This window comes from Thermobia domestica, chromosome 12 (genome assembly GCF_964235325.1).
Source record: "Thermobia domestica chromosome 12, izTheDome1.hap1.1, whole genome shotgun sequence".
NCBI lineage: Eukaryota > Metazoa > Arthropoda > Insecta > Zygentoma > Lepismatidae > Thermobia > Thermobia domestica.
Window position 1 is genome coordinate 97,687,625 of NC_137465.1, and position 144,179 is coordinate 97,831,803.

At 34.0% G+C, this 144,179-nt stretch overlaps 1 long non-coding RNA gene across 2 annotated transcripts in view; it reads right to left on the reverse strand.

The window, feature by feature from the left end:
• Nucleotides 1–135,056: 135,056 nt before the first annotated feature.
• The window catches only part of LOC145665754 (uncharacterized), an 11,795-nt gene continuing 2,672 nt past the window's right edge, over nucleotides 135,057–144,179 (reverse strand). For both annotated transcript variants that reach the window (XR_014127637.1, XR_014127636.1), the window contains exons 2-3: nucleotides 136,398–136,543; nucleotides 135,057–135,413 (exon numbers count right to left, since the gene is read on the reverse strand). This is a non-coding gene — a long non-coding RNA (uncharacterized LOC145665754). The remainder of the gene's footprint in view (nucleotides 135,414–136,397; nucleotides 136,544–144,179) is intronic.

Here is a 144,179-nt window from a genome sequence, read left to right on the forward strand (position 1 = left end):
CCTGCTGCTACAGAACGTCTGACATCTAAAAGTCTTCAATACATTACATACATATAGAGGAAGTGCGAGTATACTGGACCAGGGCAGGTAAAGTGGATCCCCTGTTTTTCTACGGAATAAATGACAGCGAATTGGTAAAACTGTCAGAAGGTGTCACTCTAGTCCCCAGTCATCTACTTAAACTTTCAGTAAGGAGGCCATTGAAATCGAGTCAGGAGATATTATATACGAGAAGAGGATTCTAACATTTTTCAAAGGTATGTTTGTTTACTTTTTTCTTCTTATAATCTGTACATGCAAGATTATATAAATAATGTTGTGTCACGAATGAAATATCGCTGTATGTTACATTAGCTTCGTGTGACCTTAAAATGAATACCATATAATTTATTCAAGAAATATGTAACATTCCTGTTGGCGGCTAAAGTGGACCCCCAATATGGCGGCTAAACTGCAGTAGAGTCCAATTTACTCGATCTTTTCAGTAGAGTGTTTTATTTTTAGTATTACTATTTGTCACACGAATAACGTAAAACTTATAAAGTTATTATCAGTGATGCCTTTGGATTCTGATGCCATATGTAAACCTTCCATATCATCAAACTTCGGATTTCGAGATCCTCCTTCCCAAGTCTTGCTACCACCACAGCCACCATGTCTTCCATCTGCAACACGTAGTGGACGTGTCAGAGCTACGGAGTCCGCATGTGTTGTTACGTCCAGCCCTTTCAGACAACAAGTTTTAGTAAACGTATAAAATCATCTCGTCCTTTAAATTTTGGACATGGTCCAGACGCGACGAAGGAAGCAAACACTCGTTACACTCATGCGAATGATGGTCAACTTAAGAATAAAGATGCCTCTTGCGTTCTTTGTGATAAACATTTTATCGAAGTTTGTGATTGTGAGAGGCATGTTCAGTGTGTACAGTGTTTTGAGTGGTTGCATGAAACATGCACTGGATTAGATAATGTTGGGCGTTGTTTGTGATTTGTGTAAAGAAAATATAACATATTGGTCAGCTCGGGATAGCTAACTAGTGTTCAAATAATTCTAAATTGTTAATTGTTCTGACATAAAAGTGAATGAAGAGCATGTAGTATTTTTTAAAATTTAATTATTGTTCGTCAATTTTTATTACTTATGTTTTTGTGATCCGGGGTTCCACTTTATCCGACCATTTCGCAAACGGCCAAAACTCGCCATTTTTTATTTAACAAGGAATAACTGAAAACTGCATACAACGTAAGGGAAATTTTGTGTTTAAACATTGTGCAAATAAACAAAGAATTATTTTCTTCTAATAGTATTCAATGCATGTGTATATTGACAAATTTCTGATTAAAAATAAAAACGGAGTTCCAAATTACCCGCATTCTCTCCCCTATATTACATACGCCAGCTATATATTATACATCCATTTGTATGCGAAATCCTTACTGCCTATATAAATGTCTTTGCTTCATACGTAAAGTACATATACAAAAAGATGGATAACTTATATCAGAAAGTATTATACAACAGTTTAAAAAGCAAGAACAGAAAACAGTGAATAGCAGTGTACAATGTCAGTTAATTTCTATTCCCGTGTGTTTTAATGTTTGACAGAAGATTTGGTTTTTACATCCATTTTTTAACCTTCCTTCATGTTTTGAATCTTTTTTGAAGTGTACCACAGGCTCAAGAAGGAAGTTGCATCTTCCGAAAGCGCTACTTATTGCATGTAGAAGATAATTCTGCTACATACTTCTTGCGGCGAGTAATAGCCTTTCCGCTTTTTTCTCATTGAATATAATCGCCGTTCGCAATATTCTGATATTGTGATATTATACAACAGTTACACATTTTCTGCAGGATGTTACATATAGTCCGTTATACTGTCGTGCTAGGCGAAAAGGCCTTAACTCCATTTCAGATACTTTCGAGAAAATAAGCGAAACGCGTTTTTGCTTAGGCTGTACGTTCAAATTTGTTGTATTTCAGTGTAGCTTTATTAAATACATTTTTACAATCTAAAATTTGTGTGGCAATACAGTTAAATATTTTTGTTTACGGATTGCCACTTAAGGTCTTTTTGCTTACTTTCAGTTATAGTTTTGAACATAAGGTAAACACTCATGACGTCATTACCCCCTACCTTTTGGTCAAACCATGTCAATTTCACTTTAGATAAATGCAGAATTCTACTACGAACATTCCCATACCAATATCTCGACTTTCGAAAAATGTGGAGTGAAGTTCTTTTCACTTAGGACGGCAGTATAGCAGGACCAGCAAGAGAAGGTCTCTGACAGCTCGCAGTGACGTTGCCACTACTCACGTGTCAAGACTTTTTTTTGTGTCTATAGTGGCAATTTAATTAATGGTGTAAAACAAAGTGACCGTTGTTGGTAACACTAATACCGAAAGTAGGGGCTGCATTGTCTCTTCGTATGTGGTAAGAAAAGTCAGAGACCATTTCTTGTTGGCCTTGCTCTATCTTCAAAAACTACAGAATTTACGCATGTAACCTACGTTTTTACGTTTGTTTCCTCTATATAAAATGATACCTGGCATGATTATCAATTTTAGGCCTTCCGAGAATTATGATATCAAATTGATTAAAATTCTTATTTTAAGGGGAAGCGGAAAGTAATGATTTATGCGAATAATTGCGTAGTGTGATGAAAGATAATCGAAAACGACTGATATTAGTCTATGCAATCCATTGTTTTCGGGGTTCTAGAGACTAAGAGTGACACTCCAGATGCCATTCCCTAGACTATCATTTCTTGTGTTAATGTGAGGATAGATTTATCTATACACGCTTTTATGACATACGTGTTACATAGTCTTGCTATAAGTTAATCATGATTATTTATGTTCATATGATGTACTGGGTAGAAACAAGGGACGAGTAACAATCAACTAGTGTTTTAGAATTTAGAATAAACAACGGTGTTTGATTTATTTTAGGGGCGAGTAACATTCAACTGGTGTTTTAGAATTTAGAAAAAACAACGGCACACATGTCTCTCGTTGGCAGTCTAAGGCTTAGGTTCAGTTTCAGTCCTCATTGGCATGAGTGTGACGAATGGTGAGTGAAAAGAGTGTGACATTAGAATTTTTTTATCATTAGCTTCATTGTGGTGCGTATCGTCAAAAGGGAAAGGTGTTCAAATACTTCTCATAAACCTATTCTCCCTGTTCGAGAAAAAGGGATGTTTAAGCTAGAAATAACAATGAAACCCACACACCAGCCTGGAAATAAACCATAAAAAATAAAATAAACAAAGATAATGATAATATATATAAATCATTTCCTTCTCTGCGAGAAATCAGTAGAATATGAAAATAAAATGACGCTGTCAGCAGTGGAACGAGAACTTGTTCACACTTCTAGTATTATTGTTCTACTGTTTATACGATGAGAAATGAGGTCATACAAACGAGTGTAAAATGAAAACTGTAATGAATCCTGTTTGTTTAACGTACCACGATAACTGAAATAAGGCTAAAGAAGACGATGACCGATGAAAGTGGTGGAATAATGAAGTGGAAGAAAATGGAGAACCTCGAAAGAAATATAGTTCCGGTGTTAGATCACAACCAAACCTACATTGATGGCCATGTGCTCTCTACAAATAATCATGTCAATAGAAATACAGACAAAACATCAATATTAAAATTTGGTGTAATCACCGCATGCTGCAATTACGGAATGCAAAATCCATGCAATAAGTGCAGAAAAGTGACCAAGGTTTTTGTGACACTACTGGTATACTTCTAGAATATTGGTTTCTAATCTTTTGCCATTCCACCTATTCTTGCACCATGAAACCACATAGATTATCTACTAAGTCGAGATCAGGAGACCGCGGAGGCCAGTCCATGCAGATGAATTATGTTGTTAATGTAGCAACGCCTGGGTATGATGAAGTATGCACAGCAGCATTGTTGTAGTGCATGAACTCAAATTCCTTTTGGTCCGGAAAGTTTACACTAAGTAGTGGTAGCAAGGCGTTCTCTGTTATATCAATATAAACCTTGCTGGTAATTCACCTCGGCACTGATATCAGTCCACTTGACCCAGCGGCTGTCATGTAGCGCTAGGCATGTACCACAATCTGTCAGGATTGTCCTGTCTGCACTGCAATTTAAGGTTATTTTGTCTCTTTTGACCTATAGAGGATGCTTTCTCATCATTCCATATAGTTAGATTCCAGTATACCTGTAGGAGCTCAATGTAACAGTGTGCTCATTCTAATCATCTCATTTTGTGTGCCTCTACAAGAAGGGACTTGAGGCAGAACAACAGTTTTCAGGCAGACTGCCTTTAGCATTTGCTGTATGGTATCGTGGAAACAGTAGTACTCTACAGCCTAATTCAGCAAGATAGGTCTATAGCGTATTTGATTATTCGTGACGTTTTCTATCAGCACTTCATTTTGTGCTGCAGTTCTTCCTTTAGGTTTTCCTAATCTAGGTTAAGATTTGGCTCATTTAATTCCAAATATTAGCAACAGTTCGTCGATCACAACCAAGTGTTCTGCTGATTTCAGATGCATTCTGATCTTGATATGCCATAACTTCATCACTCTGAGCTACCGTCAACTGTTGACGACCACACGATGTGTACATGGTTTTGGGTAATAATTGTGTAGTTTCCTTTCATTTTATTCTCTAAATCTGGGATGGGGAACCATTTTTTTATTTTAAAGACCAGATTGACGATGCTCATTTCTCATGAAGGTCACATATGATAGTTTTCAATATGACTAATGTTTCTCGATATTTTACAGTTATTAGAGTTTTATACATGAAAATATACAACTCTATGCCATACTTAAAAGATAAAGTAAATATTTTATTTTTTTATTTACTTTTGAAGAATAACATTTCATATTCTTTTACATAATTTATTACTTTTCACAACAGGCCCACTTTACGACTTTGAAAGATCTCAGGTTCCTGACTTGTGTTCTAAACAAATATTTTTTCCCATTATCATACAAACTTAGCTTTTATCGCCAAAATTATATTGACAATGACAATGGTGTTCTTACCCTAGTTTAGACTTAAATATTAAAATGTTTGGACTATGAAGAATCGTGAAAATATTATAATAAAAGAACACTTTGAGGGAATTCGAACTTGGACCCTTCAGATCCGTAGTCAGCTGTGTTAAACATCTTGTTTTCCGTTATTAAGACGTCTGATTAACCAAATATTTCTCAGTAGCTTTATTTCTCGAATTACCACTATTTATTTCATTTCACTTTTTCCTATTAATTCTTAAGGATAAGGACACGAATAGAGTAATACCGGGGACAATTAAAACTCCAAAGGCTCTCTCACCAGGAAAGCACGCCGGGACCACTTACACCAATGGCACACCTGCTACCAACTAAACAAGCGAGGAGAGCGACACTAGACCATATCACTTGCTTTGAATAAGTTATCATTTATGTCTTTACTGCAATCGGATTATGTGTTCCCTCTTCGAATCCTCTATGATATTTTTCTTTGTTTCATAGATTCTTTCTTTGTCTCTTATGTTGTCACTTATCTACACTATGCATTATGCATATTTAAAACTTTTGCCGTCTTACGTAATGCATTCTACAAACAGACAGGTGTGCATTTACTTGTTTGACAGGTAGTAAATTGATATGGACTTCTCGAAGAATAAGAGACTAAAGTGGACCGTAGAATATTCTGACTAATAAACGTCGTCAAGATTTGAAAGGGAATTAAGAGAAAGTAATATTTTTTTAAAAAAAAAAAATGACATTGATATATTTCTATTTACAGAACTCTAGCAAGAAGAACTGTATCGACAGACTTAGTGTAACACGAATCTATTCTGCTATTTTGGATAAAAGAAAATAATAAGACACTGTTTCGTGAATTTGTATGTTGCATGATGTTTGAGAGATGGTCGTTTACTCACGAAGAGCAAACAAAATTCTTTTATTTGAAAAGAAATTTAAAATATAGAGCATCAGCAAGTTCATTTTTTCTATTTTTCTTCTTTTTTATTACCATATAGAAACAAGCGGCTTCTGTCATTCAGATTTTGTTAGAGTGATAGCAACATTCTTCCTTCTACTTACTTTTTTAGAATGTAAAATCAAAATGAAACTTCAAAGGCATACAGACAATAAATTTCATAACTCGGGTGGATAACGCACGTAAAGCATATTCCTGAAACGTTCCGGAATTTGAATGATAAGCACGGAGCATACCTATAACCAAGAACACATATCACTTTGTTTCTCAATTTTTCATGAATTATATACTCGTAAATAACTTTTTTCGTAAAATACACAATATAATAATTACATTTTTCATTAGTGTTGAACTTCATAAATGCGTGATCACAAATGTAGTACAGAAAGAACTTGATTTAATTTTGGAAGTAATAGTATACTTCTTCCTTCATTCTCTCCACTCTTCCAATTTGTAAAGACCAAACAGTAAATTATGTTCCATTCAAGTAAAATAGTTTAAATTTGAGAAGAATGTAATAATAGTTTCAGTATTCCTATTTACTTTATAAAATATGCTAAATATTGTGTAATTTTAAAATATCCAATTCTACTAACAAGTAAGTCTTAGTACACAGCTATAGACACTAATATTTAAGGTTAATAGTCAATTAAAAGATGCGACTGTCGCGATTTTAATCACTTTACGGTTAAATAAAGTAAACAGTTCAAGTCCTTTAAAAATATGAAGAACTTCTGATTTCTGTGAAACAAACATAGCTACTACTTACCAATATAAAATGTAACATTTTGTTAAGTCATTGGTGAGATGTTCGTCTATCAACTTACGTTGTATTATACCCCGGTTAAATATCATTACTTAATTAATATAACTAATTTTAATATCTTCTGAATAGAACTGGTTTATAATTTTTTAGTGTCAACGGAAGATATGAAAATCATATAAATTGAGGGTAAAGATATCCTTAAGTGGTTAATGTTCATTTGCAAAGAGAGCGCATGTGTTAAAATAATTGAACCCACAAGTATATTTTTTAAAGAACTTTGACATCAATATTGCTTTTGGTTCTATTCTGTGATTCCAAGATTATGAGAACTAATGTCAGCTTTAAGACAAATATTAACCAAATATTAAACACTGAATATATGTAATAACTAAGGTATTTCCTAATATATAATAGGCATGGCCACTGAAGAATATATTTTTAATGTAGTTAAAAATGGTGTTCAGAAAAACAATCTTCAATGGAAAAAATTAATGTGTATTATTACTTATAGTGGCAGAAACATACGTGGAAAAAAAATAAGTGTTGTTGTTCTCGTATCAAATGCCGTAGAAAATAACGGTGGTTGAAAACCATTAATCGCAAATTGCGTAATGCGTCAACATTATTTGAGCGGAAAATGCTTAGGTATGTCGAAAGTTTTAAAGCTAGTCATATCAGATATTAATTATATCGAATCACAGGCACCCAATCATCGTTAATTCATCAGGTTTATTGAAGAGATTGTAGAAAATGACTTACTATATTATACTGCAGTACACTGGCTTACATGCGAAAAAGTTTTAACGTGAATTTTGTAGCTCCGAATAGTAATCGAAATTTTCTTGAATGAGAAGAATCGTCCTCCACTTGAGTTACACAACAATGAGTGGTTATTGAAATTAACATTTTATGCAGAGTTAACTAAATATATGTAATATGACATTAATTTAAAATTACAAGGAGAGATCTAGCATCTACCTGATTTATACACTCACATTAAATATTCGACGAATTATTGCCTTGTTCCAATACTAATTGAAACAAAACTAATGTTTCAGGTATTTCAATTCATGCCGAACATTCAGTCAGTAAACTGGAATTCCAATTCCGGTAGAGTTTGCAATTGAAGCGTTGAATGTTTTAAAAATAAATTATGAGTCAAGTTTTTCTGATTTTTATGCAGTTGTGAACATCATGATTTTTTAATATCTTTTTAACGCCGACATAGAAGCGCTTGCCCCAGAAGGAAAATTATTGATTTGCAGTGTAGCGATATTTTTAAAGAAAAATATTTAAATTCAATACTGGAATTTTATAAGAGTTTGACCAGTTGCATCAACTTGCTCGTAGGATTTTTTCCACTTTCTGAAAAAAAAAAAAAAAAAACTTGTCCAAAATGGAAAAATGAAATGAATTTTTTTTTTTAGTTTCACGTCCCAAGGTTATGTCGGTTAGTCTAAAGGAGACGGTGATGGTGATGAATGAATGAAAATGGTGGAATGAAGAAAGTGGGAGAACCCCGAGAAAACCCACGCACACGGTGCTTGTCCACCAGAAAGTTCACTTGGCGGGGACTGGGATCGAACCCGGGACCCCAAGCACCAGAGGTGAACGCTCTACCACTGAGCCACCGCGGCCCCCTGTCCAAAATGGAGTACACAAAACATATTTACAGACCCAAGTTAACTGATGAGCATTTGAAGTCGCTGCTGATAATTTCGGTGGGGTGCTGACTGCCACGGGTGCTGACTGCCACAGCCAATTATTGGTGCTGATTGCCACGACTGGAGCTAATTGCCAATATCAAGGTGCTGAGTGCCACGATGGCGTGCTGACTGCCACGAACCTGAGAGAAAGTTGTTAGACGTAACATTACCGGACGCCAAGAAGCATGAAAGAAACTAGATGATCCTTAAGATCGTGTTGTTCAGACCAACACCTAACAAAGGTAAACAGGTCTCTGTATGTACACTCATGTCCAACATTATTGTCACATGATTATAAATATGCTGTTCTATGTAATATAATTTGATAACGAATTCGCCCGGTATTTCTTATAATGTTAGTATGTGTATAATCGGCAAAGACAAGTATGTGGTAAATTTCATGTCAAAAGAGCAGTAAATAAGAACAATAAAACGAAAATAAAATTTTCTTGTCCATTTAGTTACATTTTATTTTACTCATTATGATTTTCGAATTTATAATTCTTTTCCTATGAAATTTATCATAAATATAAATTTCCTGATTATACACATAATATAAGTATTAAAAGTACTCCGCAAAATTATCAAATTATATTCTTACAAGAAGACAGTTACAGATATGCGACAATAATTTTGGACATGAGTGTACTTTCAGTTTTGTCAGGGAACGGTGAGCACAAAATTGGTACGATTTATGTATTCTCACTTGAACTCCCTATGTCAGCATGAACTGTGTACAGCTGTGCAAATTGTTTCGAGCAGCTCTTGAAAGTTCCATCAAAAAAGCACTGCTGGCTGTACCTCACAAGGGAAGTTCAGGAGAAAGCACTCGCCTGCAGAGAAACTAAGCATGCCATTTGAAGTCCCATGCAAAACGCAAACTGAAACAATCCAATGTATCGCGGTGATCGGAAGTGATTTGTATGGACACGAACTTTATTTGATTGTTTCGTTGGTACATTATAACGTCCAGATGAAGAAAATTCATACTATGTACAAATCTCCTGCCATAATCTTTGATTGATCGGAATCAAAACACATCAAATGGTTGCACAAATCGTGTGCAATTCTTTGGTATCTTCTCAACCATTAGGTCTTTGCCATCCGTCATGCAACTTATAATGGACAATTTGTCTGTGAATGGACCCCATTGATCAAGCAATAGCAAGTTCAAACCCTCAGGCTTCGCCATGGGTGAGAATACTTAACGCACTGAAACTTGCATCCACTCATTTTCTCATATAAATGTCCAAGCTGAATATCTCGAACAGTTCTCAACGTACAGGAGTTTTATTACCTGTTGTAATCAGCATGAATTGGTCCTTCAAATGACATGCTTATTTCTCTGCAGGCGAGTGCTTCTCCCAAACTTCCATTGTCAGCTGGCTTCAGATCATCATATCCATTAAATAATACAATAAAACAATTAATATAAACAATGAAATGTGCAAATTGTACATATAACAGAAAAGACAATCCCTTTATAAACATCCAAGTGTATGTCGTTCCACTTAGTGAGCAACTTTGTAACTTATAGGATGCCACATAGATTTGCTGTGAGGATTACTAAATTAATCCCTACTAAATTAATTAATAATCATAAATTTAATATGAGGGATTAATTCCTCTCTTTCCAAATACAGTTTCTCCCAGGCTCGTGGCAGTCAGCACACCGTCGTGGCAGTCAGCACCTTCATATTTGCAATCAGCGACAGTCGTGGCAGTCAGCACCAATAATTGGCTGTGGCAGTCAGCACCCGTGGCAATCAGCACCTATCCATAATTTCCACTACTTAACTTGATCCACAAGAGTTGTCAGTGGAAAGTTACAGCTACATAAATCTCACTAATAATAATTAAAATAATTCATTATGTGAATTACCTATATATGTCAGTTATTGTAAACTATTTGGATAATTCTCATATCTACTGTATAATTACTGTTAAAAATGTCCAATTTCATTATGTACAGTATATCTGTTATTATTTTCTTTAATTGGTCTTATAAAATCACATGATTATTGTTCTGTATAATTTACTTTTAGGAAATTTTACAATTTAATTGAAATCAACTATGATGGGTCGGTGTTGGCCCACGAACCGTAGTTTGAAGACCTTTGGTCCCAAACACGAGTAAAGAAGACTTGATTTTGTGTTTATAACTTGTTTGGGAATAAGTGATTAGCAATTCCCATTTACATGCGGAAGCTCAATTTTTTTGCCTATTACCTAGGTATTGTGCACATGCACTAGAGTTTACGTTGAACTACGCGAAGTTTGTTTCATACAATTTTCGATTTTAAAATAGACATTAAACTTTAACGAAATAAAACAAAGTTTGGTAGATATTTAAGTTAAAAGTATTAAATCACGAATAAAACTAATGACAAAGGTGTTATCTATCATTTAAAAGCACTGTGAGGTCATTTAAAGTTTGAGAACACTTTTGTGCTGCACTTCACAGGAGCATAGCAGCATAGAGAATACATGTACCAGTTAATCCAGTAAGATAACAAAATATGAGCTACACTATGGACAAAGAGACGACGACAGGTGACTCTTAAAATCAGATTGAGTCGCTACCTGGATCTGGAATCCAAGAAAAGATAAAACACAAATTCAAACCCATCTGAATAAAATAAGTGGACTGCAATATGAGAAGCTCAGACTCTTGAAACCTACGGAAATCTAAGCAAAGAATGGAGAAATAATAATGTTATGTGTATGTTATATAGTAGAACTAGGTAGCTGTAGTTAGTTATTAAATAGTACATAGGTAGATAGGCTTATAATTAAGTTGCGTACTCTACAGAATGTGCCACAGCCACAGCCTGAAAAAGTATTATATTACATAACTCCCATTGAATATTGAATACAGCTCATTGCTATAACTCCAATTGATTACTGATTAATCCCTAAGTTTGATGTTTTAAGATCGATTAATTTCTTTACAGTATATATATATATATATATATATATATATATATATATATATATATATATATATATATATATATATATATATATATATATATATAACTGATCTGTGTAACTTGACTGACTTTCAATGTATCAACTGTATACTTTACTTAAATTTTGAAGGTGAAATTAGCCATCGGTACACACAAATCTTGTAGAAAGAGTATCCGACCGTCTTTGTTTCCGAGAGAACTACATGGCGTAGCTTAGCCAAATTTTGCATCATGGAAGAGGGGTTTATGATGGCTTCAGCTTGCAGATGGCGTTACTTGCACTTGAATATGCTGTTGTGGATGAGTGGTTTTGTTAAGTACTCATCTGTGGTCTAGGCGCGGCTAAAATGGTAAAGTTATGATGTACTGATATGACTCAAGAACGAAGTCACAATTGAATTAATGAATATATCCGATTTTGCCAAAGCTTAACAAAGTTTGCGAACACTCAGACAAAATCGCCAGGTGCTTATTTGAAAGAAATGTTATGGAAAATATAGTTCCATGATTAAATGTTTCCTTTGGTTTTCATTTAATATTCAGTTTCTTCGTATTTTAGTTCATATATTTCAAAAATCTATCTGCTTTGTAATTTGTTTAAAAGTTTTCTCTTTCTTCGTGTTGGATTAGTAATATATTTTACTGCCAGCATTGCGTTCAGCCTCTTCGGTGTAGGTTTGGTTTGAGCAAACTTTTCTATGACAAATCAAAATATTCAAATTACTAAATTGTCTGCAGAATAGTTAACATTAACAAATCGGTAATAATATAAATCACAATTCTTAAGATATTTTGAATACAGAGTGTACCATTTTAAAAAGGGATATTACGGTTGTTTTGCCCTTTACGATTAAATATTGTATATAAAACTTTTAAATCATATTTTACATCAAAGGTACCGCTTTGATTCTATAGTACAATTTACCTACTCTCAGTATGAGTCCACCCAGGTTTAAATCTTGCATCAGCGTCTACTTATGGAGATCCATATTTTGTTTTCAGCCAAACTGAATACGGACGTTAAACCCAGAGCAACTAAACTATTTAAATAACTTAAAAATCCACTTCATTTTTTGTGGCATTTTTGTTGTTTAAAAGGTAAAGTTTTCCATTACTATGGATATATTCGTAATTCTTTAAATCACACACGCTCACTTCTACTTACCATGATATTCAATCCAGATTTATCGGTAGTATGCTTTTATCCTAGTATATAATGTATTAAATAATATCATTTTATGTTACGATTATCATTGCGAAAAAATAGGGAAAAAACACAAAATAAGTATAAATTATGGATCTACTTGTTTGCAAAGAAAACCAAAAAATGGCAATTTTATATGTTGTTGAATGCCTGTTTGTGGAATGAAAGATAAAAGAAAATTGAGAAGAATATATAAGACAAAATTGACCTTATATATATATATATATATATATATATATATATATATATATATATATATAGGCTACACACAAAAGGTCAATATGGTTCTTTTCTGAATTGGGTTTATTTCTTAGCTGCTGTTGAAAAGTAACTCTCCCATCCCTACTTTTGAAGAAAGATGAAGAGAAAGGGAAAAGCAATGTTTATTGGAGCAGAATAGAAAGAGGATTTGAGAAGGATAAAGATTCACCAGGAACACAAAAGCTCGTCGGAACAACTGGGTCCCGCCCGCTGCCTAGTTTCCGGCAGCGATCAGAGAGAATCGCAGAGGGAAAACAGAATTGGGAGACGGGGAGTCGTCCCCTTGTCTCCCTCTCGCGTGACAGTCTACAGTTTATATAGAGTATTGGTTCAATGTCGTATCTGTGCGGTGTGGTTCTTTTGTTTCCTCTTTTACCAATGTGTGTGTCTGCAATAGCAACTCTTTAGATGCTGCTGAGAGACCGATTCAAGCTCTAACAACCAGGAACAATTCTACGTTCATCATCAGTCTCTCGTGATTACAGCTTACAATTCGTTCGAAACGTGAGTGACGTTCGCTATTCGTTAATCCACACACACAGATATCCATCCTTACATAGACACGTACTACACAGCTTGTCTAAATTCATGCTCTGGGAATTCCACTATGAGATCTGATTATCATGTTATAAATAAAGGATACTGGTCTATGTACCCATTGCCACATTAAGGAAAACATGTACATTATGCTATTTACTTATTTTTGAAGCTGTAACACAACACGGTAATCGTTCTGCTCTGATAAGCTGAACAATAAAGTAGGCCCTAATTCTGAATAAAAATGTTGTTACAAATACATAGCTTCTTCATAGTTACATGATTTTGCCTTTGGTTAGGAGACCTAGGCTGCATTTCAATATATCTAGAGCGTTGATTTCGAAATAGACTTGAAACTCCGAATATTCAAAATATTATGTACAGTTATACTAGAATCGAGGAACTCGTGACCAGGACGTGTTCCGTCGGCTGAGTTCCAACTGCAATTTCATGGCGCAAGTCCGTGACAAGTATGCTCATAACACACTCATTTAATTCTATAGTAGGTGAGCATAATGACAGGGAAGTAAGACACTAACTTGAGAAAACTAGAAAAAAAAATAGGAAAAATGAAGCAACGAAGTCCAAATTTGTTTTGTATCATATATATATATATATTTCCAAGAAATTAAATAAGTTATTTTTCATTGAAGAGGTGATATATTAGGAAATTATTTCGTAAACTAGCAAAGCACGAATTTCAGTGATGTCTTCAACCATTACCGCATTTCTTTAACAAGGGGTTTGAGATATTATTTTACAGAACATCACATAAGCACAGTCAGGATTGTAACTTTGTGATAATGAGATTGTGACTGAGTTTAGCGTCACATTTAGCAGCAACGCTATATGAGACATGGACCTACAGCTTAACATGAAATCCAAAAAAAAAATAGCTCTCACTGAGAATCCAACCTGAGTTTCCTACGCAAAAGGTGCGTACGTTAACCAGTACGGTTGTTAGGATGTCTTACCACCATATGTATTGATTTTCGTAGAGTAAGTCATATGTGCACCAAGTTTGGGAAGTTTCTCCAGGCGTTCCACAGTTATGTTCGAGCATACACGCATCTCTATCCTCTCTCTCTCTCTCTCTCTCTCTCTCTCTCTCTCTCTCTCTCTCTATATATATATATATATATATATATATATATATATATATATATATATATATATATATATATATATATATATATATATATATATATATTAGCTTTTTGTTATTTATCTACCACCTTCTTAACCTATACACTCAGTTTTGTACTTTCAAACCGACCGCTTATTCTTATTCTTATATGTACCAAATGTTAGTTTGATGGGTTGAGAACTTTTTGCTTCAGTGAAAATGAATTGTTAGATTTGTCATTTCCTGAGAAGATTCTCCTTCCAGTCGAATTAAAGAGAAACTTTATGCTTGTGGCTCACGTGAATCATTGATTAATTGGATTGTAGTTCAGTTGCCCCTTTAGCAGCTTGGTTATATGAGTTGTGGACCTACAGCCTAACGTGGGATTTCAACGACATAAGTACCAACCGGATATTTAATTGGGATCTCCAGTGAACTTTTTGGGCCAATATCTGGAGAACTGTGGCCAGTTGGCCAATAGCCACCGGTTATTATTTGTTATCAAAATGGTCAGCATTCTCTTTGGTATTGATCAACACTAATATGATCTACCTATGACCTAGGTTCTCAAGATATGGCTCCATAAATCTCCAGCTATCGAAACTATTTTTGGCCAACATATCAGGAGCGATAAGTCATAGAAAGATTACATTTGTGTTAATCAATATCAAAGAGGATGGTAAACGTTTTGGTACCGATATTATCTGGTGGTCACTGACCAAACCGGTGGCCAGTTGGACAGTGGCCACCGGTTACTATTTCGTACCGAAATATTCACCATCCTCTTAAGTATTGATCAATACCAATATCATTTCTCTGTAACTTGCGGTTCCAGAGATATGGTTTCTTAAATCTCCGGAAATCGTCCATTTTTCGGAAAATATCTCAGGAACGGTAAAAGTGACGCGAAAAGTTACATTACTTTCTCAGACAGTTTTTGATGCTCTGTCAAAAGGAGGGTTCAAAATTGAAACAACACAAATAACAGACAGAAAGACAAACATACATACACACACGGAGAGAGAGAGAGAGAGAGAGAGAAAGAGAGAGAGAGAATTCAATAACGAACTTTTTTTAAGTTCGTTGAAAAGTTAACTCGGAATTTTGAGTAGTCTAATCTTACCCTAACAATTCTTAGTATTGAAGAACAAAAATAATATGTAAGAGCCAATTGATAGAATCTAACTTTTTGTAATTTTATGTTCAGACAAAATTTAACCATTCCTCGCACTGCAAAATTTAGGTTCCTAAAATAAATAAATAAATGAATAATAAAAATACAAGCATCTCATCGCATTTTGGAATATTATTGTTATTTTAAAACAATAGATTTTATATTCCATCAATTGTCTAACGTTATAAATGGTTATTTTTATGTAGACTACTCTGTTATAAAATAAGAAAAGAATGACTATATATTTATAACTACGAATATTGATTATTTGGGACTCCAATCTCTACTGGAAACAAGGAAATATATTGCTAAATTCTTTACTCCAATGTTATTAAACAACAAATACAATAATGTATGTTGCTAAAATATATAGAAATAAGAATGTTGAATTCTACTGTTAGAAATAGATCAACATTGGTTGCACTAAATTCGAAATGTGAAATACTGAGAACAGAGAAGAGTGACAAGGTCTTACAATAATTTCAAATGAGCATATGACAAGACAAAGAAAGAAAGAAGAAAGATATAAAAGAAAAGTAAATAAAGAAAAACTAACAGAGTGTTTGCCAAATATAGATGAAACTGTTTTAACTCTATGACATAGATATAATTGCCAATCGTTTATTGTGATTACGCTTCTTCAGTATATTTTACCCGTCTTTTATGTTAGTAATATGACAATAAAATGATCTTGAATTAGTGCCTGCTGGATATGTAATTTTAACCCTTTGTTTCCCAAAGAATGAATTTATGAAGAGAAAGAAAACAACTAACTTTCAACGTCAATTGGCTGTACAGTTTCATCGCGAATGAAAATCCTGGAAATAATTTAAGCCCCTGTCCTTAGATGGCTTGCAAATTTCATACTGAGAGATGGTTTAATTCTAAATCCACTAGGCTGCACGGAGAAAAGAGTTAAAACTGTGGTTTCACACTGAAACCACTGGGCCGAACAAGGTTGATGAAATCTTTTAAATGAAACTTTAATTTTAATTCTTCTGAAAATCGTATATTATGAAATTGATTATTTTGTATTTCGTATATTATTTTGATTTTATTCTTGTTTTGAGCCTTGAACTTTGAATATTTAAACTGAATATTTAAACCTCCTGATAATGACCTTAATCTGCTTAATTGAAAATTCTTTTATTCTCATTATATTCTTTTATTCTCATTTTCTTGTCTAAAGTCATTGTATAGTTGTTATACCAATGTGCAGTACTTTTGCCCATGAGCTGTTCGAACACTGAAAGTTATTATTATTATTATTATTATTATTATTATTATTATTATTATTATTATTATTATTAGTTGAATATTAATACTGGTTTGTGCTTATATAATAAGAATTGTGACTTTTTCTGTGTACTTGAATCATTGACATACATGTATGGATGCATACATTATATATGTATAAAATGTTGTACGCAAGAGGGCCTTTCGACGTTTAACCCATTCCTCGGGGAAATATTATAGAAAAATGCACTTGTATATACATAATTCATGTATGTCCTGAAAGAATATGAGATTGGCTTTTTCAACTCTTCTTCATGAAATTCTGTACTGTATGAATATACTAGTTTAATTATCCTTTGAGATTTGATAATCAGGAACTACGACTCTGAGAGTTTTTTTACATAAAAAAATGTGCACAATTCTATAAACAATAAAATTGTGTTCAAAGGTAAGCTCACTCATATACACACTCGTTAGCGATCATTTCATATGACCTATAATTATTATCAGATTGCAATAAACATCAGTTAAGGTTACAGTGAAATAGACCTCCTTGTATTTGAGTTAAATATCTCAAAAAACATACACATATCAAATACTATCCAGTAGTGTTTTGTTAGTTTGAAAGGTAAATAGAACACGTTATTTTTGCAATGAATACCATTACGTTGATGGTTTCGAAAATTATAGTTTGTCTTTTCGTAGCACAAAGGTTATATGAGGCGAGACCTACTGTTTAAAGCACTTTCTAAAAATGTAGTTGAATTTTATCCGACGCAAGGTTTCACTGGGAATCATTGGCAAAACTCTTTAACCAATTGGAATATATTTCACGCTATATTATAATTGCTTTTTTAAATTACATAAAGTCTACATATTAGTTTAGACGTTTCTCTTTTATTTTCATGGTTTTCACATTGTTAGCTTCACTTAGCTGCAGTTCTGTAAAAGTGATTCCACGTTGATAATTAAAATAATTACACTGATCTGTTCAAAATTTCACCAGAAGTGTATATACAACGGAAATGTCTAAATCAAATACAGTAAGACTGTCTCGTTTAAGTCTAGTATGAGATATGAGTCTATAGATAAAAGCTTCGAAAATGAATTTTAGAAAAAAGAAACAATTATGGTTTACCGCTTGCGCATATCTCAAATTAGAGCAAGTGAAACTTGCCTTTAAAGATATGACCCATTGAGATAAAGCCATGTTCAAGAGATATAACAATTTGTTCTGGAAGGAATATATGTTTAAAGGTCGTAAGAAACGCTTCTACAGAAACAGACATCAGTGATAAAAGATGTTTTTAAAATATGTTGTGTGCCCACAAACGTGAATTGAGGTGCTTTCCTAGTATTATGAATATCTGGCTATAACGCCATTAAATTCACCATATAATAGACGATGATGTGTATATTGTGGAGTTTCACGTTAGGTAACTTTGTCTGTTAACCTTTCGTTCATTCTTTTTGTCTTCAATTTCGCCTTCAAGAATTTATTAACGAATAAATATCCCTTACCTTATGATAAACAGAGTATGAGCACAATTATGCTCTTAAAAATCTTTAATTCTAGATATTAGTAGTTAACAATAAAAATTCTACCAAGTGGAAACATGTATTTCTCGCTATCTATATACTATTAATTTCTTCGTTAGCTTTATTTTTAATTACTACAACTGTGCTTAGGTATTAAAATCTCTTCACGCCACTTACTTTATTTCCATCGATTTCCGTCAAATTAATTAACGTTGTTGCTACTTATCACTGTATAGTGTAGTTTGCTTTCCTACGTCCGCTGGCAAACTTTATTGTTTCATTGCTACTACACCTCTTTAGCAAATTTTAAAAGTCAAGAAAGAATCAATCGCAATCGCCTCACTCAGATTAGTTTCAACTGTTTTGAATAGTTGGGGCATTGCTCATTGTTCCTTTAATCTGCTTCTATGTTTTCATAACTTATTTATGATTCATTAAAAAAGAGTGTGTTATGGAAAAGTGCTTTAAGTGTCTAACAACCACCAGCCGTCTGACGAACAAAACAGCAGTTTCCTTTATCACTAGAACTTTCACAGTCACTTGTTGATATCAACGATCGTTCAGAATGAAATTCTGACTTACTTCATATTTTTTGTTCACATATTTAATTACTAGATCTGGGTTGGATTTTGGGCCTGTTTGTCATTTTTATTTTTTTATTTACTTTTTTTTGGCAAAGGGACTTCACATGTCCATATAATCAAAGTTCCTCAACAAGCAGTGTTAATAATTTTGAATAAACGCACAAATCTTCACACAATTCTTATAAATTTATAATAGAAATATTAACATTTTTGGCAGTGTAGAATTTGCGTCTGAAATACTTACCAACTTCTAGAAACATTTCTAAAGATATTGAAATTTTTTCTACGGGGGTAAACGTGTGTCATGTGGTCACTCCAAAATCTTAAGTCAATGAAACAGTTTACCGATCTGTTAATTTTACGATAAATGTGAATTAAACCGTTTACTACATCATTGGGTTTCTCTAATTCTTGGTTTCCGGCATTGTTTTCCTGGTCAAGCACCACCAGTATCAAAAATAGTCTAGCCTTTGTAGTTTAGATGATATAATTTCTTGTCAGAATATTCTTCGCCATGACAATTAACAAGTCCCAAACTAATGTTTAAAATGAGCATAGTAGATATTCAAATTAAAAATGTTTTCCGTTGTCAATTATATTGACTTACGTGAATTAGTTCAGAAAATAATTTTAGAAATCCCTATTTAGAACGAGGGTGCAAATCTTGTAATATAACTTTTTTTGTCTTCACTAATTATTAATTACTATTGAAGATAACAAAAACAAAGATGATTTCTTTTTCAAACAACAGGCATTCTAAATGTAAATTTTATATTAAAAATAAGCAGTTTTTATGTTCTTTAGGGCATTGAAATTTGTTTTTATTTAAATAAATAAATAAGTGAAAGTTGTACAAAATCATTGAAACGTCCTATTTGACCCATAGCAGAATTTTACTTTGTTGTTTAAAGTGTTGTGTAACAAGTCTAGTATGACCTGGAACACTTAATAATCATATAATTGTACTATTGTATTTTTTGAGTTAGCTATTACATGTATACAGCAGCTGAAACAGTTTCATAATGTAGAGTCATTAAATATTTTAAGTGCATTTCACTCCAAACAAATGCAGAGCTTTAAACTTCATTCGTCTCTTTCTCAACCCTGAGATGTATGACATTTTACAAGAAGTCATCAATATATAAGGAGCATACAGTAAGCCTGGTGCATTCGAAACACCGAAGAAAAATGAATTGAAAATATACTTCAATGATATATCAGATTCTTCTGCTATTGAAGAAAGATTTTTAAATAAAAACCATAATATGCTGGTAACTTACTTTTAATTATGTTTGTAATCAATTGGTTAAAATTCTTCAGGTTTTGCTGACAACACCACACGACTAATAACGTGGGATATTACCAATAAAAGATTTAAAAGAAAAAATCATGACGTTAAGAAACAAAAGACGACAGTCCTATAGAGCTATGCTCATACCATATGTCCGTGTTCCATAAAACCTCGGTGATTAAACTTATGGTTTACTCCAAGTTCTCCTAGAATACTATATAACCCCACTTATCCACGCCGTCGTGTGGGTTGCATAAACAAGTAGTCTATCAGTTACACCGGCATAAACATTCATTTGTATTCTTACACTAGGTATTTAAAACACAAAAGTATCGCAAGCTTGTGTAGTCACTACCACGTTACTTTCGTGTACAGGATACCGAATTCGATTTCTCGTTATAGAGAATTGAACGCATTACTGTGGTTCGAATTCCACCTTCAACTGTAGGTTGATGTCTCACAATCTTGTAGCTGGAAAGGGCACTAAACTTCAATGAACAACAGCATTAATAGAAGACCAATGTTAAACAAAGTATCCTCACGATCAAAAGTGCGTTATCACCCATCTCCCTGCGTAGTATGTGATCACTCTTACGTATAGGAAAGTAGGTTGCGCAAAAAATGTAATAAAGTTATTAATTTGGGTAGAGAAATAAGGAATAAATCTACCTGGTCAAGGCTCAGGCTTATAGCATTCGTGCAACATCATTTCTAATAAATAAATAAATAAATAAATAAATAAATAAATAAATAAATAAAAGGATTCTCATTTCCTCGATTTATCGTGTGATACATTAAGATTAGTACCACAATATATATTAACGAATGGGTAGATATTTTTATTTTTAAAAATAGATTCTGCAGCCTGTCAATTGAGTATTGACTGAATTATTCGTCGGACTTGGCACCGTCGATTTTTTTTTATTTTTTTCTCAAAATCTGCCCTGAAGGGAATTCATTTTGAGTCTGTGGAAAAAAAAATAGGCAAAGTAGAAAACAGCAGCGGTATTCAACACGGTGACACCTAAAGGTTTCCACAACCGCTTCCATATATGGAAACTTCGTATGCAAGGGTATAGAGAAGGGAAAGGAACATTTGTGACAATAAGCCTAACCTTTGGCACATCCAATTATTATTTTTTTAAACTAGATTTCGTAGTTCTAAGTAACTGCATCGAAAACACCTCAGTCTGGAAGATAATCTAGGTTATTTAAGTTTCTGAATGTGTACCCTAATGGGAAAGGAGAGGAACTCAAAGGGGAAGATGTTGTTTATCTTATACATAGAAATTAATATTTGCTTGTTTCTCAGGTACACAAAACCACGCCGTTTGGTTGGCATACTTTTAAGTTACTATGTCAAAGATATCAAAGCCGGAAAGAGAACGTAGGTTATTTAAAAAAAAAAACTGATGCGTAGGATCAGAAGAAGAAATCTCAAAGGGGAAGAGGTGGTTTAAGATTAATGCCAAAAATGGAGTATATCATGAGCTCCTCATATTAGGAAGACGAAAATGGGTTTGTAAAGTCATTTTTAAAAACAAGTAGACACACAAAAAATATATATGACTTACATTCTGGAAATAATATTGTATGGGAAGTGGGAAGAGTGGGAACAGGGAAGTGGAAAGAGTGTAACGTAAAACAATAGAGAATGGCCAATATTAGTGTCGGATTTATAGTTTTAGGGATCGCTCGAGTGAAGAGTGACACTTTCGAAGGCGTTAAATCCACCTTCAATCTTCATCTTCATACGGGATGAGAAGGGGTTAAAATAAAATGTCGAAATTGACCTAGATGAGTGAGAATTCAGTTTTAGTTATGTTTAAACTGATTGCCGACAGTCTCGATTGAATTCAAGCCTAAATTTAGCAAATAAGATGGATTGGAAATCGATCAGCTGATCTGGAAATTGATAAGAGCAATGCCTTAAGCGTGGCTCATCGTTATTTGTTCACTAAATTCTCTACATTGACAGGAAGTTAACAAAATCGCCGTTTTTCTGTTAGACGTAATTTAGGCTATATATCTGAAACGATCAATTCTACGAAAATAAACTCCGAATGCCTTTTTGTGTATAATTGTATACACTACATATTTCTTTGTACTACTTTCTTCTACATATTTACAATTTCCGAGATAATTCGAGATAATTGAAGACTTGCGGACAAAAACCCGTTAAGTCTAAAAAGTGAAAGTGTAGAGGAGATAGCTTCACAAGTGTTTTTCTTCATGCGATTTTCTTCAAACTTGGCACACATATAATAGACCGAAAATAAATCGGCAGGTATTTTTTTGTTTCTTCCGAAAAATAGGTTAAGGGGGGTTCAAAAAAGGCCCCCTTGATTAAAAGAATCACTTTTAAAGAAAACGAAACTCTGCCGATGCAAAGATGATTTTAAATTAGGAAATACTCGTTTTGTCGTTTTTGCGAGAAAATTGTTGCAGGTGCAATGAATCCCTTCGAAATGACAAAGGACTCCGCACAATCATTATGGAAGTTGGAATTCGGTGGAATTGCTTAAAACTGTGTTATGTTGTAGATATGGTGTTCTTGAGAAAAACTCTCAACGGGCACAACCACAAATCACTGACCGTTTGGCCACTACAGGGCCACTTTTTTGAAAGCAGCCAAAGTTAGTGATATTCTGTATTTCAATGAAAATGACTGAAACTGTGATACGTTATAGATGTTCTGATCCTGAGAAAAAGTTTCAACGGGCACAACCACTAACCACTGACCGTTTGGCCACTACAGGGCCACATTTTTGAAAGCAGCCAAAGTTAGTGATATTCTGGATTTCAATGAAAATGACTGAAACTATGATATGTAATAGATGTTCTGATCCTGAGAAAAAGTTTCAACGGGCACAACCACTAACCACTGACCGTTTGGTCACTACAGGGCCACTTTTTGAAAACAGCCAAAGATAACGACTTTCTGGATTTCGGTAAAATGACTAAAACCGTGATATGTTGTAGATATTGTGATCCTGAGAAAAAGTCTTAATGGGGATAACCACCAATCACTGATCATTTGGCCACTACAGGGCTACTTTTTTGAAAGCAGTCAAAGATAGTGATATTCTGGATTTCAATGAAAATGACTGAAACTGTGATATGTTATAGATGTTCTGATCCTGAGAAAAAGTCTCAACAGGCACAACCACCAACCACTGACCGTTTGGCCACTACAGGACTACATTTTTGAAAACAGCAGAAGGTAATGTTGTTCTGGATTTTGGTGGAATTGCTTGAAACCGTTACATGTTGTAGATATTGTGATCCTCGGAAAAAGTCTGAAGAATCACAACCATTCATCACTGATCATTTGGCCACTATAGGGCCATTTTTAAAACGAATAGGAGGAAGGGAGAGGAAGGGAATGGCAATCAGTTTGGAATGGCGATCAGCCCACTTTGACCAGAGGAGAAGTCAAAATAGTGCTGCCAACTGCCCTTGTAGCAATGTTTCTTGTGTATTGTCGAGGAAGTTGTCAGAGAAGACTGAAGTCTACAGCGACCTGAAAATTGTTTTTGTTGATTTTTTATAAGGATCTTCATATTTAAACTCACGATACGCATAATTTTAAGTAGTAAGATCTTGAAGTTACTAAGATTTATAAAAAGTTATATTTACGTCTAATGCACGACACATAGTTATATTTCAAATAAACTACGTTTTATAGTATAACCAGCTCAATTTTCAAAATAGCGCAATGTTGGGAATGCTGATCAACGTGATCGGTTTACCATCATGGTGATCGCCTTTCCTAACAAATATTTGGAATACTTGTTCAGCCAAAAATTATAAAAGAGGCTAGACCTAAGATAGGTAATATGCCTACTTGAGTCAAGCACTGAACCTTTGGTAGCGGTGTAACCTTTGTGGATCATGGATGCATGCTGACTGTACTGTTGTGGACTCACCACATGGATATATCTGTGACGTGTCTTTGGAAAAATGTCTATAAAACATTCAGTTGACTTTTCTCAGTCTTTACGAAGGCGCAGTGTAGCAAAAAATAAATAAATAAATAAATAAATAATAAAATAAATAAATAAAATAACTGCCTATGAAACTATGTGTGTTTATTAAACTTGTACTGTGATCGCCATTACCAACATGTGATGGGAATGGCGACCAAAGTAACAATTTGAGTTTTTTCCATCGTGTTCCTGAAAGGAAAGGGTGATCCTCTTTTCATTTTATACAATTATTGTAGAAGGATTGAAGTACGTATTTGCAAATTTGTTTCAATATATTTTGCAAACGAAACTACGTAATAACCCATTTTCCTTAGGTGATCGCCATTGTCCACCTTTCCCCTAACGTTTTTCCGGACTTCGGTGTAATTTCTTGAAACTGTGATATGTTGTAGACATTGTGATCCTGAGAAAAAATTTCAATGGACACAACCACCAGTCAATGACCATTTGGCAACTACGGGGCCGCATTTTTTTAAAAGAGCAGAAGGTAAGGAATCTCTGGAATTTTGTTAGAATTGTATAAAACCCTGAAAAGTCCGATCCCACAACCCGGAAAAGAGGATACGAAGAGTAGCAGCCAACATCATTTAAGCACGGACAACTTTCCGATGTTCATCTTGCAAAACAAAGGAAAATCCTGGAAAGCCCTAGACAGTTTTTCTCAGGATCACAACATCTACAACTTATCAAAGTTTGATTCATTTACAGCGAAATCAAAAATATCGTTATATCGGTCTTGTTTAGAAAATTTGGACCTGCAGTGGCCAAACGGTCATAATTCGATGGTTGTGAATATTAAGAGTTTTCTCATGATCAGAAAATCTTCAACATATCTTAGTTTCAGTCAATCTTACCGAAATCCAGAACATCGTTATACTAGGCTGTTTTCAAGAAAGAAGCCCTCTAGTGACCAAATGATTAGTGACTTGTGGTTGTGTTCTTTGAGCCTTTTTCTCAGGATAACAATATTTACTACATATCACTATTTCGGTCATTTTCACCGAAATCCAGAATATCACTATCTTCGGCTCAGCTGCTTTCAAATAAGTGGCCTCGTAGTGGCCGAACGGTCAGTGATTAGTGGTTGTGCCCATTAAGAACTTTTCTCAGGATCACAATATCTAAAACATATCATAGTTTCAGTCATTTTTATTGAAGTCCAGAACATCACTATCTTCGGTTACTTTCATAAAAGTGGCCTTGTAGTTGGCAAACGGTCAGTGAGTAGTAGTTGTGCTCGTTGAGAATTTTTCTCAGAAACACCATATCTACAACATAACACAGTTTTAAGCAATTCCACCGAATTCCAATTTCCATAAGGATTGTGCGGAGTCCTTTGTCATTTCGAAGGGGGTCATTGCCCCTGCCACACTTTTCTCGCAAAAACGACAAAGCGAGTATTTCCTAATTTAAAGTCATCTTTACATCGGCAGAGTTTCGTTTTTAAAAGTGACCCTTTTAATCAAGGGGACCCTTTTTGGAAAAGGGGCCCTTTGCAACCCCTTAACCTATTTTTCGAAAGAAACAAAAAAAATACCTGTCGATTTATTTTCGGTTTAGTATATATGTGCCAAGTTTGAAAAAAATCGCATGCAGAGAAACACTTGTGAAAGCTGTCTCTACACTTTCACTTTTTGGACTTAACGGGTTTTTGCCCCAAAGTCTTCAATTGCAGAAAAACTAAAATTTCCTTTTCTCCCAAAACACCCAAGGCTATAATAAAAGGTATTTCTTAGGACATGCTGAAGACATGAAAATAAAGTTCTGCACAAAAGTCTAGTTTTCTCAGATTTTTTCGGGGTGGAGGATATCTGGCATTTTTTCTAACTTACCTGGACTAAAAGGGGATATTTTGAATGGGAAAACGCGATCAGCAACCTTTAAGAATTTTTCTTCATAAGCCAGTAACCATACAGGTAGTCCAGTAGTAAAGTAATAGGAAAGAACAAAACTGATGAAGTTAAAGATCGGAAGTTCGAATTCTCGCCAAGGAAGTGTGCCTTTAGTCTTAAGTAGCATTATGAATTTAGTAAATAATAATAATTATGTCGGTCGGTCTGAATAAGAACGGAGGAGATATATCTATTCTTCGGACGTTGAATCGATTGGAAAAATCGCTATTCGATATCGCTGATCGTTTTAGCTTTGATGCCTGTTGACAGAGAGACTGATAGACGAACCATTCTATAAGAAGCCCAAGATTAACGCTTAGCATAGTACAGAAGTCTAAAAGGTAGCAAAATAAAAAAAAAAAAAAAAGACACTGAATTCTTGAATTTTTCTTAAACTTTAATATTTTGGTTTAGTTTCTTCTTCTATCAGTTTAGAGTTCCACAATTATGCCCATTAGGCTAAGAGAGATGGATGATTAAGGCAAGTGAATGATGAAAAAAGAATTAGTGGAAGGAAGATGCGGAGAAAATGGGAGTACCCCGACAAAACCCACGGACACGATGTCCGCCATAAACTTACTTGGCCGGGAATCGAACCAGGGGCTTCAGACACCAGAAGTAAGAGCTCTACCACTCAACTACAGAGATCCTTCTTGTTTAGCTTAATACTATACTTTTTTACAATATTTATTTGTAATTTATTTTAAACTTCTAAATAATGTTCGAACAGAGAATTTTAGTTGCATAACGATTAATCAAATAATGTTATAATACAGCAGCAAAATAATTAGCTAAGTACTCTTGGTTATAGTGATTGGAAATTTGCTTTGCACAACACTTTAAATAGGACATGAAACATCTGTATGAAATGGTGGTTATATTCAGTGCATAAAGCATTGTGTACGTTAGGGTCCGAATTGTTTCTCTTTGTAGAAAAATATTTAAAATCTGAGCATATAATGACACTAATGTCATTGAAATGATATTAATATAAGAGATAAATTTTATACAGTAGGGTGCTAAAATTGCCAAGTGCACAAATATTATTGCAGGAACAACAAATATTGAGGGAAGCTACTAAACTAACTTGATATAATATATCAAGTGTTTTGTGTTTATTACTGAGGACAATATGTCAAAACGATCACATTTTTTGTTTAGAAATGGAGTACTGACATTTCGCCAGATGTAAGTGGCATTGAACTTCGTTTCTTTGAGTTGAATGTGAGGTGTTCTGTAGCGTTACGTTCTTACGCAATGTTGACATAGCTCTTTCGCGAGTAAGGAGTCAATCTGGTGGTTAGCAAGTAGAGCATAAGCTAGATCCAGAACTAGGTCACGTAAATATGGGAATTTAATCGCCCATGGAAACATATGAATAGCTGCCTTAAGATTAACGCATGGCTAACAAGTCGAGAAATCAACTTGAGGCACACTGTTCTTGTGGCTGCTAAACAAATTATTAGTAATTTACTTTGAGAGCAATGTTGATAAAGTTCAGTCCTCCATCCGCAGATAACAAGACAATTTGTCAAATGCCACTCACAGTAACATTGAGATACAATAGTCTCTCTCTTACAAGTACTAGTTTCTACTACTTTTAGTTACAGTAGAAGAAGAACTGATGAAATCAATTCTTGGACTCATTTACCCATACAAAAGTGATTATTGCCTGTTGTTACCATTCTTGCTATATAGAAATCAATATTGGAACCAAAAGTGATAGTTTACTTCTATCATTTGCTATTATATAAAATCGGAGACAGAACATACCCACACAGGACAAAATCCATATCAGGAAATCGTAGCCAAACTAATGGGCATGTTGCTTGATGTGAAGGTAACAATTGAACTTATAAGTTATGGTTATAAACATTTACATCATCTCTAAGAATGAAAAGTCATGTTACCAGCTAATTGAAAAGTCATACTCAGCACTAATCTCCGGTAAGTCTATTAGTGGTGATAATGGCGTTTCTAATGTTACTGTTTGAACAAGATTTCCTGATTTTATTCTTGAAATCTCCCTTTTTCTATCAATTACCTGATGTTAGTCTTTCACCTTATTGCAGAATTGTCCCCTAGTTTCGTTATTACAGGAAGACAGCTTTATTCCCGGGTTCCGCAAAGTCTTATGTATCTAGACTTATTTCCTGTGTGAACACTTCATATATATGTGTTTGAGTTCCCTTATTTGTCAAGAATTTATGTAACTGATTTGCAACACCACTTAATGATTGCAATTTATTATAAAATTGAAAATGAGAATATTTTACTAATTGTCTTATCTGTACAAATGTATATTTCCCTTCACCGATTCTTGTGTTACAGTATGGTTGATTTATACGATTACCTGAATATAGAAAATTAAACGAAACACATTTTGAACCTGAACTTAAAACGTTCTTACTAATACAAAAAAAAATTTTTTTTTACCTCATTCGCATTACACGACAAAATTTTGGTACATAATAAAATTTTATTATTTAGAAAATGACAAGGAGCGGACATGAACGTGTCATCCGGACATCCGAATCAAACCAAGTTTATTCGATAAACATTACAAATATGTGTTCATGCACAAAACATTAGATGCCATGGACAACGGAGTAAGCCCCTGGGGCCCATTAACCCTGTTAGTATAAAGAAAATCGTAGACTCATAGTGAAATAGCAGTTATATTAATACTGCTCATTGGAAAGTCATGGTTTATAGTTCATTCTCTTCAGCATGAAATAAGCTTTCCAGAGGTGATGTGTATCGAGGCCTGTAACGTACTTGAACAGGAAAATCGGGAGATTGTCGGGAAAATTCCTCCAGAATTCCTCCAATCAATTTTGGACCTCTGTGTAGTGGCCCCGGTAAAAGCACACAATCCAAATGCATCTCAAAAAGTACTATAATGGATAAGAAATGTGTGTACCAAGTTTTGTATTGATAGACGGAATAGATATGACAGCTTATATATATCAATACACGCTTTTCCATATAATCAAAGTGATGTCAAGGTCGTGATATGTATAAATTATTAGATATTTGATAATTCTATTTCAAACTGGTCAGTAATTTTTCCATGGGGCGATTAGAAACAATAGATAACATCGATTTAAGTGTGATGAAAAAAATTTAAAATCTTTCTGTTTCCTTCTTCGTTAAAACAGAAAATTTCAAAACCGTTGAACGTGTGTGTTTATAATTGTAACTAATTGAAATGCTCATTGTTCGCACAGATAGGATAATGTTTATGCAAAATATGTGAAAGTAAAGAAATCAGTAAAATAAGTAAAATAACAAAAGCAACATTTTCATCCTTTTTGTTACATCAATCTGCACAACAAATCTATATTTATAATTGCATCCAGGAGAGGAATTCTTAGAAACTACCAGAAATGAAAATAAATTTAGATCATTTCCTGATCTCCCATCCCCCAAAGGGGGCTACTTATGCGATTAAATCTTCTGTACATGTATCTGTATACAAAGTTTGGTGACATATGACGATTCCTTTTTATGTGAAAGGCTGATGACAGACACACAAATTATTTTATTTATTATTATAGATAGGAAGTTTATATATTGAGCTTCATCTTCGTAACTTGACGGGCTCGTGAAATACTTAATTTCTCGCATAAATTATGCATTCTTCTCCCCCTTAGGGTATGTATTTTAATCAACTTGACATGCTAGAAACTCAATTCAAAGTAAGTTATAATTATTATTTCAAAATACCATTCAAACCATTATTTCATTTCCCATAAGATCAGTTTAATTTTTATATATTAGAATTAAAGAGTTTTAGTTTTCTTTCCTTCAACACATTCTCAGCACAATGAATTCGAGCTAATCGAGACGTAAAACTGCAGAATCTAGTGGAAGACAATTGAAGTTGCCAGTACAAATCATTTTTTTCTTCGAATTTCTCAGTCGATTCTGCAAAAATCATTCATTTATATACCCACTATTATACATTGTTATTAACAACTAGTGTAACTTGAAACCAATAGAAAAATAGGTAGTGGTGAAACCATAATTGCCTCTATTTCTTGTATATTTATAATACTCATATCATATTTATCAACTTGCAAAATATGACTACTATGATATTTATATGATCCACTGAAATTCAAAAATCCACTTGATTTCGATCATTTCTAAATCAAGTGAGAGATTCATTCGACCATTATCATATATCACCAAGCCGTGATATATAAGAATTCGACCAAGACCTGGACCTACACCTTAATATACCGTAGAATCTGAATCCGACGTGCTTCTGCAGGAAATCAAACCCTGACATCCTTTGCCGAAAGCGCGTTCTTTAACTATATATCCACAAGAAACCTCCAATATGTGTATGAATTTCCGCAAGTCAAGAACCTAATCCCTGTGAGTGCTCTCCACCTTAAACCTACTTTGCACTACTTGATCATTGACTGAAATATACGATAATCCTGACCATCAAATAGTAAAACAGTAAGGATTTCATATCCATGAACTTCTCTGCATATATAAAATGTAATTTGAAATGCAAGTTTTCAAAGTTTTGGTTTTCTCTATGTGTTAGTATGTAATAGTTATTTATTTGAATTATAAGACTCATGTATTTATTTTTCTCTTCACGAATGCGTTCACAGTAACATTTTATAGATAAATTAATTTATATAGTAATTGAAATCGTGACTTCCATAACCACACAAGTTCAGCTGAAGGGTATTCAGAAGATCAATAAAAACTGAATATTTGTTGCAATTGTGAACTTGGAAATTACACTTTGCTAAAAAAAAAAAAAAAAAAAAAAAAAAATTGTCACTAAGTATGAAACAAAGTTTGATTTCCAAGTTTACATTTCCATCAACTATTCAGTTTTATTGATTTTTTCAACATTTCTTCAGCTGAACTTGTGTGGTTATGGAAGTCACGGGCTTCAATTCAAGAATTATTCTTCGGTCTCTGAATACTTTCAGGTAAAAAGTAATTTAAAACATACATAAGATGTATTAAAATCCTCTAAGGTAAGTACATTAACAAAGTTCTTTTCTTTAATTTTTAATTTTCATTAAATAATTTTTATATAAGCTTTGCATTAGCACAAATCAGCATGTGGAAATCCATTGCGGCCATTTCTCCCGTCTTCCGTACACTTATTACTTTTCGTCCATGGTTTTACGCCACGGAAGAGCAAAGAGTCTGTGCTTCTTTCTTTCTACTCCTTGGTAATCAACGTTCTGTCAGTCTATCTTAGCGCGGGAAGCATCAGAACAAGTTATTCCAGTCAATGATTCCCCTATGATACTTATCTAGAGAACAACAGAATTGTTTTCATTATTAAAGCGCTTGAAACGTTACGTGTTCTATAAATGAAAACTTATACCATCATATTTATAAACGAAAACCAAACTACTTTATCAAATAAAATTACAAATAATTTCTTAAACGAAATTCATGAAAAAATTAAATTGTCGGAATAAGATTACAACTATAACATATATTTTTTCTTCCATTATATTTATATAGGTATGCTGCAAAAATCAAGTACTGTTCTTCCATATACTCACAGTCATATACTGTTTCAATTATTAACAGGAAGAAAATATTTAAAAAGAAAAACAATTATGAACATTTATCCTTGTATATAAATATAGAACGACTGATTATTTGCTTTAGTTATTTTAGTATGAAATCAGTAACTTTGCTGTGCATGAGAAATTTACAAGTAGAATAAAATCTCAATGTTTGATATGTCTTTCGGTCCAAGTTTTCTGATTTACCTCGTACTGCTTTAGTTTAGTATGTGTCCGTTTAGTGCAAATTATAATTACAATTAACAGTGTTATTGTAACTTTATATTCTGTATATAATTCACTAGAAACAAAATTATAAATGCCTTTATCGAAATTCATGAATAAACTTAAGTAGTCAGAATTAAAGTGTAGAAATAACTATAGATTTTGTATAAATTTATGTTTCACTTCCATTTTACCTATGTATTTAAATTTTAACGCATTAGTTTATAATTAACCCAAGTTGCACATCTAAAGATGAATATTTTTTCAGTCGTCAGGTGTTAGCATCTTAATATTGTGCTTTATATAAAAATCAGAATTGCTAGTAAGGTTCTAGTAATTTCCTTTATTAAAAATAAATCAAAAAAGTAGGTAAATACTATAGGAAAAAATATCAGTGAAAATAATAAGGTATTCGCTATTCGTCTCCTGAGGAGTTTTAGAAAATCAAGATAGAAACCGTAGATTCATGGTTCAAATTGTAACAACACTGCTATTAACGAAGCAATCAGGTAATGCATTCTATACCTTTGGTGTATAGCAGTTGTAGAAAGGAAATTCCCTTCCAGGCAGAAGTAACTGAGGTTCGGATCTCACGTTAAGCCGTACAATTATGTATTTTACGTGATTAAATGGCACATACGATTGTAATAAATCGATGTCAAACATAGTTTGTAAATAAAATATTCGATAATAAAGGCATGCTTTTATTAACAATTTCCTATATTAATTTTATGCTAAGTATTATTATCACCCAAGTGCCTCTTTTACTCAAATCACTTCAAAATTGTATGTATGATGAAAATTATTGATATTCATTAAAATAAAATTACAAATCATAGATGATAAAATTCTGTCGTCAATGAACTATGAAGTTAAAACATAAGCAAACTGGACAACGCCCACACGCATAGGAATACCTACAGAGAAATCATTTCCTGTAGAACATATACTCAAACCACGCTCTTCACAAACACAGGCACACACACATACTCACTTACCCAAGCAACAAACACACATGGATTGAGCAAGTTATGCATCAAAAATTCAAAAGTGAATTTAATTACGTGACCAGCAATTATCTGTGAAGCACAGAACAGCGTATTTTTTTCATCTTTTATTTTGCAAACACTAAAAATACATTGGCCATTACAGTAATAGACAGAAACGCTATCGGAAGACCAAAAGCTAACTGGAATAAACGTAGATAGATATGTAAAGGGAGGGAAGTAAAATTTTACATTTGTTTATGTTCAGAGCATTCTATATATGTATGGAAAGGGTGAGATATGTGAAACAAATTGATATACAAACAAACAGGATGATAAAACTATAACCTTCGTTCTTTTTTCGATTAAGTTCCATAGCGCACAGCTTTCTGATCGAATACCAGGCAAACTAACTTTATGATGCGATACGTATGCAGTTTGTTGTTATTACTGTTATTACGTTATGGGTATTTTTTAAAAGGGTAAACACAAGAAAAAAGAAACGCGTCAGAGTTTTTAATATTGCATTCTGACAACGGCCTATTTCTGCTCGGCACATAGGAAACTCTTACAGCAGTCATAACTGTCTGTAAAAAAGACCTACAACCAGCCATTTCACATGCATATTTTAGAAGCTATGTCTGTTTGTGACTTTCAGCTAAGAGAACTTCGAACACCTTTGGTATGTTATTTTCGTAACGTCAACATGAATAAACCTAATATAACTCTTTTTTTTACAAGAAAGAGGAAAATCAAACAAATATTTCTTCCTTAGTTATTAACGATAACGTGAATAATATTAACATAATATTTTCAATTTTCTTTTAAAGCATTAAACGCTCGCTTTCAAGCTTCAACGAGTAGCCCAATGGTTGTAAAGAGTGCCTTTACGTGATATTCCGGAATGGATTCCCGGTGCGGTACATCAAGCTTTTGGTGTTCGTCCAACACAATGAGATAAAAGGGAAACTATTTGAATTCTGAAATATTAACTTCCGTTGTTGCTGTTTTGAGTGCCAGGGCAATAGGAGTTCTATCTGTACTACATTTCACACAAACTGCAACTGCAAGACTGTCTCTTAGAAAATTTGTTATATAGCAGAAAATATAAATACTACAACAGTAGAATAAAAAAAACTTTTAAAAATACAAGTCTAATTTTGCAGCGACAACAGGAATTTCATGAATTATATAAGAGTAAGATTGTTATATGAGTTTCACTCAATCTGAATTTTGTGTTTTACGTCCTTATGCAGCATCGAAGTTATGAAAGACAACATCTCTATTAATGCAAGTTCTAAAAAACGATGGGGCTTGAATCCTGGAAAATTGATGGATGCACAGACCATCGTGTCAGATTAAATCTCACAATATAGACCGTTCCCCATCACATTATATCTCCTGCAAGGAGCTGGATTACGAGACCACACCACCAATCTTGGCCAAACTGCCCTAACTCAGGGCTTTTAGATATAATAAAAAACACATGCATTACGTGTATTATGTTTTGGTACCTTGATAGTCCGTTCCTCAGACTACGCTTCCTTCTGAGACAATCCAAAGAAGATGCTGTTACGCTACTTAAACATGATATGTAAGTTTATTATATTATTATTATTATTATTATTATTATTATTATTATTATAAGTAGTAGTAATAGTATTGTCTAGAGGTTTATGTTTAATTAAGATTGAAAGAATATGGAGGTAGACCAATATATAATGTAATTTATACACTACTACGACATTGTGACAAAACATCTAGCTATTCTTCATGAAAAAGTCTGGTCCGCGGAATTCCTTCTTGATTGTAGTCATATTGAATAAATATATTTACCGAAGGTATGGAAACCATGAATAGAGGTTGCATTGAATTAAATTGATTTTACGTTTAACGTCCCTTTTAGCAGCAAGGCTAATAAAACGAGACCTACTGATTAACATGGAATTGAAACCACATGAGCTCCTGCCGGGACTCGAGCCCGGGTCTCCCACGCCAAAGGTGTGTACGCTAAGCTCTTAGCCACGAAGGAGCTCTCTGTACGGTTGAACTTACGTATTTGTGAGAATTTTTAAAAATAATTGTTTCTTATTTTTGCTTAAATATTACGAGCAATAGCTTTCGATAGTTGCAAATAAATATTCTCACAATTATATAATTTTTAGGAGCGTTTCCAAATTTTGCAATGCTTTCCATACGGAATAGTATCATATATCAAACTGCTGTAAACGGATTACGATATGTAAATCTATTGCAAATTGTCTATGTGATATTCATTTAAGCAGTTCCCGCGAAATAAATTCCTTCGATCAAAGTTAAATGTTCAAACACTTGTAACTCTTTTTCTCGTATTTATTAGAAAAACATCGTATTTTGATCATAGTATTCGACACTATAGCATTTGAATGTGTATTGTCCCGTATGTCACAATTATGCTACACAATCTTCCGAAATTTGAATGTTTGTGATGCTGTAGTTTCTTTACTTTATAACACTGAATAACAAAAGTAGTATTGTAAGTTTTTGTTCAGTACGTAAATTGAAACAGATAATGTCCTAACGTAACGTTATTTAAATAATACATGTTTCTATTGACTGGGTAGTATTGTTAATCTGGTGATATTATACAGTATGTCAAACAATTTCTACAAAAGTTTCATGTCTTTTATGAATTAATTCAGTAGTTACAACTGCGTTTTAAGATAAATGATCTACCTTGTGTTGTTTACATTAAATAGTGGAAATACTATCAATCACACGACATAAACATACAAATAACGAAACACTTCAGGTAATACGTCATCACACAAATGCTGAGAGTAGTAAATAAAATAAATAAAAATAAAGAACAGAAGAAACTGTATAGCACTTACTTAGAGATTTCACAATTAATATTATTATAAGACATACTTCTTACATGTTTTATAAAAATTCCAAACATAATTGTAAGAGATTCTATTTCACCTTGGAGTATTCGCAAATTCATAATTTATAGACATAGTTAATATTTTTAATGTTACCGCCGGACAAATTTGGACTCAAAATACGTTGTCTTTTAATACGATAGCAATGTAAACTAATTTCCTAACGTTCACATTTCTAACCTACGTCGAGAATGACCTGAAAAAAGAGATATGTTGTTGGTGTTAGCATTCAACTTTGTCCTGGAGTATACTACAAAGGAAAATTAAAGATAGCGACCAGAGCCTAGAGTTGAATGGTATTCACCAGTTATGGCGTGTGCTGATGATGTGATGATAGGAGAAGAATAGAAAGAAATGCATAGATCTTATTAAACGCTTGAAGGGACATGGGTTTAGAAGTAAATGCAGAGAAAACTACATACATGGAAGTTCGTCGGGATCTTAATACGGCAAATTATGGAAGCGTTAAAATATCAAATAATACTTTTGATAAAGTGGATACTTTCATATATCTAGGATCAATATTAGCAGACGAAAGGAGAATGGGGAATGGCGGAAACTTCATAAGAGGTTGAGGTGGGCAGGTCATGTAGCCAGGATGGAAGACAGTAAGGAACGCTATCAAAGTATTAACTGGAAGACCAATCGGAAAACGACCATTAGGAAAACTTAAGAAAAGATGGGAGGACAATATTTAGATGGATCTCGCAGAAATAGGTATACAAAGTAGAAACTGGATCTAGTTGGCTAAGGATAGAAGTCAGTCGAGAGCTTTCGTGAATGCGACATTGAACCTTCGTGTTCCATAGGCCATAGAGTGAGTTAGAGTTAGTTAGTTACGTTTCCAACCTAACATTTCAGTTGTCAGAAAACTTACAAATGAAAAACAAATTAGTGAATATGTACTGTTTTAAACATAGAAGATGGTTATTCAATTAAAGAATGCATCTATACACTCCAGAGAAATATAATGAAACAATGAACAAGTTTTAAAATTTTATTAACTCCATTATTACCAGTGCAGAAGTTGAGCGTTCGTTCATAAGATAAGGAGAGATACATAATTAATTCTTATGTTTTTTATTTATTTTTTAAACCTTAATTTAACTCAAAATAAGATTATTATCTTCCACTTAATTTCATTGCACTGGGTTTCCAATGAAAATGAAAACCAATAATTTTTTGTTGCCAATTCCGCTGACATAGAGACTGGTACATGAGCCTTTGGTACACGTGACCTCAGCTGAGATTTCTTGTGAAAAAGTGTAAAATTCTGAACCCATTAACGTGGTTTGGATCTCACGTTAAACTGTAAACCCATGTTTTGTATAGTCTCAGTGCTGAAAAGTGAATTTGAACTTCAACAAACATATAAACAAGCAAACAAGACTACTTGCACCAAATACTATCTTATCAAAAGTCTAATTGTTTGATACTCCTCGCATTCTCTTTACACAACGAAAAAAGTAATTAATTGTTGTCTTAATTGGAAAACATGACCTGTGCTACAGTAAAGAGTAGGCAGTCAAATTAGTTGTTTGATTCTTTGTAGTTTAATGTTACGTTCAGTACCGAGGTAAAGGAAATCCGGATCACTGCTCGGGTTTGTATCGTGGTAAGCACATTCACTAGATATTGAACCATGGACCACGTAAACTGGAAACAAAGATATTTGCAAATAAATCGAAGAAGCACATATAATTTAATCCGTATGTAACATCTTTGATATTAAAGAAATTTTCTTGTTAACATCGTAATTTTGAAATTTCATATTACGACAAAGACATTTTATTGGAGAATTTATATATTATAGTCTTGGAAAGCAATGTGAAATGATTGCAATTCCAAGGTTTTCAAGATGTATTTCTTCTTTTCGTTTACTCTTAGAGAAATCATGGCATCTAGTAACAAAAGTATTTTGTATATTATTACGCGCATGTAGTGTTTTGTATATTATTACGCGCAGTACATTGCAAGTCATGTTACTACATCTATCCGGCTCTTTTGTGCGATCTTTTTTCTTGGAGTTTAAAGTGACATAATTATGTGCTGAAGCTAAAGGAGATGGTGATGATAAAATGGATGATAATGGTGGAATTAAGAAAGTGAGAGGAAACTGGAGAACTAAAGAACCCAAGCACATGGAATTTGTCCACCACAAACCCACTTTAGTGCTAGCTGGAATCTAACTAGGGACCGCACGCGCTAGAGGTAAGCACTCCTCTGCTGAGCCCCTGCCTTTCCTGATTTATTTTCATTAAGTAAACTTCATTTTTAAAGCGAAAATACATTTTTTAAAATTATCATTTGAAACACTACAATAAACTATCAATAAATGATTACAATGAATTACTTGCATTTTTTTCTGCGAGAGTATGTTCCAAATAGGTATGTCTTTACACCTTTAATCTAGATTACTTCTCAAGTACTTCTTTCAAACCTAATTTTCCTGCGATATATCAAGCACTACCAGAATTCTGTTTTTGAGCCATTTCATCTGTTTGAGCAGTCAAACGTTTTTTACCGTTCCAACAAGCAAATATATTTAGACACGTGCTAAGGAGATGCTAACTTTTGAACGAATAACACGTAAATGAAAAAGCATGTATGTACAACATATAGAAAGACTTGTTTAATAATCATTTTGCTTTATGATGTTAAGCTTTACATTTACACTATTTGAATAATGAAGTTACTTTTTAGCTCCAGGCATAATCATATGGAAACTTTAAGTTTCACTCTAGATGTCCGTGTATATGTGAAACTTTATTCCTCCGGATTTGAACTAAATTTGATAGAAAAATAATCCATGTCAAATGAATAACAAACGCTATTTTTGGTGGACAGGATTGACTAGACTAGACTTCTCTCGACTTTCCCTGCACGTGGTATATTATTTCTAGGTAACTACTGGTCGAATAGGAAAGAAATTCGGTAGGAAAGTAGCCCATCATCTAAGAAATGAAGATCATTATATGTGATAAGTGGGCTTTGCCACGAACTGGCTAAGTTCGGCTAGACTCGCCTTGCATGTAGCAATTTATTTCTTGGTAACTAGTGGCTAAATCTGAATCAACTTTGATGGGCTAAATATATAGCTTTGATACGCTATGAATAAATATTCTACTTTTGGTATCCAATTCGGATAGGGACAAGCTAATCTCTATTCGAATCGCCTTGTGTATGGCACTTTATTTCTTGGTTACTAATGGCCAGATCTCAACGAACTCCAATGGGCAAATCCCTCGTCTAAGGAATAGAGATCGTTATGACATTTAGTCAGACTGGACCAGAGACAGGTTTGGCTTGCCTTGTATTTGTTACTTTATTTCTCGGTAACTACTGGTCGAATCTGAACCAAATTTGGTGAGCCTCATGGTCCACGAAATGAAAATCAGTTTAATTTGTAGTCCGATTCGGCCACAAAAAGTTTTGACTAGGCTCGGATCGTTCGTAGAACTTTATTTCTTGGAAACTAGTGACTGGATCTGAACGAAAGTTGGTGGACAAGTAGTTCATAGTCTAGAAACTTAATATTTGGTAATAGCCAGGCTTGGCTAGAAACATTCATGGCTTAGCGATAAAATGTGTTCCATGCTCTGTGTGTCGAGAGTCTCATTTTCGTTCATCTCGGCTTATTTAAACTTTCATTTCTGGTTGAAACATAGGTAGAAAATAATATGAAATGAAACATATTTTCCTACAAAAGGTAGTACTTGAAAATAAATTTGCAAAGAATTACGTATACTGTAAGGTTTTGAATTATTACACTTCCAAGCTATGCTATACATAAAAATCGGAAGTCTTCTAGAACGACTTTGTCCATCCGTCCGTCTGTCGCGAGGCATTAGAGCAAAAACGGTAAAATATATTGAGAATCAGCTACCCGTAATTGATTCAGCGTCCCAAGAATAGGTTCTATCTTCTTGTTAATGCTTTATTCAAACCAAAAGCAACTCAATTAGCCATTTTCGGCTTGAACATTTGTCACCATAGAACTAAAATGTTAACAGATGGGAAAACGCTGTTTTTGCAAACGATTCAGAATTTCAAGATGACGTGTCACTGCTATCCGGAACACTATACCAATACAGGAAGTGGTTCAAATTTGCTAGAACTTCGCGTTTCAATACTAATTTCCGCACAGCATAAACGGTAAGAGAGATCGAGATGTAATTTTCTTGCAATTGTTTAGGTATTCAAGAAAAGGCTTCATTTTCTGTACATGTATTCAAATCGGAAGTTGTTCAAATTAATAATTTCCACTTTCCATATTTCTCACCATAGTACAAAATCGGCATTAGATCGCGAGAAATGGATTCAAGGTCTCAGAAGAAAATGTAAGCACAACCTAGAACGCACTACCAAAACTGAAAGTTGTTGAATTTACTACCATTTCCAGTTTCAATACTGTCATCCATACATAGAGCAAAATCAGTAAGAGACATCGTGATGATATTTTCTTTGTAATCGTTTCAGCTTCTCAAGAATAAATAACTTCTCCTACCTTAACCCTCTATTCAAACAGGAAGTGGTTCAAATTACGTAACTGTTTGTAGTTTTAGCAAAATTGGCGACAATTTTTATTGCTTTTCTCAATGATAGAGTGTTCACTTCTGGTTCCTGGGATCCTTGGTTCGATTCCGGCTCATGTCAAGTGAACTTTATGGTGAATGACTATTGCTGACTTGGTTTCATCGGAGTTCTCCCTTTTCCTTCCACTTTATTCATTGTTCATTATCACCGTCTCTTTAGCCTACGACATAAATGTGCGGTGTAACTCTGAAATGTTTCATTTCATTTAATTTTCTTTACTGTCTTTGCCAGAGTTCATTTTATATTACTTTATGAATTATAAGCTTTTACAGAGTGCCAATATGAAGTGCCAAGTCTTATATCACCTCCCTTTTGTCTGTTTTAGCTCGAAAGTTTCAAAAAAAGATACGGGAAGACAATAAGGAATCTCTGGATTTCTTAAAAGGAACCATACGTGCATCATTCGGATTTTATCTTCCATATTTATTTGTTTATACATTAGGATTACATAGTGAGACTTATAAGATTGTGTTGCTAGTACGTTTGTCCATCCGCACGTTACTTCTCACGATTACCTTTCAACAAAAGTGAATATTTAAATTGTGCATTTTGCAGTATATAGCTAAAGCCAAATTCGTTAATTGAGTCAATCCGGCAACATAATAACGGTTAAGTGTGACATAAATGACGGCTATCTCTATACTATATCTCATACATGTAAGTTACTTTTTGAATTCTGATCTTTAGAATAGCTAGCTGAAGCGATTACTTCAACCCAGTTCCTTAACAGTCAATTAATTTCATATTATGGAGTTACAGTGACTTTAACTGTGGCTATCAATATCCCATACATGTAACCGAGTTTTTGCATATTTTTTTTTTCAATAGACAACTATAGCGATTATCTCGCCCTAGTCAATCCATTAACAGTGGTAACCTGACTTTTACAGTGATTATACATATCCCATACATACAAATATCTCGCGTGATCCTCTGTATTGTCTTTGTCAGAGTTATTCTATTTATTTGGAGCTCAACGTTCTCTATACAACGATGTCTTTTCAGACATGGACCTACAATTTAATGTTATCTGACCAATACATACTGCTAATATTTCTACTTAAATGCCCATTATATTTCTTTCGTTTTCAGGAATGAAATACTTGTATATACCTTCATGTATGATTACTGGTATTCTTCATACATACGGATGACGGAAGACGACAAATGCAGACGAATATCGATAATAAAATTCTCTCAAATAGTACGAAGGCAATTAACTTAATTTAATTTGGGAGATGAACGTAACAGTCTTAAGCCCAATTACACCAACCTGTTAATAATATAGCATTTCTTCATATAAAGCAAAACCGTCCATTTATGGAGCGATTAATACGTACAATTGACATTGTGGATTGGTATCACTTTTGGTGCGATGACAAGTAATCGGCGAGGTAGGTTGTTGGTTACCTTAACCAATTTTTGCAAAGTTAAGAGGAATGTCAAATTATGTTCTCATATTTCATTTGAACTGTTGGCCGTAAGCTCACGGAACTTTGCTGCATGAAGGATTTTTCACTCACATATTACTAATACACAATTCACTTCCAAGAATTCGGTTTGGTAGACGTAGGAGAGAGCTTACTCTTTTTTAAGTGAAGGATGTAATGACATAAAATTTGACAGATTTAAGTCGGGAATACGAATTTGTCATTCACAAATACGAATTGAATGTGGAATGACTTAGGGATTCAGAGTGCACGGGAAAAGGGAGAGGAAGCGTGACCACTGCGATGACAGATGGGTACGCTTGCTTGTTGTCGATAAAAAGAAAGGAGTGACTCTAGGCCTACAAGGACCTCTTTCAGTGAATTATGAACAAAAATAAAAATAAATGAAACAAAATATTATCCTGTAACAGAATTTAAATCGGGTAGTTTAAATTATCACAGATAAATTGGGGCGAAAGACTTCATTGTGGAATCAGTACATTTATACTTCATGGATGTGGAGAACTACAGATGCCTTTGTAAAATGTCAGTCTTAAAGGCAAACACCGTAGCTGAGTGAACATTCCACTACAGAACATAGCTCGTGGTTACTGTCCAATGGCTTCTCTTTTGTGCAAAGATGAATGCCACGGTCGATGCGTTCTAGACGATTTCAACGCTGAGTAGCGTGCTTCTGGAGCTAAATTTAGTAACACTGTGATAAACTCAACCGCAACTAACTAAAAGATATATGGGTGTCCTTTTCACAAAATTTACAACTAAAAGTGCTTATTAACAATATTCAATATTCGGCATATCCTATTCTTGCAGTTTTATTTATTTGCATTCATTTGGTCTTCTTGGACAAGCCATTACATGAAAATAATACTGAAATGTACGATTTTTTTTTTCATTGCATCTCATTACGTATATATAAGATATTCAGTTATTAACGTTTCAAATGTGTTTTGAAAAGTAGAAATAAGTCGTCTTTTGCTTTCAATATAAACCATTTACAAACGATTCTTTAATGGCCAGTCAACACTAAAAAATATTCAGATGCCCATTTCTATAGTCAGAATAAAATTTTAAAAAAAGAAAGAAAACAGCTGCGTATGTGTGTGCCGGGGGCTATCTTGAGTTCATCTTTTATTTATACTTTTAGTACATAAATGTATAAAATACGATTTCCCTTAATGAGTTACGGGAAGAGAAGAGCATTTGACATCCATAGAACAATTAGAACATTTTAATGTGATTTTAACTACTTCTCAAAATTGAATATTGATTACAAACCGAATCCATAATGGTATCCAGCGAATATAAAGAGTGCCTGTTTACAGAAGAAAAGGAGCAACTGAACCCTTATCAAAAAAGAAAGAAAAAAGAAAGAAAGAAAGAAAGAAAGAAAAGAAAAGAAAAGAAAAGAAAAGAAAAGCAAACACTACTTCTTTCGGAGAAGCACTTGAATTTCGAAAACAAGAAATTGTTATCAAGTAAATGAAGAAAAATCTCCACGATAACAGAGCAATGAAGTTTAAAATAAAGAAAAAGAAAAAAATGTCGCTTTCTTCCAGAGAAACAATGGAGCGGAATCGATATATATATATATATATATATATTAGGTTTTTCATTCCACCCCACCAAATACATGGGGGAACAACTTTGTACCACCATGTACAACTTTTTTACTTGCAAGTGAAATAAGCCATAAAGAGTTCTTGATTGTTTACTTTTTAACTATATTTATCTAAAATAAACTCTAAGTTTCAAGGTGGCTAAAGTGGTTGCAGAGCAGATGAACATTTCGAGCCACCTCCTTTCCACGGGCCTGTATATAGCATTTAAATTAAGCCATTCTCTCTTCAGTTTCAACTCAGTGTGAGATTTTAAATTTAATTCACAGACTGTTAAAGTGAGTGTGGAAAAGTTGGAGAATTCATTATGTTTTTTTTAAAGAGATTAATGTGGGCATCTCATAACAAGATATGAAGGTTGTGTACACAGGAAGATAATGTGTAGCGAATAAAGCATAACCTACTATTCTTCAATTCTAATATATATATATATATATATATATATATATATATATATATATATATATATATGTGTGTGTGTGTGTGTGTGTGTGTGTGTGTGTTTGTGTTTGTGTTTGTGTGTGTGTATAGGTATGTAAGTATATAAATATGTGTGTAAATGGAATAATGTTTCAAAGACCTTAAACAACTTTACACAAATGAATTATTCCCTCTTTACTACTTGTCATGATTTAATTAGTATTTTAAGGAATGAAATTATATATTATGATATAACTTTAAAATTTTTATTATATATCTTTTTGTTTTGTACCATAAATACAATATTATCTGCTTTATCATGTTATATTTGCTGGTAGCAAAAAGAGAACATGTGTACAATGGCCCTTCGCAAGTCAAAATATAGTCCCGGAGGTAAAATATCCCCCCAATCGGATCTCCGGGAGGGGGAGGGCTTGGGAAGGACTATTGAACAAAAAATAATAATGGGGGGAAAAGATACAGAGAAAGAAAGACAGGGAAGAGCAAAAGGTTTCGGATAGAGACATGGAACGTACGTGCTATGTTACAGGGAGGAAAATTAAAAAATCTTAAAGAAGAAATGAAACAAAATAACCTAGATTTGGTAGGAGTTTGTTGATGGGAAGGTAATGGGATGTTGAACAGCGAAGGGTATAGAATGGTTTACTTGGGTAATGAAAAGGGCGATCATAATGGCGTAGGAATAATTCTTTGAAAGCGTTTAAATGAGGAGGTAGTGAAAGTACAATTTATTGATGATAGAGTTATGATGTTAAGACTTCCACCACTAGATGGAAAACGAAAGATCTAGTGGTGATACAGGCATATGCACCGACGACTTTGCATGCAACTGAAGAAGTAGACGGAAATTACGAGAAAATAGAAGAAATTATAGATAGGGAGAAGGGGGTGCATGCGTAATTGTAATGGGAGATTTCAATACAGTTGTGGGAGAAAAACAAAAAGATAGTATCGTAGGCAAATATGGTTTAGGCGAAAGAAATAAAAGGGAAAAGGGACTAGTTAATTTCTGTAGACAGAATTCATTAGTAATTGGGAACACTTGCTTCAATCAGCACAAGAGAAGAAGATATACATGGAAATCACCAACAGACGGTGTAAGATATCAAATAGACTATGTTATGATTAAGGACAGATACCGGAATAGCTCAAAGAACGCGAAGACCCTTCCCGGGGCTGATATTTTCTTTGATCATAATCTTGTGCTGGCCGAAGTAGATATTCAACTGAAAAATGTAGACAGAAGAAAAGTTAGTAACAAAGTGTTGAATATTGAAAAGTTGAAAAACGAAGAAATAAGAAAACTTTTCGTTGAAAAATTCGAAGAAAAATATTCAAACCAGAAAAGAATAGGCGCAGATAGTAACGCCTATCTACGCGTTGACCATTTCCTTTAGCATTGTCCATGTGACCTTAATCTAATGCGACCTAAACATAATTTATGAATGTAGTATTGAAATAGAAGGTCAGCTTAGTAAATGTAACTACCATCATCATGATGTCTATTTCCAACAAGAAATATTTAATTTAAATAATATACTTATGACAGATTTTGCCGGACCCTCCAAACTTGCCGCTCCATGCCAACGCACGTATTGCACATATGGTAGAGCCGGCTCTGCATATTATATATAACTAACTAACTAACTAACTCTATGGCCTATGGAACCCGGAGGTTCAGTACCGCGTTCACAAAAGCTCTCCACTGACTTCTATCCTTAGCTAATTGGATCCAGTTTCTACTTTGTATTCCTATCTCTGCGAGATTCATCTTAATATTATCCTCCCATCTGCGCCTAGGTCTTCCTAATGGTCGTTTTCCTATGGGCCTACCAGTCAAGACTTTGAAAGCGTTTCTACTTTCTTCCATTCTAGCTACATGACCTGCCCACCTAAGCCTCCTAGACTTGACGACCCTAACAATGTTGGGTAAAACGTATAAACTATGTAGTTCCTCGTTATGAAGCTTCCGCCATTCCCCATTCTCGTTCTTCTTTGGTCCGAATATTCGTCTCAGGATCCTGTTCTCAAATACTTTCAGTCTATGTTCTTCCCTCAGAGTAAGCGACCATGTTTCGCAACCATACAGAACAACAGGCATGATTATCGTTTTATATATTTTAAGCTTCAAATTCCTCGACAGAATTCGCGACGACAAGAGATTTTGAACCGAATAGTAACACGAATTCCCTGCTTTTAGTCGACATTTAATTTCTTCGTGAATATGATTTTCGTCTGTTAATATTGATCCTAAATATTTGAAAGTATCCACTTTATCAAAAGTATTATTTAATATTTTAACGCCTCCACAATTTGCCGTATTACGGTCCCGACGAACTTCCATGTAATTAGTTTTCTCTGCATTTACTTCTAAACCCATGTCCCTGCAAGCGTTTAATAAGATCTCTGCATTTATTTCTACTGTTCTCCTATCATCCCCTATTAAATTTACATCATCAGCATATGCCATAACATATTATATATATATCTAGATATATTTATATATGATATTTACAAAAATTCTAGTAGTCAAATTAGTAGGGTATATTAGTTTTTACCTTTAGACCTTTGAATTTTATACTGTTCGTGACATTATTTTCGTACTTATTAAAGGTCTGCTTTCACGAAAAACAAAATTTCGTTTCTACTTTTATTTCTTAGTTGATATTGATGAAAACTGCTAAAACCCGAATTGTTAGTAGGTATGCTATTCATATAAATTGTAAAATATTTGTAGCGTATCAGTATCTAGCGTTTAATTTATGTTGAGTTTTACGGTGATCACACGTACATGAAAATATTTCATACTTAAATAGACGTAAGGTGCATTATAAACGACTACTTGAAAAAAAAAAACGAAATTTAGAAAAAAAGGAACGGCAATTTTTTCTAAAAAAAACGTACATTTCTGAAAAAATAGGAACGTTTTCTTTTTCTATTTACAAGACTAGGCACAAGAGATGTTATTGGATTATTAAGGGCGATCGGTGAAAGTTTTATAGAAAAAGGTGTATGTTGTATTTATCGATCTAGAAAAAGGCTTTTGACCGCGTGAATTGAGGTTTGTTGTTGGGAGTTCTAAACAAGATACGGTTGGAATGAAAAGATCGAAGACTCATAAGAAACTTATACATGAAGCAATAAGTAAGTGTTAGGATAGGGGAAGAACTGACGGAAGAGAGTGCAATTGGAAGGGGAGTTCGACAAGGATGCTGCCTCTCGCCAACACTATTTAATGTCTATCTAGAGGAGATAGTGAAAAAGAGTTTACATGGTGATGACGGCATTTCGGTAAAAGGTAGAATGATTAGATGCATAAGATTTGCAGACGATATGGCCCTTGTTGCAGAATCTGAAAAGGAAATCAATAAAATGTTAGAAAACCTGAAGATGGACTTTGAAGTATATGGGATGAAAATAAATGTTAGAAAGACAAAAACCAATGTGATTGAAACGAAGAGGAGTATGTCAAATATAAAAGTGGGAGGGGAGCAAATAGAACAAGTGAATAGTTTTCGATACCTGGGTAGTACTCTTAGTAATGGCATGAAGTGCGAACGTGAAATAAAAGCAAGGTTAGGAATGGCGAAAGAAGCCTTTAGGAGGAAGAAAAGTCTGTTTTGTGGGACCTTGAATACAGAGTTGAGAAAAAAGACTCATAAAATGCTTCATGTGGAGTGTTGTACTGTTTGGGGCGGAGACGTGGACATTACGTAAAAGCGATTAAAAACGACTGGAAGCATTCGAAATGTGGGTGCGGAGAAGGATGGAAAGATTTAGTTGGGTCGAGCGGAAAACGAATGAGTGGGTGTTAGAAATGGTGGGGGAGAAAAGAATACTTTTAGATATTGTTAAGAAGAGGAAGAGAAACTGGTTGGGACATTGCCTAAGAAGAGATTGTATCATGAATGACGTTCTAGAGGGTATGATGGCGGGAAAGAGGGGCAGAGGGCGAAGGAGACTACAATTAATGGATGATATAAAAACAGAAAGATCATACGTGAAGGCGAAGAAGTTAGCGGAGGAGCGTGGAGCATGGAAGCTTCTCAGCTGCTGCAAGTGATCTGCCAGTAAGGGCAGAATTCCTATGATGATGATTATATCATGTTATATATTTCTAACATGTCATTCTAATATCTAGCTTAATTTAAATATCCTCTACATAAGTATACTATTCTAAACTCTTGAGATATGTGTTGAGTTCATAGAAGTGGGCTGAATGGGCTGAATGGGCTTAATAAAGCTATAGGAGTAAAGATTGGCTCTTACCTGAATAAAACATAATTGTGATGATGTGAAATGACATGACTAGAAACAGCTTGAGGATTGCACGTAATAAAGAGGTACACAAATAATGAAGAAAAACCAATATAAGGATAAGAAGCCAGACTGGAGGATATAACATTTTCAAAGTTCTGGGAAAAATTCTAAAGAAAACTTTGATAACACTTGTAATCTACTATAAGTAAAATAAAGAGTTTGTTTCTGTGCGTGTCTCTCTGATTGTGTGCGGCCTGGGGATGAGACGAGTGGACCGAGAGTTACAAAATTTGGGTCACGGCTAAGGTTGTCCCCATTATTATTCAACTTTGTTCTGGAATACGCTATAAGAAAAATCAAAGATAGCAACCAGAGAATAGAGTTGAATGGGGTTCATCAGGTTATGGCATATGCTGATGAAAATTTAACAGGGGATGATAGGAGAATAATAGAAAGAAATGCATACGTCTTATTAAACGCTTGCAGTGACGTGGGTTTAGAAGTAAATGCAGAGAAAACTAAATACATGGAAGTTCGTCGGGATCGTAATACGGCAAATTATGAATGCGTTAAAATATCGAATAATACTTTTGCTAAAGTGGGTACTTTCAAATATCTAGGATCAATATTAACAGACAAAAACCATATTCACGAATAAGTTAAATGTTGACTAAAAGCAGGCAATTCGTATTATTATTATTCAGTTCAAAACGAATTCTATCGAGGAATTTGAAGCTTAAAATATATATAAAACGATAATCATCCCTGTTGTTCTGTATGGTTGCAAAATATGGTCGCTTACTAGGAAGGAAGAACATGGATTGAAAATGTTTGAGAACAAGATCCTGAGACGAATATTCGGACCCAAGAGAAACGGGAATGGAGAATGGATGAAACTTCATAACGAGGAACTACATAATTTATACGGTTTACCAAACATTGTTAGGGTAATCAAGTCTAGAAGACTCAGGTGAGCAGGTCATGTAGCCAATTGGTTTCAATATTAATTAAGAAAATACCACGCCATACAAACCAATCTCCTTAACGTGATGTACACTAATACTTGTTTATTAACGTAGTAGTTGATAACTTTCCTATTTTTGAAAGTCCGTTATCTAATGAGAGTTGGCAATCACGAGTAAGAAGAAATTTTGTACTAGTGACTTCTTATATATATAAAAGACTAATTTAAGATTAGATTTCGTTAAGTTTAATTTATGATTGAGCGTATGTTGGTAAACCTCCAAATAATGAAATACCCAGTTTTCTTGACCTGTAACTTCAACTTTGTATTTGGTATCTCCATCCAAATCTATCTCCTTCTACATTTTTTGTTTCATTTATGAGTATTACGTCTCTTAAGATAACTAAATCCTTTTAACCTTGATGAGCTCTAATAGACTCTTGAACTCGCGGAGGTCCACGTTTCAAACGTTCCTTGCTGATATTAAATTTGTTGATAGCAATATTAATTACACTAACCTTAATTATAATATCTAAGTAACTTATGTCCAGACTAAGGACCCCTAGTTCAAAGAATCAGATCATTAACTATGTAGCGTTGCCGCGTATTGGAAAAGATGTCGACACTTGAGATAAGAGTATTAAAATAGAATAAACAAATTTCTTAAATATTTTCCACTGCATATATAAACTACAAGATCAAGTAATTCAATATCATCTACTACGTCTACCAACGTCTAATCTAAACACATAAAAAGTTATTATTTTCATACATATAAACTAGTAGAGTACAGAGATATTCACAGATAAATGACGATAGGATCTGAACGGAATATTTATTATGTTAACTTTATTTGATTTTAATGTGTATAACTACAGTTGGGTGTCCTGACAAAAATAAAATACGAGAAAATATTCACAAGTGAATGATAAAATATAAATAAATATCAGAAAATATAAACGACTTTCTGATTTTCTTTTCATCATTGAGACTTTTGATCAAGAACCCAGAAAACTGTAATACACAATAATTTTAGAGAATTCGACTTAAATGTAATTTTCACGTGCTTGCTCTTACTATAAATTGCATATATCATTTAATTTTGTTCTCTCGAAGCAAAATGTGTATCACGTTTTAATATTTGTGTCATAAGAAGTTTTGATCAAGATCATAAAACCAACAGCATAATATTTTTAATGATTTTGACTTCAAGAATTTTTCATAAGAAGAATATGGGAGCCTCCTTTTATAGTGCTTGTGCAGAATAAGTTTATCCATTTTTGCACTTACTCTCTCAAAGATATCATTAAATGAATTTCTGTTTTTCCTAATTGATTATGCCATATCGTCGCATGAGAACCAGAGGAACGTAACTCCAAAAATGCGGGTTTCGTTTTCTTCATGTAAGGACATAATTTTGAAAGCCCTACTTGATGGAAATAGAACGTAGCACCACCTGTTCTCCTTGTCAATATGTTGAAATGTAACTCAACTACCATCTTATTAAAAACACATCTTTCTCAGAAAATAATCTGTTTGTCCTCTCGCCTGTAAACCTATGAAAGTGGAGTTACATTCCTCTGGTTTTCATGCGATGATATCATTTTCGTTTCGAACAAATATATGGAATACTAAGGATTGCTCGAAGAAGGAGCCTTTGGTAGTCGCTTTTTCGAAGTACCCTCAAATGGAGTTTCTTCTCGAGTTGAGATTTAAGGTGGATGACTAGGTGTTCCCAGTGCTATGTTAAACGCTGCTTAAATAGTGTGGCGTTGCCAGATAGTGTCGAGTGTTTACTGATGCCAGATAATAAAAGAATTAATCATGGAATTCTGTTCGGATACTTACTAGAGAAATTAGTTTTCGAAACTTACCGCAATTCCGCTTCTCGAACTGCAACGCTAGAATCCAGGAATTTTCTTATTGTGACTACTACAGTAAACGTACAAATTTGGCAACAACGCATTATGGCGTTCTGCGCGTTTCCTCTCAAAATTTATTTTCTTAAATGTAAATTAATATTTAAATAAAATATGAAACCTAACACGAAAAACGGTCATATAATATATCTATTTCGTAATAAGATCGTTACTTTAAAATACTTTACATATATAAATAAACATTTTGTAAAACGGAGCCGTTCTAGTAAGATCTAACAGTAAGTGCCATCTTGTGTGCTTATTGTAAAACAACTCAAATATTTTCTTTTATTTGTTACATTTTTCGATAGCAGAAGACAACCAAATGAATCAGTGTCTTGTGCCGTAGCTGAAACATTACTCTATCTTATAATACTATATTTATAATATGTAACATTTCATTGCGCAGTAGTTAAGTCAATGAGCTAAAATATGTACTGACTTCCGGGTGGTGATCCACCTTAACTAAATTACTATCTCTCACTCCGAATAGTAGATTCATTTAATTTTATGGAAATTGTTAATCAAAATAATGGAACCCTTTCTTGTCTTCAAAATATCTACCTCAAATGTCAAGTAACACAAATTACCCTTTCAGTGAGTCTTACGGCTAGATGTGCATTAAAATATCAAAATAATTCCTACGAAAATTAACAATACATTTTATTTCAAAACAGCTTCTACAGATTGCGCATGAACTAGTGCTGGAGATGTTTGCCGTAATTGGCACAGTTTTATCAACTTCACGTTTACATAATCAATATTAACACATGTATTGGTGGTAAAGTCTCAAGAAGTTAGATTCCACCTCGCGATGATTATGTGCGTAGTTGTGTTCCGTAGAGGGGACTTCTAGTGAACCCATACTTTTAAATTGAAAAATTAGGATGAGGAATTTAAGGTAAAAGGCCAAATTTTGAGTTTGGAATCGGCTTTAAGGTGCGAACAGAAATTAACTTTTCATCTGGCTTTTCCACACTCTCATTTTATTGCAATCATTTTATTAATGGTCGTTATACTTCAATTGTTTACATACACTGATCGTGGAATGTTAGACTAAAAGATTTCATTTCATTTCATTTACATACACAACAGATGTCCTTTTCTTTATGCTAAGTTTGATGTCTTTCATTTATATTAAATTTGAAAAAAATAATGGTATTTATTTTAAGTTACACACGCATCGACTTAGAATTTTTGTCTTCATTTCCCACATCACTCCATGAATTTCTAATAACTTTTTCTGTCACACTTGTGTATGTTACCAGTTGGATATATCTGTTCTTAAAATTTCCGCGTTTTACATCGTATAATCAAGAACGATTTTGATTTCATTTTTCAAAATCGACAGTTCAATGTGTGCTACATGATTCTGTGAGACACATTATATCCATGAGTTTTAATATTTTAACTATCTACAATCTACCCAATCATTACCTATTCAAATACTCCTCAAATACTCATAGTCTATACATTTGCATAATATATTGAAAGGTTAACACACTGCGCTCCGTTTATCAGGTTTCGCGTGTTTCTATGTAGTTGGTGTAGGCTAAGCCAGCTGCTAGTTCATATAATCACCTGCATATTCTGCACATTAGATTCTATTTAGCTGTTCTTCTTGTGTTCGTCACCACTTCCTCACACTTGCCACAATACTTCAAAGCGGAATTTTAACATTGCAATTTTATACTCAATAAATAGTAGTACACAGGAAATTTTATTAAGTACCTAAGTATTTTTATTTTATGTTTTTGGGACTAGATAAGTGATATAAAATCAATTAGTTTGTGTGGAAAATGTTCAATAGTTGTATGTTTGCTTACATCATTTTGCAAATGTGGGTAACTCTGAAGTAGGATTGTGGTGGTGTATTTAGATTTTCGAAATGTAAAAATAAATCGGGTGAGTGTAAGGAAAAATCATAAAAAGCACATCGTGCAACAAAACAACGCACGTCTAGCCGTACCTGAGTGTTCCATAATTAAATCTGACCTGTTGATACTGGTTTTTAATAGGCCAGTATACTTCTCCAGAAAAGCAAATCAAATAACACTTCTGCAACTTATTTTGTAGCTAGTATAGGACTCTAAAATATTTATTTACTTCCAAAATATAAGGATTTTTTAAAAATATTTTAACTTATGTTTATTCCGTGTGTATGTAGTAGGAGGTTTTCGTCGATCCTCGTTGTTGAAACGTTCATTGTAGACGTGATGCTAATTATGATTGTTATCGTATTTCCCGCCAGAGGACTTTGGAACTGCATTTGATGCCTTCATTATGGTGTTTCCACGCACATAATAATAGCTTAGCTGGACTAAGTAAAACGAATGATAAATTGATTTCATTTGTTAATGAATATGTAGGAATAAAAGAAGTGATCATGCCTTGCTCAACGTCACAAATCATCATTATCAAGGCCAAATTAAATTACATACTAAGAGATGGCGAAAAGCGTATTAACGCTGTTGTTCTATTTTAGTCACATTCTTTTTAGCTAATAACGTTCATCCAGTTTCTACCACCAAACTTCCATTTTTCGCTTTTGATTTTTTTCTTTAAGCTACTAAATAGTGATGGTTGTATAATAAGGTATGGTTTAAACACTGCATAGTAGTATTAGTAAATAAGAATTTTCAGACATTTGAAGAATTTGAATCAACTGAAAAAATCATGAAAAGTAACAGGATGAACTGTTTCATTGCAAATGAAAGCTGTAATTTTATTTTAAAAACCGTACTGTACTTTACTCCAGAATTTTAGACGAGTATCCTCAATAGAATTTTTTACAAGAATTGTCATGATTAATTAACTTAGTAAATTTAATGGCTTGACATGTCGAAATAGCTACTAATTTACGTATGTATGATCTGAAAACAGAGAATTGAACTGAAGTAGTGGCAATGCTGTTGTTTTAATTAGGAGGTGAAGAAGGTTTGATTTTCAGACAAATCACCCACTCAGATATTCAACTATATTTATAGGTAATGCTAAACGATACTCCAATACGATAGTCAGTTTATCAAATTTTTATTAGGGAGGTACAAGATAACAAGAATACTATATATTTGATATTTAAAATGTACTAAAGAATCTATGATAGGAAAAACACTTAATGTATACTGAGGTAGTTACGTTCTCAAAAGTAAATATTAACTGTGTTTAATTAAGGCTCTGCCTTCTACCCTGAGAAAAGAAACAGTTAATATGCTCTTGTATAAAGACCTACACAACATTGACTTAATAATCCTCCAGTATTTTGAAATGAATCACTGAATTTACAAAAGCTATTTCTAGGGGAAAAGTTTAGATTAAAAACTACTTATCAACATAAGTCGTTCAAATTACAAACCTCAATAATAAAATCCCGTAAAACGCAAGAGCTATATTTATTTTCTAAGATATCTATAATTTGTAAAACTATTTCATACTGGAAATAGTTGATAAAAATCACTGAAAAGAACTTTCAAAAGAATTTGGACAGGATTTCTATTTATATGTAACACCCCGGCGTTTGCTTAGAAGAAATGGGAAAAGTCCCGATAAATAGGAGAGATTGTTCAAATCAGTAGTAACGTTCGATGTGTATTACAATTAGCATTTACTAATAAGTTTGGAAATTATTTTGAATAGAACTTTGCACTGTAAAGGTTAAACTGTTTCTTCGGGTATGTAAGGAATGTTGATATTAGAACATTTCCTTCAATTCACTAATGTTTATTTCTCGGGAAATATGTGTATAATCTCTGACACCTTAGTAAAATAGTTTTGCAGACTTTATTTTTGTATGTTAGTTACTAACATTTACTTTATAAGAATGAGTTTATGTAGTTTATGTACACGCTTTTGGTGCAAGAGATCTGGTTTGGTTTCTGGTGCTAGCTCATGTGATCCGTATTTCATGTTAACCTGTTGCGTTTCGTCTTAGATAGACTCGGCGATGGAAAAGACGCTAAATTCATAATGAACCAACGAGCTGACAGAAACAATCAATAGTATAAAAAGCTGTAACACAATTTAAAGTACTGCCTGATTTTCATATTTTGATATTTTCCAGAATTAATTATTGTTGTCCCAAAGAATAAATGAATAACACAGTTGAATGTCAGTCCTCCCACCTTTAATATAATGGAGAAAATTAGACGCAGAAAAGGCTAACAATAGAATACTTATTAAATGATATAGGTTAGTAAATATAATTAATTATTTGTGTAGTAATTAAAGTTGATTGTAAGTTCATGATGGGCAAGGGAAGGTTCTCATGTCTCCATTTAAGTCTAAATAAAAAGCGCAAAGAAAATTGGTAAACCAAAAACCCTACCAGCTATCTAGGAAGAACCCACCAACTGCAAGAAGAAAGTTCTTTCTTTTATTTAATTTAGCATTTTAAAATTAATTTCTAATAGAGATTAAAGGGCTCGGAAAAAACCGGCTTTTTTGGGAAAAAAACTCGGCTTTTTCTTCTTCGCTTTTTTGCTTGGGAAATTTTGGGCTTTTTTCAAAATTCTGCTTTAAATTGATAAAGCAGATTTTGTTTCGCTTCTCTATAACACAAAAAATTATTTAATTAGTGGTTGATGCTGATAATAATATAAAACGTCGAAAATAAACTATGAATTTCGAAAAAATATTTCAAACAATTTTTCTTCAACATATTTATTTATGAATTCCACAGGATTAACCAATGTATATAATAAGAATTTTTTAACCTCCTATATACAAAAGTAAGCAGAGTTGGCAAGAACCATGGTAGTTTTTGAAAATGCCAAAAACTCGTTAATGTTTAAACCAGGATTTTTGGTTTAAACCGGGCTTTTTTTGGTTTAAACCAGGCTTTTTTGATTTAGATATTTTGCTTTATGTATTTATATTACATATTCACAGAAATAAGTTTGTTTCGCCTTGGTGTTATTATGCAACAGCGGGGTTATGCCGGAAGAACTCCAATAAGCTTAAAGAAGTCCGGTCAGTAAATTTCTTAAATTGAGAATCTCCCACCCTAGACATCGGGAAAATCCCGTCATTACTTGAAATGTAAGACAATAACGGGAAAATCATGTTATTGCTTTGCATGTAAAATTTTAAGGTCAATATATAATAATCAGCACGCTAAAACTGAGGTATTAAATTAGAAATTTAGTACGTAGATATCATTGAAAGTCCAATCCAAGCTAATGTTGGAAGCTACGTAGGCAATCGATAAATGTTACCAATTTCTATCAATATATTTAAGCAATCTTGGCTTCTTTATAAAACAACAGGCATTTAGGCATGCAGAAATATACAATTTGGTTTGTTTCGTATGTTTAGGCTTAACATCCTTACGTAATGCCGAGGTTATCAACGAGAAGACTTTCGCTTAAACTGACATCCAAACCGCTACTTGGTTTACGCATGACAGAAGGGTTGTGGTTCGACCGAGAATTGAACATGGAACACCTTGATTAAAAGGCGAAAGGGAAATAAAACTATTGCAGGTGGTTTGATATCTGGAAACGTCACCATGAAGTTCACACGTTTCGCATTTTTCATTCTTTTTATTTCTTTGGTAGCCAACCCTAAAAATAAACAATTCTTTTTAAAAATTACACAAATAACTAGCAAAATAGTATGTAGTATTTTTACTTCAAAATATTCCATACCCTCTTTTTGAAACAAAATAAAATTAAAATAAAACATAAGAGAAATACTTAGATTTATATGATACACTTAAAGGCTGCACATCTAGAGCTTTTGGTTCTGTATATTCTTGAAATTCTACAGTTAAGTTTTATATAACCGCCATCACGGTTTACCCAATCCTCAAGTTTTCTGAATTTTTAACAAGAGGGATTCAACATATCATTACGGACCCCCCCCCCCAAAAAAAGGACTACGGAATATATTTAAGTTAAGCTAAATACAACTGCACAACAAACATGACTGAGTGATTAGCTTTTGCGCTTCTATCGGGAAGTCCGGGATTCAACCATTCTGACAAAGCTTTTCTTCATTCCATCTGTAAAGTAGAAATAGTGCGTGTACTCTGAGTCGGCCGACTTCCTTTCTTATTGTTTTTAAATCGTTATTATTACTAATTACCAGCAGTGACGGTTTTGCGAAGGTTAGGGGGGCGGTCTTTCAGACAAAAACCCGTTCCCCAAAGTTACGGAATGTCTACAACAAACGAAATATCTATTAGTTATGCCTTTACTCATAAACTTTAAGCTCCCGTCGAATAAAAATTACGAATGTTTAGAAAAACTAAACATTAGTAAGAAAAACCCTTCCCAAAATACTTTTCTAAATCCGCCACTGATTCTCAGTATAAAATGATTTTTAAAGTTGTATCCGGAAGATTATTGCTAAACATATAATAGAAACGAAATATTAGTTATGCCTGTACTTATAAACTTCAAGCACCTCCCAAATAAAATTAGGACTTTTTAGGAAACGAAACAATCAGAAAAACCCCTCCTAAAGTACTTTTCTAAATCCGCTACTGATTATTTGTATAAATTGGTATTGAAGGTTGTGTCCGGAAAATTATTGCTAAATCACTTCACAGCTACAGTATAACAGAAATATGGAAGTACGGTTTGACGGATATATTGAAAAAGTACGCTTTGACGGATAAATAGAAAAACGGGCAAGTTTAACTTTTACGCTAGAAGCTAGAGTACTAAAAGCTCTTAGAAATGAAACACGGATGACAAACTAAAATGATCTAGAGAAGAAAAAAGATGTCGATAACTCAAATGTTTAAATAAAGTTAAATAGCCTCTAAAATTGAACTCAAATACTACATTCTTCATGTTAGCTTTAATTCGTAAAACATGTGCTCCATCCATCTTGATGGCGAATTTCAGAGCGAAATATCGCATTTAGGTCATGGAATTCTTATCTAACTATAGAATATACTATAAGAAAGCTATTTAGATAGAAAAATCATGAAAATGAAAAAAGCCAAAATTTCCAAAATTCTCGTTTTTTCCCAAAAAAGCTGGCTTTTTATGTGAAAAAAAACATCGATTCAAAAAAGCCGGCTTTTTTGCATCTCTAATTTCTAACATTGAACGACTTCAGTCAGTATTAGTGCATGCTGATGATGTTCACTTACTAGATGATTTAAGATCATTAACAAAACCCGAATATCTTTCGGGACCGTTTAAAGAAATCATCCTAGGAGTCAATTATGTAGCAACAAAGTACGTAACGACAATTGAAAATTATAATCGCAAGAACGTAGATATAATCAATAATAATAATAATAATAATAATAATAATAATAATAATAATAATAATAATAATTCAGCAGTGAACAAATTTAAAATTAGGTATCGTGGTAGTAGATTAGGACAAACTTATCAATTGTATTGTCCGTTGTTCTATATGGATGGAGACCCATGTGATAACTCTCATGGTTGAACAGAGGCTATGAGTTTTTAAAAACTAAATTTTCCGGGAAATATTCGATGAAAAAAGCAACCCAAAAAAAGGCATAGTTTAGAACTGTATAACGTGTACTTTTCTGGAAATAAGGATAAGATAGTATAATTAGATTTGTAATTTAAAAACAGTACCTTCATTAAATGTGTGAACGCAAACTAAAGACTTCAGTATATCCAAACTATAAGTAGAGAGTATAAACTTTATTCAAACGAGTTCATTGAATTAATGCTAAGAGAAAATAATTAAAAAACATTACGAATGTACAATTCTAATTACTATGGGACCATTCTAATTACTCGTGGTGCATTTCTGTTCACATACATCTTCCACACTAAATTCCTTTTCTCCTTTCGCAGCTACACAAATTCCATGATCTCAAAATTGGACACTGCAACCAATCTCCTTTTTTCTTTGATATTTATTCACAAAACCGTAATTCGTGCTAAATTACATCTTCATGAATAAGTTCTTGTAAGCACATCACACAAAGAACATTTGAATTGTCTCCTAATAGAGTGCATCACTATCACATTTTCCTTTAAAATTCTTTTCAATGAAACGTACTTTGTCTTTTATTGACAATCTTTGATTGATTAAGTTTAACATCCCATTTCAGTACAGAGAATATACAAGACGAAAGCTGCAGTTTAAAATGCTATTCGGTACTCGGGTTTGATTAGGAGAGAGTATTTTCACCAGTGAATCGAACGTAGGAAGAAGCGTTGACATGACTCTTTGAGATGAATCTAGTAAATGTAAATGGTATAATCATATCAGTATCTGAACTGAAATGTACTGAATGAAACTTGTCTTGTTTCTCAAGATTATTAATTGGTCAAGTGATCTAATCTTCGGAGTTCTTATATTTTTCGATTTATGTGATATAAACAAAGAAGGACTATTGTCAACACTATTTAGGAAGTTATATTGCTTCATATACAGTAAAACTACTTGAAAATAAAATAGCAAATGTCTCTGGTAGAACTACGCCATTTCCAAAGATATAATTATTACTCTATCCTAATCAATCGTCCAAATGTTATCATAACTCACATTTCACCTCATAATGGACACCAACTTCACAAAAATATGAACCTCGATAAATTTTGTATTTCACACACAGAGCTAAAGTTTCACCAATGAATTTTAAACAAAGTAGAATATGGAAACATAAACACTTATCTACGTGTACTTAGACCACCTGATCAATATTTACAGAAATTAGACAAAATCACATCTGATCAACAGATAATTTATAGAACACATTTCATCTATAACTATGTGGCTAAATCAACACTACTAAACAAAGAGAAAATTACATATTTTCCCTTTTTTTTTTTTTATCGAAATCGCATCTGATTAGCTTATTGCTAGTGGTTAAATCAGGATGTTTAAAGAGAATGGATAAAGCTTACTGGAAAATATATGCGCAATGAATAATTTCTTGTTGAAAATACTCTAGGAAAGATTTTTGGTTAAGTTGGTAGGAAAGCAGGATTTTGGGAAAAGGGTAGAAACTGTACTGATTTTATTAGAGTGCTATAGAATTTAACTCAATAGTGAGCTTTCTTCAACTATAAATCTATGTTCCTTAACTTTGTGGTTTATATCAATTAGCATTCATTTTCCCCTCTATTCCGTTACTTTACTTTACTACCCACGACAAAATATGAGGAATCTTGGATTGCGATATTTAAAATATGTCTGTGGTACACAGAGTTCTACTACCAAAGAACGGATTTCAAAAAGAAATAAGAAAAACTGCCTCACTTCGTGCAACAAACTATATCTGGTTATTAACTGTTTCACATAGAAGAAAAATGAAAAAGAGTCTCGATCGGGTATGTTTTACGGAAAATTGCCCAGAAATCTTACTTTGAATGTTCCGTCTTGGGAAAGAAATATGGGATGATACGATACGTATGATTTAATCGAAACTGTTTGAAGTTTATACCACTAGATTAATAATAACAATCCATGCTTAGAGAATGTATTTTACATTAAATGACTTCGAAGAAACACAACTGGGATTTTCACTTATTGACTTTGCCTATGTGGAAGAGTTTGGTCTCACCATGATAGGCTATTAGCTAGAGAAATTGCCTGTCACCAAGTTCGTGAGTTCTGATAAAAGCTTCGCCTTGCTTTGCTTGAACATCAGAGGAGTCAAAACAGAACACACCCACGGAAGCACACATTTTGAATTCGAGTAGAAAAAAAGTACATTAGAAGAACAAAGAAATTACAAATATTAGAATAAAAGGAAACGTATTACTAATATTCTTTGTATTAGATCTTTTCATTTCAATTTCAAAATTTAATGAAATTGATTAATAAATTCGATCATAATCAGATTTTAGTTATTTACTTACATTATATTCAAATTCAGTTTTACAACAAAATATAAATTTCCTTGATTTAGAAAACCATCTATTCTTATATTATGAACATCGTAATTGTGATGCGATTACTTTTTGTGCTATTTTTAAAACGATGCTAGAAGCTTATGCAAGAGCAACACAGAAGAAGAAAGGAGAAATATTGCAGAATTATGACGAACAGATAACCTGGATAACTCACAGATGGTTTCAATGCTTTCCTATAGATCAAGATGGAAAGAGAGATAATATTGTACTGATACAAAGGAATTAAATTTCACTATGTAGAGGAAGCAGCAAAATTTTCATATATTAAATTATCTTATCATGTATTTCTGGTTGGTTGGTTGCAGTGGAGTTTTATGTTTCTTTCAGCATCGAAGCTATATGAGATGTGGACCTAAAGCTTAACGTGAGATTCAAACATGAACACTGTCACAAAACAAACAAAATTTTGTCGTACCAGAAGCCCTTTATCCACGAGATACCAGTTATCTATTTCTGGTGACATTACTTATTTTTATTTATAAGGAGCAGTGTAAAATGAACTGATCTTCAAGAAACTAACTTGATTTTGAGCAAATTTGTTATGTAAATCTTTTCCGCGTACAGTGATTAGTATGAAAAGTGAGTACACATTTTTGTAGTGTTATGACGAATAATGTTCAACTGGAGAATACGGTAAATTTCGAATCTGGATTAGGTTGACGAGAACTAGGATTCTAGATAGTTCAATCTATGTTAATGATGTCATGAATTTGTGGAAGTGTACCCTGGAATCACGAACAATTCTTTCCGTAACGTTGTTACGAACTGAATTTATTTTTCAGTTGAAAATTAAGTTAATACAGTAAATACTTCTTTCTAACCGCAGCCTGAATTTTTAAAAAGTTTTGTATGATGAAGAATATATAATCAAAAATATAATTATCTTTAATTTGAACAAATAAATTAATGAAAATGAGAAAAGAGATAGAAAAGAAAGAGAAAAATAAAGCTTTTTTTTAAGAAAAAAAACGCACTAACAAATATGAGAAAGCACAACTGACCACCTGGGACCGTGGTTACAATCGCCGAAATACCGTTACCTCCGAAATACCGTTCGTAAGATGGGGGGAAATTGCTCCCAAATCTTGTTTGTGAAGCGATTTTTTTTAAAAAAAAACTAAAAGAGGGATCGTGAAACATAATTTCATACAAGTTGTTGTATTTTATATAGAGAGCTCAATAATTTCTCATTTCACACATAACATTATACAGAGTTTTAGACCAAGATATATCTGCTGCTGGAAAAAGATATAATTTTGCATGCTGGGTGTTTGAGCACCACATGGACATCAATTGTTTTTAATTTTGGTTTTCTAGGACGGAGTTAGCTACCTCTTAATTTGTAGTTTGTCAATTATGTTTTGTTAGCAATGTGACATTTAAGTTACGATGTTGAAATTGAAAACCTGTCGGGATTAGAATATAAGGCAATGTGGTAAATCAGAATTACTATATAGAAGTAATAAAATGTGAATTAAATCTCTTGAAACGAAAAGACATAAGGCATATGAAAGTTAAAAAAATTACATGAATATATATTTTCACTAATTATCGCAGTACTTACATTATGGGAGCTACAAATTTTCAGTTTCAATCAACACTTTCTTTTAACTTATATGCGAAATGAGATCAGGGAATATTACTGTCTCACATTTTGCTTCATTACGGTCTTTGTGTGTCTGGTAAACCTTCAGAGATGCTTTTCTTATTTCAGATACAGAGCTACTTCTCAGAGATAATCTAGCCCTTATAAATTTATGCTAGAGCTTCTTCTGATCTTAGAAAGAGAGTGTTAGAATCATTTATATATAATTATACACATAAGCAACAAATAACTAGAACATAGCGCCTAAGTAAAAAGAAAAAATTACTTTAACATTTAAAAATATCAAAATGTGTCGTTTCTCAAAGGAAAATTTAAACGCAATCTGAAAACGCACCTAAACTTTGTCAACTTCCATGCGCAACTTTAGCGAACGAATTCCTGGTTTTGATTTCCAGCGAGGAAGCTTTGAAATTTAAACACTATACGGCCGATTGGATATCACCTCGGACTGTAGATTCACGTCTCATGTAGCTTGGTGCTGAAAAGAGACGCTAAATTCTAATCAACCAATTGAGGACTGGTTCAACAATAGATTGGTTGAACTTTGGCGTACAACGAAACTTTCTATTAACAAAGAGCACATAAAACAGTAATATATAAAAATCTGGAAAACCGTTAATTACAAGAAGCAGGATCCCAGAGCCTGACAATACCATAAAAAGTCTGGAGTCTCAGTGGATGAAATGGTGTGATAGAAAATCTGATGGCATAATATTAGAACCTGCAGAAAGGATTGCTCAAGTGCTGAAATGCGGTATTCATTTTGTTACAAGCATTCGTACTTTCCCTCAAAACAACGGAACTTCTGCGTATTAGTAATATGTCTAAGAAGTTAATATACCTAAATGAATAATTAATTAACAATAAACATTTTTTTTGTATTTCACATTAGGGAAGAAACAAGCACATATTTTCGACCGGTGTACGCAGACAAATATCTGAAATGTAACAATTGAGTAAATATCTTAAATTTGCTAATGAGAAGTGGAGTGCCTCAATTTTGAACAAGATTATTATTTTCTAAACTTAAAGCTGTGATATTAAATGTTAAGTTTTTAATACATTATAACCTAAAACGTTACTAAATTCGTTAGTTATTAGACCAAAAAGTGTAAATTTGCTGTCTAACTGAGTAACTTTCAAAAATAAAGTAAAGAAAATAGAAACAACATAGAAACAGGAGAAATTTCTAATTTGAAAAGTATTTCTGTAATGTGATATTTTCTAGGAAATACAATAGGTGGAAATGGATAATTAGATGTATATTGATGCAGTACCGCCATTACTGAAAGTTGATAGGCTATGGCAAAATATACGTTATGCAATAAATACTATCTATGTAATCATCATAAACATACAAAAATAAAATAAACGATTAAAGAAATCCAAAATTTCCCTCTTCAAATAGTTCCGTCTTTACCCTAAAACAAATTAGCCTTTTTTCCAATTACGTTAAAACTTTTTTTATTTGTATTTGTTACATATTCAATGATGACTCTTTTTTCTGCTGCAGAATAGATTTCAATCAAGTCTGCATGCAATGATTTCTTCGCCACTACACTACTGGTTTGCAGTAAGTAGTATATACATTGATTGGCTCAAATAAAGAATAAACACAAACAGAACTCTTATAATAGTTCTATGTGTAAGATTCAAACTCCTATACCTGATTACTAGTTCAATCGTTAATAGGAAACTTGTTATATTGTCACACTCCATATTTTACCGCAATTTACTTTGCTAGTGTAACGTCTTATATAATAACATAAAATGAATTTTGTTTTACATCTCATGGCTATGCCTTTTAGCAAATGAAACGCATGAGTAATAAAAGTTAATGAATGTAAACTAATTGATATAATGAGAAAGTGGAAGATAAATGTAGTACCATGAAAATACCACAAACACGATCTTGTCCACCATAAACTCTGTGACTATAGATCGAACCAGACACCTCTCGCATGAGAGATGAGTACGCTATCACTGAGCCATTGTGTCCTAAAAACCCTACGAAACATATATTATACAACATACGGATTTATATATTTAATTTTGGGGGCAAAATATAATCATTAAGATAATCTGCTTTTCAAATTTACATTCCAAGTTAATGGATTTATTGCCTGTAATAGATTAAAACTATCTTGCCAGCACTTCAAACTATAGAGTATCCTGCATCAGAAATTTACATGTAACCAAGGAAATTGTAATACTGAACTTTTATAAATATTTTCACACATTAGGATCGTTTCCAACATACTAATGGACAGTAATTATAGTGGCTGCGTCGTGAGCAATTCTAGACGTCCTGTATTATGTTACCTGTTCGTTCGCACATGAACTTTTTATTTTACAGTAAAATATAGACCAATTGCGAAAGAAGCTCACTTTAAGGTAATCAGTAGGTTCTATCGGAGATAGTCATAAAACATATTTTTTGACAATTCTCAATTTTCACTTCATTTAGTTTGCATTCTTTGATACAAGCTCTAACTACTAAATTGATGGGACCGCGGCGGCTCAGTGGTAGAGCGTTCACCTCTGGTGCATGTGGTCCTCGTACCAAGTAAACTTTGTGGTGGACAAAAACCGTGTGCGTGGGTTTTCTTGGGATTCTCCCGTTTTCTCCCACTTTCTTCATTCCACCGTTTCATTCATTTCTCATCATCACCGTCTCCTTTAGCCTAGCCGTCATAACCACTTAAAGATTTCATTTCATTTCAATTTTACTAAATTGATTTCTGTTAGGACCTAATACGGATAAATACATTATTAAAATATCATTTCTTTCCTAATTTTTCTTTAAGACAATAGCCAGGCATAAGAACATTATCTCTTCTGTAGAATGTATCATGTTGGTGACTAATGATGAAACCATCACTGATAGAACCCTTCAATCGATGACCCATTGAGGTGACCTGCGAAACTTTATTGAGAACGGGGAAAGCCGAAATTTTAAACTTGTAAATGTCTCAAACATGATTCTAAAAATATACACCATTATAACATATGTGGAATTATGTATATAATACAGACAATTATTTAAATTGGTCATAAGTTACTAAGGGAAAAGAAGAAACTAAGTCAGAATCAATGGGCAACCATGAAGTGATCATATTCCGGGGAAAACTTGATAAAAGTGTGTACTGATATCAGATAATGTGCGCCAGTTGACTCACTATGAATGCCTACTCTTATTATCACACTAAGTCAACAATCTTAAGATAATTTTGTTCAACTACCTAACTAATGTTTGCTTCTGTTGCAATTGAAATACTAGAGTCCTTGGGTTAAGATTGTGGAAAATATTTGAAAAGAATACACGAACCTTTCCTTGATTTCAAGTCACTTGTTGACGCAAGTTTGATTTAACTGGAGTTACCTCAACTCTCGCACAATCGATCCTAAATAACTTTACACAACAACAAGTCAAATCATTTTCTCAAACTTTAAACCGGAGTACTGAAAATTCATATTATTCTAGAAAACCTAAATATTAATGCTTGTTCCGACCCTCACAAATGTCCCAAGTCACGGGGATTCATATTAAGCGTTTTGGGTGTAACAGGAAACTCAACATATCGGATGATTATCTTTACTTTTGAGCAACACTAGAGAATAAAACTTTAAACTTTTAAAGCTTTTTTTTATAAAATTCCACAGGGAAGTTTTGCAGATTTTCTTCTTACCTCCAAAACTATGGTCAGTTTACTGAAGGATGAAAATAAAGGAAATTATTTTTTAAAAAATGGCTCTAGCAATTTCAGACACCAATATTTCATTGTCAACTTTATAGGGTTGTATAAGTAATATCCCATGAAAGAATACAGGAAGGATAGTTTATTCGTAGGGATGAGTTTGCCGGATGAATTTCCAATTACGAGTCAATCGGTTTTGTTCACACCTCATAAATAAAGGTTTTATTAATAACCCTTGAATATGGCATAATGAATTGTTCCGAAAAAATAAACAAGAAGTAGTTTGTCCTAAAGTGATATGGATTTTGAAAAAAATTCTCGAAAACAACTCAGGGAATTTTGTTCCCATTTCACAAATAAATGTTTCAATAATAACTCTACAATATGGGATAAGCCGTTTTTCTGAAATAGTTCACAATGCGATGTTTATTCATTGAATGAGCTTTTCATATCTGTCTATGTATATCTGCTCATAACTCTCTCTCTCTTTATATATATATATATATATATATATATATATATATATATATATATATATATATATATATATATATATATATATATATATATATATATATATATATATATATATATGACTCTATGCAGTAATATTCTTACATAAAAATATATCGCCGATCTATTAACATTTAGTCGTGGCTATTATTTTAACATTAATTCTAACTCTTGCCCTTACCACTAAAGAATACCAAGTAATTCTAAATTTAGCAAGTACACATATGATTGTTACATCAAGAGGTGTAACTTTTCACTGCTAGAATAACTGAAAGTAACATCGCACTAGGGTCAGCAACACGACTAGGGTCAGTTGGGAACGAAAACATATGTTAGATGGCGTAGTTGTGTCATTTACCTGGAATGGGCACCAGACAAAACCTGGGTGCACGAACACACACACACACACACACACAAAGATTTGTTTATTTCTTCCCAAAACCGATGGATTAACCCAATTCATCTTAATCATTGGGCAAAATCTTGAAGAACACAAACTTGTAAATTAAAACATTATAGAAATTGCCTTCTTCCTCCTTTAGAAGCTGAATTTTCTAAAATGTTTGAACATGTCTCCACTTATTTTTATTGAGGAATTTATATGTCGAGTTTTATCTCCTTGCCTTCAGATCCTAATGACATACTCAGTTTTTAACAAACAATTTAAATCCATTACCTTTCAGGATCTCATTCCGATCAAAATGAAATAATAAATGTTCGGCTGGCCAAGTCGGCTCGGCTAAGCTTTTTCGCCTGAGTGAATTCTTTCTTTAAATATAAGTGATTATGCATATTACTAATATTACTATTATTAGGCACGAATAAAATTTAATTTATTTTTTTCTAAAAAAAAATATTGCTTTCGATGGAGTATTACTTATTGATTTATATAGCCCTATATGTTCTATAATGATTAATATGCTCATAAATGTTATCTTACTTGCGAGAATGAGTAGTTGGTATTCTGTTTAATTCGTTATTCGGAGTGACGGACTAGAATCTATATTCGCTCTAACCAAAATCATTTAGATGATCAGGATAGCGCCTCAACAAATGAGATGAATGTTTACCTATTCTCCATTCTGAAGCAGATCTGAAAAAGTGCAATATGTAGCTTTGTAGAGCACAATATTCAGAAAGGCTATAAATACAAACGACTAAATATAATCTGTATATCAGAATGGTAACATTAAATGCGTGTGTAACAGGTTTCATGTATACGTTACGTAGCTTTGGTTTATCTTAAATTTCGTGACACATGTAGTTAGCTTTTATATAATGACACAGTTTCTCGTGTCCTGTGAATTCATATCACAATATCAGTTTGCTTACAACAACACTGTACCTTCTTTATGAAATTTTACGTAATACTAAACAGGAGCCAGTTGTTTCATTCTAAACGTATTTGAAAATGCTTCTTAAAAGTAATTTTGAGAAATAAATCTTTAAGTTCGAGTTAATTATATTATTTGAAATTCAATTTAAATGTATTTAATCACATTTTAAAATTCCATGTACAAGTTAATGTGGGAAAAAACAGAATAATTAGTTGCCTTTATTCCTTTAAACTGATGAACCTATGAACTTCGAACAACCAAAAATTCAGAAGATGTAATGGAGATGTTTTTCTAGTGCTTCCGTCTCATTCTTATGTTATACGAGGTTTAGCAAAACAGTTTTGAACTTGAAATAAACAAAATAGTTGAAGGACCTCTTAGAAAACTATCAACTTGAAGTGATGTAAGAATATCACGGGCGTCTCTGGCAGGGGGACAGGAGATATAGTCACCCCAACAATTTTGTGTAGAAGAGGAAGTAGATGAATACTGAAGATACTTATACAGAAGAATAAAAGAAGTATAAGGAAGACATATATGTTATATTTATTGTTTAGTAATATTACATTGTGTACATAATTATACTTCTGACTGCTGTGGTATGATGGAAATGGAACAAGGGAGATAGAAAAAGACTACAATTAACGAATAATATTAAACCATATAATTACTACATTAAGACAAAGATACTGGACGAGAATTGTAAGAAAAGATAATGCTAAAGATGTAAGATCATACTACTGTGCTGACTGATGTCGAATCCAGCAAAATATATAACCGGGAAAAATTTAGGAGACAACAAACTGTAGATACTGAAAAGTTTGAAGGTTGGTAAGTAAAAACAGATTTCTTTGAAATTTTGCAGAAAAGTAAATGAGTTAAGAGAAAGTATATACAGGAGCTGAGAGTGAACTTTATGAGTAAAAGTACAGTATCAAGAAGGTAGCACAGCTAAGAAGAATAGGTAAAAAAAAAACTTTAAAAACTAGGGAAAGAAGAGCACTGTTGCACTCAAAAATGTAAAATAATATGTAGAAAGTTGAACTGCGAATAAAGAAGAGAAATCGAGAAAGACGGGAAATATGTCATAGATGTAAATGTAACAAGAGAAAGGGTAGAGAAGTTTGAATAATATACACGGAGGTAAACTGAATGGAAATACAAAAGTAACAACGAAAAACTACTACAATAATAAAAACTAAGGGTGGAAATGAATCTTTAATGAGACAAATAAAGGTTGAGAAGATAGAAACAATATAGGTTTGTGTGACAGAAAAAAATACACTGTGTTGGGCATTAAGAAGAAAACGAAATAAATCAGAATAGCAAAGGAGTCGCGACACTACGGAACAAGTTTAATAACATATAACAAAATGAATAATAAAAAACTTGATGGTATATATATTGCGTTTCTTAAGAATTAAGAAGAAAAAGCGAAGACAGACATATTAGAAATTTGTAACCAAAGGAGAGAGAGTCAATATAAAACTTAGTGCAGAGAGTTAAAATTTCATTAGCTACAAAATCAAATCAATATATGAGGATATAGAGTTACACTGGTGCAACCACATTTAAGGACACATAAGAAATTCACTGATCTGGTCGAAAGTTGGTATACAAAAAGAAGGTGGTGGTAGGCAATACTGTTCTCAATATGACAGCTTATGTTGCAAAAGTTGCTACAGTACTCGCCTAACCTGTAACTACTCTAAACGACACACAAATGTTCAGAGGAATAGCCGGAAAGTGCTGTGTCTGTCTTCGGAGATTCTCGTTTTTAGAGCAGGCTTGTGGCCAGGCACCATCATATGATGCCCCACACATGCCCCTTAGATCCTAAGATATAACAGGCTAGAAAAATGTATATAACGAGTAGCGCAGAGTGAGTTCATTTTGGTGATAACGAGATGTGATATATTGCAGAATGAAGGGATTTCAGATGAGAAAGTCGGAGGTCAGGACATTAGAAATGCACGTCATACTAGTCATACTCCACTGAATGAAGACAAAAGAGGAGAGGGATATGTAGTTTATTTACTCCTCTCTTATTAAATACGTGAAACAGATGTGAGTCCTATACAATGAAGAGAAATACGCTGGATTTTCCTTTTCACCTGCAGGTTTATATCCGCGCATAAGCACGGTGCTATGTTTAAAAGAAACTATACTCATTGTTGAGTGTTTCCCCTCACTTTGCTACTGCAGTCTCTTTCAAAACCACGGAAATAATCTTACCCATGATCACGTCTTAGAAAAAAAAAATGTAAAGGTAACATAGCAAATTTAAAAATCTACTGTTTAGTGTTTCTTTTTTTACTGTGTTAATGTTCGTGGCACATAGCGGCTCTTATTGCAGTGACGGTCGTGATCCTATCAGGGTGGCCCGAATGATCTTTCTTTCCAGGACCACTTCGATATGTCACGGAAATATTGAAGAGGGCATGGGCAGCTTTGACTCCCTCTCTGACTCCCATTATGTACGCCACCAATGGATCACTGACAAGACATGACACGTAAGTAGATATCCAACGGACATCTCAGCATATGACTACGGTGAAAGATATTCAATTGTATAATAGGCGTTCCTGGAAACGATCTTAACTACATTGACTTTGTAGAATAGCCTTCATACTACTTGTAGCAAGCCGATCAGCCTGCCGTTCATGGTGGCCGGTGTGCTGCGACTTTCAAATTAATATTAATATGCCCTCTACAGATACACATTCTGTGATGCAAATTTCGTTCGAATTAGGCAATGTATTGTACACTGATAGATCTAAAATACTTAAACAACAGTGCCTTCGTTTTATGTCGCATGCAGTAAAATTCAGCTTCGAATATGGAAGAGAGTATATACGCAAAGAAGTAAGAAAGTTAAAAGTAATTAATTAGAAGGAGACATGATGTAAAGTTGCAATTCGTTTCCATCGAACGAAGTGGATGAAAGCTTTTGAGATAAAAGGGGGGAGGGTTATAAGTATGTAGTATTCGTTGATTTAGGTAAGGTGAAAGATTCTTGGGATGGATTGAAGGATCAAGCTTGGAAGAAATTTTCGTATAAACTAACCATTAAAAGTTGGAATGCAAGAAATGATATAGGTAGTGAAATGTGACGTTGAAAGAAGTGTTCAACAAAAATGTTGCCTTTCAAGCCATTATTTGCAATCTAGAAGAGTAAAGGAGAAGTGTTTTATTTGCGTGCAAATTGATTTAATAGGAGCTAGAAGGACTAATATGTTTGCTTTTCAGATGATATGGTGTCGCAGAGAAATCGGAATCGATTAACATGATGTTTGAAAAGCTAAACACTGTGAAAATAAATTGAGATTAAAATATTTATTAAACAGATTGAGGCAATAGTGACTCAGGTGATTGAAGTTGTGTTAGTTCTAGCAAAGAAAATAGAATAGGTGGCAAGTTTTCAATACTTAAGTGGTATTATTTACGAAAGTGTTAAAGGTAAACTATAAATAAAAAGTAAAGTGAGAAATAATAGGACACCTTTAAGATGATTGCGGTGAATAAAGAGTTATGACAAGGAAATTAAATATGGTGAGTTTCGTTTTATCTAAAGGTGGATATAACGAAAAATCGACAAAAATATCATATTTGATTCTCGGAAAATTGCATGTTGAGTAGTATGAATAGAAAAGTTAGATCCTTGGAACAAAAAAGACGAATGAAGGACATTAGGAAAAATAGGGGTGAAAGACTACAATATAAAATAACCAAAAACATGTTAAAGCATTGATGGAGAAGAAATTGTACTCTAAATGATGTAATAAGTGTGATGGATGGAGAAAATAAGGAAGATAGGAAAATATGCGTCATATCATTCCTGCGCCAAGAAAAAGTTCTCTAAGGGTCATAAGGTATGGAAACTTCTCAATATGTAGCAAGTTGTTTATGGAAGAGTATTATGATTTTTATAGAGAATTACTTGTTCTGGTAGAGATAGAAACCCGATCTCGATAGCCAAAGTAGCTTCTCATTTATCTCACAATTTTGTCGTAAATTTAGTAGGAATCTACAAGTATTTTTTTTCTAATCGTCTCTCTCTATTTTTATATGCCAGAGACACCCATGAAGAATGCATGTAATTATGATGAATATTTTCACATATTGATGATTCACGAATATAAAGTATAAAACAAGGAATGAGAAACAGTAGATAGTCAGAATCTGAATGATATCACAGTGGTCAATAAAGTGAGTAAAACATGTTATATTTTCACATTTCACATTTCTCTGTGCATGTGTCACAGTTTACATTTCACAATAAAAAAAAATATTTCTAGTTGTAGACAAAATTAAATTATCTTTAAAATCCTGGATAATGAAAATGGTCAATTATTTAAAAAAAATAAACTAAAATGGCTTCTTAAAGATTGGACGTTTGCTTTTTCTTTCTGATGAACGCATATAATTAGTCTCACTATCCTATTATTTTATTTATATGATCTAGATAACCCAAAGTTCGCAAAATCTATTCGCAACTAGAACCTATTAGACTTCAATTCTTCCGACAATATATTCACATAGTTTATTTAAAACTGAAAGAAATACTTTAAATTATATTTATATTTGGTTTGAGTTATGTGTACTGTCACTTGTCAACAATTATAATTCCATTACATTCTTCTATTAAAAGCTTACAAGGAATTTACAGAGAAAATAATTTACTTCCATGGAATTTGAAAAAAAAAACACATTTCTACGATATTTTTTATTTTACTTAACTTGTCAATATTTAAATATAATAGTTCTAGTCGAATGTTACTCGAACCTGTAATGGTGTAGAAAAAAATGTTCAAATTGGGCAAGGAGTCCCGCTCGCCCAACAGCTGTCAGTTATAAGCAATTAAAAAATTTATTTTGAAATCATACATGCCAAATGTGGTTTAGTATTAAAACAAATAAATACTTTACAGGAGACCAAAACGTGTGTACAAATCATTACAATTTTCGAGGTACCTACCAAAAGATTTACGTAGTATTGTCGACCCTGTGATCGAACGAAATGCTTTTTTCGCTCATCCAGAACATTTAATGTTAGTCGTGACACAAGATAATAAAAACCACATTAAACAGCTCGGACTTCGACCAATTCTAAAGGCGAGACTGTTTGATGAAAAGAGAACAAGTATCTGAATAGCCATGAGTATCTGAGTATCTCAATCTCAAGGCTCAAGACTACTCGGAGATAATTAACTGGATGGACTGTGATTTATGTTGTCTCTTATTATTAAAATATATCAGTGAATATGACATTAAATCAAATATTCAAAGTGACTCAATCCCTAATTGGGAGATAAAATTCAAGACAATCACAGTTGAAACAAACAGTTGAACGACGTGTTTCACTGGTAACAGATGATCAGGAAAATTTTGCGGAGTCTAGGAATGATTTTATCAGAATAACTCTACTGCCACGGTCAACCATGCTTAACTTCGCCCATAAATCAAATTTCGAAGTATTTTCAACTAAGAATGAGTGAGAACGGAGATCTTCAATTGTTCAACATGAGTTTCTTGGAACTTACGACTCTTCACACAGACATTTAGTTTTGTCAATAGTAACTATGTTTATAAATATTTCTAATGGTCTAAAATAATTTGCTTTTAAACATTTACATTTGTATTCAATAAGAAGCAACAAAAACCATGTGAGTTGTTAGTATTTTTCCCTTGAACTGTAAATATATTTTTTTCTATTTTTTTAATTTCATTAACTTTAAAGACAATGCGTGACGGGAAGATATTGATAGGCTTAAAGAATGTTTAAACACTATTTTATGTAATTCTAATATACAGTAGAGCGTCGATTATCCGAACGTCGGTCAACCGAACGACCGCTTAACCGAACTGTGTACTCGCTCGCACCTGTTACTCTCCCATCCTACCATCCATCATCCCCCTCACTCCCAAACCAAGTTTCCCACAGTAGTCGCCGCACTGAGCCACCGCTGGCGGAACATTGCTTCTAATGGGGCCTTCATAAGGCGCTGCTGACCGGCCAAGCCGCCAGTCGCTGTGTTTCAACAATCAGCACACTTCTGTCGGTTTGACACTGGCTGTAGAAGTACAGTACAGTACAGTACAGTTCGATTATCCGAACAAACCAGTTTTCCGAACACCCATGTCCCCCAATTACTTCGGATAATCGACTCTGTACTGTATAAGAATTTAAGTTATTGCTTTCAGGAAGACTAATTTAAAAATGTTAGAAATTATCGTGAAAATGTAGATTTTATCATTTTTTCGCAAACTTTAGAACACACACGTGACCGAAGGTATAAACTGACTTTTTTTGTTATCTCTTTCTGGTCTACCCAATTTGCAAGTTTTCTGCGGTGTTAAGACTTCTAAAGGAAATTTGAATTTTTTCGACCCACACTATTGTGTGATGTACAAGATTGGAAATAAGTTTGAAAGATAGCGATATCGCGTACACACTGCGTGATAAAAAAATATATATATATATCGATATCTTTCAAATTGATTAAACCAAACAAATGGTTAAAGTATTAAAGAACTTTTTCATATATTTTGGTTTATTACTATAAGAATTCTATGTTTTAGATTTATGCTTCCAATGGATTAGTACGTCAAAGTAGAAGACTAGATCATAATACCTCATATCTAATGGACATTTATTTAATGTATGTTTGGATCTGCAATGCAATGAGACAAATACAACTTATTGTTAGAACGTAGTTCGATTTCCGGTTGCAAACAATGGTAGGAACGTGAAGTAATCCTAAAGTAATGATAAGCTCCTTTGCTGTAAATACTAGTTTTCCAAATCAAATTATACATTACGGTATAGTCAATATGAAAATTTGAGCCCAGTGACTTTATCTCACGAAGTTAACTTCATGTAATTCCTTAATGTTCTAAACAATTTTATTATTTCTGTGTCATTAGGATCATACAGTGTAACTTATAAGGTTGTGAGGTAAGTCCGTCCGTCCGTTATTCCACACGATAGAAAACGAAAGCGAATTTGTGAATTAAGATTCTTTTAGCAATATAAACTAAAGCAACTACTTCAACTGAGTTCAAAAGTAGAGTAAATCAATCCTTTAACACCTTCATGATAAACGGTGGTTATACATAACCCACATAAAATCCATAGGGTTCCCTAACTTCCATGCAACCAGCACAATAACAAAGATATGTTAGTTGTCTATAATAATGGAATATAGAATAAAGTGAACCTTGTACTATCTACTAGAGCTTATTTATTACTTGGTACACTCTACTTTTTCCAGATATTGTAATTTTGGAGGAAATGATGTTGACTTCCTTAAAGGGCGTTTTCTTTATCTATAATTAAATAGTTTCAAGGTGAATTTTTCAAGTTCATGCTTAATCATTTCTGCATCTTACTCCTGAAAATGAAATCAAACTCTTAGACCGGTTTTCGACATTAGAAACGTATACATTCCAGACCCCCGAAGCATCTCTTAATATTTTTGAAAGTTAAGATATGGTAAGATTATTGTCTTGTACACGTAAATAATGGATAACCCTGTGATAGATTTGACTCTCGATTTCATAAAAATAAATAAGAAAATTTTAGATCTCTTCCAATTACATTTCTCAGATTTACCTCTATTTTATACTTCAAAAGATAGGAATAGTTTTCTCAGTAATTTTTCTTAAATATGCAAAATTTCGTAATTCAGCTATTAGAAAATTAAAGGAAGAGTTAATGTGATCGAATCAGAACTTCATATTTGTGCAGATCAATGAATAACTAAGAAAAGTAGTGACTAGCAGCAGTGTTTAAATAATATAGCAATTTCTTTACTAATCCAAGCATAATAACTGTATAGTTATATTAGGAAGGAGACACCATTGGTTTGAAAATTATGCTACCTTTGTACATTCATTACATTATAAATGTACATATAGTCCGTCTGTACATTGTGCAGTACTCTCGCTTACCTCATTTAGTAAAAAATAAATAAATAAATAAAACTTGCGAAGTGGGATTGTCAATACGCATATTGTACCTGAAAAATGTCGTTTTGATTAATGCCCTTCGAGAACTCAGAAATAATTCAGTAAATTCACTTTAAATGGCTGTTGTGCTTCATTTAGAACTGTCCACATTAAATTTGTTCCGTAGATATAGAAGTTATGAGAAAATAAAAGCTTTCAGGAGCTTAGTTCATGAATTCAAAGGAAATAATAATTAATCTAGTAGAGGCTGTTTCATAAACGGAAAACTCAACGAGCAATCAATAGTTGGGTATTTGTAGTACTGGGAACATAATGCATTTTTTATGAACAAAGCAGAAAATATTTAGTTGTGGAAAACATATTAAACTAAAAGGAACGACTGAACAACTGCTTACCAATTCATCAAAATTCTGTGTTCCTGCTTTATTGTATAATTAATGGGTTCTAACAGGTATATTATTCAACTTTCATGCATAGTTTATACGTAGTATGTGAACTGCGACAAAGTTCCACACTCCGCAGTTCTATCAAAAAATATGAATGACAGCTCTACTATGCATAGGTATAGAAACAAATATTCACAAACCTACAGGTCTTAAAAGCATCATAAAGATAAAGAGAGACAAATCTAGCTCCCTAAATCTATAGTTCTAACAAAGATAATTAAACAAATCACGCAAGAACTAACTCTTTATTTAATAACCATGTTTTGAGATCGTGGGGAATGTACATAGCGAATTTTATGAGTAACATAGCTGAATTCAGGTGTCGGAAGAAGATTTTAAGCGTATTTTTAAGAAATTGTACTTCCATCTTGCAGACAATGTTTGTTTTTAATTTTATAAATAATATCGTACTTTGTGGACATTTTGGGTTTTCATCTTAAAAGGAAAAAATTTCGCATGTTTCAAATTAATAAAAATGGATTTTCACCTACAATACTCCCTTACTATATTTCTTTGACCAGGTATTCCATAACTCTGTAACGATGAATATTATAGAAAGTACAATTAGTATTAATTTGTATATCAATTGTATGTCTTTGTTATTTGTAAATCGTTTTTACTAAGTCCTACAGATTTCTAGTCATCATATACAATTAGCATATTTTGTTCATCTTTAGTAAATACTTTTTCAAACTTTTCAACGTTAAAATGACTATGTATATTTTGTTGTACTTTTCTGTGTTATTGAAGTTATACAATGTTGTTTTTCAATAGTGACATATACTACTTTAGATCATTAAACATAAATTTAAAACTGCATTTTAAATTAAACATTATCTGATATCTTGCCGCATGACAAATCATACTTGGGTATGTACATGTACCTACGGTATTAGATTTCGTTTCTAAACAAGTTCGCATGCTATCGTTTCGTCACACGTTATAAGCCATGAGCATTATCAGATACCTGTTGTATTCGTACCTATCTTGAATATCAAAACGACGAATTTGAGCTGGGTTGTTTACAGAAACTCACGTATTTAACTCATCCGTGACCCAGTTTCTTTTTTAAGCTTTGTTCATTCACCATGTTATAAAGGGCAGATAAAGAATATACAAATTTTAAAGTTATATATATATATATATATATATATATATATATATATATATATATATATATATATATATACAGCATCTTATTGTGTAGAATATACTATATGAAATGGAATGTGAAAACCTGGTGAGAATGCTCTAGTGATCTCATACGTCATTTCAAGAGTATTGTGGAAAGATAAACCTAATGCTACCGGAAGATTAAAAACTACAGATTGAGGTGCTTTGATAACTTGATTCACTTCAAAGTTTTGAGCGTGTAGATTTACCTATATAAATAACCACTGAAGAACGTCTAGCATTTCATATTTGATTTCAGGTATTCCTAGTAACTGCCAACTTTATACTGCATACTTTAAAAATTTTTTAATGTATACATATTATTTTCCGTTATGAAACCAGTTGTGATGTTAAAACTCTTCAGTAGTGCTCAACTTAAATAATGGAATGGATCTATTTTGCAATTAGCAAATTTAAGGTGAAAACTATTGGATTTATGAAAGCGTAGGCAGGTACTGACAAATACAAAAAAATTAAACGTGCTGATCCTTTCAAAACAAATCCTTCGTAATTTCACCACTTGTCCTATTTCCCTCATCATTCAATATTGATTTAAACTACTTTTTCAAATTTATCAAAATTAAAAAAATAGACTACACACTGCTTGATTCTAGAAAGCAATTTCCTGTGTATCCAGAGAACATACTTCTGAGTATACGGCTAGCGATTGACCGAAAGTCTATTTCACACTTCTCTTAAATATTCTTAATATCTATTCCCACAAAAAGCAAGATCTGCTTTAAAATTTTTAAGACGGTTTTGCTATTTAATCAAATCCCTCCCTGCTCATGGTACAACCGTGGTTAAAAGTATAATTCTTGTATAAATTATACAATTTTCAGTTTGTTTAAATGTTCCATGTTTTCCCTCCCTAAAATTTCCGTGACGCACTTCGCAACGTATTTAAAATAATAGTAATAATAATATACCAGAGTCAAGATAGAGAGGTAGTAAGTTTGATAATATACATTGTACTGTTTCTCCTACACAGTATAACATGTGTCTATTTCATAAGAGTTTATAATAATTTGTTATAAATAAGTTTGTTATTATTTGCACCCTATATTTCACTAAGTATAAACCGTAAAGATGAGAAGAGGTCATATTTGCGTGATTATTGTTTTCTTTTAGGATATGCCTTTATGAAGAACGTGCCCTATTACTAAAATACGACCCGATACATTAACTAGGTTTGTGTCCGAGGCCTCGCACTTCCGCAAAGGGTCAAAGCTGCGTATACAAGAACTGAAAGCAGAGAGTTAAGGATACGGCTTCTTGAAAGTTCTTGAGACTGCAGAAAATGTAAATAAGGAATGATCAATAGAATTAATGCAGAGATAATCATAGGAATAATTAAAGGAATGGCATTCCCATAGAAAATGAAACCGATATCTACTTCAGAATGTTATATAAAAGAAAAAAATGGTAATGCGTTGTACTGAGCGAATTAAGAATTTAAAGTTCTTTTCAGAAAATCATTAATAATTCATTAAGGATAAAATAAAGGATAAATCAACACATAATTAATTGTCTGACCAGTGCATGGATAGGTGACCTGTGAAAAAAACCTAAAGGATGTTGACAGTGCGGGTCCACTCAGCATCGTGAAGACAATTGGGGAGCTACCTATTAAAAAAACAATCATCATCAATCAAGAAAACTAGTAACAACGGCGATGGGTAGACTACACATTTCTTAACTCAAAATACTCAGCTGATAGAATTGAATCCTTCGGGACTTCGTGTCAGGGACTTAGTTTCGTTCAAAAGAGATGTAAACACAAGTACTGTTATTGTAACTTCGATTTCCTTTGACAGTTAGATTTGTGGTTGTAAATTACAATGTTTTGTTATGTATGTGTGACAATTGCTGAATATACTATTAGGAGTTAAGGAAAGAAGTATATCGTTATTGAAGCGTTGATTATTGTGTAGATTGCGTGAAGGACAATTTGAAATACATAATTAAGTAACGTAACATGTTTATGTGGCACATTAACATTAATATTGTATCTGTTTCATACTGCTATATTTTTCTTTGCTTACAGGGAATTTTTCAAATCAAGAATTGACAGGCATGCTTGTTTACCGGGGAAAAGAATTCAAAGTAGATTACAAATCATAATATTAGTGAACACCGCGAGAGAAATACGCAGGAAAGAAATTAATTATAGATTATATATTGAGCAGGAAACGTATTATGGTTCTTCAATAAGAAGTAGGATATGCAAAAAGTGCAAAATGTATAGTCGTTATAATATAATTATTAGAAAATCAATAGTTACTGACTAATTATACTCTATTTATAAGCTTCTATAATACACTTTGAATGAAAGTTTACTTATCGAGAGATTTGTTTTTGAAAATACTTCAGAACATTTTGCAGAATCCTAATTATCAATAATTTCTAAACATTAGCGTGTCAAGAAATAAAGAAGTGTCTAAGAAAACTTGAGATGGTATTATTATATGTAATTTCTATAAATTGTTCGCTAAATCATATATCTCTGTCACCATAAATTTTTCCTTTAATAACTATTGTTAGAAATAAAGAGATTTCTATCATTCAAGATTCGGCCCTGAAATTTCTTGACTGATTGAAACATCCTAACATTGTCTTTTCAGACCACAAAAATTATATATTGTTATACTCTTTTTGGTGTGTTTGTGCACTACTGACTGTTAGATGAGTAGATTTTGAGTTTAACGTCCCTTTCAGCATCAAAGCTATACGAGACGGAATCTATTAACGTGGGATTCGAACCACATGAGTTGCCTCCGGGAATCGAACCCGGATCTCAAAGCAAGGATGCGCACACTAAGCGGTTAGCCACGAAGGAGCTCACGGAGTGCTACATATGAGCATATTATAAGATTCTATATTGTTTTAAAATGAATGAAATGAGAAGAATACTAATAATTATATCAAATGAAAAAGGAAAAATAATAGGGTTATTCTGTTGTTACTAAACGTCTTTTTCAGACTTGTTTTCTTTCCTTTTTTTTCTGAGACTTGCAGTCATGGAATAACAATATTTGTAACTTTGAAGTATCGTGGAAACTAATTAAAATTTCAGTAACTTTAAAAAGAAAATTGAAGTGAGAATCAGATGTTTTGAGTAATTTCTAAGTCTACATGTACAAGAAAAAATTATGATAACAAATACAGTCTTAAATAATAATTAATGATCAAATTGTTGTTGTGTAAAAAAGAAAAAGTTTGGTCTTACGAAGTATGATTAAAACAACCGCACCCCTGATCTAACGAGTAAGTAATTAAGATACCTAATAAGATACAGTCCATCATTACTGATTAATAAATTATATTTAGAATAAATTATAGTTTGTATAAAGCATAATTTAGTTCCATCTATCTCATATAAGCAGATTATGCTAATACAAATTAACACGCCAAATCAAAGTGATATACATAATGTATGTTGTGGAATTATAACTTTGTACAAAACATATCCATAAAAAGTATAATTTAATCATGTTCTGCAATGTTATTTCACAATAATATTAATTTAAGAAGTTTTCATTCGGGAAGAGAAGTTAAATATTCTTATTCAGAAATTTGTACAATATTATGATAAATATTTAATGTACTCTGAATTGTAAGTGTTGCATTTACTGTGGATAAAATATTTACTTTAATTTTTGCAAGGAATTGTTATTTGAATTAATGATTTAGGAGCTAGTTAATATATCTTCCGATTTACTTTCTTGTTAATTTTAGCTACAATAATTACGCTAGAATTTACAATAGTTTGTTGAAAACAGGCACGTTCTCATGCCATTATAAATTCGACTCACAAATTTCGTGACATACAAAAAATGTCTGGTGTAAAACGCGTCGAACAACAAATTCTCTACGAAACTTGTAAAAAGGTCATTATCGACTTTTCTAATATTATATATTTTTCATTTTGTATAATCAATACCAGATATACGCACCCATTTGTGCTCGTATTTTTTTTTTTTTAATCTCAGAGTAAACGCAGCAAGTAACTTTCTTTGATATAGAGAGAAGGAATTTAGCTTCCTGAAGTAGTTTAAATTCGAACTGACTGTTCTCTTCAATGCTATTTTAACAATAGCAGGGTAAGTATTATGTGGGTACGCACTTTGGCCGGAAATTGCACATATATCACAATAGATGCATCATTTCAACCGGAGAATGCCTATCCATTATGGCACGAGTATCTTAAAATGCATTCCGCAGAAACATACTATATGAATCAACTTACCACTATTTAATATTACTTATTTCACGGGAAATTTTATTACGAACATTTAGTGGCTGTAAATACGAAAATTTCATATTATTTGTCATGTTAGATTTGACATTTAGAAGGGTATTAATGATATAGTATTCTCTTAGAATTCTGAGCGATGACGCACCTAATCCAAAACTACCACAATTATTAATAAAGGTAATCAGAAGAAAGAAATTTAATATTAAGGTGATACATTATAAATTTGGCCATTTCTTGGACGTGAACGGCAAAATATGTGATTTTGGTATATGAGTATATAAAAGAAAACTGAAATATCTGTTACAGAAAAATAACATTTTCAAAACGAATCTCGAAAAATAAAAATTAATATTAGTTCACATTATTATAGTTTGCACTGTAGATTTATCAATATGGTTTTCTTTCTCTTTTAGTGTTAATTTTATGATTCAAAGTGGACAAAACATAATTCCAAGAACTCTATAGCGAAGTTAGAAATATAAGATCGCTTTCTACTTTCAATAATAGTTACTAAAATTAATACGGATTATGCGCCCAACTCCTGAAACTAATATGAACTGTCAATAAGGCAGTTCAAAGTACGGCAAAGGATCTGGCGAATTTGGAGCATGTTGTGGTTCAGTTTATTTATATGTTGTATTGTTTCTTATTGAATGAAATCATGTAATTACGAAGGAATAAAAACTGCAAAATAAACAATTTCTTAATGTGTTGTGATTAATGTAACTACAAGTGCATTTTACTGAAATGCCTACCTCCAAGATCAGCTCCTTTGACTAACAATCCGCCGACTAACACGAGGAAAAGAGCGTTGTTGTTCCCCATCGCTTTACGTTTTATGTTATTATTAGTCAGAACTTCGTGTTACAGATTTCTTTCCGTTTGAGAACCCCAGATGATCTGTCGCTATCCGCGCGCGAATCTACACTGGTCGGTTTTTCGTCGTCACCCTGGCTAGTCTATCAAGTGAGAACACAGAACGCGTAAAAGCACAACCCCAACAGTCACATCCTGCGCGGAGCAGTGCGCTCCACTAACTGGCACAGAGAGCCGGCAGCGCCGACTTTAAGCGGCGTCCGCGCACATTCACACAAACACACTTATACACACAGAGACCAAAAAACATAGCAGAAATACATTGATAGTTTCTCCTTTTCCCCTTGATGTCTGTGTATGCGTGTAACACTAGCATATATCCGCATACGTGTGTATGCATGCCTAACTAGTGGCGAACATCTTCACAAACACGCGCTGAAAGATACGCATTTCTCTGCGTTTCAACTTTCACTCTTCTCTGTTTAGAGCATATTGCGCATTCAAGGTGTCGGGAATAGTAATTTTTGACAGAAATCATAATAAGTTTAGAACTAAATAAAGCTACCATCTTTGCAAACTTAGAATTAAGTTTAGTATCTAGCTTTTAAAAAAGTATACAACCTGCATGTATTGATTTCCTGAATGGCATGAGGGGAAGTAAGGGAGATTTAGCGAAATGACTTGGCAAATCACATAGGGCTGTCAAGGCTACATAATCTCGATTCTCACCTCCTACCATTCATTCACCCTTTGCTCTATTTTTTCTTGTTCCCTACATCATGTGTTCGCGGTTCAACTGAGCGGATTATGTTCATTAAATCACTTTTGTGGTATGTTTTGATTCTAGGTTTAAATAGAATCCTACGAATTTCAAGCATAGCTAGGGAAATAAAATCAAATGTTCACACACAATCACTGTTCTATTAATAGTGAAGTACACTCCCGTTCAAATTAGATTGCTCTGACATTTTTTTAATAACACCCGAATGAATTGTAGCTAGTATATAAATTGCATGCATTGCGTTATGGATGTTCTCGTCGACGATTGGTTGCCTATCATTTGCCAACCAGAATTAGGCTAGGAGAATAGACTGTTAAGGCAGGAAAGAGTAAATCCTGTGAAATAAGAATATATCGCCCCCAGAAAGCAGAAGGATGCTAAGCGCCAAAATGCAAATTTCTCAGGATATGAATAGAAACGAATGAAACACTAATTAATTTGTTTTCTTTCTTTCTTCTAGAATTGAGTTTTCACTGCAGACCTTTCATATTGTCTCCCGCAGCTTGTCTCCTTTCTGCACAACATTAAACATGAGATGGGTAGGCAGGGCATGCACTTAGTTGGAAATCAAGGAAAGCTGCTTAGCACCTTTCTGATTTCTGAGGACGATATGAAAACTGGAAAGTGTGGAATTAAAAGAAAGAGGATAAATTGAGAACGAGAATATTAGATCTTGCCTATATAACAATAAATTGAATTAGATTAGAGTTTAGCATGCTTTCACTTCTTAGGCTATATGAGACGTAGACCTACAGTTTAACGTGTTATGTGAACCACATGAGCTCCCATTGGGAATCGAACCAGGATCTCCGACGCTGTAGGCGCATGCGCCAACTATATAGACAAGCGGCACATAACATTACAGTAATATTGACTAAGTTACCAATATATTTTTATTCACTTGCCAGATAAAATTTCTCCGTTAAAAGGACCTCTGATATCTAATATGTAAGAAGTCAGATATTTAACGAAACAGAATTGTTTTCAGTTTAAAGTAATTGAAAGAGAAAGGGATCCTCTTAGAGACGATCCAAATTACTCTCATTGTTAAGTACGTGAAGGAACTACTAAAGAGAGAACTCTTCTAACTAATCTAGTGACTAGCGTGCATTGTTCCTACTATGATCCAGATTCGTTTCCTGGTGGGCGAAGCATTCAAATTTGAACACATTCGGATTTCCAAATTAAACTATATTAAACAAATTAGGAAATATATTTCTGGGCTTTCAGTATAAATGGCCATTTTAGCCCGTCATGTGTAAAGGATAATGTCATGCGGCGAGCACACTATCCTGGGAAGTGGGGTTGGAAGTAAGAAACAGAAAGGAAGAAAGCGGCCTGGGATCTTGATGTTGGGTACCCTGCCTGCATTTGCCTGGTGTGAATGAGCAAGGGGTTCACTCGGGATAGCTGGTCTGAGTGTACGCCTTTCCGACCGAGTCACTCACTGGAAATCGAACTCAGGACCGTTCGCAGCAAAGGCGAGAGAAGTAGTGAGTAAAAACAACTGTAGGTCCATGTCTCATATAGCCTCGTTGCTGAGAAGGGACGCTAAACTTTAACAAAAAGTATTAGTAGGAGAAATATTGTAATAGAAAGATATATTTCTAAGTACAACTGTATAATGATAGTAGTTATCAATAAAACATTGCCCAACACTTTCGAAATTTATCAAACAGTAAGTTTACCACAACAATGGGTATGCTTGTTTTAGAAAGTTGTCAGTCCGATTTCTATAGCTAGCCACTTCAGATACCCGTATATGATGAAAATTGTTTAGAAATCTGAACAAAACGATGATTATGCAGCAATATTGTCTGCAATCAAAAATGATTTATCTGGCATTTCCCATTAAATTTTTCACTAGTTCATAGCCTGAGATCTCAAAGTAATGCTGAATGAATCAGTTATCAAAACGAAACTTCAGACAGAAAGAAAATAGAGAATCAGATGTTATAACATAAAAGTATAGAGCAGAGATTGGAAAATGCAGATTCGTGCGGAAATTTGAAACTAATTATGTGAAACTAAAACTCTGGGTACCACGCGCGTCTGTTACATTTGTGCTTCGTAGTCAGGGGAGCCGTCTCAACGATATGCGATCCACCAGCCCGCTCTGCAGCAAACAACATCGAACAGTCGACGGAGACATGTCAACATCCATGATAGTACTCCAAAATTGAGGAGGCCGCTGTCCAGTCCGTTATGGCCATCCAGATAAGATCCAGATAAGGTGCCTCATCTCGTGCTGTGGTCATATTGCGTGATCCAGTCCATGTCGTCCTCTTCCGTCCATTGCTTCCTCACACGCATTGTTGCTGTCACATCATGCCCTGTAGGAAGAGCGATTTCGCGGTAGGACAAACTCGCTTCCCGCTGACCGATCATTCTCATTCGTTCGGACTAACTCAATTTGCGTCCTTTGACGTCGACAAGACTTATTGGCAGTTGCCTACGTGTTTCCACTTTGATTGACCACCATCCACTGCCTCCTTGCGACATATGGCACCACTTCGATCACAGATGAGGGGTCGCTGCCGGCCATACGTGGACACTATCTGTCTTAAATTTTAAACACTTTCTCCTACAACATCCTTACACAGATTTAAAAGGTTTGGATTCATTCGGATTTATTCTGGGTGTTACAATTTTCATAAAGAGAACTGTAGTAATGAATAGACACTTCTCAATTTATTGTAAGTGGTCTTCTGCACAATACTTTCAGTGATGATGATGATGACTAGTTCATGAACGTTGAAAAAATGCAACTTTAAGAATATACGCTCAAAATTACTGTGATTTCAACATTTCTTTCAGGATCATAAATAATTTTCCTATGGACTTCTGTTATATTTATCCCACTGATTGTGCAAGTATATGATAAGAGGGACTAATTTTTTTATGTAATTTATAAGGGAACACAATTGGATGAATAAAATATCTAGTTTTACATTCTATAATTATGCTGTTTTGACTAAGGGAGACGGACGAATAATGAAAGTAACTACTTACGAAGTAATTGTTGGAGTGATAGTAAGGAAGGAAATGGTTGAGTTGAGTTTGAGTTTATTATTCCGTTCAGCAGCGAGGCTATATGAGACGTGGACCTACTGATTAACGTGGAATCCGAACCACATGAGCTTCCGCCGGGAATCGAAAACGGGTCTCCCACGCCACAGGCAAGTACACCAACCGCTTAGTCATAAAATAGTAAGAGAAGAAATGGATAATCTCTAGAAAACTTAAGGATATGATGTTGTCGAGCGCAATCTCACATGGCTTGGGATCGAGAACGATAATCCTCGCATCAAGAGTGAGTCCTCTATGACTGAGTCATCGTACCTCCAAAGCAGAACGTATTAAATATGTTGGACTTATGTTATAGAATTTCAATGTGCTTAGTATAGAGTATTATTACTATACAGTATTTAACATAGTTAACATACAATATTTAATCTAAGATCTATTGAACCCATTTAAGATTTTTGTATTATGTCTCTGATAAAGAAACATTTATTTCAGTTTATGAAGCTTGATAGAATTAGGTTTCAGGTTTATCATTATTTTCATGACATACATAGAAATTAACTTTCTAAAATGTTAGTCTAAGTATCGACAAATAAGTTTTTTTTTTTAAAATTAACAAGATGTTCGAATAGTAATATTAAGGTCAATATCTCTTTTAGTTTATAAACTAAAATTAATATGCAGGGCAGCTAGTCAGAAAAATTGCATCTAAACATTGATAAGAAAATAGTAATTTAATACAAGAAGCTTTAAATATATATATACACACTTCTCTATAATACTTTGATTAAGGGAAGGAGCAACACTCCGAAAAACTCCTTCCGTATACTATTGATGAAGCTTACTTTTAAAATTTTGACTGATTCAAAACTAGGTTTTGTATCCAATGTGGTATATTGCTAGAAGGTGTAACAAGAACCTTTAGATCCTAACTAAAAATACTGACATAGTAAAAAGACATAGTGTCAGTATACAAATTAGTTTGTTCAAGTGTGTTAGATATCATTAATCTTAAACTTGACAGTACTTAGTTCGCAAATAATAAATAAAAAATGTCCTATAAGATATTATCCATAATGTACGTCTAGAATCGTAGTCTTTTATACTCTCCATATTTCGGAAGTAATACGTTTATTATTTTTAATGTTAATGTAAAGTATCTCCATACTAAATATCGGTAATAATAGATAATTACGATAAAATTCTACAATTTTACCTCTAATCAAACCGAAAAGCTCTATGGCAGAAATTCGAAAGTGTCAAAAATAAATATTCATGAAGTAATTAGTTAATAGCTGACAGACCACCACTGACCTTCGTCAATCGTTAAAGTTGTTCTCCTCATCCTTGTTCATAATCCTCGAAAAATCAGTGTTCTTGAAAAGCGTTAATCATTACTTGCTTTCCTGTTCGTGCCGTTATTTTTGTTTTTGCAAAATTCGATTAACAGATTACTACAAATACAGATGTATGTACTCTTATTTAAAAGAATAAAGCTTTCAAGAAATAATAAAATACAAAATTAATAATGACACTAGAGAAGCGGAAATAATTTATGTTTGCATCTGATGTGACAAAATAGAAACACATTATGTTGACATGCAATTCTTGAAGCATTCATATGAATGGAAATAAATTGCGGTATCATATGTCGGAATTTGGTAACAAAGAGTAGTTTTGCTACGTTTTAGGATAACAATTGCATATTCATGACCATGTTTTGTTGGACTTTGTTTCATAGATATATGAGAAAATTGTTACGAATTGGCACCTTCACCGGAGCAGACAGTGTTTTTTCATAATATATCACTCACACGATAACGATCTCATTTTAAGAGAGCATGCCATGCTAAAGAGGGTGCGTAATTCTTAATAGTGACTTGTTTAATTGTCACCTACGTGCAGGAACACAACAAAATCTCCTCCCCTACTGGGACCTCTCGTTATGGCTTTGTACTTTTGCACGCAAAGCTTTGCAGAACTTTCTTCATGAAATGGAAATGTATGTGTAATTAGCTGCTTTCATACTAGTGTACGAAAATACATCATAATATAAATTTATATTATGATACCCAGTTCTACGTCTATGGATTTGGAAAGCTATTTCGTTTTCATTTACCACTTTAGTGTAGATATAATGAATAATATCAGTTAGGATTATATAACATACATAGATTAAGAGTAGGACATTTTGGTAGAACAATACAGCTGGTACATAAATTTACTACAGAAGGATGAAAAACTGGTGGAAATTTTGTCAGACTAAACCTTTGTTTTCTCTACAAAAATTAGAACAATGGGTAAACCATGTATAAAATTAATTCATTTCTATTCTTTTGAATACATTATTTCTTTGCATTTTTAACGAACACGAAAACACACTCCTCATCGAATATACTTATGCAAATTTTGAAATTTCATACTGAATAGTTTTCTTTCAAAAGATTTCCTGCCATATCAGAAGTATGTGTGCATCCAGAAATTTTTGTTGTAAGGAGTACAGAGTTTTGGGAGGCAGTTGGGGTCAAAAGATTTCGAAGGTAGTGGGACAGTGCAAAATTATGGGTAGCAGTTGTGAGATGGAGTCCAGCACTGCAAAACACCATGTCTATGCAGAGCCGTAACAAATGGCAATCAGCGGTACAAAGCACCGGGATCCATAGGCGAAGGGGCCGGTATCCATTGATTATATATTATTGAATACTATAATTACCTAGTTACCAATTTTGTGTATGTAAGATTTGTACACTCCGCATCAACAAAATTGCGCCAGCGAACGACAAGGATCTAGGCAATCCAATATACACCTTCTTATCCCATAATAGTCTCTCTCCTCCTTCACTCTTTCCCATACTAAAATCAGCGAGCAACATGAGCGCAATTCTAATTTCAAAATATACATGTGTTAGTATCGATAAAATGAAAGAATAAAAGCTAGACGAAACAACATTCATAAATTGGTGTAACAGAAACTTAAACACACATACACACACACACACACACACACACACACAATGAAACATTGAAACTAATGGATGTCTGTTAGATGTATAGAAGTGAGAGAGAGAAAAAAAGAGAGAAGAAACCGAAAAGGGAGCACAGGTATAAATATTGGATTTAAATATAGTAAGAAAAGAACCTAACGTTATAAAGTTCCGTTTCCAGAAATCCAACAGTAATATACAAGTAACGTTTGTTTTTATATTTTTAGTACTATTCGAATATATAGAAGACGCTTGAAAAATTCATTAAGTCACTCTCAAAATGAATACCAAATTTGATGGTTAAATTAAATATTCAATTTCCAGCAGAATTGTAGGCTTCCGACACACATCTATGATGATGTCAAAAGTTTAACACACATGCTTTGTTTCCCCGTGGTTAGGTTGCAAATTCGGTATGGTTCATTAAATTTACTGACCCGAAATACATTATAATAAATCCAGTAGGTAGAGTAGGTTATACCTTTCATTCCAGATTAGTAATTCAAACTGTACAAAAGAAAAAGAAAAGAAAGAAAGGAAATATGAATGAGTGCAATTTTATTGCTAAATTTCTATTGGAAAGAGCCTATATTAAAAGTTCAAATTGTATTATAATGAAAAGTTAAAAATGTTCAAAAGAAAAATGGGTTGTTCCTTATGGACGTAGCAAGGCTTCCCTGTTTCACATTTCAAAAGTTAATGAATTACATTGAATTATAGGATGGAAACGAATTTTTAGTCAAACTAATATAAATGAAATCTTCTTGAAATAACCAACAAGGGCCAGGTCGAGAATTCGAACCCTTAGTAAGCAGGTGACTTGATTCAGATTAGGATATAAGGGGGGTAAGAAAGAAGTTTTAATTATTTCCTTGCGTTTAAGTAGTATTTCTTTAAGAGGTGATAAGGACTGGAGACGTTATCTGGTCACCAGGCCATCAAACACACCTTGGTTTTAATTTTTGAACACGCACATAAACAAATAAAAGAAAGAAAAGAAAGAAAGGAAATGTGAATGGGTCCTATTTTGTTACTAAATTTCTATCAGTAAGAGCCTATATTGAAAGTTCAAATTGTATTATAATGAAAAGTTAAAAATGTTCAAAAGAAAAATGGAATGTTCCAAATAAGCGTTGCAAGTTTTATGTGTTTCACATGTGAATAAAACACGTGTGTGTAAGTGAGAGAGAGAGAGAGCGAGAAAGAAGAGAAAGATGTAAAGACATTATAAGGAAACATCAAGAAATATAGAAAGAGAGAGAAAGAGAGACAAATATAAATATGAAAACTAGTTATTACACTGTATGATGAAGAATGTACACACTAATTGCTCGGACTCTCCCAGTGATGCCCTGTAATTTCTCCAACCACAATGAATCTCTGTTTGCAGCCATTATTTTTATGCGAAAAACAGATACTACCTCATGGGAATTCGAAGCGAGATTTTCCAGTTGAAAGCCTAGCAATATACCAATATTCCAACGATTAATCTATCCAAAACTTTTTTAACAATGGTATAGTATTTCTTTCTACTGACGTGAAATGTTTCAAATTGTCCTTTATTTTCCCCTTCCTCAACCAACATTCGTAAGTCGTCTCTATCATGATACAGGTTTTGCTTCCACATTCTTAAAGATTGCTAATTTAGTATGAGAAAACATCCTGATTCTTGATGATCACTTTGTGAAAAAATAAACTTTGACTTGAACAGGATTTGAACCTATGTTGGGAAGTTGCATTACTCACGAGTTCAGTACGTTACGTGCACACTATCCTGCCATCTTAAACTATAACAGAAAGTTCATTTCTTGTCTTTGATTCTTCTTGTAAAGTTATTTACATCAAAGTGAACGCCGAAATTCATTTGCTCGACGACCTGGAGACAAAGGAGTGCCCATTAAATATTAGAAGTCCGCATTGAATATTATAACGTTAAGTCTTCATGGAGTCAAATTAGATTCCACACTTATCTCAGCAGCAATTACGTTTGATTATTTATTTATTTCACCGATTTCGAGTTAATTAAAACATTCTAAATAATAGTAAGACATCCATGTGCATAGCCTATAATAATTATCAATATTTAATACAAGTATAAGAAATAATATAAAATATGTTGCGCTCAAACAAGATCCCAAGCGGACTTCTAATATTAATAAACGAAATATCTTACAATCCAGGAAAAAATAAAATAATAACATATTATATAGTAATTTCACCGTGTTAGTACAAAAGTACAATAATAATAATAATAATAATAATAATAATAATAATAATAATAATAATAATAATAATAATAATAATAATAATAATAATAATAATAATAATAATAATAAATGTTTGCCTTCACTGTATAGTTGTCAATTCAACAAATAATATCAATATGAAACTACACTTGAGATTCTACGCACAGATATCTTACACAGCGCCATTCTAGTGAACATTCTTTGAAGATTAGGCACTTGTCCCGTTTTCTCTTTCATTTTCAGAGAAACCAAGAACGTGTTTTTTTATCCATCATGAAGTCCATATCGCAAGGGGAGATCGGCCTTATGTATACATAAAAGTTCTACAACTCATTTATTGCTCATGTACTTGTAGTAGTACTCGTGTTATTGTCGAATAAGCTTGTGCGCAGCGTTATACAAAATATTTTCTTACGTCTTGGTGCGCGTGGACATGGGTTCAAATCCCTTGAGGACTTTAGAACCCAGTGGTTCTTAACATACTTTAGCCAAAATTGTAAGCTCATCTGTTCGTTTTAGTCTCTCGTAGTAATTATTTATTCTTTTATTTATTTTGAAAGTACATGCAATTAAATACTCCTATAATTACACTTATTTTGAATGTAAACCAAATTTTTAATTGGTAAAGAAAAGAAATTTAACGTCACCACTTAGCTGCAAAAAGTAAAAAAAAGTGAAAGATTTGTGGTTAGAACCCATACACATGGATATCAAAAGTACTATAATCACATGCCTGAAGCCCTTTTTTCTACCGAAAGTTCCTCAGTAATATAACTAGTTATTATTATATTTTACTTCAGTTCTACTTGTTTCTCCAGTAACCTATAACGACAGGGATACGAACACACAAACACGGAGTACAGTTAAAATTCTAAAGGCTCTCCCACCGGGAAGCCCCTCAGCTATGATAATTACGTTTAGTAGGATTTAACTTATTCTAATTCTGCACAACTTACAGCAAATTTATGAGGATTACTTTTCTTTCCTTATGTCATACAACTTAAAAATGTGGAGACAATTTTGATGTTAACCGATAATTGGCAAGGATTCGAGTAAACAACTTATCCCTTCTTTATCATAATGAAAATATAGTGTGCATTTTCTCTCTTGTATTTCTCCCTTTCTGTCTTTCACGACGTCTCTTCATCATGTATTTGTTTGTTTGTTCATCTCTCTATTCATCTTTATCTCTTGCTGATTGTTTCTCTTTCTTAAACATACTCTCCTTTCTTGCAATTGTGCAAGGTTCAGAGTTAAAACTAGGCCACTTTTCAAACTTTATTGACAAAGTATAACCTAAATAAAAGGACCCAAGTCCACCAATATAACGTAGAAGGAACTAAATTTCTTAGAAATTTAACTTCAAAGTGCGATAGACATTGATGAAGATTATCTTTTTGACAATTATAAGGGCACTGAATCTGGAAGCGTTCCGTTACAGTTTTAAAATTTTATATTAGCCGCATTTATTACTTCGTAGGCTAGACTACCTATTGACCTACTGACGACAGTTGGATCCACTGATGACCTAATGACAACAGTTAGACCTGACAGCAATTTACCGTGACACTGACAATTTTAGGTTTACATAGAAGGAAGACGAATAACCATGATACCGCACGGAATATTTTGGGTGATTTAACCGATGAAATACCAAACGGATGGGAATTTATTAGATTTGTAGATACGGGGCTTAAAATGCTAATGGTTAATTTGAGCATATTTTAAACATAAGAGCAATAACATTAATTCATAGAACCTCTCAGAAAATTAACTTCGCGGGTTTCTATGGATTACTGTTTGCAGAAACTCCAAGGTAATTGAAAACCCAACAAGTATTGTGCTTAGGCAAGAGGTATGTAAGGGGACAAAAACACACCGTGTAGCCTTCAGCTAGAGTTAGGGTAGTATCAGCTAGAGTAGTTAGGGTAGGTATTTTTTTCAGTCCGGGTAATTTTTGATTGTACTGGATATTATTAGATTTTGCTATATAATTTTCTGTTTACGTATTAAATCCGTTCGTTCCTTGTCCAAATCAAAATTAATTTAGGACCTTCAGAGTAATTAGGAAAAATATATTTCGGGAAATAATTTCTTTATTTACATATTATTTTTCATTGTAAATTTCTGTATATGGGCGCCTCAATTGGATGATTATTGAAATTATACATTTTCATCTCAATATAAATCATAGGTCAGCAATTGGGTAGAATTTTCTGAATTTGCCCACCAATCAAATATTTGGTTGAATATTTTAGACTCCCTTTGTCTCTCTGAGATGTCCATATCCTGTTAAAATCCGGATTGATACAGTTTTTTTACCATTTTTCATTCGCTTTATATTTTCCGCTGCAAAAATTCCCTTGCTGTGATTGGGAACTATATTGTACCTCAGTATTCTGGCGCGATATACTTCGTCTTTGTTCTCGTAGCAGCCGTCAAGAAAACCACGTAAAATGCAGTGAAATTAATTAAATGGACCAGATTTTTATTAAATAAACAGGTAAAATTAGTTTCAGTTAAGAAATAACTACTTCGGAAGCTGATTGGGGTCCTTAAACATTGGAATTGTACCTGAAAACAGACAGAAACAGTAAACTATGTAATTGGATTCAGTAGATGCCATGTTTGTGAATACAGATAGCTATAGACAGAATCGTAGTGAAGTGCATCGATTTTTCGGTTTTATGTGATGTTTTAAACGAAGTTTTGAAGATTGGTGTTTCAACCAATAATTTCCTTTGAGCGCAAAGCGTATACATATAAAAATATATATCTTCAAAGTGACTCTATTAAATTCAAATAGTACTGAATTTTGAGCGATGAATTTTATTACTTTTCTATACAATGACACAAACTGCTATTGAAGCAACCACAAACGGTGAATACCGCCCCATTTCTACATTAACATAGGCATTAAATTTGTTACCCCATGAAAACATGTGAATTCATTGATCCTGCGTTTATTTATGTAGGGGAAGATGGGATAATAAGAGACAGAACGGCAGGTAGTTTGGTTTATGACCAGAAAAAAATCCACAGCTTACTGTATCTTTCTGTGTACTGTATCATTACTTTCAGGCAACTTCCTTACCTTCTTTTTGTCTTTTAAAATTTGCCTACAAAAACTTTAGGTGCCTAAAGTCAGACTTTTTCGTGAAGAATTTCTTTTACAACTCAGGTATATATGTTTCTAAAAGAAATGGTTGCATAAATGTGTACAACATTAGTGATATTTCAAAGTGGTATTGTTACAATTTTTCTCTGATAAAAGAACTTTCCAGGAAATGCATGTCTCTTATTACCAGACATACATGTCGCATTTGTTTTGTTTTCTAGGGGTAATAAGAGGTAGTTGTTTGGTCTTTCCAGGTTCATTAACTGAAGATTAAAATTCCACTGGCCTCCTTATGATGATATTAAGGAAGTAAATAAAGTGTTTACATTTTACGATCCTGTAATTTTATTAGAATATTATCCATTCATTTTAAAAGAGAAGAACTTGTAAATATTAAGAGGTTTATTCTGTTGAAAAGAGAGGATGTTTGGTTTAAAAAGTTTTTGTTCAGGCCTATTTTCTGTTTCAGTGTTTAAAGTTGCATTACATTATTTCTAAAACTATTCACGCAGGCTATTTTTCATTTTGGTATACCCTATTTAACTTTGTATAGAACACTGTGTAAGAAGTCACTGCAGCATAAATCGTTCTTTTACGATGTATACCCTAAGAAAAGGTTTATGTCCCTACAATGTGTAGCTCTGTCGTTTCAAAATGCTCGGAATGAGTGAGAAACATTACAAATTATGAAAGACTCTTATTGTATATCTTGTAATTGGAAGCCTTCCACTTTCAAATACGAGTTTCACTAACCTTAATTTTCACATGGCAATTGACAGAAGAATAGCCAGAAGAAAACATGTAAAAAGGTATGGAAAGAGAATACATCTTCTGCAAATCCCCTTGTAACTCCAGTTTAATAACAAGGCACACCATGAAAGGAGTCTGGGCAGCGTCTCTTATTATCCCATACGGGGTACCAAGGAAAGAACACCTCAAAATTAAAAAAAAATATTTTTTTTCAGTCTTCCTTTACATTGGGAAGTAATAAAATAATTTTCTAGTGTGTTGCTCAGTAACAAAGTATATATATATATATATATATATATATATATATATATATATATATATATATATATATATATATATATATATATATACAAAGAATCAGAAATTTGACTTGAAAACTGTTAAGGTTTTAAATTACTTTTGTCTCTTATTATTCCTAGTGTCTCTTATTATCCAATCTTCCCCTACCTTGTAAAATTGCAAAACCTGATGATACAAATTTAGGGGTTGATGATCGGTAAGAAATTCTTACACGCACTATTTAGCCAAATTGATTTTTCATTAAATTAAGATCTTCATCTGGATATTATCTTTATCGCGCATAGATCGAAATACTATTAAATTATTCTTAGGATTCTTCTCAAACACATTTAGAGACGCATTGTGGCATAAAGATATTTTAAACAAATTTAGTAAATTGGACGATACTAATGCAGACTTTAAAATAACATTAAGACAGGATGAAAATAGAAACTATTTTGAAATATATGGACGTATTCATCCTGATATTTTAAGTTTAGATTGTATGCTCCCCAACAAAGTAAGTGTCCGTGTAAAATTACACGTTAGTAGACATGTCATTTGTTTAATGTCTATTGAAAATACAATATATAAGCTTGCACTTGAAGTAATTCTTAATATATGTCAAATTGATATAGCTGCAGATTTATCTACACAATTAAATATGCAAATGATGTCGAAAACGGACAAATTACCTCTGACAAGAGTAGAAGTAAAATCTTATACCATACCCGTACAAGTAAACTTTTACAACCTTGATAATATCTTCTTCGACTATGTTCATAAACGTTGGTTATTTGGTTATTGGTTCATTCCCAATGCAGAATTTAGTATGTTATCAGATTTTAATCCATATGACTTGTAAAACTTTAATGCTAACAAAATGCACAAACTTCTATAAATAACATTTCCTCAATCTATACCTTCTAAATTACTATACTTCGATTTTACGTATTGTAATATATTATCAAAATTTTTCACATACTGTTACTCTTGGTGTATATCCACACAGATATGTTATTTCTGCTTTTATTCTGTACACTACATTTAAATGGAAATACCTGACCCATTGTCCGTGATTGCACTGTAAATTTAAAAGTTTCAGTTCCAGAAACTTCAAGTGAACCAGTTATATGCATTGTGTATGCACAATTTGATTCCTTAGCACAGGTGAAGAAACAAAGACACATTTATACTGATTAAGTTAGTTCAGTACAATGACAGTTATTAAATACTTTTTTATATTTCATAATAGTAACGACGAATTGATTCCAAAAGAATTAGCCATTGCAAATCTTGAAGTACTCTTTGCTCAAAGTTGGATATTTAAACCGGCATGCCTTTAAATAAATCATGTAAACCTTTCATAAATACATACATTTAACCAATAACTTATATTTCACATCTTGGCACAAGTGTTATTCACATCTTAATTATATACAATCAAAGATATTGCTTAATTACTACTACGATATATATCTATTGAATAACTAGAAACTGTGTTCTCCAATACGTTCGTCAAAGAAATGTTACAAATTTAGAAAAAAATAGAGTATACAAAGTATACTTTACTGAGATTGCACGTTTACAAGTGTGCTTATAATAAGCACGTTTTGAGTATACGAGTGCAGTCCACATGAGGGTTTACTGTATATTGAATATGAAGTATACGGTTGTGTTATATGTGAATAGCAATGATAAATACATACCTACTACGATTAAAAATAATATTTATCATGTATAAGAGATGAGTTAATAGTTGATAAATTGACTGTAGTATGTATTACGAGATACACCCGTTTGATAATCTTTCCATGATTGAGGGAACCCAGCTGGTCATTATTAATGTAGACAAATCAAATTCAAGCGATTCGCATTGGACTTGCAGTGTACACAGACGAAAACAAGATTTTTATTTCGATGCTTTTCCCACGTACATTCCCAAAAAGATAAAAAATATTTTTGACAAAATAATAAAATACACTTTGCAATAATCATGCGTATTAAGGTGATGAATCCGTGTTGTGTGGTTAGTTTGTGAAATTTTTGTTATATTATATTCTTCGTAATAAATTATTTGATTGAATAACAATGGTAAAATTGTTTATAAACATTTAAAAAGAAATAAATTTTGGACATTTTCAGTCTTTGTTTACATTTTTATTTTATTTACTTCTGTTATTTGTTATGTAGAGTCTAAATTAGGAGAATTGCATTTTGAATGATTGTTTCATAAACATATGCTGCATCTAACAATAGCAGAAGCAATAATATTGAAAAATTTTCAAATTTTATTGTCTAAGACTCAAACCACACCTTATTTTCTTCTAGCAGAAAAAGTATATAACATAATGGAAGGTGTTTTAAAACAGGAAAATCTCGCATAAATTTTTACCTGGCGGAATGGTTCCGGATATAGAGGCCACATTACATCTTTGTCCTGACATGCTTATTCTTCGCGTTACGAAGGTGCTTTCTCTATCATCACCGGAGAACTGGGTTATGTGTTTACCTACTTCCTTCATAAAATTGAGACCTTCTTTGAAGAACGATTCACTGAATTTAATGGCAGTGGTTACAAATGGCACTTCTATATTAGATAACTGTATTTTCTTTTTTAATTTTTTTTTTTGATTTGCTATTGCCTGCTTTGAGTGACGATCGAAAGTGGCGACGCAAAATCCCAAATCAATGATTTACCTCTCTTCCAAGATTTTAAGGTCATCGCATTTAGTCTTTTACCATCTGCTCTACAACATTAATTTGGCTCTCTTATGTCTCAAATGAGTGCTCTCATTATAATGTCATTGACAGTTGATTGTCGGGGATAATTACCTGTATTTTTACAGAAAAGGTACATGCATCTCCATTTATTCTACTCAATTCTCACATTTTGGACATTTGTGAAGTTCATATATATTTCCTATCTACCGTAACCTATTCGAAAACCCTCATTACTGATATGAAGGTCTAGAGAAAACGAAGGTAAATCTTTAAGCCAAACACCTGCTTGTGTTGATGATGCAGCAATATTTATTTACAATGTTCGAATATTTTTAAAATTATTACAAGAAACAAATATAACTACAATCTGGATAATGCAATAATTAATGCTGTTGATTGTTCATTCCCCCCCCCCAATAATTCAACTGTTGTACATTACAATGTGCACATCATAATTTCCTCACAATATTAATATGAAAAGAACAATAATTGTTAAATGTATTTCCACACAATTTATTTAGTGAATGACTTTGTTTAGTTTCTAATTAAGTAATATTATATAATGCAAATATTATGTTAATTCTTAAATATTTCTGTAAAACTTTATAATAACAGGTTGCATTCCTTACACATAATTGATACAGAATGTTATGTACGTGTGATATAATATATCCTGTTCCATCATTGCAATTTCATCCATGTACATTAAAATTTAACCCAACCAATTTTTTTTTGACAACCTAGGGATGATAATTTACATTGTATTGGTGATTTTAACAAGCATTAGAAATTAACTGTAAATTCGCAAACAGTTAAACAAAATTCACGAATTATAAATTGTATCAGACATTTCAAAGGCTTGGCTATCAATAATGTATTGATTCACACATGTTGAAATTTCACATGAGCTTTGTACCACTAGCGGATCCAGAAGGATCGTTTGGGAGGAGTGGTTCGCTTTGTCGAAGATGAGCGTAGCTTCAAGTTGACCACTATTTAATTTGCAAGAATGGGACTCATATGAATCCGGGCTGGAAGGGGTTGGGAAAAAAAGATTCCCAGATTCCACTTTGGGACCGGAAATTATATTTATTTCTTTTTTTTTTTTTTGTAATGGGAGTATTTTTTCTGTAGATTTAAATTAAATACGTACTTCCGTTTCGGAGACGTGAGGTGTCATGATTCACTTCACACACAGTCACCGCAACATATGAGATGCACTGTCTGGCACAGTACTTGACAAAAGAAAATACTATATTGACCATATCATTCATTTTAACGAAAGAGTGTACAATTTCCTCTAATCATTTATATTTTGAGTAACTTGCGGGACAGCAGTTAGAAAAATTAATACAAAATTAATCTATCTCTATAATTGTGTGGGGTCCACCAAACATAGTATAACTATAGTTATACTTACAACAACAATAAAATTACCTAGGTATATTATACTAGCCTTCATCTAGGTGGGGCTCGTCCCAGATCCCCAATCTGGTCGACATACGGCCGTAGCAGATGTTCCTACGTGTTACTGTGGCACAATATTTCGCGTTCTTCCTTCTGCCTTTCATACAGAATTGTATTGAGCTAAGACTGTGTCATGAAATTCAAACACCTCGTAAGGCATTTTAATGAACCAGCCCCACCTTTTTTCCTTCTCTTCTACGTTAAGTGAAAAAAACGTTCAAATAAATGTTGAATTATTTTAAATGAAAAATCAAACTACCAACTTTCATGTTTCTAACCGCAAGGGATCCCGAAATATGGCATCTTATAATAATAATAATAATAATAATAATAATAATAATAATAATAATAATAATAATAATAATAATAATAATAATAATAATAATAATAAATTAATAATAATAATCCCACCCCTTTTCTTCCCTTCTCGGTAAAATATAAAATATGCTGCTGTACGTATTGAATTATTTTAAGTGGAAAGTCCATATACGAAATTTCATGTTTGTAACCTTCAAAGATTCTTAGATATTGATATTTTATTATAATATTTGCAATCGCCGCTACTTTTTCTTTCCATCTCTTTTTTCTCCGTTTTACTATAATATCAAAAAGAAGGTTGAAACGCGTGTCAAATTATTTTAAATGAGAAATCCAAATTTCAAATTTCAAGTCTCTAGTCGTAACGGATTCGAAGAGATGGCCATCTTATTAAAGTAATTTCCACCCCATTCTCCCTTCCTTTCTTCGAATTTAAAAAAAGTCCTTCCTTAGTAATACCCTACGTATCAAATCTTATATACTGTCCTAATTTCAAGTTTCTAGCTTAAGTGGTTTGGCCTGTGCGAAGTTACTCACTCAGGATTTCGTCTTTTATGTATGAATTACAATAACAAACTTGTGTTATTTCTCCAGAAAATATTAAATGCCATTTCAAGTCATAATAAGTCCCTGGTCCCTTCCTAATGTTTCCGTGTTGAACCCCAAAAGTCACGGCTCTCTTTGTTGATCTAGTAGCTAGCGAGCGTACCTTTGATCTTTGATGCAAGGGGTTCTGTGGTTTGATTCCCGGTGAGTGCGCATCGAACGCACTACAGTGGTTCAGACCCAACTTTAAACTCTAGTCCTCGCTCTGTAAAGCATCGCTTTTGGCAAACGACGTAAATACATATTAATCAATCAACCAACTGAAAAGTCTCAGTTTTAGAGAGCTTTCCGGTAAGGAGCGCTGAAGATTCTATATTTCTCTTTATTAAAGGTAAAGGTACTTGAAGTTTCAGGACCCGAATTCCATTCCCATATCCTTTTTCTAGGACACAATTTTTTAAAATATACGTTTTTAGTTCAAAAAGTGAGCCGTCTTACCCTCCTTCTTACAGCTGTTCGTCCAACGAATGAATCATATTTTCGCTCCTTTGGGGCTAATGGTGACCGCCCCAAGGAACTAGGGAGAAACGTATTCACAATTCAAATATGTCTGTATTAAGTACTATTAAGTACCACACATTTTGATTAGACTCTGCTACGCTTGTCACACATATTGGATCGGTCGGGAAAAAGACCATGTTAGTATTTCCCAGTGATAAATGCTGAAAGTTCAAAAAACCCTTTGGAGGGGGCGGTCGCCCCCTCCGCACTCCCCGTGGATACGCCAGTGCTTTGTACGATAAATATTATTTGTCCAACAATTTCTGTATTTTCTGAAAGATCACAAGTTTTACGCATGAAGCTTATATGAATGAGATTTCACAATGTGAATCACTTCTCGTAGAACGGCAAAGGAGATCTGGTCGTTCATGATATACATTTGGATGTTATGTTTCAAAACACGTGCAAAATGTCATGTACCCAGGTCCTACGAATGATGATTTCTGTCGACTATCGCTTCTTTGTTTCACAAGAATCACTCATCTGCTTCTCTGCATGGACACCATGGACTAGAATAATCAACTACTTCTTGGCTCTCATGAGCGACCAACTCAGGTGGCAAGATCTCCTGGCCGTAAACAAACTTCATCGCGATTACGTATTGTACTTGCAAGTCAGTTTCAACAAGTACTTCCTCTATGTTGATCGCCTTCATCTGATCGATAATACAACTTCTCAGACCTTGTTTGGTTACAACAAAGCTCAGTTGGAAATTTCTTGCAATACGTCGCCCCTTCCTGAATCCGCGGCCAGCTAGTCATATTTTTATGGAAGATTAGACTGTCCTTACCAAAAGAAATATCGGCTCCCTGGTATACTTGAAGCTATACGACGTGGGTCCATGCGGCAATCCGTGAGATGCGCGAAGTTGTGATTCAGCTATAGAATACGCTTGATCGACCCATATTTCTTGGACTCCATTTATGAGGTCTCGGGTTTCCGAGTTCTATTTGACATCGCCAATGAGCTAAGGGGACTCAGACTTTCCAACGCCACCACCAATATTCAATAACTTAATGTTTAAAAGAGGAATAGAAGGGAACCGAGCTCAAGCTTGAGATTCCCATTTCCAGAGCTTCGAGTCCAGAGCCTCTGACATTGCCTCTGTACTGAGACGAGTTGGATCTTTCCAACGCCACAACCTATGTCCAACAACATCATGTTTAATAGGCAAACAAAGAAACGAAAACCAAATTTCGAGACCTCATTTGTGGACCTTCGGGTCCCGGGTCTAATTTCTGACATGATGGATGTGTGAAAAAGATCCGGATATTTCTAACGCCTTGACACGCGTATAAGAACTCCTTATTCAATAGAAGAAAAGAAGGAACCCGAACTCAAAATTTTAGAACTTCATTTCCAAGGCTTTGGGGCCAGGGCCAGATTTCTGACATTATCACTGTGCTCGGGGGACCAGGACCTTTTCAACACCACCGCCAACTTCAAATATCTCTATTTGTAATAGCTGAATGGGCGGGACCCATGCCCAAAACTTGCTATCCCCATTTCTGGAGCTTCAGGGTCCATTAATCGAATAACCTATACCAAAGGAAGGTTTATGCATAAAAAACAATTTGAAATAAGTTGTAAATAATTATTTCTTGAAAGTAATCGAATAATTCCTGCAACGTCTAGTAAGAAAACGTCGCCTAAAATACACTGCAATCACATATTCAATAAAATAAACATACAACCAAAGGTTAATAACACATTTCTGCCAGCTTTCTCCGAATGATTTAACACTGAGGTGTCTGTTACGATGTAATGACTGTTTTTACCTTGTCTTGCTCAACTTTTACCAGAATATTGTAATCTTTTCTGTGATTGGTCACCCATGACGCGAAAAATTGAAATTTCTGGGACAGGAGCGAATGTTTTACTCCTTTTTGGGTCTATGTCTCTTGTTTAAAGTGTTTAGATATCTGCAGTATACTACAAGAAACGGTCCCGGGTCTAATTTCTGACATGATGGATGTGTGAAAAAGATCCGGATATTTCTAACGCCTTGACACGCGTATAAGAACTCCTTATTCAATAGAAGAAAAGAAGGAACCCGAACTCAAAATTTTAGAACTTCATTTCCAAGGCTTTGGGGCCAGGGCCAGAATTCTGACATTATCACTGTGCTCGGGGGACCAGGACCTTTTCAACACCACCGCCAACTTCAAATATCTCTATTTGTAATAGCTGAATGGGCGGGACCCATGCCCAAAACTTGCTATCCCCATTTCTGGAGCTTCAGGGTCCGTACCCAATTTCTTGCATGTCTACAGTGATCAGAAGACTTAGACAGTTTCAAAACCACCACCTGTGTCAACGAACTCCATCTCTAACAGAGTTCATCTACTATAAAAGGGTTTCCATGGAATTTTGTCCTTGCTCTTTCACTTCGAAGAGAGCAACACAAGGAATCGATTTAATCGTTTAAAATGAGCTTCCGTACGTAGTAAGTCTCAAGCGAGATTTTTATCATGTCATCTTCACTAAATTGCTTATCTTAAGGAAAATGGGAATTATTAGTTATCCTGAAAATTAAAAAAAACACACATGAGTGTCCCATATTAGAGAGATGAAATTTATTACATACACTGCCCAGTTAGAAGATCGGGTATGTGCTCTAGCATTTTCTAAAATTCTGCTTATAAAGGGGGTTAGAAGCAATTTCCGAACTACATTAATATACTATTTTGTATTCATAAAATCACTTGAACTATTTAAACTTCGTGTTTGAATATAATTAGCATTTGGATCATCCTGTGTATTTTGAACTAATTTTGATTTTAAAGAACACTGTCTCAAGGGAATAGGGTTTAAAATATTTACACAGAATAGCGGCTGCAATGTACGAAATTTATTTTTAACAGTTATCACTTAAGTCGAACTGAAGTTTCTTATTACTCTTTTATTCAAATAAATATCATACAGGGAAGGGTTTCCAAGAGTTCAGATATTTTCCATAAAACTATTATTAATTTACCTCTAATTCTATATGCCAATGACTTCTGATCTCTTCTTTAACGTTACTAAGTCACTTCTATCCTACTAAAATTTCAGATTACCAATGTGGAATTATAAGCACAAAACTGAAATGAAATGAAAGTTTTAGTTTCACGTACCATGATTAAACCTTTTAGAGTAAAAGATGAAGATGATTAATGAAGAAGAAAGACAATGGAAGGAATGGTTTATTGAAAATGTGGGAAGAAACGAAATAACTTCAAGAAAACCCGTAGATATAGAGGACAAACAAACAAACATTTAGTTTTATGCACAAAATAAAAATTAGATTAAAAAATAATTTATTGTTACATCCGGTACCAATAATGAGTGACCTAACACAGAAAAACCAAAGAATCAATAGAGATGTACGCGATTATCTTGAGAACCGTTTATCATACTTTGATGCGGTTTCCATTAATCGAATAACCTATACCAAAGGAAGGTTTATGCATAAAAAACAATTTGAAATAAGTTGTAAATAATTATTTCTTGAAAGTAATCGAATAATTCCTGCAACGTCTAGTAAGAAAACGTCGCCTAAAATACACTGCAATCACATATTCAATAAAATAAACATACAACCAAAGGTTAATAACACATTTCTGCCAGCTTTCTCCGAATGATTTAACACTGAGGTGTCTGTTACGATGTAATGACTGTTTTTACCTTGTCTTGCTCAACTTTTACCAGAATATTGTAATCTTTTCTGTGATTGGTCACCCATGACGCGAAAAATTGAAATTTCTGGGACAGGAGCGAATGTTTTACTCCTTTTTGGGTCTATGTCTCTTGTTTAAAGTGTTTAGATATCTGCAGTATACTACAAGAAACCTACAGGGAATCACGATGGCTATTGGTAGAAGCTTGAATGTGGTTTGAACAGTAGGACATTTGGTCACAGGCCATATCAATTCGTGGTGTACTACATTAAGAGAGACAGGATGGACCGAGATCCAAACATGAGGACTGAGAAGGATAAGTTTATATATGTACAAGGTTAGAATTAGAGAAACAAATGATCGGACAGCATTCATATTCTGACAAAAGTTGTAATTTCGTGAAGCAAAAGAATCAGAGTTTCTCAATCGAACTCGAGAGCATCACACCCCTAGTTATCGAATTAAGGTGTAGAACTATTTTTTAAAGCATCAGATGATTGTCCAGGGAGAGACATTTGGAGAATGATGAATTATAAACTTCACAGGTTTCGGAGATGGGTTTCAAACCAAGGACCTTTTAGCTATGAAGCAACGTTAACTATTCACTTACAGAGAATACTAGTTGATGAACCATATTCTTCTGGCACATCTCAAGAATACCAAAACTTTCGGTAAATTAAAATTGGAAATATACTCTTAGGCCTACTTCTATTAAGAGTGTTTAGTTATTATACATACTCAAACAGGTGTTGCAATGTGTTGAAAAATAATGTATAAGATGCATGGTAGGCAAAAAAGTTCTGTGTCTAAGGTACTTCAAGATCTCACAAGTAATCGTTCTCACCCTATAATTGGAGTCCTAAACATATCTATATATATATATATACGTAAAGTACTAATCTAAATCATAAAAATACGCAATTTCATGAAAGGATAAGTCTTAGAAGGACCTAAAAAATTATATCCATGGTATGTCTTGTTTGCACGTTAGTATCAAGGTTTTATAAGTTATCCTTGTTGATCTATGGCTAGCACGTATTCTTTTGGTGCACATGATCCCAGGTTCGATTCCTCGAGATATATTACGAAGTTAGAATTTCACAATCATCCACTTGTATTGAATATCCGTCTCCCTTAGCGTACAAGGAATAATCATGGGAAGTAAAACTAAAAACTTTCATTTCTCGAACTTCTACTATATGTTCGAAAAAGAAAGTTTGATTCTTAAGCTTCACAAGATCAGAATTTTTCTTACAATATGGATGTTGTTCAATAATTTATTTCTCCAATTTTAACCTTGCATATGTGAAAGTATTCTTCTCTGTTCATCATGCACCAAACGTCGAGATTCTTTTGTGGTCAATTTTTCCCAATTAGTTTAACACTGTTTGGTGATAAATGTTTAGATCATTGGCGATGTTATGACTTTACATGTAGATCTTTCTTGATTTTTGCTAGAATCATACATTTTTCTATGTTGAACGTTCACCGCGAGGACCATCTTGGACACCGAAATTTCTAGATGAATACGAATGCATCTATGTTTTTGTTGCTTCATTTGATACCAAATCTTGGTCATAAATATATGAAAACTCTCCCGCTGGTTATAGACTCTCTGTCTTTCATTGTAAATTGCAACACATTAACAAGAGAGATAGCAAGTCTGAAATGGTTCTTAGTTTGGACAACACAATTGTCGCAGAAAGTAACGCCGGAAAATTTCGAGAAAGAATACTCATTAATGTCGGTTCTCCATTCATGTCGGGGTTTCAGAATACTGTTTATATGTAATCGCTCCAGCAGAAAATCTGATGGTTTTTAATACGTTGGAATCATATTGAAACATCAAAATGTTTGTTCTCAAATTGGTGAAGGCTCTCTGCTTAAATAATTAAAAGAAATAAATAGTCGTGAATTCCGTCTCAAATACGTCATAGTTACGGATCCTAGCATATGCCACCAATAACCGCTGTAGTGTAGTGTTCTTGAGGCACTTCGATATTATATTAATACGTATTTTCTGTGGACTTCGGTGAGTTCGAAGTACCGTTCGAGATTCACTAGGAAATCGTGCGTTTTCAGCTCATCTTGCACGCCAATGTAATAAAAGCTAAAGCAAATGAACATCTCCAGTTGTAGGAGCGTACCACGGCACTACTTTGCAAAGTAGAGGGCTGCGAGAGCTTTTCCTAGAGAATTATCCAAATCGTGTTCAGAGGGAGGCTGAGGGATCGCCAGTGAGGCAGGAGTGCTGGTGACAGCAGAAATTATGGCAATACTATTCCCCATAATTTTGGCCACACCCATTTCTACTGACTCCTCCTATTGTTACAATTTTTGTTTGCGCTTCGAAGTCACACCATTCACTGTTTCCTGGACTTTCTGAATATTATCATTTTATTCAGATCTTACTTTGTCAAGAGACATTTCTTTGAAGTAATTTGTTTCTTATAGGAGTTAGGTCTGAGTTTACGCTCGTTTCCACCTTTCGTGTACGGTCTTGGATGCCCTGAAAACTCCACTGGTCTGCACAAGTTCCCCACTTAACTACACATTACTCTGCTCTACTTCTTTTCTGGTTACAGTCTTGCTTCGCTCTAGCCCAATGGCAATGTTGTAAGACTTTCTTCAAGTCAGCTGCTCATCAAACCTAAGCTATTTGCGATCTTCCTAATACAGAAAGCTTCAAACATACTAAGTGTTTGGTTCAGCTCAATCGCTATATCCTTGCAAACCTATTGTATCCCCTGCTAAAGCTGAATATTTAGCTTATCCGTCAATCTCTGATTTTCATTAGGGACTCACACTTAACGCTAGAAAGGTCCGACGTTAATCTTTGTTCGACGCTCTAGGGATCAGGCTTAACAACACTCATTACACTAGCGACTTCTACATTAACCTTATTTAAACTATGTTCCAATGTGGTGAATTTTCTAAGGATCTATTATAAACCCAGGTACCTCCCCTTTTAATCTCCCCTTTTTCGTGGCGCTAGTTTGATTCAACGCACTATTACTATGACTCTTGTCATATTTCCCTGTCGTGTTTCTCTTTGTATTTGGGAGTTGTATACTGTTACATTATCTTCTATATCCTCTGCTACGACGTTTCCTGCATCGGAGAGTTATTCATCTCTCTGAGCGAGATCCAAGTCTCCCAATTCATATTACATCGTTCTTACTTGTTATCTCGTATGTACCATTTACAAAAACATAAAGCCAATGAAAATTCACTTCTTCCCCTTCCCCCAAATTACTAAACCTCTAAAGATTAAGACTTTTTACACAATATGAAATATTAATATGCTAATTGTTATTTGGATGCTTTCAAAAATTACAAATCATTTTGCGTCATAGTTTAATTCCACAAGCACCTGGATAGGTATCTTAGCCTGTAGTATAACAAGAATTATACTACTTTCAGCCTCGAGAATTCGGCGGACATTAAAAATCAAAACTCGAGAATATTAGTCAGAATTTCTTCTTACGTACTTAGCCTTTAATTATGTGAACGGGCGCTGAATGACTTCCGACGCACCTACGCTTGGGTACTAAAATGTTATGAACAGGCACATGCCCACATGCAGGGGAGGTCAAAATCTTCAAAAAGGTCACCAGACTTCAACGTAAACAGACTCTCCCTTCGTAAAATGTATATATTAAATTAGGTTAATTTTAATATTTATAATTAACGTAATTACGCTGAGAATATATGATAAATCAGACTAAGAAAAGATAGCACAAAAGAGATTAAGAATAATAAAAAATTTCTCATCTACTGAAATGTCTTGAAGTTGTTGCGAAAGAAAAGAAAAAATATTTAATCTCCCCTTTTAACCTTTCTTGCACAATTACTTCTGTCTTTCTCATCCCCTATCCTCAGAGATGTTTCAAAAATACGAGATTTACGACGGATACACGTCAAGACCGGTGATGTTAGTTGCTCCTGAAAGAAACATATTCATTATCTTCATTGGTCGCATGTAAAAACATCTAGCAGCCAAACACCAGAATGCTGATAACCAGATCTTTATCCATAACAGCAGCAGTAACTCTATTGACACTTATGGTTTACACAGCATATTTTTACAACATATATATATTTGAAAACTTCATTTAAAAATCTTACATTACACGTGAAAATATTACGGTATTTGTTTACGATTGGTTTTTCTTATTCGAACTTACTTCTTAGTTAGTGCTCTTCATTGTCTCTTCTGTTCGCGAGTACACCATGTATCCGTACTGTGCCAGGCGAGTACATCCTGTGCCAGGTCGTTTGCCACCCTTTCTTCTTGTGGGAGTGGACCGTAGTGGCCTCGATGATTTAAGATCTAAAGGTGGGCCTCTTTTCATGACCCTACTATACAAATAGTCACACGAGCAAATTATTACTCCCGTTACTGGTCTACTCCTACGGATACATTTTATATGTATCTGCACTACACTATGCATATTTTCCTTGCGATACATTACTGAGAACGTAGTTTTTCTACATAACCAGAAGTAATTCGTAATTGTGACTATAAGCGAATATACTAACAGTAGTTAGTACTAAATTTGGAAGAGATGTTTCGAAACCAATGTTATCAAATACAGTAACCTCCCTATATCCGGTTCAAGACTGTCCGTTTTCCTACCATCTGTCCTAGTTTCCGGGCTATCTTTTCATATCTGTGTACTGTAAAATCAGTTTAAGTCAATTTTCTTAAGAATGAGACCTACGATTTACGATAATGTTTTGTTTATGTTTCCTACATTCAAATTAGTTACTACAGAATTTATGTTAAGATGTGAATAGTTTATATATACTACGAAACGTATTCTTTAACTTACTTTTCCACTAATAAATTCTTGGAACGTGCAGTACAGCACAGAAACATTTATTACTACTAGCACAGAGACAAATAAGAAGTGAAAGAATACGTACTGTATTATAACAGTGTGTTTTGGTGTATAGACTTCGTCTTCTGGTATTGGTGGGGCAAAAAATAAGTTCATAGAACTGCGACCTATCTGGCTGTCCTGTTATGAGGCCTGCCTTCCTGCACATTAGGCTGAATGCTCGGAAGTCTACTGTATAGCTACTGTGAATATAGTACATTTTAAGTGTATTCAAAGTTCTTCGTTGACAATTCTGACTTCAGACGCTTCTATTTTTAATTTGTAATCGACAAGTAAGAGTCATAGCATTAAAAATTTGAAAAATAGCGCCTTTCGTGATTGAAAAACCATAGATAGCAGCGATTTACTGCAGTTGAGAAACGCTCCGCTTCGAAAAATGTTGAAATAATTTTAAAAGGTGTGAAAAGGTAGCATTTGTCGTTTTCTAAAACTAACTTACTAGAAAGTACGTATATTCAAGAACAATATTCCGCCTAGGATCAGTGGTGACATTGAGGCAGTTTGTCAACTTGTAAGAACCTTACTGATTTGTTTCTTATATCATTCTTAATGGATAAGTCACAGAATAAGTCACAGATGAACTTGGCACATTAGCTTGGCTATCAAATCTACACACACATGTGTTGTTTCTCTCTTCTTGATACGTATAGTATTAATAAATTATATTTTTTTAACTTCAAGAAATGTGAAAGCTTCTTATTTTTTAAATAGAAAACCAAAACATATATGAGGATCTTACCTGTATATTAGTTCCATGCACCAGATATTCAAAATATATGCATACACACACAAACACACACAAACATATATATATATATATATATATATATATATATATATATATATATATATATATATATATATATGTATGTATGTATATATAAAGTCTTATAATAAATAAATTTTGTTATACCATAAGAAATGACAATATGAATAATCTTCTGAATAACTACACTTATCTGAAGTCGGGCACTTACTCTAATTAATCAGTGCTCTGATAAGAAAACATCCATATAAAAACAGGAAAATTGACCTAAATTTACATTTTTACGTACAGGTCTTTTGTTAATTTAAAAATTGATAAACAAAATAGCTTATACAAGAATCTGCACTTCACAGTCTCCATGGGTACAACCCTATATTAACTCCAGAACTATATAAAGATTTTGAAGAAGAGTATAAATAAATTTATATTTATTAAAATATAATTAACACAGATTTAACCCTGTTCGATTTCAGGCGGGATCTCATGTGATTCGGATTCCACGTTAATCAGTAGGTCCACGTCTCATATAGCCTCGCTGCTGAAAAGGACGCTAAACTGAAATCAACTCAACTCAACACATTTAACCCTTTCAGGATTTTTGGTAACTTTTGTTACCATGGCGTAGTATCGCCTTTGACCGCTTATTTAGGTTCTATAACAAGTATTTCAGCTGGGGTTTTTATTCCTCAAGTCGAGGATGGACCAAAGAACACATCAGATGCGCTTTGGAACCAAATGACCAACATGGCGTCGCCAAGTGGGACCGGAGGGAGGGACATTATTGTTTTCTTGAAGCAAATTTAAAAAATTGTTCACGGTTTTACTTTTCAAGATATTAGATCGAAACTTTGCATACGGATTGTGTGTACCTTTTGATATTTCCGAGGTATTTTGAGATTTCTATGCGAAATAAGGGCCCGGCGCGAGGGCGTAAATGTTCCAATGGGCTTATTTTTTGTTTTAGAAAAATTTCCGTTTTTCCCTATTTTACCGGTTCAGATGTATGATGCGGACATGCGAGTGGAAAGAGCTTGTTATACTGAAGAAAATGACATTCAAACCATGACTGTAGGCCAAATAGTAATGACGCAGTTAATTTGTATATATATATATATATATATATATATATATATATATATATATATATATATATATATATATATATATATATATATATATATATATATATATATATATATATGTATTTAGGGCCTAAATTCAGAATTTCAACAATTTTTCTGCTCTTTGTTTTCAAGATACAAGTTAGAAATCTTGCACGCGTATTATCAACAATTTTTTTTTTTTTTTTTTTTAAGAAAATCAAATCCCTACGTCAATCAAGGACTGGACCATTGGGGCAAATGGTTTAAGCGGGATTTTGAAAAAAATCAGGCTCTTCACGAAATTTTCCGGTTTAGATATATGATACGGATATGTGACTGGTACCGTTGGAAAGGGCTCTTTATACTGAAGAAAATGGCGTTTGAACCATGACTAGGTCAAACAGTAATGACGCAGTACATTTTTGAAATATTTTATATGTATATGTAATTACATACATGAAAAAATGGATCACCTTCACACTTTCAAAAATTTCCCTCGACCTGGGTTTTTAAGATACAAGATTGAATTTTTGCACATGTATTATGTACATAAAGGTATTATATTTAAAAAAAATCAAATCCCTACGTGAACCCAGGCTCGGGCCAGAGGGGCGCAAAAATTTCATTTTTTTTCGAAAGGTCTGCCAGTTTTTCCAGATTTTCCCGTTTCTGGTGTATAATACAGACAAGTGAGTGATACGTTTGGAAAGTATGCTCTATCCTGAAGAAAAACGAGGTATAAACCATAATCCTACGATAAATAGTAAGGAAGCAGTAGCTGTTTGTGAGAAAGTCTAAAATATATCCCAAAAAGTGGAAATCCTAAAAGGGTTAAGCAGTAGAAGGGGAAACGGGGAATGTTTCACCGAACTTCAAGGTAAAAATAAATACTCTAAAATTGATTTTTCATAATAAGAAAAATTGGAGTAAATAATGGTGATCCTTTTTTAAAAAAATATTTTAACATTGTGATAACACCGACAATGAGCAGGTGTATTTTAAACATAATTCTTTAGAAAGTGACCATAATTTTTGGAGAGTAGTGAGTCTTCGGAAAAAAATTAAACAATATATTTGATAGACATTTTCTGCTTGTTCAAACAGGTCCAGTTAATTTGCTTTTTGAAGTAGGTATTTCTGAGACATTTGAAAAACCCGAATAAAAGTGCCTCTCTGTCCGCCACCTTTTCAAAATACAACCATAGCACAATCCAGATCAGTGTGGAATTTTAGTATATTTATGAGAAAGGTATTTACAGCAATTCTATGAAAAAAAAAAAAGTTCATTATTTATTATGTCTTGGAGCACCATATGAGCAAATTCTAATTCGACTCGCCTATATAACTGTTGATTTAGATTAGAGACTACGGCACTGATAAATCAGATGGTGGCTACTGGATCTTCTTCCCTATTAATAATGAATCAACATAAGGGGAAAATGAAATGAAATGAGTTTTACGTGCCACGCTTATGCCGGTTAGGCTAAAGGAGACGGTGATTATGAGAATGAATAAAATGGTAAAACGAAGAAAGTGGAAGGAAATGGGAGAACCCCCAGGAAATCCACGAGCACGGTGTTTGTCGACGACAAAGTCCACACGGTGCGAGGGGGGATCGAACCAGGGACCCCAAGCACCGGAGGTGAACGCTCTACCACTTTTTTTTTTATTTCCGGAAAACAAGTTACATGACCAAGCTATTTAGCATATCACATTGATGCTTGGTAGACATGATATTGTCACTGAACAATGTTAATTTACAAAGAAATTGAATGGTACAATAAAAAAAAATCAATTGTCAAATATTATCTGTAAAAAGCGAGCGAAGAGTTGTTGTTCTTGAGATGGAGTGAAAGTCTATTTTCTTACTCTGTTAAGATACTCTACATATAGGCGAGGATCACAATAAGGTCTTTATTGGTCTATAAAAAGAATAGTAGTACCAATTAACCAAACTACTGCCCGTCGTTTCATAGGAGGATACCACTGAAAGTCAGGGAAGAAGAGAATAGTAGATGTAAAGGCGGACGCTGGACAGCGGCAGATTAGTCCGAGAAAGCCGCATAGCCTCTGCCACACAGGTTGAGTGTCAACACAAGAAGTATAGCGATGCTCCAGAGTATCTATGTGCGAACACAAGTCACAAAGTTCGGATGTACTGCGGCCTATTTTAGCAAGTCGTACGTTGGTAACTACTAGATTATTCACAATGCCATACCAAACGTCCGTGGCTCGTCCCATGAGGTATGGTGCATGAATTGTTTTCGAAATAATCATCCAATTACGATCTGGTGTTCTTAGCTGGCATAGGGGTATGACGCTTTGAATAGTCGGCGCAAGTAACACAGTATAGAGGAGTTTTGGGGTCCAATGTTCCGGCATATCCTCAAAAGGCACTGTGGACCATGCGAGTGCTAAGTGTAAAATATACGAAGGACACACATTTGGAAAGCGAACTATGCGGGATTGTTGTTAGGCCAGAGATGAGGCACCCAACAATGAAGCCACTGCGCTGTCTGTGGTGCCAATAGTTCATTGTCCATATGCATCTTGGCTGTGGCCATATATAATGCTAGGCATTTGTGTCCGACACTAAAAAGATCGAAACCTCCTTGATTACGTTGAAGATAGAGCATCTGCCTTTTCACACGAAACATGTAAGTTTTCCAAATGAACCATCCATAGAGTGAATCAATTTGGCGCGCATATTTTTCTGGCAATGGAAAAATTCGGGCAGTGAACCATAACTTTGAGCTGATATACACATTTAAATATTGAATTTTTTGAGCAAGCGTGAGAGAGCGCAGGCGAGTGTCTGCCAGATGCATACGCAAAGTTCGAATTAATGGGCTCCATACGTGATCATAGGAAGGAGTCAGGTCAGCTGTGAAAGGAACACCTAAAATAGTCTTATTAGTTGTGTGATCAAATGCTTGTGACAAATGTTCTGGTAACAAAGTATGAAAGTTGTTTACAGAAAGGATGGTTGTTTTCCGCATGTTGAGATGAAGGCCGCTTGCGCGCGAGAACAGCTCCACTTGCTGGGACGCACACATGAGTTGTTGAGAGGTCATCCATGAAGGCAATGGCTGTTAATTGCCGAAAGGGATGAGTGTTGCCCGCATTAAGCGTCGACAATCGATGGAGTAAAGGCTCAAGGGCAAGACAAAACAGAAGACCTGAAAGCGAACATCCTTGACGAACTCCTCGAAGGAGTTCAAACGGTGGAAAAAGATGCCCATTTATTTGTAGCTGCGAGGTCGCTCCTGCGTATAGGTGACGTATTACATATAATTTGGGCAGGAAAGTTGTATCCTTGCAAGACCCTGTATAAATAGTCGTGTGACACGGTGTCGAAAGCTTTGTGGAAATCGCGAGCTAATAAACATACAGGGAGTCTTTTAAATTTGAAATAGGCTAGAATATCTCGAATGGTTGCAAGAGCTGTATGGATGTTCCGTTCAGAATGAAGCGCCGTTAGAGCTGAACTGATGTAAGGTTGGACAATCTTCTTGATACGTTGAGTCATGATAGCAGTGAAGATTTTATAGTCTGTATTGAGCAGAGTGATAGGTCGATAGTCAGCAACTCCAGTTTGGTTTCCTCCTTTGGGTATTAAAATAATGATTCCTTCGTGGTGATACATTGGACCACCTTGCAACAAAAAGTTATATATACTGCATAGGGTCGGACCTAGTAAAGGAAAAAATGACACATAAAGCTGGTAGATCAATCCATCTCTTCCAGGCGCCGTGCGTCGCTTGACCATGCGGAGAACGTCATGTATTTCTTGAACCGTGACAGGTGTGATAAGTTGTTGTCGTTCTTCATCGGAAAGGCTGTGTGGAATGCTGGCAACAAAGGGATCTGACAACGAGGTATCGCATTGCTGAAGTGAGTACAGTTGGGTATAAAATTCATGAAAATGGGCGTAGAGTCCAAAGGTTGTGCCAGTCGTGGACGTCACCTCTGTGATACATTGTAAGTTTTGGCGTCGTAACCTATGTATGTAATGGTATAAGGAGATAGGTTCCGCAACCGTTCTGCCTGGTGTCCCTTCGTTAACGCAGACACTGAGAGAATGTTCCAACTGTAGCTGTTTTAAGTGATGTTTCACTCGCATGATGGTGGCCATATTTGAAATACTGCTTGGTTGTTTCCAGAGATCGCATAAAGTGGCATATAAGGAATCAAAAGTTTCTCTATATCTCTGACGTTTTTGTTTGCCCATTCCTTGAAAAAACAAATGAATTTGGGGTTTGACAAAATGACACCACCACATATTTATATTCGGATAAACTGTCTGAGCACGTGTCCACTGTTCCCATCTATCAGCAAAGAGTTGTTGTATTACGTCATCAGTTAAGAGCTGACTATTTAATTTCCAAAAAGAACGAACATACAACCGGGGAATGTTGTGAGGAAATCTCAATATGAGCTTTAATGATGAGTGATCCGAAAAGCTCAAAGGTAAATTTTGAATGTCAAACACGCTAGAAAGATATTCTTTTGAACTAAAACACATATCTAAGCGAGACTGAACTCGCGCCGACTTATATGTGTCTTGGTGATTATGATGAGTATGTAACCAAATATCAGCGAGACCTAGTTGAGTGACGAACTTTTGGAAAGCTAAACATGGATTAAAAATACCAGTTGTGTCCTGGGGGGACATAATACAGTTTTGTGTCCCCGAGAAGAAGGAGTGGGTAACGTGTGGTGGTTAACAGTGATACAACCTCTTCCACATAAAAGCGCTCGCGGGCCACACGTTGAGCTGTTCCAGTAGGCCCGTAAACACAGAGGATACACAACTTGTCTACGACACAACTAATCGCTCTACAAGACGAGGAGAGTTGTATGTGTGAAGCTACTAGTCCTCGTTTTAATAAAATTGCTGTACCTAACATGTTGGGAGTCCCATTCGTTATTGCCGTATAATTGTAAACAAATGATAGATCACTAAAGGTCAGTTCTTGAAGGCAATATATGTCACAATCTTGCTCGAGTAAAAACTGGGCTAAAACCTGTTTATTGGCCATGAACGTCCGTTAACACTGGCTATCATCTTATAAACACATAAGATATAAACAAAAACATGTTTTAAAACGCCTATCCGAAGCAGTGACCCTTGTATAGACATAGCACCAAAATGTCCAACCGCAGTAACTGGAGGCGATTAATAGTAAACAGAACACAATAGTAACTCACCTGTTTATGTGTGTGAACAAGGCAAGAAATATTGCTCGGGAGTACAGGCTGCATATTTTCGAAATACACTGAACTCTAGCCATAAGGCATTGTGAACGGGGTTACGCTTGGCAACATATAGTCATGACCTACATATAGCACAAAGTAAACGCTAGCTGCTGTCGGCCCTGTAGCCGAGTGAGCTAGTGCAACATACTAGTAAGGAAAATCGTTGTTGGCGTGGGTTCAAGTCTTGCGCTAGGAAAGTTTTTGTTATTATTTTTAATTTTTTTTGATAATACTTCTTTCGTTAAAATAAGATTAAAATAATATTCAAAAAGTGATTTAACAATTATTTTTTAAAATTTTCATTTAACTTCTTTCATTAAAATAAGTTTGCCCTTGTACTTATACAGATCATAGCAAAAGTAATAATAATAATAATAATAATAATAATAATAATAATAATAATAATAATAATAATAATAATAATAATAATAATAATAATAGGAACGGATTAGAATGGAATTCAGCATTCGTTTCCGTGCGATGTTGCCAAACCTAATGCCTTCTGGCTAGGGCTGAGTGTATTTCTAAAATATGCGTACAGGCTGTGGACCATGTAACAATCATAACACTAACCCCAATAATAATAATAATAATAACACTGCCACAATACGACAAGAAACAGAAGCACGTTATAATCACAAACACTTTGGATTCCTTCTTGTTGTGTAGAGCGCTTATCTAGACACAACTTCCGTACACCATAGACTCACAGTTAACATCCTGAAGGTCACATTGAAACTCACGTTCTTTTGTTTTTCGTTTTTTAACGTGTTTTACGGATAATATTGGAGAAACACTATGTACGGCACTACTCGCGTCACTAGAAGGTGGAGGGGAGAGAGAACGAGCCGACATATCCGTGTTAACGTCATGCTCATCCGTTAGTGCCACGGTCGTCTGTTCTGGAAGCACGTTAGGAGTAGGAGATAGGCTTCTATCACGAAGGTCGTGGATGCGATCGTCGTTGTTGGTATTATGCATATTCTGGTTCTTTTCGTCGTTAACTTCCGTGAGTATGGTTCGAGGTTTTAGTGCACTAGCCATAGGTTGCGATGTCAACATTAGCGGTGGAAATTCTGTGGCCGTGAGAGCGGGAGGTTTTGGGACGGAATCCCGCGTATCATCCACACTGGTAACTAGGGAAATGGGATTTCGGGCAGGTCCCGAATTTGTTTCATGTAACGTGGACACTTTCCGAAGATCCGTCATCACTGCTAGTTCGATGTCTGGGTTCATTAGACGAGCTGGACGCCGGCGCTTTGGGCAGAAATGTTGCAAGGAACCACAAAAATAGCAAGTTTGAAGTTGACCTCCGTAAGATACACTGCATTTCACAGTATCAATAATGAGTCTGGTAGGAATGTGTTTTTTCAAGGTCATGGAAAACACTCGATTGCCATTATAGATACGTGTAGGAAAGATAGTATTCCATACTTCATGCTCAATTTTGAGTATGCCACCATAGTCACTTAACACTTGAGAAACTTTATCATCGGGATAATCGAAAGGGAGGTCCATGATCTTTACACGGGTAACATGTACTTGAGCATCCAGAATGTAGACATCACTGGTGGTCTGATCGAAATGGGTAAAAGACAGTTTGTCCGGTGCGTGTTCGAGAAATTGTTTATGTAAGGCACTAGTTTTGAATTGAATGTACATGCTGTAGTCCTCATTGTGCAATTGTAAGGCTTGAATATCCTGGAATATATTCTCGAAATGTATACATAACCAGGAATATAAATCGGGTGGCGAAGGTCGTTTACTGCGCGTGGTTTTGTCAAAAACAAATTTGACTGAGTTTTTCCTATGTTCTTGCATTGCTGGTATCGAACTTGATTACAGTACTTCTCAAACACAAAACAAAAATCCCTGAATTAGAGTGCACAAGTAGTAGAAAATGGATCGATCTGGGCCATATGAGGACAACTCACGAGCCCCTGGGAAATTGAGCACCGTACACCATGAGCCCACGGTCTTTTACGACCTCCATTTTAGGGGTGAATTTATTCCCTTTTATGAGCACTTTTTAGGGGGTGTACTCGTTCCCTTTTATGACCACTTTTTAGGTGGTGAACTCGTTCCCTTTTATGAGCATATTTTCCAACCCCTACGAACACATAGCAGAGCATAAGACTACGTAACATACAGTAGAGTAGATTACACATAAGACTCGTTCCCTTTTATGAACACTTTTTCAGGTGTGAACTCGTTCTCTTTTATGAGCACTTTTTTAACCCCTATTGGAACATAGCAGATAACACATAGCAGAGACTATGTAACATAGTAAGGGTGAACTCGTTCCCTTTTATGAGCATATTTTCCAACCCCTATTGGAACATAGCAGAGAATAGATACGACTACGTAACATAGCAGGGTGAACTCGTTCTCTTTTATGACCTCCATTTTAGGGGTGAACTCGTTTCCTTTTATGAATATGTTTTTCAACCCCTATTTTAACATAACAGAAATGACATAAGAATACGTAACAAGACTACGTAACATAGCAAGGGTGTACTCGTTCTCTTTTACGAGCATATTTTTCAACCCCTATTTTAACATAACAGAAATGACATAAGAATACGTAACATAGCAGATAACTCATTCCAACCCTTATTTTAACATAACGAGCAAAGATTACAATCGAACACCCACGGTCTACAGATAATCATTTTAGAGGGTGTATTCATTCATTCTCTTTGATGACCATTTTTTTCACCCTTCATTGAAATTACATACCAGAGCAGATAATACATAAGATTCGTTCCCTTTGATGAGCACTTTTTAGGGGGTGTACTCGTTCCCTTTTATGATTACTTTTTCAACCCCTATTTGAACATTTTAACATAGCAGAAATTTATGAACACATTCTCCACCCCTATTTTAACGTAGCACTGATTACGTTCCCAACCCTTAATTTAACATAGCAGAAATGACACAAGCATGTCCCCAAACTACTGACCATCGTGAACAAAGGCCAAACTCGAAAACGGAGCCAAATATCGAAGTGGTGTTTCCACATTTAGTAATTGGTCATCAACAACTACAAGTTCCGAAACAATGATCATCAAGGTCAAAGGTCAAAATACTTAAAACCTAATAACTCGAAAATGGATCTACATACTAAGGTGGTGTTTCCACATTTAGTAATTGGTCATCAACTACTACATGTTCCAAAAGAATGACCATCGAAGTCAAAGGTCACAGTACTTAAAACCTAATAACTCGGAAACGGATCCACATATTGAGATGGTGTTTCCACAATTAGTAATTGGTCATCAAATACTACAAGTTCCAAAATGATGACCATCGAGGTCAAAGGTCAACATACTTAAAACCTAATAACTCGAAAACTGAGCAAAATATTCAGGTGCTGTTTCCACATTTAGTAATTGGTCATCAACTACTACAAATTCCAAAATAATGATCATCGAGGTCAAAGGTCAACATACTTAGAACATAATAACTCGAAAACGGAGCCAAATATCGAAGTGGTGTTTCAACATTTAGTAATCGGCCACCAACTACTACAAGTTCCAAAATAATGACTATCGAGATCAAAGGTCACAGTACTTAAAACCTAATAACTCGGAAACGGATCCACATATTGAGGTGGTGTTTCTACATTTAGTAATCGGCCACCAACTACTACAAGTTCCAAAATAATGATCATCAAGATCAAAGGTCAACATACTTAAAACCTAATAATTTGACAACTGAGACACATATTGAAGTGCTGTTTCCAAATCTAGTAACTGGTCATCAACTACTACAAGTTCCAAAATAATGATCATCGAGGTCAAAGGTCAACATACTTAAAACCTAATAACACGAAAATGGATCCACATATTGAGGTGCCGTTTCCACATTTAGTAATTGGTTATCAACTACTACAAGTTCCAAAATAATGACCCTCTAGGTCAAAGGTCAAATATTTAAACGCAAATAACCCTTAAACAGAGCAACGTATTGAGGTGCTGTTTCCAAATCTAGTAATACGTCATCAACTATTACATGTTCCAAAAGTACTGACTATCGAGGTCAATGGTCAAATATTTAAGCCTTAATAACTTTAAACAAAGCCTGTGTGATCTATTCAATTTTGTACAAAGCAGAGAAAAGTGAAGAAGGAATAAATTTGAGTGGCTTATTTACTTTTGTATTAATGAGAAAGAAATCAAAGGAACACAATTTTAACTAGCGCAAAATTTCTGTACCTTTTTGGGCTATTCAAATGGATTAACAAGAAAGCAAGCAAAGATATGCCATATTAACTAGCTGAGTATTAGTTAAGCAAAACGAAGGGCTAAATTTGAGAAAGCGAACATGGACCATTTTACTCAAATTTGGATGGAGTATTCATCTTTGTATGAACCAGAAAAAAAATGAAGAAGGTTCAATATTTCTGTACAATTTTGTACTACTCAAATAAACGAAATTTTATTTTTGTATCAATCACAAGAAAATCAAAGAAGGGTCATTTTATATCTTTTTTGTGCTATTCAAATAATAGAGGGAACAAATTTCAGTGGTCTATTTTATTTTTTGTACCAATCAGAAGAAAAGCAAAGATATGCCATTTTAACTATTTAAACAAACGAAAAGATAAATTTGAATGACCTATTCAATTTTGTACCAACGAGAAATACCATTTTGTACTACTCCAATAAACGAAGGAATACCAGTAAAAAAAGAAGCGAAGATTAGGTGAATTATTTTCTTTTGTACCAACTGGAAAAGAGAAGAAGAGCTACTTTAACTAGCTCAGAATTTATATACATTTTCTACTAATCAAATATACGAAAGAATAAATTTAAGTGACCTATTCAATTTTGTACCAATGAGAAAAGTCATTTAAGTGGCTCAGAATTTTACTACTCAAATAAACAATAGAGTATTTAGTTTTGTACCACCGAGAAAAACAAAGAAATTGCACCATTTTGGAGTATTCAAATAAACAAAGGACTTATAATTTGTGTCAACACAAAATCAATTAAACGAAGTAATGCATTTGAGTGAGCTATTTAATTTGAAAAAACCGAAGCAGGATCATCTTATACCATTTTGTATTATTTCAACAAAGAAATAAATTTATATTAACCAGAAAAAGCAAAAAAAGACCATTTTAAACTAGTCTAATAAACGAAGGCATAAATATGAGTGAGCTATTTAGCTTTGTACGAACCAGAAAAAAGTGAAGAAGGTTCATTTTATACCTTTTGGTGCAATTCAAATAATCGAGGGAATAAATTTGGGTGGTCTATTTTATTTTTGTACTCATTCGAAAAAAGCGAAGAAGGACCATTTTATACCTTTTTTGCCATTCCTATTTCCTTTTGTTCCAACGAGAACCATTTATAACAGGCTTAGATTTTTATGCCTTTTTTGCAATATTTCTACCAAACAGAAAAAAAGCTACCGAAATAAACAAAGGAATAAATTTGTAATAACCACAAAAAGCGAAGAAATGCCATTTTTAACTAGCTCAGAATTTCTAGACCATGTTGTACTATTTAAACAAACAAAGGGATAAATTTGAGTGGTTATTCAATTTTGTAGCAAGAAGAAAAAAGGATAGAACTAACATTTTGTACTAATCAAATAAATGAAGGAATATTTAGTTTTGTACCAAGCAAAATAAGAAAAAGCAGTGAAGAACAAATAAAATTTGGATGGACTATTTTCTTATGTACCAACAAAAAAGAGAAACCGAAGGAGGAATAAATTTGGGTGACCTATTCAGTTTTGCACTACTAAAATAAACGAAGGAATAAAATTGAATGTTCTACAGAAGAAAACGGAGAATGGCCATTTTATTTAATTTTGTAGTACTCAAATATACAAAGGCATAAATTTGTGTAACCCATTCAGTTTTGTACTAAGCAGAAAATATGTTGGCTTTGTTTAGAAAGACCATTTTATGTTTTGTATTCAGATTTTCCGGCTACTTTTTGCGCTCTACAAATAGAGATCATTTTATGTGCCTTTTGTAACGAAGGAACAAATTTGAAGGAGGCTCATTTTAACTAATCCTGCTGCGAGTAGATCAATATGGCATTTTTGCGACTTTCATTTTCGAATACATACGGATTAAACAAGAGGATCAACAATTAGAAACACACTAGTACAGGGCGTCGATTCAGTAAAACTAGTTATGCGTTCTTCTACGGTCTTCGGCATGCATTTTAGACCAAGAGCAGCAAGATTAATATTCGATACTTGGAAATTGACCCAATAAGCATCTGTTAACTTTATCCATATCCGTAAAATATTCTTTGGTGTGTAAAATTGGATCCACTCATCAGTATAGTAGTTTAAGATAATTGCTTCCCATCTCGTAATACCCTGTAAAGGCTTGTCTGAACAATGAACAAAATCAATTAGATAGTTGTAAATTTTAATGGAAGAATTACCTGTATTCTATCTAAGACAATCTACACCCACGGAATCATCGTTATTACAAATAGTGTTAATAGGCATGTTTTTCCACCCCAAAATTAAAATAGAAGTTCTGACATTTTTCTATTGGCACATCCTAGTACTTCTTAGTTATATCTCCCAAATACTGTACATCTCTTGCCCATTTAATTTAGCCTTAAATCTGAGAAATTGGATCGTATAAATGTGTTCGCAGAATGGCGGTGTAATTGGTTCGCCACTGGCAAATTGTTATCTTTACCTAATAACTCTCTTAGAGATCATTATTGCTGGTAGACTACAATACACCTTTAAAACCTACAAATTTATTCCTTTGTTTATTTGGGTAGCTTTTTTTCTGTTTGGTAGAAATATTGCAAAAAAGGCATAAAAATCTAAGCCTGTTATAAATGGTTCTCGTTGGAACAAAAGGAAATAGGAATGGCAAAAAAGGTATAAAATGGTCCTTCTTCGCTTTTTTCGAATGAGTACAAAAATAAAATAGACCACCCAAATTTATTCCCTCGATTATTTGAATTGCACCAAAAGGTATAAAATGAACCTTCTTCACTTTTTTCTGGTTCGTACAAAGCTAAATAGCTCACTCATATTTATACCTTCGTTTATTAGACTAGTTTAAAATGGTCTTTTTTTGCTTTTTCTGGTTAATATAAATTTATTTCTTTGTTGAAATAATACAAAATGGTATAAGATGATCCTGCTTCGGTTTTTTCAAATTAAATAGCTCACTCAAATGCATTACTTCGTTTAATTGATTTTGTGTTGACACAAATTATAAGTCCTTTGTTTATTTGAATACTCCAAAATGGTGCAATTTCTTTGTTTTTCTCGGTGGTACAAAACTAAATACTCTATTGTTTATTTGAGTAGTAAAATTCTGAGCCACTTAAATGACTTTTCTCATTGGTACAAAATTGAATAGGTCACTTAAATTTATTCTTTCGTATATTTGATTAGTAGAAAATGTATATAAATTCTGAGCTAGTTAAAGTAGCTCTTCTTCTCTTTTCCAGTTGGTACAAAAGAAAATAATTCACCTAATCTTCGCTTCTTTTTTTACTGGTATTCCTTCGTTTATCGGAGTAGTACAAAATGGTATTTCTCGTTGGTACAAAATTGAATAGGTCATTCAAATTTATCTTTTCGTTTGTTTAAATAGTTAAAATGGCATAGTTTAAATGGCATAGTTTAAATAGTTAAATAGTATAAAATGACCCTTCCTTGACTTTCTTGTGATTGATACAAAAATAAAATTTCGTTTATTTGAGTAGTACAAAATTGTACAGAAATATTGAACCTTCTTCATTTTTTTCTGGTTCATACAAAGATGAATACTCCATCCAAATTTGAGTAAAATGGTCCATGTTCGCTTTCTCAAATTTAGCCCTTCGTTTTGCTTAAATAATTCTCAGCTAGTTAATATGGCATATCTTTGCTTGCTTTCTTGTTAATCCATTTGAATAGCCCAAAAAGGTACAGAAATTCTGCGCTAGTTAAAATTGTGCTCCTTTGATTTCTTTCTCATTAGTACAAAAGTAAATAAGCCACTCAAATTTATTCCTTCTTCAATTTTTTCTGCTTTGTACAAAATTGAATAGATCACACAGGCTTTGTTTAAAGTTATTAAGGCTTAAATATTTGACCATTGACCTCGATAGTCAGTACTTTTGGAACATGTAATAGTTGATGACGTATTACTAGATTTGGAAACAGCACCTCAATACGTTGCTCTGTTTAAGGGTTATTTGCGTTTAAATATTTGACCTTTGACCTAGAGGGTCATTATTTTGGAACTTGTAGTAGTTGATAACCAATTACTAAATGTGGAAACGGCACCTCAATATGTGAATCCATTTTCGAGTTTTTGACCTTTGACCTCGATGGTCACTATTTTGGAACTTGTACTAGTTGATGACCTATTACTAGATTTGGAAACAGCACCTCAATATTTGGCTCCGTTTTCGAGTTATTAGGTTTTAACTACTTTGACCTTTGACCTCGATGACCATTATTTTTGAAACTTGTAGTAGTTGATGACCAATTACCAGATTTGGAAACAGCGCCTCAATACTTGGCTCCGTTTCCGAGTTATTGGGTTTTAAGTACTTTGACCTTTGACCACTAAATGTAAGAAAAACAAATTCACTTGCTTAAACAAACTTAGTAACACAGGTAGTCGGAGCTGTACTTCCACACGTCCGCTCCGTTCAACCGTCTGTAACGAAGTCCTCCACTGAGTTACGTTCGTTATTGTGTTAACCTTTTTTTGTTTTCTTTTTTTTAACTTTTAAAGATTGTTTTGTCTTTTGCAGACGCATATGCTTTATATTCACTTTACAGAATTACTTATTCATTTGCTAATTAATTTTCAATTTTCAGTAGCTGTTAAAATCACATGAAACTGTGTTAATTGTGTAATGCGTTTAAATACTTTGTTTCTATGTATCTCATGAAGAAATATTTCATTTTATAATAATAGTACTTATGTATGAATGAGAAACCATGTGTGTGTGACGAACTCAAAGTAGCTACCGAAACATTACGTCTTCCATCTCGTTTTCTCCTTCTAGCTACTGGCATCGTTGAAGAAAAAATGTTAGAATCTTGTTAGGGAATTGAAAATCTAATGTCTGTAACTATTTTTCCAATCCTTACAATGCGAAAAAATATTAAGAAGAAACTAGAACATGAAAATACAAGAAACTTATATATGTAAAATTGCAAAACAATGTTATTTTATTTAAATACATGTATTAGTTTAGCTAAAATTTGAAAGCAACCTAATGTACCTCAAAATAAGACTCCGTATAGTTATGAAAAAAAGTAGGAGTTTAGAAGTTTTCTCCAATACACTAACTGTTATATGATAGAAATAGGAAGTCTGCTAAATGTACTTAAATATGATATTCTAAAAAACATTGTTACAAAATTGAAGTTAGTGTAAGTGCCTAAGGAAGTTACAAACAAAACTAAATGAGGCTGACTAAATTTTCTTCAAGTTTTATTTATTTTTTCTTACGTTTTTTCTTTTTGTCATTTTTCCATCAAAATCCTAATATATTGTTTGGACTTCGATTTACCTGACGACCCACTTGTCAAATAATGCTTTCTGTGTTTCTACAACACTTCCTGTTCTCACAAAAGTTTCAAATTATCGATTGTCTCTTGTCAAAGCTCACAGGCAGTAATGACGTCATAAGTTCTAGTCTCTTTTTCTTTTTTCTTCACATTTTTATAGTATCTTTTCTACTCTTTACTTTTCTTTCCTCGGGTTGTTAAAGTTTCTTACAAAAAATCTATCGACACCCAAAGAGCTTTACTTCCATGTTTCAACCTTTTCTCAGTTTTCGTAATTTTTACATTAACTTCGCTGTTAGCTTTATGCCTCTCTGCGCTTTTCATAATAGCAAAGAGAATGTGGTAAGAAGTTAAAGTTAATCCTACCGAAAGGTCAAAACAACGAATAAGTGTAGTTGTTTCTACATCAAATATTACCTTTGTTAATCCACTTGAGCGGGTTTCAACATCTTTTATTGAGGTGGATGTTAGTTGAGAACATACACTCATACACAAAACTTATAATTTAAAAGCTTTATGCTAACTGTCACAATTTCCGAAAACACTTATTTTGTACAAGTAAAAGTCGATAGATTTTATATATTAATCACTTAAGAAACCTTTAACACCTGTTGATAAGAAATACTGTACTTTTTCATTAAAACATAACTTTCATAAATATAATTTGTTTGTACTAAACACTGCAAATAAGCGTATTAGACTTTTCACATCTGACTTATAAGGAAAACAATTTCACTATAGATTAATATATACTACTAGCAGAATATCCCTTCTTCGCTCGGGAAGAATACGTTTAATTTTGAACATAAAGCCCAAATTTGAATGTAAACGGCATTATGGATCAGAATCTAATATCGGCTACTTTCGATAATTTATATTCATATATATACATAGCGGAGACCGAGATATTCACGAACACTTAAACTTTGATTATAAATAACTCTTCTGTTTTTAGAGATAAAATTAAGATTTTTGTGTATAGAAAACTTGGAGTTTTTCCTGTTTAGTGAAGTGCAAAGGAAAGTCAAAAGTAACATTTTTCAACAAATCAGTGAGATGTTTTAAAAATGTACATATGTTCGGGATTGACCCAGTGGTCGGGGTAATCCGGAACATACTGTTTCGTTTAAACTTTCTATTACAAAAAAAAAAGGATATGCATTAAAATACATTAAAAATTATAACGTAATTTAGTATTTAAATCTTTAATTAAGAATTATAGTTACGGGGCTGAATTTGAATTTAAACGACATCAGAAGTGTCACTATTCATCTCAGCAACCCCGAAAACTATGAATTCGAGAGAAATATGTCATTTTCGATCATTATAAATACATTTCCTGCCTAAAGTTGCACCGTCAAAGTGAAATGCTAAAAATCATCCCAGGTCCGATCCTCATCTATATGGTAAATGTGATCTATCTCGGTCGCCTTTTTAAAGAGTTATTAAATTATATATATATCCCTCCCCATTGTACTGTAAAAGTGAAATGATAAAAACCACCTCAGGTTCAAACCTCACCTATGGTAAAAATTTGATTGATATCGGTTTTGTGGTTCAAGAGGTACCAAGTCACAAACATAGTGATTTTCATTTGCATATTATATACTTAGATACGTAAATACTATAACTTGTCATACAAAATATGAGCCTCTGGCCACTGTTACATACCAGCATAAAAGGAAGCATTCCTGAATCTGCAATTAGTACTTGAAGGAGGCACTTTTTGCAACACGTAAAATTTCAACTTTATGTGTCATGGTATCCAGTAAGTCGTCGATGACATCCTGTGACGGGTGGTATCATTCATCATAGAGAGCCTCAATTAACTATTGTTTGTTTGTGCACATTGTGTGTTTGTCTGTGCAATCATAGTTGTTGAAGATGCTAAAAGTTTCTTATAGGATTCAATTCCCGGTATTTTCCGGGCTACGTACAGTTTCAACCACATTTTACCTTTTCCAGCGGGTAGTAAGCTTTGTCCTAACTGCTACTGAATAGTTTAAAAAACTGGTTAATAAATTAAAAATTCTTTATTATATACTAGCCGAAATACCCACTCTTCGCATGGGAGCTGCATTTGGAAGTCAACGCCTGTGGGAGTATTACCATTCGTCTCAGCGACCGCGAAAACTATAGATTTTACACTAATATCGGTCATTTTGGATTATTTTTACATAAGTATCTTCCCTGGTGACCCCCGACCCGCAGAAGAATGATGTGGATGTGAAACTTAATGCTATCGAAGTTTCATCATTGATCTCAGCGACCGCGAAAATTATGAATAGATACTAATATCGGTATTTTCTACTACTTCTACATATTCCGGTAAATGCCCCCTAAAACTCCTTCTGGTTCGAATTAAAAAAGACGCTTCGTCCTGGTCTTGGATTAGGACCAAGGTACCAATGATCGAACTTTGGTAATTCTCGGTCCACTCGTCTGGTCCCCAGGCTGCACAGACAAACAAACTCTTTATTATATTTATATTAGATGTTAAATATAAGTATAAGTTAATGTATGCTTGTGTGTATGTTACAGCATGATTGTAAAACTTATGGAATATTTTCGCAAACTCAGCAGAACAAGCGAAATAATCGACATTGACGAGTTATGTGGATTGCTGATGTCATTATCTTTCATTTGATACATTAGTACAAATACGTTGTACTATTTCTGGAGCAAAATAAATTTGTTTATGCTTTTAATATATACAGGGCATTTTAAAACAACATCGTCATCGTTCGGAAGGTGATTCCCGACACCAAGATAAGACAAAAAATGTAGACCAACCTGGATACTTAAATGTTTCCTTTCGGCCCTATGATCAGTCGAAAATATGTCGGAAAAATAGGAAAAGAGCCATAACTCTAAAACAAAATGTCAGATCAAAGTCGGGAAAAAACAAATGTCCATTATTTTTGTTGTAGATTCCATTAATTTGCAAATCGATGTGGTGCAGGGGAAACGCAAGGGTGACACATAAAGAAACTGAAAAATTTCTGGGATATTCTACCAAAACCTGATTGACAAGGAGAAGGCAGACTTTGGTAAGTGAACTTCGGGACCATTTTCAGTGCACATTACAAGCTGGAGGAGCACAATGGGCAAAAATAACGGAGAAAACCCCTCTTAAAGTTTTCTACTCGCTGCATTATCGTACGATGCACAAACTCATTAAGTGACGGCGTGGCAGAGTGAGAAGAATGCCCGATTAAAGTACAAAGGGTCCCGGGTTCGATTCCCGTTCGAGTCAAGCTTTTTGTGTTTTTTGCTTCAACCAATAAAGTAGCCATTTTTAACTATAAATAAAATATTAATTCACCATATGTTTATAATCAATTAAAACAATAGAAATTTTCAATCACTTGTAAAATCTTTCAAAGTTCCATGTTAACTAGGAACAAAATTTAATCCATTCTGTAAATATTATTGTTATTGCAGTCGTTGTGTAAAAATGTTCGTTGAGCTCGTCGTCTCGAGCTGTTCACATCGTGAGTAGTGTTGGTCCCATTAGAGTGCCTGATATCGCTACTCATACGTTAGTTGAAAAGACTCGTGCTTTTTCCACAAGTTTGTGCTTTAGTGTGCTCGGTGAATTCTCACCCTGTGTGTACAGTGTTTTGCAGTGTAATAGCTTGTAGTAGTATGGAATATAAGAAGGACTTACAATTTCAATTAATATTTGACCGAAGATATAGAAATGTAAAACCTAATGCTAGTCAAGTGTATCAGTGGTTGGAAAATAAGTTTCCTCGTATCTTCGACAACATTTGTGCGCTCCAGTTACATGCGGAATCATATAGCATATATATTAAGTTTAAAGATTTACAAGCCTATGAACATTTCGCAGCAACAGCTCCTTCGTCTGTAGAATTCACGCATGTGTCTGGGGAAACAAGCACAGTAAGGATAGTCCCCGCTGATGACCCCATTCGGTTGGTGCGTATATATGACTTTCCTCTTGAATTACCGTTAGCATTCCTAGAAGATCATTTCAAAAGTTATGGTAAAGTGCGCAAAGTGGAACCACAATTATGGAGTGCCCCTTTTCCCCCTGGCATAGACAGTGGCGTACGTATTGTTCATATGGAAATACATAAGCATATACCATCCCGTATCATAGTGCACGGTTGTAAGGTGAGTGTGTCTTATGAAGGGCAGCCTATTACTTGTTTCAGATGTCAGAGCAATTTTCATACGATAGCCACGTGCCATTTGAAGAACGCAAAACCAACTACGGCCGCCCCTGAACAGACGTCTTTACACATGACGGAGATTGGCAAAGTGCATCGCTCTTTTCCCTCTTCTGGCCCGCCTTCGCTCTCTGTCCCTGCCCCCCGGGCCCCTGCTCAGAGTTCCTCAGGCTTGCCTTCATTGACTGATACCACCGAGTTTCCAGTGTTAGTACGAACCCCCGAAGTGAATTCATCTCTAACAAATAATGTTCTAGTTATGGAAGATTCTGAAGTGAAACTGCGACCCCCGCCTTTACAGAATACGCCTGTGGATGTCATGGAACTTGACTCGACTCGTCCGTCGGAGCAGGAAGTGTTAACAGTTCAGTCTGGTTCTTCGTCTGAAGTGCAAGACAATAATGTCCCGTCTTCAGCTGAACATAGTGTTACTTCTGTGCAAGCTGATTTTTCTTCACAACAAAAAAGAAGGAAAGTTACTCGAACGTCTACACGAAAGAAGGAACAGTGTGCCCTTGATGTTACACGAGGGATAGACCAAGCTGAGCCACGCGAATTACGATCACAACATCGGGCAATATCTGACTCAGAATTGCCCTGAGGCGTGGTGTGTTTACTCTTCGCTATTGACCTTCACACCTGCTTTCCAGGGCTTCGTCCGCATTGTCTGTTATGAGGTATATGGCAGTGTTAGTTTTTGTGTTTGTAAAGGAAAGTTCACTCGGTTTGTTTTCTATTCGTCTCAAAATGCGTCACTTTACTAGTGTTCATGGGAAAGAATTCCTTTCACCTTTGTAAGTACTTTTTTCTTTTTGTTAAAGTTTTCTTTTTGAGTGCTTTTATAATGTTACCAGTAAATTCATTTAAGTTAATATCACTCAATATTCATAGAATCAGTTCCGATCATAATAAGGCCCTTCTAAAACAGTTCATCGAAAGCCGCCGACCAGACGTGTGTTTTCTACAAGAAATAAGTTCTCTGCTTACATCTTTGGATTTTCTTACCAATTATCAAGTTATTATTAACCGCGACCAAGAGACTGGGGTTGCGATTTTGGTGCGAAAGGGTCTGAGTTATGATCGTGTTGTGTTAGCCCCCGAAGGAAGGGCTATACGTTGTTATATTCAGAACATTTGTTTTATAGCATTATATGGTCATTCTGGCTTTACACGTACAAAAGAGAGGAACGAGTTTTATGCAACTACCATTCCTTCTTTACTTCCTCCGGGAATTCCTCATTGTATAATTGCCGGAGATTTCAATGCAATTGTAGATCCCCGAGATTCTCTGACGCCTACCACGCCTTGTCCTACTTTGTCAGAGCTTATTCGTGTCCTAAAGTTAAAAGACGCTTTAGTGGTGTCAAAGTCTAAGCATGTATTCACCCACTGCACTACTACGACGAAGAGTAGAATCGACCGCGCTTACATTTCAGAGAGTTTATGCACTGCGGTGATACAACAAAATACAATTCCTGTGGCGCTGTCCGATCATGCCTCGATTGAAGTAGCCTTTAAAATGCCTTTCTTGCTACCACCGGCCCGGGGCCCTTCCTATTGGAAGATTAATAATGACATCATGTCTCGCCCGCAGGTTGTAGAGGAATTCTCGCGTCGCTTACCTTATTGGTGCAGCATGCAGCGGTACTACCCCTCTGTTATTTCTTGGTGGAATTTATATTGTAAACCTAAATTACGCAGTTTTTTTCAATGGCAAGGGCGGGTCGCGAGGGAAGACGACCACCATTTACATGAATTTTTATATCAAGCTCTCTGTGAATTTTGGAATGCTCCGCCTTCTCTGGAGAACCTGGCTTGTATTAACGGTATCAAACACCGATTGAAAACTATTTACTCCCACACGTCGATTAGTGCGTATTTGTCGGAAGACTTTTATCATCGCTTTCCGGAGGAGACTATAACTATTTATCATGTTGATAGGATTTTGCGACAACGGCGTTCCACCGCCATTCATTCTCTCATTCTGGGAGATGGCACTACTACTACTAATTGTTCGCAGATTTTACAAGAGTTCACGCGCTACTATACAGACTTTGCACGTGCGCGTCCCCCCACACAGCAATGAAATATTTTCAAAACGTTTCTAAAACGTGCCATCATTTCCCTTCAGAAAATGTATCCTACTTCCCTTAAGGAAATATATTCCATATGTTGTTGAAAACATTTTCCACATAATACTGTAAACATTCTCTGAATATACTCAAAAACGTTTTAGAAATATTTTATACGCCGTTAGAGAAGTTTTCCAAAAAATATTTCCTGTACGCTTTCCAAACATTACTGAAAATGTATTTGAAACGTTTTATACAATGTTAACGGAATGGTTTTTAAAATGTTTCTCATGGAATATTTTAAAATTATTTACCAGTAACACAGACAATATTTTCCTACATATGCCAAAATATATTTAGTGAATATTTTTTGTACATCTCAGAAAATATTTAGAGAATAGTTTCTGTGCATGACAAAATATTTAGGGAATATTTTCTGTACATGACAAAATATTTAGGGAATATTTTCTGTACATGATAGAACCCGAAGCCCATAGGCCAACTCGGTTTCTATTGCAGATACGGAAACAAGGTAAGATATAGAAGGAAATTTTTAAAATGCAGCAAGTTTTGTATTTATATTAGTATATCGCCCAATAGTAACGAGAAGTACAACGCTGCCACTGTTGGATAACACTGAATGAAAGAAAGTGTGGTTTGAAATTATTTGGACCAAAGGGAACGGAAAGACACAATGAAAAATATAGTGCAAGACGCAATTTTGCGTCCTTCGTATCTGCTCTTCCTCCCCCCCCCAACACCGTGGTTGCTACGCCACTGGCGTAGATATTGCATTTGCATGTTTATCCTTCACTGTGTCTCCTTTCAATTCTTCTCGGTGTAGCTAATTTTAAACCACACATTCTTTTATTCGTGTAGCCCAACATGATGTATGGTAACGCATTTTCTTTATTGAGCGGTACACTAGTACAGAAACAAAAGTGTTGCTGGAATTTATAAAATGTCCTTACATATCTTACCTTGTTTTCATATCTGCAATAGTAACCGAGTTGGCCTATGGGCTCCGGCCTTTTGCGTCACGCTATATATATCTAATGGCTTCTTGCTGGGAACAAATAGCGGGTTGAAAACAAGGCGGCCAAACTGTGACATAGCAGCTGGAAGAAAACATAATATTCTTCTGTCCAATTTTACCTGCTTAGACGCCTTTGCCTCACTCTGTCTTCATGACGAGAAACCATTGCGGCCCACAGACTCAGACAAAATAATAATAATAATAATAATAATAATAATAATAATAATAATAATAATAATAATAATAATAATAATCAGTGTAAATTGTAACTACATAATGTTAGCTTGTTCTCATAATTTTAAGCATTTTTTTAACTCAAAATCTTATTTACACAAATGGTTTCTGGGTGTTCCACTGGTGCTACTGGTATGTGGCCACGCCGTGCATATATGTTCGGGTGTCTTATGTGACTTACGAGATTCAAACTGGATATCAGTGTGTTCACAATCGTCGCCTCCAGTTTTGAAAGCGGCTGTATTGGATCCATTAAAAAAAATGAGGTTTAGACATCCAATTCAAGAAACAATTGTTGGCAATCCTTTTCCTATCTTAAAAATAATAAATCCAATATAGCCGCTTTGAAAACTGGCACGCGATGATTGTGAAGACTAATTTGCAGTCTGAACCTCGCAATATGACATAAGACACCCCAACATACATATACGGCGTGGCCACATACCAGTAGTAGCAGTGGAACACCCAGAAACATTCTGTGCATAAATAAGATTTTGAGGGGAAAAAAAAATTAAAATTATGAGAGCAAGCTAACATTATGTAGTTATAATTTACACTGTTCACTATAATAAATATACATATATATCGGTTAGTAGTTAAATAAAAATATAAATGTACACTATTCTGGCTTTATTTATTTAAATTCTCTTCAGCAGAATCTTCATGCTGCTCGTATTATTTGTTTCTATACATTAAGAACAATCTTCTCAAATATCAGAAATTCACATTTTAACTTGATAAACTTGTTCTAGAAAATTATGTCACTGACACGCTAATACTTATTTGCTTCTGTATAATCTCACTTTTGATTACCACAACTAACTCTAATTTCGACGCTGCGAATTGTCAGTTCAAGTTCTGTGGAACTGCTGAATTCTTAACTGATTTTCTTGTTCGTCTCTGCATGGCATGTTGAAGCTAAATCCCAATAATCTACGCGATCTCATCGTTAGTTACGTTTCTCTCGTGTTGCAGTTTCTGAAAATAAAAATAATAGGCAGTGTTTAATAACATAATAACAGCAGGGAATGATTAGAGATCAATTATTACATCTTAAACTTACAAAAATATTTAAAATGTTTGTGTAGGACCTACAGCAGCTTGTGAAGGCAATAATGTGTTACAAAAGTAACATCCTGAAGAAAATGTAAAGGGCAAGGAAGACAACAGCTAAAGCTGAAAGTGACATACCTCAGACTGTAGCTTAATTACGGACGTTCTAACATATTGAAGCGGTCGCACTTTTATTTTTAAAAAGTATAGCATCTTATAAATATTAAACCTAATATTAAAAATAATAATAATTTGAAAACATGTGGCAGCATTTGAGTTGATGAAGAACTAGCGTCTCATTCCGAACGCTCCGATCTCAAATCTGGGCCCGATCATTCTTTTTCCCTCAGTCGCACCAGATGAATGCCGAGATGGTTACTAAGGCTTTGATGACCGCTACCTTGCTCGATTTCTTTGCCACGGAGCAGGCCATGCATATTACTTTGCCTTATACAAATGAATAATTTTGATAATGTACGAATTAATCGTGAAATGCTCAAGAAAACTACCAACATGACAGAACAATTCAGTAAAAGGATGAACTATATTTTATACATATTCAGCTCTCTCTTCTACGGACACTTAAATGTAACGTGTCACTTGAGGACAGGAAAATTGCACATTCTGCTAAAATAAGAATTTCCAAAGCCTTTTAAATGTTATAACAGCGGTTGCAGTATATGCTTTTGGGAAATAAAGTTTACAGGAAGATGATTCTGAGAAGTATTCATGGCACAATAGTAAGTATTTAAAGCGAAGAAAATAAAAAGGGCACCAGAATGTTTTCCTTTTTTTTTAAAAAAAAAAAAACAATATTTTAAACATAGTGTATCCCTCTTCAAATGACAACTTCTATATTCTTTTCCACTCTGAAAATGAGATTAAAGGACAGTAGGGAGAGTTTCTTACCTATTATTGCGTTGGTGATTAACGAGGAAAGCTCTTTCCTTTTGCACCGTGCCAACTAAATTGCTCAGCTATTGCACTTGTCTTTTTCATGATGTTTCTTGTGATGGCTTCTAAGCTGTGACCTCCCAGTTTTTCATTTCTTAGACCTGTAATGAAATACACATTAAGCACTCAAGTAATAGTAATGGAAATTTAGAGCATACAATTGATGCCCTTAAACAAATTACATTGATTTTAGACGACAGTGTCACAGAGTCAGTTGCAATTGGCGCATCCTCAAAAACTAATATTTGCACTGACGTTTTATTTTTCCAATAAAAGAAAAGTTGCATACTAATTTTCAAGCAGTTGTACAGGGTTGGCAAAACCATGGTTTTTATTGAAAAAAAAACAGTTTTTTTTGTTTAAATAATTTACTCTATGTATTTGTATTAAATATGGACAGAAATTAATTTGTTTCGTCTTGGTGTTATTATGCTGAAAGGGAATCCAAACCGCTTCTCGGCTTACATCAAAGAGAAATTGTCCATTTCGACACGAAACCGGGACTAATTGGTCAGAAGTGAGATTGTCGACTCACTCACGAAGGACTCCTGATAAAAATACGTTATACTGATCTTTACATAGGCCTAGTTGTTCATATATTTGTCAAGAGCCATTTCAGAAGGACAAAAAAATAAGTAGTTACAGAAGTAAAAACATTACAGAATTACATATAAATCGTGAAACTTCCGCCTTGGTGTAATTATGCTGAAAGGGAATCAAAACCGCTTCTCGGCTTACATCCAAGAGAAATTGTCCATTTCGACACGAAACCGGGACTAATTGGTCAGAAGTGAGATTGTCGACTCACTCACGAAGGACTCCTGATAAAAATACGTTATACTGATCTTTACATAGGCCTAGTTGTTCATATAATTGTCAAGAGTCATTTCAGAAGGACAAAAAGATAAGTAGTTACAGAAGTAAAAACATTACAGAATTACATATAAATCGTGAAACTTCCGCCTTAGCCATTGGGAAAATCCTATTATTAGTTTAAATGTATTTGTATGTAAAATTTTAAGGTCAACGTATCATATTAAATGACAAATTTGTTATGTAGATAACATTCAACAAAATGAAAACAAAGTCGAATCCAAGCTGATGTTGGAAGCTACGTAGGCAGTTGATACATTTTGCCAATTTCTATCAATATATTTAAGCAACCTTGGTTTATTTATAAAACAACAGGCATTCAGGCAAGTAGAAATATACAATTTGGTTTCGTTTCGTATGTTTAGGCTTATCCTTATGAAATATCAAAGTTATCACGGAGAAGACTTTCGCTTAAAGGGACACCTCGAATCGCTACTTGGTTTACACTTGAAAGATGGGTTGTGGTTCGACCGAGAAGTGAACACGGGACCCCTTGATTAAAAAGTGAGAAGTAGATAAACGTAATGCAGATGGTGTGATATGTGGAGACGTTACCATGAAGTTCACACGATTTAAAGCATTTTTCGTTCTTTTTTCTTTTTTGGTTTAAACCTGTTGGTTTTTTTGAAAAAAAAAAAAACAGCTGTTTAAACCAGCCAACCCTGCCGTTGTAAATTAGAAATTGCTGAAAGCAATGTATCTATAAAAAATAGCAGGAAGACGAGGAATAATTTAAGTTTCAGAATATACACGGTGATTGTAAAGTCAATGCCTATTTTTAATCTAGATTATCCTAGAAACTAGCATCAGCTTAGCTGGCGTGTGATACTGTTAACATTTTAGAAGTTGTGGAAAATGCGGGTGCATAGGTTGAAATGTAACTTAATCACCAAATGGTGCACTCTAATAATGTATTCGATGAAAATAAAACTGTGATAGTTTGTTTAGTTTTAGAAATATTCATTGTTACAAATAAGAACTGACTTTACACCCACGCTGTATTCAGGGAGTAGTAATGGAGAAAACAAACTATTCGCGAACATGGATGAGAGATACTTTCCAGCATGCATTGTTTAACAAGTCACGTATTTCCAAATTACTTCCAAAGCAAAGCCTACACGAAGTTGTTCTATCAGAATTCATAAATATCAAATTCTGCGGAGAATTGTAGGCACTATAACGTCAGCAACCTATATTAATACACTAGTTTAGCATTGTTCACAGATTGAAAATATGTATAACTCAAGAAGCATGTACTTGTACATGGAAATTAAGATGAAATGAAACATTTAGTTTAACGTCCCACGTTTATGCATCCAGGGTGAGAAGACGCTGATGATGAGAAATGAATGAAATAGTGGAATAAAGTAAGTGGGAGGAAACGGGACAGCTCCGAGAAAACACATGCACATGGTTTGTCTACCACAAAGCCCGCTTGGCGCTAGCTGGGATCGAACCAAGGACCCTATGCAGCAGAGATGAACTACGTACTTTCTAAACGTTTCAACTAGTTCTAAACGTACTCGCTTCACTGTCAGACCAACAATTGAGCCTCTTTGACTCTAATATACGGAATTTTCAAAAACTCTCGGACACGTGTCTACTAACTTTTACCACCAATCTCCCTTAGCCTTATAGACATAATCGTGGGACGTTAAACTGAAAGATTTCATTTTCATTTCATTTCATAATTTTTACCACCTCCATCGCCGTCAGCACCCTTCTTCTTCCCTTCTAGGACATATATTTAAATAAGTAAGCTTAATTATTTATCTAATTATTTTAAATTAGAAGTTCATGTCTCTAACCTTCAAACCAAAACTTTTTTTCCTTTGCCCCTCTTTTCTTCAAATTTTTACTAAAATATCAAAAATCAGTGAAACACGTGCAAATTATTTTGAATGAGGAGCCTAAACACAAAGTATTAAGTTTCTAAGCTTAAGGGATTCGGAGATGTGGCCATCTTATTAAAATGCTTTTCACCCCTTTCCGTGTATCCGCCCTATTTCTTCCATTCTAAGTTGTGTCAAAATAATAATAATAATAATAATAATAATTAAAAACTGAAATACGTGTCTAATTGTGTTAAATGATGAGTCCGAATTCCAAACTCCATGTTCCTAACCTTCAAATCTTCCGGGATATCGACATTTGATTATAATAATTGCAAACCCATCCCCTGTTTTTGATTTTTCCCTCTTATCTTCCCATTTTTAATAAAATATCAAAAAACCCTTAAAAACCTATCAAATTATTTTAAATGAGAAGTCCAAATAAAACTTCAAGCATCTAAGCCTAAGACATTCAGAGATATAGCCACTTTATTAAAGTACTTCCCGCCCCTTTCACGTAGAATTTCCAAAAAATCTTCCTCAGTGGTACCATACGTCACAAATCCTATGTACTGTCGAAATTTCAAGTTTTTAAATTAATCGGCTTGTCTTGTACGAGGATCAATCAGTCGTCACTCAGACCTTTAATTTTTAGGTGCTGGATTACTTTCGGCGCACCACATTTTGGAAGATATGCAGGTAAAATTCAAAACTATGCATGAAAAGACACATTTATAAAAAATAAATTTCTGCAGGCGATAGAATTAAATTCAAAGTAATATACATGTATTTTAGGTTTATAAGTGAAGCGTTACAAGTGTAAAATAATTATAAATGCTTTACGATGGATAAAATACGTAAGTGCATACGAAGACAACTGTATAAGATACTATTTTCCACCGGCGCCGTATTCTTACACATTGTACAGAAGCTGTATTTTATATTTACAAGAGAAGCACTACTAGTATGACTTTTGGTTGTTTTTTATTCTTGGCACTGTAGTTCTTCTCGAACTTTTTTTAAACCTCTATTTAAATTTCTTGAAATCTTATCTCTTCCATCTTTATATATATATATATATATGAACTTCTAAAATTTGTAAAAAAGATATATAGATAGGTATAACAAGCAATTTCTGGTTGAACTCAGATATTCATATGCATAATACAAAACAAGCGTCGGATCTTAATGTAGTCTTCACGTTTAAAAGTGCATAAGAATAGTACATTTCCTATGGCAGTGAATATTTATAACAAGCTTCCTTCCACTTTAAAAAACAAAACATCCGGCTTCAATAAAGCAATCAAGTACTAACTATTCGAGCACTGCTTCTATTCTGTAGGAGAATATCTCGCAAATCTATAATCACTTATATTAAAAATGTCTGTAGTAAATAAGGATTAAAGTGTATATATATTTTTGCATATGTATAATGTAATGCTTTATTAACTGTTATATTGTTTTATATCGTTGTATGTAAATTAGAATAATGAAAAATTGTACCTCTTTTACTTAAATTGACGCTATTTTACTATTGGATGTAGATTTAAATGTATAAATATGTACACATTCAATGTTCTTGTGACGTGTCCAACTCATACGTTCACGTTGTGAAAAATTTGTATGAAAACGTGTGAAAATAAATACAATACAATCAGGGTTTGAAAAACCCTGACTTTTTTGAAAAAGCCCAACACACCTGGACCCATATGGGGTTTTTCGGGTATTTTCGGGTTTAATTGAGGTTTTTTAAAAAATATTCCAATGTCGTTAGGGTAAAAGTGTTAGAATGTGATTTATATTTCAAGATTATGATTGTCACAACTTGCAACAATTTTCTATTCACTGCTGTTTTGAAAAATGACTGTCATTTTGAAATTTTACGTTGGATCGCCGCCAAAATATATACAGTTAATTTAGAGTGTCTTGTGCTTCTACTCTGAAAATTTCAACTTGAAAAACTGAAAACTGCGGCGTGGATATCCGCCATTTTGAAATTTTAGGTTGGTATGCCGCCAAAATCTGAATATGAGAAATTTAGTTTATCTCGTACTTGTACCCTGAAAATTTAAACTTAAAAGACGGAAAGTGGTACCCTGCTGTACGTGTGGTACAGGCAGACGAACGAACAAATATAGAACGAATCAGCCTAATACCCTTACTGACATTCGCCAAATATGAACACCAAATATATTAATTGAAAACAAATATATTAATTTAATTTAGAACAAATCAATCTATAACTCATGTTTTATAAAATAAATGTTTCAAAATGTCTTAAATAAAATTAAATATTTTCTAGCGTAAAATAAATGGTTCTATTGTTGAAGTCCACTTCCGATACTTTGTGCGTTCAATTACGGGAATTTCCCGAGCACTTGTTGCAAGACCGTTCTCCCAGAAAATTAATTTAAAACAATTAACATATATGCAGTGTGTTTCAAAACAACACCGACACCGCTTTGGGAGGTGATAACTGACACCAACGTAAGACAAAAAGTATAGATCAACCTAGGTGAACAAATGCTTCCTTTCGGAGTTATAAGCTGCCGAAAACATGAACAAAAGGTAGTTGGCCAGTACTCCAAATAATATGCCAGTAGCAAGGCTAATTCTATAAAAATTGTTGCGTGAGTACCGCAGGATTCTGAAACGTGTATTTTTGGAGAGTGCACATCTCAGTTTTTAAGTGAAGTCTCGACATGACTACGGTAGGTCCCATAGTTTTGGCGCTATAGACCTTTAAAATTCATCTTTTCATATTTTCGGCAGCCTACAAGTCCGAAAGGAAGCAATTGTGCACCCAGGTTGGTCTATACTTTTTGTCTTATCTTGGTGTCAGGAATCATCTCAAAAACGTTGTCGGTGTTGTTTTGAAACATCCTGTATAATTCAACTTCATAAAGTAAATGTTTCAATGTGTCTTAAATTAAACTAAATATCTTACAGCGTAAAATAAACAGTTTTATTAGGGACGCGGTGGCTCAGTGATAGAGCGTTCACCTCCGGTGCTTGGGGTCCCTGGTTCGATTCCAGCTCGCGCCGTGTCGACTTCTTGGTGGATAAACACCGTGCTCGTGAGTTTTCTCGGGTTCTTCCGTTTCCTCTCACTTGGTTCATTTCACCATTTCATTCATTTCTCATAATCACGGTCTCCTTTAGCCTAACAGGCATAATTGTGGGACGTAAAACTGAAAGATTTCATTTCATTTTTTTCAAATAGTTTTATTGTTGAAGTATTCAGTTCCGATGCTTTGTGCGTTTAATTGCGGGAATTTCCCGAGCACTTCTTCGCGACGAAGGTTTATTATTATTTTCCGAAAATGCAAGCTTTCTTTACTGTACATCGAAACTTCCACTAGTACAAAGTTTGAATGCAGCACTTGAAATAGTAAGCGTTACGCACTCTTCGAAACTCCGAGCATTAAGATTCTTAAATTTGACACGAATTTTTACGCTATTGCTGGTGTTGATTCTACAGAAAGCTTATTTGAAAAGTAGCAACAAATAACTAAACTGTTGTTGGAAAACAAACTCTACTGAAGAATACCAGTGTTACCATCAAAGATTATAAAAAATAATACTAATAGTTTTATTAATACACTACATATTTACTAGTACTACCAGCACCTATGGCCCTAAACCCATAAGATGTATGGGGGATAATGTCCTTCGGCGTCGCCGAGTAAGCGAGCACACTATTCACGGAAAGTATTTTCTAAAATATAAAATTGCATATTTTACTTCAAATAGGATATCAGCACATTCCATACATTAATTTGTTCTATAATTATCTCAATCTAAGGTACGTTTTTTTAAAATGCATTCAGTGCATCCAGAACTTTATAAAGGCCTTACTTTGAATGTTGTATACCTTAACGTGAAAGCATCTAATTTACCCAAGGAAAGTCCAAAATATGATACGAATCACTTCCAATATGATACGAATCACTTAATTGCACCAATAATATACTAACGAAAATCTCAAAAATCAAGGTGGGTCCAACCCGAAAAAACCCGGTGCTTTTTCGGGGCTGGGCCCACTTGGGCAAACCCTGAATACAATACAATACTAGAATAATTGTAATTTTTCGGCAAATCTAGTCTGATGGCCCCCTTGAATTTTATATATGCTAGGTGAAATATTTACATTCGCCTGCCGCAAATCATTTAAGAGACAATAATAAAATTAGCGAAAGAATTATAATTTTTCAACAAATATTTCGAGTGGCACGCCAATAGTAAACCTGCACACAGAATTAGTCAATACTCGAGCAGGCTGTTCTACCAAATTTTGACGCATTTCTTGCATCTTCCGGTTTCTTTTTGCAGAACATGCACTAAATGAAAAATCCTTAAGTTTAACGTCCCACGGTTATGCCGCTTAGGCTAAAAGGAGACGGAGATAATGAGAAATGAGTGAAATGAAGAAAGGGGGGAAACAGGAGAACCCCGAGAAAACCCACGAGCACGATGTTTGTTCACCACAAAGTCTACACGGCGCGAGCTGGCATCGAACCAGGGACTCCAAGCACCGGAGGTGAACGCTCTACCACTAAGCAACCGCATCCCCCTATGCACTAAATGAGGAGCTCTAAAAGAAAAAGCGAAACAACTTGTGCTAGGTGGCCAGTAAAAAACAAGAAAGCTATTTCACCGAGTCAGGGCAGAAGCACAGCAAGGGGCCCGAGCGACAGCGTAGGGAGCAGGCACGTCAGCGACAGGGGGTAGGGGTACGCATAAAAGAGAATGGTCATTTACAATATTTGTAATTATTCTTATCTTCAAAAACACTTAATTTCGATGTTTTAAAAAATACCTTTCACAGCTAATACACGTGTGTTACACCCCCTTTCTTTCTCACCTTTACGACTGAAAATAGTGTATGTAGGGCCTTATAAAGCCTCTGCCTCTGTTCTGAATTTTTCCTTGTGAATACATCTTTTGCACACTTTGCGCAGTTGATTTTACGCGCTTCAACATACCATGACTCTGCAGAAACTTTATAATCCTTCTCTCTCTATTACACAAT